Source organism: Schistocerca serialis, chromosome 4, assembly GCF_023864345.2.
Source record: "Schistocerca serialis cubense isolate TAMUIC-IGC-003099 chromosome 4, iqSchSeri2.2, whole genome shotgun sequence".
Lineage (NCBI taxonomy): Eukaryota > Metazoa > Arthropoda > Insecta > Orthoptera > Acrididae > Schistocerca > Schistocerca serialis.
Window position 1 is genome coordinate 178230263 of NC_064641.1, and position 144179 is coordinate 178374441.

The 144179-nt window shown below is 42.3% G+C and overlaps 1 protein-coding gene across 1 annotated transcript; it reads right to left on the reverse strand.

Annotated features, from left to right (window-relative positions):
- Nucleotides 1-9798: 9798 nt before the first annotated feature.
- LOC126474340 (protein no-on-transient A-like) lies at nucleotides 9799-92226 on the reverse strand. Its single transcript, XM_050101806.1, has 4 exons — nucleotides 92088-92226; nucleotides 72339-72479; nucleotides 69261-69427; nucleotides 9799-9978 (listed from the first exon to the last, which is right to left on the reverse strand). Exons 1-4 carry the CDS (start codon nucleotides 92224-92226, stop codon nucleotides 9799-9801), a joined length of 627 nt encoding a protein of 208 aa, XP_049957763.1.
- Between the last annotated feature and the right edge of the window lie 51953 nt (nucleotides 92227-144179).

Consider the following 144179-nt stretch of genomic DNA (forward strand, 5'->3'; position numbering starts at 1 on the left):
AAGAGTACCTGCACCGGCCACAAGCGACCAATGACTCAACAGACAATTTCGTAGGTGAGACAGGCTAGAGAAACTGTGATAACAGATGAGACGACAATGGCACACATTAAAATGAACAAACTTAAAGAGCTAATTAACTAACATTGGTTTGGTGATGTACTGCAATTGCTAGGTACTAACGCGGGCGAATTCCATATCCTAGGCATGGAACAATACTGACCACTGCACCATACTGCACACAAAGTGCACATACATACACACTGGGCAGAGGCGTTCGCAGACATAGAATTGTAGACTTATAAATAGATTAAAGAGCAGTATTTATCCGTAACAAAAACGTAAGATTGAAGAACAGAATACCCCTAAGTGCAGAGTATGCAAGAAATGGAACCTAACCTAGAAATAGAATTACACCACTGACAGCGACAGGTTCTTCTGGAGGTCTTTGCCCTCGGAATGGTGACCAGTAGCAGATCGTGTTTAGTTTAGTTTAGTTTAGTAATGTCATGTTCCGTAGATCAATTTCTTGATTATTTTATCGATATGATGTGGAACAAGTCATTACAATATATATATATATATATATATATATATATATATATATATATATATATATATATATATATACAGGGTGTCCCAGCTATCTTGTCCACCCAAAATATCTGTGCAACAATAACAGCTATTGGAAAACGACTTTCACCGGTATCAATGTAGGGCTGGGGCCCATGAATGTACATATTTGGAAACATTCTAAAACGAAAGCATATGTGTTTGTTAACACAAACTTACGTTTTTTTAAATGGACCTCCTATATTTTTTCTTCAGCAATCCATAGCATGATAAAGCACATACACAATGGCGTTGATTGCATCGCAATATTCGCATTACATCCCGAGATATTAAGACTCGAAGTTGACGCTCGAAACACCCGACATGTGCTGCTGGCACACGTCCTGAGGCTCAGGCGTAAACCCCATGCTGCCCGTAATTCCGATGTGGTTGACATGTGTAATCACACTTCCATACTTATCAAGAGGTCCGAAACGAATAATACGGTCTGCTGCCATCCTGCTGCGATTACGGGCAGCATGGGGTTCACGCCTGAGCCTCAGGATGTGCGCTAGCAGTGCATGTCGGGTGTTTCAAGCGTCAACTTCGCGTTTGAGGGTGTTGTATTTACAATGCTTCCTACAAAGGAATGTCAGTAGCGAGGATAATGGCCTCTTTTTTTTTTCTTGTCCACCTGTGCCTCTGAAAGGCTTTTTTCCAGGCAGCTGGGTGCCCACAACACATTACGTGAAGGTGTTCACTTAACTTTCTTACCGAAATATTCACGACAGCAGTTTCTGCTACAGTGACAGTCACATATAAAAATATTTCACATGTCAAGAATTTGCATTACAAATCTGTTGAAACCAAATCCTATTGATATAACAGTGTCCAAAAAATTTTCGTCGGCATTGTTACATTCACGCATTTACATACATTTCGTAACTCTTAAAGTACGATTCTTGGTTTCCAACAACCTTTTTCACAAACCAGAGTCCCTAAACCCTACTCATTATTCCTTACCTTATTACACATATACATATTCGTCGACACTTCTTCAATATTTCATCATAACAGATACGTAGCGTAATCAAATAACTCATATAGCATCAGCTTATTATTCATAAACATACCTCAGCAGCATAATACACATCGTCGTTGTAATAATAACGTCATAACACCTGAGCCAAATCTCAAAAACGTTGTAGCTTTCTGCAATAATTTCAAAACCTAAAGAAAATTCTCTTATCATTTCAATAGTGTCATCTACCTCAAATTTACTTTAAAAATCATGATCCCATACCAAATACATCATTCAAAGCTCTCATAGTATCGCAATGGTTCCGAAAATATATGAACAGTTCACACAGTACAGACAAAATACAATTTCATAAGTGTGAAGTTATCCAACTGCGTAATTGCATAAACTTCTGTCACTGACGTAGTAAAAAAAAATGTTTGTTTCTCTGTTAAATAATCAGATAGCTGTGTAATTTGTGTGTTAGAGAAATATGGTACCGATGTGTAAGGTTGTATAAGCAAATACCATATTAGCTAGGGCTCCTTGTGCTTGCCACACACATAGTACGCAAAGTAAGCCTGTACCCCATGAGGATTAATGTAATTATACCCTCAGGTGTTACAGATTACAGCAATGGAATGAAATGTATCACGGAAAACCTTTGTATCATTGTACTTCAAAAATCTTTAAAAATAAATGTTTTAAGTTCAAAATTAATCACTCAAATGCGTGTACTGTAGCGCTAAACTGTGTGTCATGTTCTAAGATAATCTCTGTGGAAGTGTCGTAGTTATCGTCCTCCGAAAGCTAAGTTCTGCAGAAGTCAATGTACTTCCCTATAGATAAACAAAAGTGAAATGCTTTGCGTATAGATATCTTAGTTATTACGCTTATTGCCGTGATGAAGAAAGTACTGTGCAGTAACGTATTGTTGTGTTACAGAAAAGGCTGTCTCATTGTAGCTATACCACAAAATTTATTACTAAAACCATGATTTACTTTCCAGAATAATTCAGAAAAACTGTGCAGTTATAAAACAGATACACTGCAAAAGCAACATTGTAAATTGTCACTCATTAGTAGCGTCGTGATAAAATCGTGTAGCTGTCACATAAACTAACCACTGTGTCGTCTGGTATCTCTCAGAGAGTACTTTAAATAAAGAATATATTTTCAAGTAAACCAAAACGTTGCATTAAAATCTCATTAGCAGTACCGGTATATGTTCTAAGTATGTGAGCCTTATAGTTGTTACGTAAACGTGCAACTAACAAGCAAGAATGTACAAATACAACACTGTGTCATCTGTTCACTATAACAACGCATTTGTAATTTCTGTTTAAATATGTTCTCTTGGTTCTTGACTGGATATTTAACTTGAAACATTGTTGTATGTTAACAGTTTCTTAAGTCTGAAAAAGCATACTACAAATGTAAAGTGAAAAGTTTTATGGCAAAGACAAAGTTAAAAAGCAGATTATCTTCCAATAAACGGTCTTACATGTGAAATGTGATGCAATCCTTTACTCCCTAGTGCGCAGAGTTTCAACTTCAAAGCAATTATCATGTTGTACACGTCGGTAAGGAATGCTAAAATTTTTCTCAAGGCTAGCGTCTTATGTTATTTTTCTCGGAGCCAGGGGGTGCACGTGGCTGCCTGCGGTGTGAATCATTGTCTGCCTCTTTGTTGGCACGCGTCGTTATTGGGATTAGGACACCTAACTTCTGCTAATTCACCTTGTCGAGAGTGCTCTGCTCTGCTTGACTCTGGCCAGTTCTGATGCAATTCAAGTCTGTCGTTATGATTATATCGTCTATCGTCATGTCGGTAGTTCCTGTAGTTTCTTTCTTGTCGGTTAAGTGGTGGAGAATTTCTTCCTGAATTATCACTGCATGGTGGACCGTTGCGTCTGAAGTTATTCTGTCTCCCGTGATAATAATAGATGTGGTTGCCAAATTGTCTGTTTCTGTGATTGTCTCTGTCATATTCATTACTACGGAAATGCGATCTTTCTCTGTAACTATTACTCTGCCAGTAGTTGTCACATGGGTGGTGTCTGTTTTGTTCACGATTTGCGTTGTAAGAATAGCCTTGTCGTGTCCAGTTATTATTTCTTTCATGATGGAATTGTGACGGATGTGATCTGTAATTGTTGTGTTCCTGTTTTCGCGTTACGCGATTGTCAGTGTCAATTTCCAGTTCTTGTAACAGTCCCTGAAAAGCTTCAATGTTATCTATGCAACGTCTTGCCAAAATCATATGTCGTAAATGTTCAGGTAGTTTGATTAAGCAAATGCGGATGAGTTCTGAGGGGCTGTATGGGTTTGACAGCTACTGATTCTTGTGCAACATGTCTTCAAAATATTTCACAAGACTGGAAAATTCAGATTGTTCGAAATGTTTCATCATTATGAAGTCATGTTTTACTCGGTCTTGTGTAGCTTGAGACCAATATCCTGAGAGGAAGGCATGGTAGAACTCTCCTTCACTGTAGCAATCATGAATGACCGATCGCATTCTTACAGCTGGTTCATTCTCTAAGTAGCCACACGTAAATTCTAATGTGTGTTCTAATGACCAGTCGGGAGGAAAACAATGAGAGAATTGATGAAGCCACGCTTGTGAATGAATGTCGTTGCCGGAATTCTTAAATGTTTGGAATTTATGTGTAGTAATGAACAGCTTATAGTCAAAATCATCATGTCGGCGAGTCGCATGTCGGTCATTGTTACGTCGTTTCGGCGGTTCCATCTCAAAATTCGGTGTACCTTGCCAATTTCTTTCATAATTTCCGAAGTGCCCTGTGTTATTATTTTGTGGCTGTTCCGTATTTCTATGTCCCTCTTCCCGTATTCGAGCGCGAGCGTCCTCTGAAATACGTAATTCTTGTATTACCTGTGTCAGCTGATCTTGTATTTCCCAGATTTCTCTTTGGTGTTGCGTATTAATTAGATTCTGATTTTGTTTGAATTTCCTAATTTGTTTGCACACTTCTGTGTCATTAAAGACTACCGGTTTTGTGTCATTCAGATTATCATCTACCTTCGTAGATAAATTATTTAGCTGATCCGAAAGTTCATTACTTTCTCTGATAATGAACTAATTTCCTCCATGTGTCTTTCTGAACCAATTTTCAGAGTATCTACTGTGTCCTTCAAGTTTTCTTGAGTTTTTGCAAGTTGCGTAACGGAATCGGTAGATGCAACTGAGTCAATTTTAGCTTGCAAGGTCTCATGATTTTCATGAACAATAGTTTGCAGTTCTTTTATGGCTGCTTCGTGATTCTGTAATGCATTTTCATGCCGCGAAAAAATAGGTTGAAAATGTTCACAAATCTGTGTTTTTACGTCATTACAGACTTTTTGACATTTGGATTCAATGTCATGTAACTCAGTAGTTAAATCTTCACGTGTTTGTTCAAGTGTGGTGTCTAACTTTTGAAGCTTTGGCTGTGTTTGTCTCTGATTTTCTTCCATTGTGTCTAACTGTTGCTGTGTTTGTCTCTGATTTTGTTCCATTGTGTCTAACTTTTGAAGCTTTTGCTGTGTTTGTCTCTGATTTTGTTCCATTGTGTCTAACTTCTGAAGATTTTGTTCCGTTATGTCTAACTTTTGAAGCTTTTGTCCCATTTGTTGCATTAATGGCCGGCCGCGGTCGTCTCGTGGTTCTAGGCGCTCAGTCCGGAACCGTGCGACTACTATGGTCGCAGGTTCGAATGCTGCCTCGGGCATGGATGTGTGTGATGTCCTTAGGTTAGTTAGGTTTAAGTAGTTCTAAGTTCTAGGGGACTGATGACCACAGATGTTAAGTCCCATAGTGCTCAGAGCCATTTGAACCGTTTTTTGCATTAATTGTAATAACAATGCACTGGTGTCTGAAACATGTTCCTCAGTGCTATTCGGCAATGCATTTGAACTGGCAATATTCGCAGTTTGAAAAGCAGAAAATGTGTCTTGACTTAATTGAGAAAACGGTGAGGAAGCAAAACCTAAATCTACAGTATCTGCAAGATTGTGTCCTGTCATATCGGATTCCTGAGGCAACCTGTTGCCGACCGATCGATCGATAATGCTTCCCAGTTCACTAATTGTTTCACTGTCTACACCATTGTTTGCAGCCCGCTCCATTTCCCTATGCACAGTTACCAAATTACTACTTTGAACATTACTTAATTCATTACTCGGTGGCGCTAACATACTGCTTTCGTCTTCACTGTCATTTCTCAGTTTACCATGGAGCCTAGTATTACGTTTTTCACACGCCATTATTGTCACAATATTTCACACGATAACACAGAAAAGCACAATTTGAAGAGCAAAACAAGAAAACACATTAACATAGCACTGAAAATAATATCTAGTTAATTGCAAGCGCAGCTGCGAAATACTTGCTGCAACTCTACAGGCATGCCACAACTGTTTTACTGTATAACAATGATAAATTACAACTACAAAGGAAATTCTCTCTATAATTACGCGTTAGCAATAAACAGAAGCTACACTAATTACACAAACTACAAGAAAGAAATCAGAAGATTGCAGTGAGGTATCCTCGGCTAAGGGTCTACATATGAAACGTCCCCTTAGAAAAATTATTCAAGACTGTGCTTAAAATGACACACAATATTTTAGGCGCAACGCAATCTGACTTTCAAAAATCCCTACAAAAGAATGGCCCCGACTAACATTAACCTATAGGTTTCACAAATCACTTACCTCACAAAAATCTTCGTTACTCGAACTACTGCAATACAGCGAGCGCCACTACTGCCAGCTAAATAAAAGATTCAAACTACTGAAGGCACTAACTACTGATAGGTATAGTTAGCAAATGAAAGATTTTGATGGAGAGCAAACAATGTATTTACCTAAATAATGTTGAAAAGTCATAATATACATAGCAGTTCATGACATCCAGTCTTACAAATTTCAAAACTCCGCCATCTCTCTTACCACATCCACCACTGCTGGCGGCTCACCTCCAACTGCCCAACGCTATGCGCTGTTAACATCCAGCTGCCCAACACAATGGCAGACAACAATGCAAACTAGCCACAGACTGCACACAGCACAGTCAGTTATTTTCATACAGAGCGCTACGTGGCGTTACCAATAAGAAAACCTATACAGCCTACTTACAAAATCTGTCTCAAAAAATTCCCTGTGCTAATGAAGCATTACAAATATCACTAAGGACTCCACTTATTGAATCAGAGCAACACTTCAAAATTCTATTAGAGACTCCATCAACACTACATGAACTCTTGTTTTTCAGTATATTTATAATTCCCTTAATTTCAGTGGGGGGTGATGGTGCTATTTCTAAAGGCCTAAAGTCCTGAGGAATGACATTTTAACATATTGTTTTTGCTTCTTCATTTGAACCCTTTAATCCTGTTCTTGCTACTATATTCAGAAACTGATTGTTAAAAATACTTGCAACTTGTGAATTATCACTCGCAACATCATCATTAAGCTTTATTGCTATGGTATGCTGTGCACTGTCAGTCTGCCCCATCTCCTGTTTGACAATATTCCATATAGTTCTGATATTATCCGCATTATTAATTTCTGTCAGAACACATAAGTTTCTAGACATCTTTCTTTCCTTAAAATATTGCAGTATCTTTTGTAGTAGGCAAGTAACGTCGGATCCTGACTTATTCTGGCCTGTCCATATATTTCCCTCTTCCTCTTGTAAGTAGACTGTTTAGGTTTTTATGCTGGTAACGCCACATAGCGCTCAACATGAAAATCACTGGCTGTGCTGTGTGCAGTCTGTGGACGTTTCACTCTTACACGATACTTTAATTCCCTTAGTAATCCATGGCTTACCTGACTTTGTAATGGCTGTTTTGGTTAACGTTTCAGGAACGGAACTCTCAAATATTGAGACAAATTTACGGTGGAGTAAATTGAATTTGGCATCAGCATCATTTTCTGTGTGTACTTCATCCCATTCTACCTCTTCATGGCTGCTTTAAAAACTCTGTATCCTGTTCGCATCAATAAGCCTCCCTGCCTTTTATGAACCTGCCTCAAACCTGTAAGGTCCTACATGTGTTATTTCCATTAATCTGGCATCATGATCAGATAGCCCATTAAAAACTGGGCAGCCCAGGAGCAAGAGCCTCAGTTGCTTTGTGAGAACTCCGTCCTGGCCAGCGTCGGTGCTGACAGTCTCTGAATCTAAACTCTTACCTGTCTTTCTGTCTCTAATACATAAATTTACTTTTAAGGATCTCTATTTCCTAATCCTTTTCGAGTTTCAAATATATGAGGCCGTAAATTCAGTAAAACACTAATGTGCGAGGTAAGCATCATTTTATGTACGTATACAACTTACAATTGTAAAAACACGAACTGTGGTAGTCACTAGATGGCAACTAAAATGTAAATGGCAGCAAATAAAATAAAAAATAAAAGTTGTTTTATTTGCAAGTGACTGATCGTCGAAAGAGGAATCGAAGAGTGACGTGCTATAATGTATGCTATGTTGTATTTTTGTTGAGGATAAATTCCCCGTCCCTTCATGAAGCGATGAACCCATGTTTCATCACCTTTGACGATCAGCCTCGTAACGCGCAAACAATTCCCCGCAGATGGTCCCTCGTTGCTCGCTATGGTGTTGTGGTTGGTGGGAGGAATTCAGCGGCCACAGACCTTTCAGTGCCCCAACTGGTCAACGAATGTGTCTGCGTTGCCAACAGAGACGTCCAGTTGAGCAGAGAGCTGTTTGAACCGCCGATCACTTCTAATGAGAGTGTCCGCACGTTCCAGCATTACGGGTGTCACACGCGTGTGCGACCATCCGGCACGCGCGGAATCGGGGAGGTTTGCACCATCATGTTCTGGTGATGAAAGACACCTCGCTCAACGACTCTTGTCTCAATAGAGATTCTGCAAGTGCGTACAGGGTGGTCGAAAATTCCCGTTACAGAGTTCCAGAACTTGTAGAGGAGAGTGAGTACGTCGTATATTGAATAGGAACCCATGCCCGGAAACATCATCCAACGAAACTACAAAAAACGTGGGCTTGAAGGAGCGTACCGTAACAGCTATGAACTGGTGCTCAGTAGAGGTGCTGTGTTTCACATTAGCGAAGATGAACGAATGGTTATAGGTCTTCAGGTATGCAATTTAGAGCGCACATTGATTGGACATTTTTTCTCAATTTTGTCCACACTACCACCACTGAAAGTTATCATTCCTTCGCAACACAAGAACCGGTCCATGTATTCAACTGTCAGAGGTATTAGAACGGTTTTCGTTTATAACTTTGGACTCGTTCGTTTCCGGTACAGCGATCCTTGCTTCAAATTAATACATTTATCGTTCTCCATCATCCTAGAAACTCTGTAACATCATCACAGAATCACCCCGTGTATACGTACATTTACAGACGTCCGTACCTATAACTTTGACCCTCTGTAGTCTCGTTGGATGACAATAAATTGGCTCTGAGCACTATGGGACTTAACTTCTGAGGTAATCAGTCGCCTAGAACTTAGAACTAATTAAATGTAACTAACTAAAGGACATCACACACATCCATGCCCGAGGCAGGATTCGAACCTGCGACCGTAGCGGTCGCTCGGTTCCAGACTGCAACGCCTAGAACCGCACGGTCACTCCGGCCGGCCTCGTTGGATGGCGTTTCCGGACATGGGTTCCTATTCAAAATACGATGTACTCACTGCCCTCTACAAGTCCTAGAAGTCTGTAACAAGAATTTCCGACCACCTTTTATAAAGAAACTGAATGACAACTCTCGGCTGGGAATACACCTCCAAGTCCGACGCCATTTTAATGATACTGAAGCTATGCCATCTATGGGAACTTCATGGAACTATCGGGACTGAAGCCGGAATGTTCCATTATGTTCCACAACAAAACTTTTTAAACGGAAACTGGCCATGGAAACGCCGTTCGTAGTTACTTGCAGAAGACCACCCGAAAGCTATATCCAGGCTGGGCAGCTCAACATTCCTCGATGGCTATCGGCGAGTCGTATTCGATAAGGCGCAAGTCATCTACGCGAATCCCGGAAGCGGCACGTTAACGCGCTCGGCTCTTCTCGCAGGTTAGAACGCACCGCGGTGACGTCACTATAGACACGTCGTACGCGCGGCCTTGTCATTTGGTAAGAACACGGAGGAGTAGCCGAAGTCCGGGGTCCTGGATCGATGTAGCCTGGCGCCGTGGCGCAGCCCGAGTCGCTCGCTATTTCAAGCGTCGGCTCGCGGTGTCGCTGCCGTTGCCGCTGCCGCCGCCGGTGGAATGCCGCCGGTATCGACCCGCGCCGACCAGAGCCGCTGGCCGACATTAGCGGCCTTTCCGACGTCCCCGACGCCGCCGCCGCCGCCGCCGCCGCCGCCGCCGCCTCCTACAGCCCCTGCTGCCGCCTCCTACCACCCCGCCTCCTACCACCCCCGCCACCATCGCCTCTGGCGCCGCCTGCTGGCATTCTTGGCGACGTCGCGGCGACATCTGCGACGGAAACATGTCTTACTCACAACAGCTCGCGTCGCTGCTTCGCTATCCAAGCACAGAAGTGCGTGCGAAACTTGTAGCTGGAAACTCGTCGTACGTACAATGGCTACCGTAACAGCTTAGCGACCCATGTACGACATGCGCGCACTGTGTCAACAGTTTCTTAAGGTCCCGTTCTGGTTGGCATTTATGTTGAGCTGCGACTAAGTGTTCATTGTGTTCACTGTGAAACTAATTAATGTTGATTATGTTTCGTAATTAGAAAATAAATTAAGGGAGTGTATCATTCGCTGTTACTGAAAGCTACAGGAGTAGGTTACACTCCTACTCGAATACACTTTTTTTTTCGTTATTGTATTTCGATTCCCCCAGATGGAGGCAGGCTGGCAGCAGTTTATTACGCTTCTCTGCAGCCTACAGACTTTTTAAAATGTAAGGATAAGTTAAGAAACAATAAAAACAGGCGATAAAACGGGGACTTACATTGTAAAACGAGGGAATATTTGGGAAAGTTAAAACATAAAGCAAAGGGTTGGCAAAGCGAAAAAAAAAAAATACACACGATGCAGACAGGTAAAATACTAGACAGACAATTAAAAAACATGGCGACAGTCTGGTTTCTGTTCGCAAGAGATATAAAATCACACCCAGCGACAGTATGATGGCCGTTCGCAACACTTCAGAAAGAGCGCACAACACTGAACACTCACTGTAAACAATGCACTAAAATGTCGGCACAAAGAGGACACACCATAGCCTAGGGCATATGGGTTGTGAGGGTGGACCTGGACAGAAGAGGGGGAAAACAAGGTGGGAGGAGAGGAAAAAACGAAAGGGGGGGGGAACCAAAGGAGGGAGAGGACTCACAAGGGGGGGAGGGGGAGGGGCAGCGCTGACGCGAGAGGGAATGGGAAAAGGCAGAGGAGGGAAATGCAAAAGGACTCGGGGGAGTGAAGGGGGGCAGAGAGAGGGTCAGTGGGGACAAAAGAGGATGGAAGGGGGGGGGGAGAGGGAGCCAAAGAAAACGATGCAGGAAAGGAAGTGGGGGGGGGGGGGGTGAGGATCAGAGTTAATAGGAGGGATAAATGGAAGGAGAGAGGGCATCATCTGGGAGGGGGAGTTGATGGAAGCCACCTTGGGGAAGGAGATGAAGGGTGTAGTGATGGAGGGTAGGGGGGACACAACAGTGAAGATGTGGCAGAAGGCGGGAATGGGAGAGGAGAGGAGCAACCAGGGGTTGGGGGGGATCAAGGCGGCGGGAGGTGTAGAGTATGTGGATATGTTCGAGGAATAGGAGCAGATGGGGGAAAGGAACGAGGTCATAGAGGATCAGCGTGGGGGACGGGAGGCGTATATGGAAGGCGAGGCGGAGTGCGTGACGCTCAGATTTTGGGGGGAGGCATGACGCTCTGAATTTGGGGGGGGGGCAGTCGAATACACAGAGTGAGTCACGTAATAAATGACACCCCTTTTATTTCGCGAACGGTTACACACTGGTACATAGAATACCTGTATGAGGAAAACGTACGAGAATCGAGAAAGTACACTACTAGCCATTAAAATTGCTACACCACGAACATACTGTACTACAGACGCGAAATTTAACCGACAGGAAGAAGATGCTGTGATATTCAAATGATTAGCTTTTCAGAGCATTCACACAAGGTTCGCGCCGCTGGCGACACCTACAACGTGCTGACATGAGGAAAGTTTCCAACCGATTTCTCATACACAAACAGCAGTTGACCGGCGTTGCCTGGTGAAACGTTGTTGTGATGCCTCGTGTAAGGAGGAGAAATGCGTACCATCACGTTTTCGACTTTGATAAAGGTCGGATTGTAGCCTATCGCGACTGCGGTTTATCGTATCGCGACACTGCTGCTCGCGTTGGTCGAGATCCAATGACTGTTCGCAGAATATGGAATCGGTGGGTTCAGGAGGGTAATACGGAAAGCCGTTCTGGATCCCAACGACCTCGTTTCACTAGCAGTCGAGATAACAGGCATCTTATCCGCATGGCTGTAACGGATCGCACAGCCACGTCTCGATCCATGAGTCAAAAGATGGGGACGTTTACAAGATAACAACCATCTGCACGAACAGTTCGACGACGTTTGCAGCACCATGGATTATTAGCTCGCAGACCATGGCAGCGTTTACTCTTGGCGCTGCATCAAAGACAGGAGCGCCTGCGATGGAGTACTGAACGACGAACGTGGGTGCACGAATGGCAAAACGATATTTTTTTTGATGAATCAAGGTTCCGTTTACAGCATCATGATGGTCGCATCCGTGATTGGTGACATCGCGGTGAACGCACATTGGAAGCGTGTATTCGTCATCGCCATACTGATGTATTACCCGGCGTTATGGTATGGGGTGCGATTGGTTACACGTCTCTGTCACCTCTTGTTCGCATTGACGGCACTTTAAACACTGGACTTTACATTTCAGATGGGTTACGACCAATGGCTGTACCCTTCATTCGACGCCTGCGAAATTCTACATTTCAGCAGGATAATGCACGACCGCATGTTGCAGGTCCTGTACGGGCCTTTCTGGATACAGAAATGTTCGACTGCTGCCCTGGCCAGCACATTGTCCAGATCTCTCACCAATTGAAAACGTCTCGTCTATGGTGGCGGAGTAACTGACTCGTCACAATACGCCAGTCACTACTCTTGATAAACTGTGGTATCGTGTTAAAGCTTCATGGGTAGTTGTACCTGTACACGCCATCCAAGCTCTATTTGACTCAATGCTCAGCCGTATCAGGGCCGTTATTACGGCCAGAGATGGTTGTTCTGGGTACTGATTTCTCAGGATCTATGCACTCAAAATGCGTGAAAATGTAATCACATGTCAGTTGTAGTATAATATATTTGTCCAATGAATACCCGTTTATCATCTGAATTTATTCTAGGTGTAGCAACTTTAATGGCCAGTAGTGTATTTATATGAATGTAAATACTCGGACTGCATCGACTGTTTTCATTCGGGCGATTGTTTTCCATTAACCGAGTGAATTGATTGTCTCCACTCGGTAGTTCCCAATACTAGTTTCAAAATCGTTTTCCTACTAAATATGTATCCACGTTATTCGTATCTAACCTATTGTGTTCGGTGCTGATTTTTGAGATCGTGTCGAAGAAATTAAAATACCCGCTCAGCATGAGGCTCGAACCGACGACCCAGAGGCCCATGCCCTACCGACTGAGCTAGCCAGGCACTCACTGTACCATTTAGCCGTGCGGTAAAAGATCGAACGGCGACAGTCTTTCAACAGAGTGAAGAAGAGCACGGCCACTTAAACATTACACAGTGACAGCAAAATGCCGTAACCGTGCCGGGTAGGAGCTGTCCACTGCCTCCGCATTCACGGTGACCGATAGTGTCCTGTGCGTGTCCGCATTCATAGTGGGTGATTTTAAATCGTGCGGTTAGCGGTCAGTTTCCGTCCAGTGTGTGTTGTTGCATTTCCGTTTATATTATCTATTACGTTTCTTTAAATAATGGAAAAATACTGATAGAAACTTTGAATAGACTTAAGCAAGCCCATCCTGCGCTGTGGGGAAAATATCTTGACATCCATCTCTCTCTGTCTCTCCCCCCCCCCTCTCTCTCTCTCTCTGTCTCTCCCCCCCCCCTCTCTCTCTGTCTCTCCCCCCCTCTCTCTCTGTCTCTCCCCCCTCTCTCTGTCTCTCCCCCCCCTCTCTCTCTGTCTCTCCCCCCCTCTCTCTGTCTCTCCCTCCTCTCTCTGTCTCTCCCCCCCTCTCTCTGTCTCTCCCCCTCTCTCTGTCTCTCCCCTCTCTCTCTCTCTGTATCTCCCCCCCTCTCTCTCCCCCCTCTCGCTCTCTGTCTCTCCCCCCTCTCTCTCTCTGTCTCTCTCTCTCTCTCTCCCCCCTCTCTCTCTCTCTGTCTCTCCCCCCTCTCTCTCTCTCTGTCTCTCCCCCCCTCTATCCGTCTCTCTCCCCCCTCTATCCGTCTCTCTCCCCCCTCTATCCGTCTCTCTCCCCCCTCTATTTACTGTCTCACTGCTACTTTTTGATGTATATTAACTTCTATCGGTGTCATGGCTATATCTGGAAGCAAATTTAATGTCATATTACCTTGTCCATAGACGGCATTTCAAATACGTTCTTTCTTCGTTTACTCGTCGATGTGAATTGTCTTTGGGTAATGCTTCCATTAGTTGTCGGAGTAGATTATTTATTTGACATTCTAAAAAGGTACACCCAGCTGGAGTCTTGCTTTCGTTGAAGTGACAGCTGTACCGCCGTGTGCAGTCTGTATGAGAACAGTGTTAATTCATGAGCTCAGGCTAGTGAGCTTAAAACTAGATCTGCCTACTCATACAGTAGTTTTGTCACGATCATACATTATACTGATATATGTTACTCATTTATCTTCATTTCTGTGCATTTTCACAGAGCCTGTGAATTACAATGAGTTTTCGAAACGCGTAACTTTTTTAAGGAATTGCGCGATCAGTATTTTCCGTAATTGCAATTTTTGCAACCTGAATGTTCGCATACGTCTGTTATGGAAGAATTCCTAGCTCGATTAAAGGAAATGGATCAAATACTTGCGCTGGCCTCAGTTGCCGAGCGCTTCTAGGCGCTTCAGTCTGGATCCGCGCGGCCGCTGCGGTCGAAGTTCGAATCCTGCCTCTGGCATGGGTGTGTGTGATGTCCTTAGGTTAGTTAGATTTAAGTAGTTCTAAGTTCTAGGGGACTGATGACCTCAGACGTTAAGTCCCATAGCGCTGAGAGCCATTTGAACCATTTTTGATCAAATTCTTTCTATCTAACTTTGAATGTTGATAGTGGCAGACTTGTGAGAATTTTGTTACTGTAGTGCAGTCCGACGAATTTCAATGACCGAGAAATTCTTTGGCGACGGACTCATCCATCAGGGGAGTCCTCATATGATGGTAAATAAATCCAGTCAACAAAGCAACATTTCCGAATCAGGCTACAGACTTCTAAATGCACACGGCTAACTCGCGGTGAAAGGCTTCAAGGCAATGGTTAGGTAATAGTAAACGTAAAAGAAGTTCTTTTCTTGCGAAATGACATATATTATGTCAAGATTTACTATTCAGGTATCTACACTGAAAGCTTTTGCTGTGTAAGAGTGCACTTCAGATGGTGGCTTATGAATGCAACTAGTACCTTTTCCGTCAGTGTGTGAGAAGGATTGTTGCAGCACTGGGTTCTTCGGTGTCATTTAAGACATGGACCATTTCATTTTTAAATTAAACTAAAATCGTAAAATAATTAAAAATTATCGAGTATTTTATGTGTCACTCACAAAATGTTCTAGGGGTACAAATTAACAGTGCAGTTGCCTTCCTTATTATTGATAAGTTTTTCTTAAAGTGGATTTCCGTTCAATTGGTCCACTTTCCCTTCTGCCTTAATATTGTTTCTATGAGAAACAAAATTTTCAATTTGATGTTCTGTTCTCGACGTTGCGGTGAGCGTAACCTCTCTGCTATGCCATGTAGTGGTTCTCAACTTACAATTGTAGTCCGATGTCATCACGATTGTATGTTTCAGCAGATTTAAAGCTCGTGCTGTGTTACTCAATAATGGCAATTTGCTTTCAGATGTATAACTTCTGAGCCAGAATGGCAAGATATCACTTGTACTTTGCAAGTATACCCTCAGTTACAATGGGAGGTCATTCAGCCGATAAGGAGATGGATATGTGAAACATATGTCAGTATGGAAGAAATGTTATGGAGAAATATTGAGGGCAGTAGCTGAGAAATGTTGAGTAAGCGAATGAATTTCAAGCCAATCAGAAACTACGGTATTATTAAGGAGAATCTCAGTTTCGAAACGAATCGTCACTCTTGTTCCTAAAATGGGAACACCCTACTACTATTCTTTCCTCTGCTTCAGTCCATCGATTACTCATATTTTGTTGAAAGGAATGAGGAAAATTATACGAGAATTTCAAGAGAATTTCTTCAAATTGAAATTTGCTTCAGCCATGTCTCTGATATCTCGCTATTGCTCTGGAAGCACAAAGGTCGAAGAGCAGCAAGAACAAATGAAAAGTAATTAAAATTGGAGTTTGGACGTATTCCACACAACGAGTGAAAGTTATTATTTTGCCGGCAAAGTCCCGGCTTTCATCTCATTGTAATCGAATTCCGATAGCGTGTGATGAGCGCTGACAAATCGACAGCTGTAAGCGAATTTTGTTTCCCACGTATCCCTGGTGTTAATGGAGTTTATATCCGACAATGAGATACAGACTATGGTGCGTTCTGAGGACTGCTTGTACACAAGCTTGAATTTATTTCATTGCGTTCCATCGAAATGATGCTCAATATCATTTCCTTCTTTCGCTGCAAGTATGAAATGAAATAGGTTTTATCTAAGCAATTTAGTGGAAATTATAAACGTGTTTTTCGTCTTCATTTTCGTCCTCCCGCTGATCACCCTAAATGGAAGAAAAATGGGAAACTACAACCAACATTTTCGGATACATCGGCTTTGAACAGACAGTCTTTAACCGCGAACAAACCTACATCTCTATCGACACAACGAAAGAAATGTTACGGTGTGTGAGAGCGAGAAAGCGTACAGTAAATTACGGGTTTACAGATAATTTAAACATTGCTTGCCAGCGGAATAAACAGTAATAAAATATTTAATGGTAATGAATAACAAATCGTCACCATCTCCTTCGAATGGAGGGCAGCAATAATAGGGATTTGGCTCAGATGTCCCGAAGTAAATTCTTATAGGGTCTTCTTGATCAAGGCCACTTTCTGGATAAAACAAAATCACATGTGTTGGTCACAATGGCCTCAAGTCTCGCTACGCTGTGGCTGTGTGGAACAGCTACACACAAAAATTTGCTTTTGGATCTAGATGTTTTGTCTTACAGTAGCACTGAAAATATTAAATGTAGTCAATATATATTTGAGCTGTGAACTGTACCATATATATCGCGAATATTTATGCCTTTATCACATTGCTACAATGCGGCGCATTGTTCTTCTTTTGGTTGTATCACCATGGGACGCAGTTGGAATTATTGTTAAACGACTCAGCGCCACGTTCTTAACGCTGTAACACAGTCCACAAGTAATATGGCCACTTACCTAGGTCAAAGAACAAAAAAAGCTATACTGATTGGCCCTCCAATGAATGCATTGATAGAAGAATGGGATTCAAAATGAGACTGTAAAGAAAAACAATAACAAAGTACCAGACGCAAAGCCTTGTATCTTGAGGACGTATGTGTGTAGGTCTGAGTGTAGTAAACAATAGGTTCAACGAGTTATATTTACTTTCAAATTGTAGGGGTGAAGCTGAGCATTTTGTTAGTGATCAGGAAGTGCTTGAGAATGAGCACAATGTATTCAGTGCAAGAGATGGCCTCACTCAAAATATGCTAAGATAGACGCGTACTGTTTTTGTTGCAAGTGCTACTTAATACGAAATAGTTTGGTGATCAACATATTTGATTCAAATTCAAATGGCCAGAAGCACTATGGGACTTAACATCTGAGGTCATCAGTCCCCTAGACTTAGAACTACTTAAATCTAACTAACCTAAGGACATCACACACATCCATGCCCGAGGCACGATTCGAACCTGCGACCGTAGCAGCAGCGTGGTTCAGAACTAAAGCGCCTAGAACCGATCCGCCACACAGGCCGGCAACATATTTCATTAGGATGGTTTGTTGTAGTAACGTCTATTCCAGTCAGAAATATAAACTTCAGGATATTTTATTACCTTCAGTTTTATTGAAGTCTTATGCAAATAAAACTCAAATGAAAAAAAATGTCACCCTACTAATTTTGGCTTAGTAAATAACTACCCCATCTCTCTAATGAATTATCGTCATCGCTCTACAGAGGCGACTTGTTACAAAACATATGAATGAGACTAATGAAGTATAAACGAGGGAATATAAATATACGACAAATAAAGTCTTCTGAACTCGTTTCTCATCCGAAAACTTTTATTATAGGCATATTTCGAGCTGATATATATGGGTATCAAATAGTTTCCAAAATTTGCAACCTATAGTATTGTGGAACAGTTAAGTTATATATAGAATATTAACAAGTACATTCAACAAATTACTTCTCGATTCACTTCGTCTGAACTTGTTATCGGACATCTGCTGCGAAAAAAGACCACGCTGTACAATAAATACACTACTGGCCATTAAAATTGCTACACCACAAAGATGACGTGCTACAGACGCGAAATTTAACCGACTGGAAGAAGATGCTGTGAGATGCAAATGATTAGCTTTTCAGAGCATTCACACAAGGTTGACACCGGTGACGACACCTACAACGTGCTGACATGAGCAACGTTTCCAACCGATTTCTCATACACAAGCAGCAGTTGCCCGGGCGTTGCCTGGTGAAACGTTGTTGTGATGCCTCGTGTAAGGAGGAGAAATGCGTACCATCACTTTTCCGACTTTGATAAAGGTCGGATTCTAGCTTATCATGATTGCGGTTTATCGTATCGCGACATTGCTGTTCGCGTTGATCGAGATCCAATGACTGTTAGCAGAATATGCAATCGGTGGGTTCAGGAGGGTAACACGGAACGCCGTGCTGGATCCCAACGGCCTCGTATCACTAGCAGTCGAGATGACAGGCATCTTATCCGCATGGCTGTAACGGATCGTGCAGCCACGTCCCAGTACCTCAGTCAACAGATGGCGACGTTTGGAAGACAACAACCATCTGCACGAATAGTTCGACGACGTTTGCGGCAGCATGGACTATCAGCTCGGAGACCATGGCTGCGGTTACCCTTGACGCTGCATCACAGACTGGAGTGCCAGCGATGGTGTACTCAACGGCGAACCTGGGTGCACGAATGGTGAAACATCATTTTTTCGGATGAATCCAGGTTCTGTTTACAGCATCATGATGGTCGCATCCGTTTTTTGCGTCATCGCGGTGAACGCACATTGGAAGTGTGCATTCGTCATCGCCATACTGGCGTATCACCCGGCGTGATGGTATGGGGTGCGATTGGTTACACGTCTCGGTCACCTCTTGTTCGCATTGACGGCACTATGAACACTGGACTTTACATTTCAGATGTGTTTCGACCCGTGGCTCTACCCTTCATTCGATCCCTGCCAAACCCTACATTTCAGAAGGATAATGCACGACCGCATGTTGCAGGTCCTGTACGGGCTTTTCTGGATACAGGAAATGTTCGACTGCTACCCTGGCTAGCACATTCTCCAGATCTCTCACCAATTGAAAAAGTCAGGTCAATGGTGGCTGAGCAACTGGCTAGTCACAATACGCCAGTCAGTACTCTTGATGAACTGTGATATCGTGTTGAAACTCCATGGGTAGCTGTACCTGTACACGCCATCCAAGCTCTGTTTGACTCAATGGCCAGGCGTATCAAGGCTGTTATTACGGCCAGAGGTGGTTGTTCTGGGTACTGATTTCTCAGGATCTACGCACCCAAATTGCGTGAAAATGTAATCACATGTCAGTTGTAGTATAATATATTTGTCCAATGAATACCCGTTTGTCATCTGCATTTCGTCTTGGAGTAGCAATTATAATGGCCAGTAGTGCACGTAGGCTACTGGACTTAGATGGTGATTTCTGTGCCTCCTCCGAGGCATGCGGATCCTTAGATTTAGACAAAAGTTAATGTACTAGTACCGATACGTTACTCGTGTAATACAGTTTGTTTCACTCAAATTAGATTTTAAATATAATTCTTCTTTATCTTCTGCCTTTGTCCAGCATTGGCGCTATGTCGGCAAGTTGATTAACGTTTTTGGAATGGTTAACAAAAGTGGTGGCTGTATGACATACCTCTCGCCAACCCCTTTATTTGCGAATATAGATTTTGTTGGCTCGGTCTTCAATTTTGTGACAACTTGAATTTTTGGTTAGAGCTGTTTTTATCACGTAGTTTGTCACGTGCAACTACAGAAAACTACCAGAATGAATTTTTCAGCGGTGTGAGCGCTGATATGAAACTTCCTGGAAGATTAAAACTTTGTGCCGCCCTGGAATTCTGATCTGGAAGGTTTCCCTGTTGCAGGCATCTGCTCTATCGAATGAGAAACTCGAACCCTCCTCAAAACCTGTTCTCATAGCTTTACTTCCGCTGGTAGCTCATCTCCAGCCTTCCTAAGCTCTTTTGCGTAACAGAGACTCTTGGATGAAAGAACAATGTAGAGGCATGGCTTAGCCACAACCTGGTGGATCGTTTCCATGATGAATTTCCAGACAAACTAAAATTGTGTGCCAGACCAGGACTCGAATCTGACATCCTTGCCCTTCACGGGTAAGTGCTCTACAACATGAGCTACTCGAGCGCCTCTCACAACTTTACTGTAGGGAAGCAGCCGACTCACGCTGTATAAAATTCACATCAGTCTTTTCATTGTGTGCCAGCCTAGCTCTGACGTCACAATTATTGCGCAATACTTTAAAAAATCAAGTAAATAACCTGAAACGGTTCTAGCATGTCAGGAGTAATACTAAATAAAAATGTGTTGAATGTCAGTTCAATAACTTTAACCATTTTCGAAATTTGGACCTTTTCTGGAAAAATAATTGGCGGAAAAGAAAAGAGCTAGAGACTTAAAAATTTATATTTAGGTACCTTTTTCATAATAATTTAATAGAAGCAGTCTTCTGGATCTCACAAATTAAGATTTTAGTTGAAATTCATGATTTTCTAGTTTTGTCTTAAAAATTAAGGAAGCAAGATAGATTAAGTAGGCGAATAAATAAGGCTAGGATGTTCAAATTGAAGTAGAAGGGAGATAGCGTATCTCCAAAGGGCAAGTTCAGAGCTCGTCTACTGCGTGTACTGTAATTAAATTAATTCTCTCGCCCAAAATAATTGACTTAGCCACGTCAGACTTTTATTATGGCTGCGGTGCACCTGTGTGCTGAATGCACATTTAAATTGAGAGCTTCATCGGCCATCAGCAAAGGAAGCAATGATTTATTCAATCACTTAATGTGGCGCATTACTAGCTTAGCGGCTCGGGAGTGCCGATTTGATCAGGCGTTCCCTTAGCCATCAGCACCGCGGCTTTATATATAAGAACGCTGCGCGAGGAAGGAAGGCCCCAGTTCTCTCCAGACGCTTAATAGCACACCATCTGTGTCGGGAGTCGCGTCGCGTCGGTATCATTACTATAAACAGCCTCAGATGCCGTATTAAGTTACTCGGGATACGCGTAACCATGAAATCATTTTTGAGTGAAGTGTTAATTCTAGGATGACTTTGATGATATATCTTCAGTTTGCGTATGTCGTATTCTCACATGCCGTCGTGGGACAGACATTCTACCACTATTTAGCGTGGCGTTTGATGAACATTATCATAAAATTATGGCGAGTATTCACTTAAACTTTTAATTTGGGCAGTTATAGTTGTATCAGTGCATTAGACTCTGAACTGGTCTGTTAGTCAGATTGTGTGGATTGTTTTTTTTGATCTGTGACTTTCAGAATATAGCGAACGTTTTTACAGGATCGTTTTTGATTATGAATCCCAGACAATCTCCTAATTCCTCAGAGCTTTAAGCTGTAGCTATAAGTGTATTTCTCAGATGAAGTGGGCACTAGGAATTCTAATTACAGGCTTCACGTTTTGCTAATCACTTTCTGGTTGCCAATATTGTAGTTAGAGAGCCAGTGTTGAGAACGGCAAAAGACAGCATAAATAATAAGAACATTTATATAACAATTAATTCCACCCGCTGCCCCACATATGGTTAATCGGCCGGGAAATGCATCTTTTCTGCATCTACATTACATTACAAACTAAACATTATATAACAGCATAATTTCCACCAGCCGCCACACAAATGGTGCATCGGCCGGGAAAAACAAAATATTTTTATAACAACAAATAATTCCAACCAGCCGCCCCACATTACGTCCAACAGGAACTCATCTTATACAGTTCAAAATTCACTTGCTTACGATAAACAGAGCTCCCATTATCGAGCCCCGGTCGAGCACACACATTAATCTTCCGCAAAATTTAGTATCAGAGCACACAATGCCCCAGATAGAAAACTTCATTCTTGAAGAGATCCCCATGGCTGTGGCCAACCCCTGTCTTCGCAATATAATTTCTTCCAGCAGTGATAGTCCCACAAGTTACGCAGAAGAACTACTGCAATGTTGGGAAGGACTGTGAGGCGCAGGCTGTGAGTCGCGTTCGAGTAGTTTAGTCAGCAGAGCACTGGACTGCGACAGGCAAAGCTGACAGATTGGATTCCCTGTCCGGTAGACATCTTTACTGTGTCAAGTGGTCTCATATTAGGGCACACTCCGCTGCAACGTGAAAAGTTCATTCTATAAACGATCCCCCAGTCTGTGGCTATGGTATGTGTCCTCAGTATTGTTTCTTCCAGAAGTGCTAGTTCAGCCAGTGACGCAGGAGAGATTCTGTGAAGTTTGGAAGGTAGGAGATGATGTACTGCTGGAAGTAAAGTTGAGACGAGGTGTCGCGAGTCATGCTCGGGTAGCGTAGTCGGCGCATTGGAGTATAGGTAGTCGTCGAGTGCGGACGCAGCTTAGCGGTGCTTCGTAGTGTGCTTTCTAGTGCTCTCCGCGTCCTACAAGTTTACAATGTCGGAATCTAACAGCGAAACACGTTAGGATTATCGTGCGACAAGAATACCCGTCATGTTCAACTCACTGCCTTGAAAATCCGGAACTGTTTACACGATAACTTCGTTCAGGAGGTAATGCAGATTTTGATGTGTCGGCAGCTGGGCCGACACCTTGTAGTTCGAGATGGCTGAAAATGCACGCTAGACTAACGCAGACGGGCGTGAAGTACTGGAACAGGCTACGTAATTAATGCTATGAAGAAAAGTACGTAGCTGGATTAATACTTATCTTTAATCAATCATTGTGGTACATCGCTCTTGACTATACACAGCAGACTTTAATTACAATCACTGTAAGGCTAATGGCGCCTTGCTAGTTCGTAGCCATTAACTTAGCTGAAGGCTATTCTGTCTCTCGGCTAATGAGAGAGAAAGGCTTCGTACATCTAGTCGCTAGCTAGGTCGTCCGTGCAACTGGGACGAGTGCTTGTTCGTATCACGAGACCTGCCTTGTGGTGGGGCTAGGTCTGCGATCACACAGTGGCGACACGCGGGTCCGACATGTACTAAATGGACCGCGGCCGATTTAAGCTACCACCTAGCAAGTGTGGTGTCTGGCGGTGACACCACAGATTTCACCTAGACTGATAGCGAAAAGGATTGTGTATCAGGTTGTACAATTCTGTTTTCTAGGACAAGATTTTAATGAAAAACCACGGAAAGTTTTAATTCTGTCATTGCGACGATCGTGTTAGAACGGTTAAAATTCTTAATGCTAAAGTAAACTGAAGACAGTATTTATGAATTATCCTGCAGAACCTTCTTTCGAAATATGGCCATGTTAAACATATTGGATTTGAAAATGTCCCAGCAGGTAGAAAATTCGGCGTTATAACGGCATAAGGCCAGTGCAGATGTTCGTAAAAAATGACGTCCCCTCACACATTATTGTATCTGGCTGTAAGCCTCATTTTATCTACCAAGTTAGAAACCAACAGATCATTTAACTACTCTCATTTAACTAATTAGGTCACTTCTGTGAAATTTGTCCGCAGGAGGTGTTTGTTTTGAGGAACAATGTACAAAAACATACCGAATTCCAATTAATGGATGCGTCTCCCACCGGTTCCGTACGAGTTGATAATGAAGTTACCCCGACGGAAAATAGCAAAGCAACACTGATCTCACTTTACGACTTGATGAAAACAACAAGAGCTACATTATCGAACTTACAGATAGGTAGCGAGGAGGATAGGAGGAGAAAACAAGTCCTAACAGTAATTAAAATGCGAAAACTAGTAAACAAGTACAAAAAAGCAGATGACGCAGAAATTATTCGAAAAGATAGCGACACCGAAATGAAAGTGCATGATTATCCCATTGCCAATCAATCTCGAGGGACCAAAAAACGACTACTGGAAACGGAAAACTCTATCTCGGGAGAAAACGATGGAAGAAAATCTTCACCAACACCGAGGAACCCGAAATCCGATAAAGTAATGATTTTACCGGCTAGACCTTAGAAGTACCTGTGGAAGTAATACCTACTGTACATCATTACGTATACTACCCGACCACAATATAACTCCACTCGGATCTCGTAGCTGTTATCGGCCACTTGGTAAGTTTACAGTAAACAGGTACAGTGGTGACAAAGGAAATGACTTCAACGGTTGTACATATACCAGCAAGTGGCTCACGGTGTCCTCCTGACAGATTGCGATAGAAACTCGCCGGCCGAAGTGGCTGTGCGGTTAAAGGCGCTGCAGTCTGGAACCGCAAGACCGCTACGGTCGCAGGTTCGAATCCCGCCTCGGGCATGGATGTTTGTCATGTCCTTAGGTTGGTTAGGTTTAACTAGTTCTAAGTTCTAGGGGACTAATGACCTCAGCAGTTGAGTCCCATAGTGCTCAGAGCCATTTGAACCATTTGATAGAAACTCAATGATAACCCGATCGAAGCGCCGCCACACCCAAGTACAATAATATTGTGGTCGACTAAAGCCAAAGTAACAGCCCCCCTGAGTCACGCCACTCAGGAAAGTAAACTGCAGCTGAAGGGCGACGGAACACAACAGGCTACAACGCATAAACAGCGAGTTCTCAACAGCTGACAAGAAATATAGTATACAAAGAAGCAAAGCGAACACACGGAACAATGACTTTCTCTGCCACTGACGACTCGGCTGTGGCCACCACATGATGCACTGAGAAAACCGCAAGCAGTGAAGTCGCTCAAAGTCCAAAGTACTGCCAAACACTCAAGGCTAAAGCTCAAAACGAAGGTACATGTGGTACGTAATGAAACTCAGAGTGAATGAATTAAAGTACTTCACAAACACAAAGGAGAGGTAAATATGCAAACTGAAAAAGGCCTTGCCCTAAAAAATAAAGCACAACAATCAATCGTTATCTGAGAAAAAGTGCTCACGTTTTTTGCGTTAAATGTTTTTGGATAAGGAAATGAGAAACTGTGATACTGCCTGTTTGAAAAAAGTCGTTGCGAAGATATAGGTGCCTTTCGGTAATATAATACTTGTACACCTGCCTAATATCGTGTAGGGTCCCCGCGAGCACGCAGAAGTGCCGAACACGATGTGGCATGGTTTCCACTAATGTCTGAAGTAGTGCTGGAGGGAACTGACACCATGAATTCTGCAGAGCTATAATTAAACCCGTTAGAGTACGAGGGGTAGGGATCTCTTCTGAGCAGAACATTGGAAGGCGTCCCAGATATCCTCAATAATGTTCATGTTGGAGGAGTTTGGTGGCCAGCGGAAATGTTTAAACTCAGAAGAGTGTTCCTGGAGCCACTCTGTAAAAATTTTGGACGTGTGGGATTTCACATTTACCTGCTGGAACTGCCCAAGTTCGTCGGAATGCACAATGGACATGAACGGATGCAGGTGACCAAACAGGATGCTTACGTACACGTCACCAGTCACAGTCTTATCTAGACGTAGGCTATCAAGAATGCCATATCACTCGAACTGCACACGCCCCACAACATTACACAGCCTCCACCACCTTGAACAGTCCCCTGCTGACATGCAGGGTCCACGGATTCATTAAGTTGTCTCCATGCCCTTACAAGTCCATCCGCTCGATACAATCTGAAACGAGACTCGCCCGACCTGCCAACATGTTTACAGTCAAACAGTCCAATATTGTTGCTGACGGGCCCAGGCGAGGCGCAGAGTTCTATGTCGCGCAGTCATCAAGGGTACACGAGTGGGCTTACGGCTCTGAAAGCTCATGTCGATGATGTTTCGTTGAATAGTTCGCACGCTGACACTCTATAGTGGCCCAACACTGAAATCTGCAGAAATTTAAGGTAGAGTTGTACTTATATCCCACTGAACGATTCTCTTCATTCGTCTTTGGTCCCGTTCTTGCAAGATCTTTTTCCGGCCGCAGCGATGTCGGAGATTTGGCGTTTTGCCGGATTCCTGATATTCATGGTACACTCGTGAAATGGTCGTACGGGAAAATCCCCACTAAATCGCTACCTCGGAGATGCTGTGTCTCATTGCTCGTGCGGCGACTATAATACCACGTTCAACCTCACTTAAATCTTGATAACCTGCCATTGTAGCTGCAGTAACCGATCTAACAACTGCTTCAAATACTTGTTTACATATGCGTGGCCGACCGCAGCGCCATAATTTGCCTGTTTACATATCTATATATTTGAATAAGCATGCCTATACCAGTTTCTTTTTGCGCTTCAGTGAATACATAAAAGTGTTGGAAGTGGCGGGAGATGTTGCTGTATTTTAACCAGGAATGGATTATAGATGCAGGACGCAGAAAAAGAGTTAGAGGAAGTATAGGCAAAGTTGTTGTGAATGGTGTAACTACAGTGACGGAAAAAACCACCACCAAGAACGAGTTGTGCTACGTAAACGAAGGTTGGTAGGTGTGTTTCTTCATTTGAAAAGTGATTTCTATACAGTTTTCACAACGATCGGATAACAGTGATGCTCGTACGACCACTAAGAGGATATTGTCAAGAATGGATTTAAAACTACAAAAAACAATAACACATCTCACTGAGTGTCACCGATGACGTGAAATACAGCTAGTACAAGATGGATTTTCTTTCTGCGATACTGCAGAAAGACTATCTAGGAAAGTAGACACTGTACCTGATTGTTGGAAGCGGTGATCACAAGAATGTATGGTAGCAAAGAGACCGCGCTCCGGACTGCCCACAGTGACACAACGAATTGTTTGAAATCGGTTACTTCAAGGACAAATAAGAACCAGATCCCCTGTGGCCTGCAGTCCACAGACCGCAAACCATCGCCATTTGCGACTACAGTGGTGTCAAGTGAGAAATTATTGGACGGCAAGTTGGAGGTTTGATGTGTTTCCTGATGGAAGCTGGTTCTGCCTCGGGGCTAATGATGGCCATGTGTTGGTTATAAGGAAGTCAGTAAAAGGCCTGCAGCCAACGTGTCTGCGACCTAGACATACCGGACCTACACCTGGAGTTATTTTCTGTGGTGTGATTTCATATGGCAGCAGGAGCATTCTCGTGGTTATGCCATGCACCCTGCTGCTATGCTACCATTCAAGAACAGCATTTCAGAGGGTGTTTTCCAACAGGATAACACTCACCTACATACCGCTGTTGTAATGCAACACTCTCTACAGACTATCAACACGTTGCCTTGGCCTGCTCGATCACCAGACCTGTCTCCAATCGAGTACATATGGAACATCATTGGACAACCACAAACAGCGCTAACCATCTCCGTACTGACCGACCAAGTGCAACAGGCGTGGAACTCCGTCCCATAAACTGACATCCGGCACCTGTACAACACAATGCACCCACGTTAGCACACTTGCATTCTCGATCGTAGCGGTTACAGCAGTTATTAATCTACCGTCATTTCACTTTTGCAATGCCTAATCTCACGCTTACACCGACCTGTTGTCTTGCAATATCAATCATTTAAATATGTTACCTAGACATATGTATTCTCGTAATTTCGTTTTCTACATTAATTATTTTGAGTGTTGCTACATTTTTTCAGTCAGTGTATTTTAAATCTCTGCGTTCTTCCCTGATCAAATAACAAAGCTGCAAGGGCAAAATTTATTCCCGAAGATGTTCCGTTGTTTCTGAGGCGAAAGGCAACATCGTCATCGCAGGGAACTGGCGACAAGTTCAAAAAGCGTAACACTGTTACGTGGTCCCCTACTAACCATGATCGGAGGCCTGAACTTGAAAGATGTGATCGAATGACTTCACACGACGCAGCAGTAGCAGGGCCAAGGATTCACAGAATGCACATCACAACGGGAATATCTGTACAATATTATGGCGTAATCCCTGATTGCTTTTCCAACGATCACGTTGTAGCTCTTAAAGGAAAAGTGTCTCTCGTCCCAAAATAATTGGCAGAGGGTAATGGGAATGAAATTATAACCTGCTCTATATAATATGGGGAGAGAAAGAATTCGGTGCTCGTTACAAATTGTGGGTTAACGGGAAACGCTTCTTTCGTAGCCCGACTGAATTATGAGAGAGCTTTGCACACCCGGTATTACGAAGCTGTCTGCTAATGTGGCTTACAGGATTAATGAAACCTTGAAGAATATAATCGAATACTTTTATCTCGACTGGTAAAGTGTAAAAAATCACAACGGCGAAGATCGAGCAAGTGGCTTTAAAAATTAAAAATAAATAATTGCGGCTGCAGGAAAGCAAACAGGAAGGGAAAACTATCACCTGCAAGGGCTAGAGGCGTAAATCAGAGGAGAAGTTAAGTGTTTATCACCACACAATAGGACAAGAAAGATGCAGACAGAAATATACTGAGGCACCAAAGAAACTGCTATAGGCACACGTATTCAAATACAGATATGTAAGAATACAGAGTTTGTATCAGCAAAGCCTTTAGAAGATAACATGTGTCCGGCGCAGTTATTAGATCAGTTACTGTTGCTGCAATGGCAGGTTATTAGGATTTAAGGGAGTCTGAATTTGATGTTATAGTCGGCGCACGAGCGATGGGACACAGCATCTCCTAGGTATCGATGAAGTGGAGATTTTTCCGTACGACCATTTCACCGCGAATATCATGAATCCGGTAAAACATCAAATCTCCGACATCGCTGCGGACGGAGGAATATATTGAAAGAGCGGGATCTGCGGCGACTGAAGGGAATTGTTCAATGTCGCAGAGTGCAACACTTCCGCAGATTGCAGCAGATTTCAGTGCTGGGCCATCAACAAGTGTCAGCGTGGGAACCATCCAACGAAACTTCAGCAATATGGGCTTTCGGCGCAGAAGGCCCACTCGTGCACTCTTGATGGCTACGTGGCACAGAGCTTTATGCCTCGCCTGGGCCCGTGAACACCAACATTGGATTGTTGATGACTGGAAACATGATGACTTTCGTTTCAAATTGTATCGAATGGATGGACGAGTATGGATATGGAGACAATTTCAAGAACCCATGGTCCATCCATGTCAGCAGGGCACTGTTGAAGGCAGTGGACGCTCTGTACTGGTGTGGCGTGTGTGCAGTTCGAGTGCTATGGGACCCCATATACGTCTAGATTCGACTCTGACAGGTGACACATACGTAAGCATTCTGTTTTGATCATCTGCATCGATCCATGTCAATTGTGCACTCCTAAGGACTTGAGCAATTCCAGCAGGACAATGCGATGCCCCAAACGTCCAGAATTACTACAGAGTGTCTCCAGGAAACCTTTTCTGAGTTTCAAAGCTTCCGCTGGTCACCAAATTCCCCAGACATGAACATTATTGAGCATATCTTAGATGCCTTGGAGTGTGCTGTAACGTGCTGTTCAGAAGAGATCCCTACCATCTCGTACTCTTACGGGTTTAAGGACAGGCCTGCAGGATTCATCGTATGACTTCCGTCCAGCACTACTTGAGATATTAGTCAAGTACATGACACGTTGTTTCCGGCACTTCAGCATACTTACGCGAGCTCTACACGATATTAGGTAGGTGTACCAGTTTCTTTGGCTCTTCAGTGTATGTACCGAGTTTCTTTTTATGGCCAAATATACAAGTCACATATTGTTTACAGATGGGAACGAATATATTACTCGGAAAGAGGATAAAGAAACTTTCCAAAGAACATAGAGAGCACAACTATCTGATGTTCCAAAAGCAGCACTGCTGCTACAAAATAGTACTTCACATCTAACAAACTAAAGTATTGCTATCTTTGAGCTGTGGCTGGCTAGCGCTGATGCCGTTTTTTCTTTCAGCATTTTCTCACCATCGAGTGGCGCCTTATTGCCCCCTCCGTTACTACCTGAACGAGTTGTTCACTTGCCTCTGTTAGTGGCAGCAGCAGCGTTTATCGATACTAGTACTTCTGTACCATCTTTTGTATCACCGCTATATTTTCCGTGTGGTGGTGTGTGTGGATAGTCGGTCGGTTGCGACAGAGCAGCGAGGGAGTCTCCATGGCGTGTGGTCAGGCAGGGGCCGTTGGCGGCATGCACACGCGGTCAGAGTTGTGAGGAGCTAGCTGCGCGAGCTGCAAAGTTCGTCGCCCACCGAACCTGCATGCTGGAGTTGAGTAATCAGTGAACCTGTTATGAAACCTCAATTGCTGTGACATCTCTTCGTTCATTACTGGTTGTTGCTTCCTGGGTCGTTCCTGCAAGCAGCAACGTATGGTGTGCTGGAGTTGGCAAATTTTGCAGCCGGGTTCCTGTATGATGTTTATCTATTGAAATGATTGTAACTTGTTGGTGAAGTGCACCAGCGGTATCTTCCGCCTTGTGGCCGTTAACGTTTCGGTTACCTGCCCTGGTCGTTAGCGTAGTTTTCCAGCAGTGTGTTTTCCTCGCCATGTTGCTGCTATCTGGCACGGTGTGTAGTTCGACAGCTTCATGTAGTTCTCCATTTTTTCTTTTTTTTTCTTTTTTTAGTGTTATTGTGCCTTGACTGTTTTTAGATGCCAATTATCAAGTCTTAGTGCTGCTGCGATCTTCGTCCTCGCTGATACTTCCGGTTGTCGTGCTGTTGGTTGGGTGGAAGGGAATTGATTAGGTTGTTTGTTGGTTCTTCAGCCGTCCCTAGGTCGTGCTGCCAACCGATTTTTTAGTGTTACGAATGGTTCAAATGGCTCTAAGCACTATGGGACTTAACATCTGAGGTCATCAGGCAGAGCTGGCCGGTGTGGCCGAGCGGTTCTAGGCGCTACAGTCTGGAACCGCGAGACCGCTATGGTCGCAGATTCGAATCCTGCCTCGGGCATGGATGTGTGTGATATCCTTAGCTTAGTTAGGTTTAAGTAGTTCTAAGTTCTAGGGGACTGATAACCTCAGAAGGTGAGTCCCATTGTGCTCAGAGACATTTCAACCACTTAAGTCATCAGGCCCCTAGACATAGAACTACTTAAACGTAACTAACCAAAGGACATAACACAAATCCAAGCCCGTGGCAGGATTCGAACCTGCGACCGTAGCAGCAGCGTGGTTCGGAAATGAAGCGCCTAGAACCGCTCGGCCACAGATGTCAGCCTTAGTGTTACGCTTGGCTGCCTGTCTCATCTAATCTGTTGTTAGAGTTTCCTCCCCAGGCCGACCCTTATAACACTTCTGAGCACCACTGTTCTGTTGTTTGGGATTGTGATTTTCTTTTGTCTCAAGTACTGTACGAGGCCTTCAGCCGTGTACTAGTTTAGTTTGTTTTAATGTCCGGCCTTCAGCCGAACCTTATGTGAAATATTTTAAGATTAGGTCTTCAGCCTACTTAAATTAAAATTTTAAAGATCTTTGTCTAAAACCCTTTAAAATTACCTTACTGGAGTCCTTAATATCCAGGCCTTAAGTCCTCAGTTCTTCTGTTTTGTAATTAAGGCCTTCAGCCATGTGTATTCCTTAATGAAATTTTAATAACTTGTGGCCTTCAGCCATATTGTTTCAGAATTTTCTTTAAGGGCATGTGTGATTAAGTGCTTTTAACAAATAAAGTTTGTATGTTTGTGCAACTAGAAGCAACTGCTATGGGCCCCTTTCCACAACCTGATCCGTTCTGTCCTGCGAAACCAGATTTCAATCTTCTCAATGCTAGTAACTGAGGAAGAACTTGAAGACGTACAATTGGCACCTGAATATCACGGTAACAACTGGTATCCCAACGTTTCACCTTGAACGCTAACGCAGGTTATGCTACTATTACAGCTACAGAACATCAAGTCATCGAGGAAACATCAGCAATAATGGATTATTACAAAGAAGCAGAAGAGGCAGAGATAAAACACAAATGTTGGTAGTAGATGAAGGTGATTATCCTATCTTCACAGAATGTGCTGAAATGGAATTGCTACGAATGAAAATAACTAAAAACACAAACCAGTTAAGTGAAGTCAATTCCAAAGGAATGGTACAGAGTGTCGTAATACCGAATAGTACAAGACAAAAAATCATTCAGAGGGTTGAATATATGAAAATACTCCCCTGGCTAAAATGTAGTATGTTATACAAGTGATAACCACAGACAGGAAACGTATCGCACAAATTAGAAAGGAAAAATTCTGGTTTATTTGAATAGACATGTTGTTTTGTGTAGCCAGGGACCAGCTGATGAAATCACTTAACGAAAATGGCCTAGCCGTAACAGACTACCAGGCAACATATTCAGCCCTTGTAGCGAAAGATCTCACAAATACTCTCACATTACCACCTAGTCGGTCTGACGTACTGAAGGCTGGGTTGAGTAACGCGACAGGAAGTAGAGAAGGCAGGAGGAAAACAGCAGATACAGATCCTGATCTGCCAAACGAAACTTAAACTAAGGTGACAAAAGTCATGGGATAGCGCTCTGCATATACACAGATGTGACCCGTAGTAAAATTTGCTGTTTTGAAGAGCGCACCACAGCACGTAGTGTAAAGCAGCTGCCCTCCGTTTCTGGCAGTGGCGCCCCTGTGCTAATCGCAGCTTTGGTGTCTACCTCTGGTGGGAAAGCGGAAACGTTGCCTCTTCAAGTGCATTTAAGGGGCGCTGTCAGCTCGGCAGGGGGCGGCTAAGAAACGCCGGGACTGGCGACAGACATGCACCCGTTTAAATGCTACCCTACTTATCAACTCGTCCAAGCCTTCCGTCGCGTTACCGCAACTAAACCCTCCCCCTACTATCCGCTTTTCCATGATGATCACCCCTTCCTTGACACCCTTAGTAAGGCCAATCACCTTGCTCCTACCTCTTCGATGTCTTTTCCATCCCCGATGATCCCCAGTTCGATTACTCCCTCTTTCCGGATGTCCGCGATCGAAATGACACCTCTGTCCCTCCCCTCGCAACTGGTGTCCAGCACTTGGACAACATTGCACACACGTAACTCAATGCCCCTATCACTACACAGGATCTCATTGCTACAATTCGCACAAAACGCAACACTGCTCCTGGTCATGATCATGTCACCTACCGTCATCTTCGTGAAGCTCCTGTCTCTTTCCTCTCCACCCTGGCCAGGCTCTACAATGTAGTCCTTTCCACTGGTTACTACCCCCACCTGTGGAAAACCTTCTGTATCCTGATGTCCCTTAAACCCGGTAAACCGCCGTGCGCCATTTCCTCCTACCATCCCATCAGCCTTACCTCAGTCTTCAGCAAGGTCCTGGAATCCATCCTCACCGAACGCATCCACCAGCATCTCTGCCAGCACCGCCTCCTTCCTGCTACCCAGTGCGGCTTTCGGCCGTCCTTCTCTTCCGACGACCTTCTCCTTCACCTCACACATCTCCTCGAACGTGCTTATGACCGCGTATGGCATTCCGGTTTCCTCTTAAAGCTCCAAACCTTCGCCCTTCCCATTAACTACGTCCATCTGATCGGCTCCTTTCTCTCCCACCGATCTTCCTACGTCACCATCCATAACACGGATTCCTACACCTTTTTTCCCTCCGCCGGTGTGCGCTCTCAACACCTTCTCCAGTCCCATCTTGACCGGTACACCTCTTGGTGCAACCAGTGGTTGCTCAAGGTCAATACCTCCAAAACCCAGGCGATCATTGTAGGCAAAACCACCTCTTCCTTCCGCCTCCTTGATTTCTATCTCACCATCTATGGCCATCCTATCGGCCTCACTCCCACCCTCAAGTACCTTGGTGTCACCCTCGACCGTCGCCTCTCCTGGACCCCCCATCTCCAGACAATCCAAGCCAAGGCACACTCCCGACTCCGTCACCTCAAGCTCCTTTCTGGCTGTACGTGGGGTCTGGACCCCTCCATCAACCTCCACACCTCTAAATCCCTCATCCATACTATCCTTCATCACGCCCATCCGACCTGGATCTCCGCCCCCCCCCCTACCTTTTATAAATCCCTTCAAATCCTTGAACGCCATGCTCTCCACCTCACCTATCGCATCTGTCTCCCCTCCCCCACACGGATCCTGTACAATCTCATTCTGTTCCCCCACCTCCTCCTTTTCCTTGAAAGGATACAGATCCTGTACACCACGCATAAACTCAATCCTCCTCACCCGCTTCTCTCGTCCATCCTCTCCCACCCCACCCACTGCTGCACCTGTATTCCCACATCCCACCCAGTCTCCATCTCTCCACCCTCCTTACCCTCTCCCAAGGTGGCTTCTGCCAGCTCCCCCTCCCTGATGATATCCTCCTCCCCTCCATCTACCCCTCCTACCAACTTTGATCCCCCCTCCCTCTTCCTGTGTTTGTTCGTTTGGGCACCCTCCCTCCTTTCTCTTCCCCTGCCCTCCCTCCTCCCTTTCTCCCCGCTCCTCCCCCAGGCTTCCCCACCAGCCCTTCCTCTGTTCCTACTACCGTCTCCTCCACCATTGGCATCCTTGCTCACCCCTCTCCCTCCCACTCTCCCTTCTTCCCCTATTGGCAGGTCCCCGGACTCGTACACGCTATGTGGACATTCGCGCGCCGGAGATCATCGCCATCAGTGTCTCGTGTGTGTGCCTTCGTTTTGTGTTTAGTGTTCTTTTGCTGTCACGCCACCACTGTTCACGTTTGCCGTCGCCATCATCCGTGTTCTGTGCTCCGTGTCAACAAGTTTTAGTGTTTTATCTCGTCCAGCATGAACGGCTTCATATTTATTGTTTTTTTCATATCTACAATTTTTTCCCGCCGTTTTTATTGTATTATCTGTGCCACCTATATGTCCTGTTTTTGTACCACTGAAGGCTGAAGAGCAGCTTTATATGCTGCTGCCAGCCCGCCTTGTATGAGGTGATTAAAATTACAACAAAGAAAAAAAAAAACTCGGCAGGGGACCCCCTTCTCTCCCCCAAGTCCTTTTGTATTTCCCTCCCTCTCCCCCTCATGAGTCCTCTCCCTCCTTGGTTCCCCCCCTTTTTCGTTTTTTCCTCTCCTCCCTCCTCGTTTTTCCCCCTCCTCCAGGTCCCCCTCCCCCCATCTGCCCTTGGCTCAGGAGTGTCATCTTTGTGCCGCCATCTTTGTGCAGTGTTTTACAGTGAGTGTTCTGTGTTGTGTGTCTTTTGGGACGTGTTGTGAAGGCCATCATACAGTCGCTGGGTGTGATTTTTTATCTCTTGCGAACAGAAACCAGACTGTCGCCAAATTTTTTTAAATTGTGTGTCTACTACGTTACTTGACTGATTCCTGTGTACTTTATTAACATTGCCAACCCCTTTGCTTTCTGTTTTAACTTTCCGCATTTTTCCGCCATTTTACACTTTAAGTCACCGTTTTATCACCTGTATTTCTTGTTTCTTTTCTTCTTCCATTTTTTAAAAAAGGCTGCAGGCTGTAGAGCAGCGTACCAAGCTGCTGCCAGCCTGCCTCCTTTGGGGGGAATTGAAACTCAATAAAGGAAAAAAACGAAAACTCGGCAGGGGGTCAGTCTGAGTCTCAGTCAGTCAGTCGGAGGCAGTTGGTCAGCCAGGGAAGTCTGTCGGTCTGGGCGAGTCTGGGTAGTTGGTCAGCCAAGTTAGTCTGGGTCTGTCTCTCGTCCGCATTAGTATGGCGGTTAGTGTCTGTCTGTCGTCAGGAGTGCTAGTACATGTTAGGCCGCCAGTCTGCTCGAGTCTGCTCAGGCAATGGGCATTGGTGGTTGGATCGATCGGTTGGTCGGTCGTTCACTGGGACACAAGATGATTTGTCCGCCTGGAGTGTCGGCGCATGTGAGGTCGCCACATGAGTCCGGTGGCCGCGCCGTATAGCGAGGCGTAGTGGCTTCGCGGCCGACACGAGAGCAACAGGGGTCAACCACCGACATCGGTCTGGCCGGGGCGAGCAGCGACGCCATGAGAAGGGAGAAAGGCGCGCCTTCCTGCGTCCGTTGAAGCAGCTGGCAGCTTACGGTTCGGGAGAGCGTGTTGGGGGTGCTGCGCCAGGTCTTCGCCAGAAATTCCAGTTTATTATAAGTTAAGTGACTGGAGATATACTGTTCATTTACTTGTTAAATTCTGCTTGTTTTCTTGGTCAGTCTCTCGTCCGCATTTGTTAGGCGGTTAGTGTTTGTCTGTCTGTCTGTCTGTCTGTCAATCTGCCATACGTTAATAGCTGCCTCTGTCATGTTTGTCGGATTCGGTGTTGACGAATTTATTGCTTAAAGGCCGAATTCTTGAAATATGTTTCTATCTTGCTTATCGTCTTGGGAGGTGGTATATGTGAAATGTAGAGCATGTTGTACTTTCTATGTAAGATTGCATTTTATGGGTTTTATTTAAATAGTTATTTTACGTTATAAGCTTGCCACCCTTCCACCGTAAGAGTCCTTAAAATAAAAAAAAAATAAAAAAAATTGCACCTTCGGTGGCAAATAATTTGAGGGTTGTACCATTTCCATTCCTCTTACGGGGTGCATAGTTTACATGTTACTGTGAGGTGTTAAGAATTTTTGGTTTAAAGAAATCTGGTGTGTTGCAGATTTGCACTAGCATACTCTTTCAGTCGTTGTGAGCGGTCATGACTACGGTTGAAAGGGAGCAGACAAGCCTCAGTCCGAAGGCTCTAAATAAAACTAACTTGATATTTCGAGGGTGCTTTTCTGCTTCTAACTTTAAATCTGTTTTGAAAAGGCTTTTAGGGATAAATTCACATTTGTTAAAAGTAATTTTCCATCAGTTACTTCCTGGCAACTACTTCCACGCTCACCTAGTGTGATTAAATGTGTCAATGTTCTTGATGAAACGCCAGTAAGTAAAGTAAATTCTTAAAAAAAATTGAAAGTAAATTCACGGTTCAAGATCGTAGAAGTATTGCGTCCACAAGGTATAAGAGGGCAGCGCTTGGCGGAGATGTCATTTGTACTCAAGTGATTCATGTGAACAGGTCTCCGACGTGGTTATTGCCGCACGACCGGTCCTAACAGACTTCGAGCGCCGAGTGGTAGTTGGAGCTAGACGCCTAGGAAATTCCACTTCGGAAATCATAAGAGAATTCAGTACTACGAGAGCGCCTGTAACAAGAGTGTACCCAGAGTATAAAATTTCGGGCATTACCTGATAACGCAGGGGCCGACGGCCTTCACGTAACAACTGAGAACAGCGACGTTTGCGTAGAGCTGTCAGTGCAAACAGACAAGTAACACTGTGTGACATAGCAACAAAAAGTCATTGTATGACGTACGACGAAGGTATTCGTTAGGACAGTGCAGCAAAATTTGGCATTAATGGTCTATGGCAGTAGACGACCCAACCGACGCCAGTACCTTTGCTAACAGCACGAAATTGCATGCAGAATCTCTTCTGGGCTCTTGATCATGTCGGCTGGATCCTAGAGGCATAAACAAAAGGGTCGAAACCACTGAGAAAACAGCTCCATGCCACCAGCAAATCAGTTAAAACAGAAAGACTTAAATTGGAAGGCGGCCTATTCAAATTTCGAAAGCAAACCCTAACGTTCAAGGTTGCGCTCAGTAGATCGAATATTTATAAATTATTTAATCCCAACCGCTGCATGATGCCACAAAATGAAACTGACCTGTCATCCGTACTCATGGTTGTGCGTAATGGTTGAGACTGCCTTATCCCGAATAGTAGACTGCTCCAGTAACTCTCCCACTGTTCTTCGAGAAAGGACTCAATTTAATCAGCTATATGCGGGAAACGAATGCCAGTTTCATTAATCAGGAAGTTTAATGGCAAAATGATGTGTACCAGAAATTAAAAATATATAATAAAAAATTCTAGAAGAAACATATTCCTTCACATTCTAAATGGCAAAGAGGTTAGGCCAAAGAAGGCTTTAATCGGTGAGACAAGGAAGGGCTGTAAGAGGAGATGTGAGACCCTAAATAAATAAAAAAAGTCGGTAGAAAAGGGAAGTTTCCAGGGATGAGTCTCGGTCTGGCAAGAAGTTTTAATCTGGCAGGGTGTTTCATATCAGCGCACACAGCGCTACAGAATGAAAAATTCAGCCTGCAGACAATCCCCCAGACAGTGGTTAAGCTACGTCTTGGCAGTATGTCGGCTATCCTGCGAGCTTCGTTGTTGCTGTGAGTGTACCATTTGCTGGCAGTTGTGTTATGTGCTTGTTTGCATCCTACGTGTTCTTGTTCTGTGTGTTTTATGTTCTGTGTGCCGGTAGTCAAATCGTGGTGACGATCTGTTCGTGTTTTCTGTGATGGCTGCCCCTGTCATTTTCTTATTTTGTGATTCAATTGGTTGTAATTTTGTGTCGCACCCCTTTTACACAGCTATTTGTTTGAGTGACTGTAGTTCGTTTCTGTAGTTACCTTCATAGAGTCGAGTTTTATTCAGACTGTGCAGCATGTATTGGAACCTGGCTTGTTTGTGGATGATAGAATCGGTTTCGTTTTTGTCTGTCTGTATTGGTGGTGGTGAATTTCCTGAATGAGAAAAACTAACATAAGTTTGTGTGTGTGTGTGTGTGTGTGTGTGTGTGTGTGTGTGTGTGTGTGTGTGTGTGTTGTGAAGTCAAAGAAATTACTTCTTTGACTTTTCTGTTTCTATGGTGAATTTTATTTTTGAATGAACTGTATTTGTTATTCTGTAATTGTTGGATACGACGCCTGTTTCACCTAGGACGCGTGCCATCTACACTAGAATGCCAATGTACTATTCTATATTGTTAGCGTCTTGCTATGTCTTCAAATATTTTGCTGTCAGTGTGACCAAGGAAAATATTATCTACGAGCCCACTGATGGAAGACCCCGTGAAACCCCGTTTTTGTGAGTAATATTGGTCACAAAATAAGGGGGTCAGGCGTAGAACATGATACCTGAGATTCTGAGGAAGATTGACTTACGCATCTTATGATATAGTATATTGAATTCAGAATGAACGGCATGAGAACTTTCAAAAATCTTTGCAGATAGAAGAAAAATACAGCTCTGCTGGTAACTAGAAACTGATACATGTATAAAACATGGTACGGTCCTAAGGAAGGATGTTGAAAATTAGTTGGATTGATAAGGTAAGAAATGGAGCGTAGGGAAAGCACTGAGAAGTAGATGGAGCAGAATGATAAGTTATGTGTTGAGATATCAGGAAATAACTGATGTGGTGCCAGAGGGAGCTGTACAGTGTAGCAACTGTAAAGGATGTAGTAGATTGGAATACATACAACAAATAATTAAATAAAAATGATTCAACTGTTGAGATGAAAAGGTTGGCGCAAGAGAGTAATACGTGGCGACAGCATCAAACCAGTCAGGCGACTGATGACTGAGCGGGAAAGCTCCAGTCGACTAGAATCTGCGATCAGGGGCAAAAAAGATACCCCTGTTACCAACGGTATGTCAATCAAAGACAAGGGTGCAAAGTTATTTAAGTACAGTCGTGGTTTGCGACCTTTTTGAGTTCGTGGCTCTCCGCCCAACTACGAGGTGGTTGTTTCGGTGGCTCCCCTGTAGGATTCTTTGTAAAAACTGTAGTTATTATTAAAAAAGTTAGCTTTGATATACTTCTCACCTCATGTTACACCTTGTAGCTGATGCCAACCTAAGCGACATAAAGATATTATTTCAATTCTTCCCGTGGTTTCTTCATTCTCAGATCCATGTTAAAAATTAATCAGAGAGTTAAATGACCTGATGAAGATCAAAACCAAGTTCAGACCTAGTGATGGTAATCTAAATTCAGTTGACATAGTGAACAATATAAAATACATTTAAATCTCCCCAGTGTCCAGCTAGTTTCTTTTGATGTCAGCAAATTATTCACTAATGTATTTCTTCTTGAGTGTCTAAACATTCTCGCAGACTTACTAGATATATCAGGAGTTAACCTGGTTGTCACGGATGACATAAGTTAACCTACAAAAACTTGTCTAACACAAAATCAATGCCCTTTCAATGGTAGTATACACAAACATATGGGTGGTCAACCTATAGGATCCCTCCTCTTTGTAGTCCTTACTGAAATCTTCATGGACAATTTTGAAAGACAATTTTTAGAAAATAATCTTCTCTTCCAAAGTTGAATACTGGTGTAGGTATCTAGATGTTTCGTGCTAATGCATAGGTCCTATCAGAGGACATCAAAAACTCCTCAAGAACTAAGTTCTGAACACATCACTATAAAATTTACAGTATTACTGCATAAATTATTTAGATCTATCCATGGACATGAGTGACCATATTTATATTTTCAAAATTTATAGGAGACCTACCACCACAGATACTGTAACACCTAAAAATTCTCAACATGTTGTGACCCGTAAACATGCTGCCTCCTAATCAATGATACATCGCCTAATCCCCGCCTCATGAGTAAATAAAACTTGCTAGTGGAATTAAATCGACTCAAACAAATAGCGTCCTACCTTTGTGGACTGCATAATGAACAAAAAACAAACACTAGGTGTACTGTCCTCTTTACCCTGTTCTTTATCCACCAACTCAGCAACGCAATAAATGGCGCACGATGACATGTTTGGGAAAAGCCTCACTGGGTATAGCTAGACAGCTTAAATCCAGGAACTTAAAAACATCATTTTATGTGTATCCATGGCTGGACACGTTTTTCCCAGTGTAAGACAGCAATCCAGCTTTAGGAAGGAATGCAGTATATAAAACTACTTGTAATTGTGGAAAATTCCATATGGTTCAGTCTGGCAGGGCAACATGTGCCTGATTTACCTGCTTGAAGGAACACCAAAGAAGTTAGAAACTTAGAAAAGGAGACTTTACTTTTGCAAACTATCTGCTTAAAGAATGCCGTAGTTACAAGGTGAAACATGAAGTGTTACGTCACATCCATAAAGGAAAATCAGTTAACTTATGTCCATCAAACGAAGCATAGTACTGAATGACCAGATACACTTGCCTTGCTAGACACTTCTAACTGCAAATACTACACATAATCCCGTGCAAGCCATGTTGTGTATAACTCCTCTTACTCACATGCCTCATTTTCCTTCTTTTTGGTTACTATAATTTCTTTCACTGTGCTAAAACGATTTATTTTGTATAATCACAGCTGCTTCACTCACTTTCTTGATATCATTATTAGACCTTACCTGTTTGTAATTTAGGATCTATTAATGACAAATTTATTTTGTTTAGCCACATCTTTGGCATATGTCACCAACATTTATTGTTCGATTATTTTCTTCCATGTAGAACTGTTATTAATATACTTCACTAGTTAGTGTGTCACATATTTTATGTCAGTTACATAATGTTACATCGATTTCAACTGGAATAATCCCGCTTGTTTTATCCATAAATTTAATATTAAAATTTTCAGCTCAGTTTATGGAGATACTCTGTAAATGCACTAGTTTAAAATCCTTGAGCCAATAAAATTTCCGTACACCGCACACTTACCTTTGTACCTGATGACGGCGTAACAGCTGGAAACCGGTTGGTGAAATAAATAATAAATATCGTAGAATATTGCACCACTGTTGTGTGTGTTTGCATTCACAAGGCATTCTCATTACAGACAGTAGTCTTTCATATTCTCGAAATTTGAAGTTACGGTACGAATGTGGCATTACGTTGTTGATTCAGTACACGTGTAAACCGCTGGTACACAAACTATCTGCTGTCTCGGCCGAGACCCACTTCGCGTTCCGGGAAGCGTATTACGCGAGGATTACAGGAATTTCTCCTGCAATTTGTAACAGCGGAGCGCAGCTGATGAACTGCCTCATAGAAATACGTAAATGTGTGCGAACGGTGTTGAACGTAAATATACGCATCCGAGAGTCAGTTTCGCTGCTAACGGTGTGTTTCCATTTAGCGTTGCAAGTAACTACCGTGTTGTCGAAATTTGCCGGAACATACTCCGCAACACAGCACGGGGTACAAAGCGTGCGTCGTTTACGTTCTAGTTTCACGAATAAACACGTGCTGCTGCTCATCGCGTTCGCTGTATGGTTTATACCTAGCAAGGAGATACGATACCCTATTGTCGATTACTTAACAGATGAGAAGCTTGTCAGTATTAGGCGTTAGCAGTCGAAATGTCACCATCCACAGCTACATTTGCCTAACTGCAACATCGATGAATTGTCGTAATGATAGAGTAGTTGTGGCGTATAGGGCCAAAATATTACGAGAGGAATTGATTCACTATCAGTTTCAGAAGAATTTATTAACACAGGAGAAAGATCCTGCACCTATTTGCAGTGGGTAGCGGAAGGAATATTCTTTGCAGAAAAAATGAGTCAGTGTCTTGTTAATTTGTACATTTAATATTGGAGGTATACTTATCAAGTAATTAGTCCTGCGATTTCTGATGTAACACCTTTATTTACCTGTCTGGGGCTCATTTTATCACCTCTCCACGTATACTACATTCATGCTCCTCTGTTATTTCTTTGTATATTTTAATTTCTGCATATTTCGCAATTTTCTTCGCCAGTACTCCTTCCAATAACAAGTAAATTATTTACGAGTACCAAATTCTTACTCGACCAAGCTGGTAGTTAATCTGGTAAACCCTACCCTAGACTCCTTAAATTGTGTGTTCGGTGTAATACTTCACTTGTTCAGTATTTCATTGGTTTGTGGAGGTGGTATCTGGAGGGAAAAGCAGTGAAGTTAGTAATCGCCGCAACTCCAGAGAAAAGTGAATGTTAATAGAAATCTATCCATACGATTATTACAATTAAAACTCATTGGCCGCGTCTTTTTGTCTGTATGTGAAAGGTAATTCAATAATTACACCAGGGATTTAGAAACGGTTTTTACTAATAGATGCACTGATTCGTGAGCAAAATTTGTGTCTGTAAATTATAAATATTCGTGCAATCTGGCTCCCTGTACGTGAAGTCGAATCTGACGAACTTTTGCAGAGAATTTGATGTAACCTTCACTAATAAACAGACTGATTCACGAGGAAGGTTTGTGTTCATAATTATTTACTGTTTCGCCAGACTAGTAGTCCGTTCTTAGTCTTAATTCTACTGGTGCGAAGCCGGGTGGGTTGCTAGTTCCATGTATTTCTTACTTTTCTACATTTGGATGAAAAGTGGGAAGAATAACCAATTCCGTAACTCCTGGAAAACTTTTATTAATATCCTTTGACAATTATACAAAGAACCGACGTCTGTTTGAGTGATTAATATTCGTGACTCAATCGCTGAATCGATACAAATTCTGCTACCAATACGAACTGCTTCACAACCGTCTCCTTGAAATCCATGAGAATCTTTCCTACCAGCAGAGATCTGTAGAACTATCTTCGCCTTTAGCATCTTCTAATATATATTGTGCAACTACCAAAGTGTATCTCTCAGCGTATTTTTCCGTGTTGTCTATATGGGGTGTCAAATGCATAATCTACTTATTGCGTATAACCAAGATAAACCGCCAAGCCCAAAACAACCTTCGGCGAAATTAAAAGCAAAGGCGTAAACCTCAACAGCGTAAAAGGAATTACTCAGAAATCTTGGCCTTCTTCTCTTGACTACACGAAGAGGAGAGAGCACATCGAAGGCGTGTGTGTGTGTGTGTGTGTAAGTGTGTGTGTGTGTGTGTGTGTAAGTGTGTGTGTGTGTGTGTGTGTGTGTGTGTGTGTGTGTGTGTGTGTGTGTGTGTGTGTGTATGTGTGTGTGGTGGGGGGAAGGGGGGGGGGGACTTTCTGATGACATAATAGGAAAAGAAACGGGAGTCAAAATGGCAGACACTGGAGATCCAGGATTAGTCGGCGTTTAACAGTTTTGGAAAAGTAGCGATCGCTAAGGCGAAAGGCATAAATAATACTCGCTCTGAATTTATAAAATCACTTAGGGAGTTGTCAACATAACGGATATACAAATTGATTTCCGTAGCCTTTGCGTTTGGCAACATAGCATAAAATTTTCGCAATAATATTATCCACGAAATACAAATGATAGAAAGAGCAGGAAATGCCACAAACATAGCAAAATCAGCTAACTAACTCATCTACCCAAGTTGCTGAAAAGCTTAATAAGCAGAAGAACAGAAAAGAAAATTAGTATGTGTTAGATGATGATTAGTTTGGATTTAAGAAGACGAAAGCACCAGTGACAAGGAAGACAACGTAAAGTTGTGCAAAATGACTGAAAATGCCGGGAAGCATGATGTAAGGTCTAGGAAACCTAGGGCTCAGGACCCAACAGAGGACCAAGGGAAAGAGCTCATTTTAAAAGGTTTTCGGACAGGCTCATAGTCTTTCTTCCCTACCATGCAATTTTTACATCGAAAAAGCAATGAGCAATGACAATGACGAGAAATAGGTCTTGAGTGGGATTAAAATTCAAGATGAAAGGTTATGAAAGATGAAATTCGCTGGTAGCATTCCTATTTCCAGTGAAAGTGAAACCTTTTAATGACACGGTGTAAAGAGCACATAATATGGATTGAGAACAAACGTAAGAAAGACGGAAGTAATGAGTAGCAACAATAAAAACTGAAAACCAACACACAAACTTAATAACGGGATTCCGCTTGTTTAGAAGCACAGGTACGTATGACGGATGAAACTATACTTACACACGCAACGAGGACAACTCTCACTGCAATTTCAGAAGAAATTTCTTATAACGTACGGTAAGAACACAGAATCATCAAAGTATGTCATTTCTTTTTAAGCGTGAATTATATGAATATATTCTATTTTGAGTGTATTGGCGTCTTGTAAACGAAATTATGTGCAAAAAAGACTTAAGAACTGCATGCTGAGATCGACGATATCAGAGGAAGCAACCTGTGGCTGAAACGAGTAGCAGACTTCGTAATTTCAAATGTTTTAGAAAAAAAATGGTTCAAAATGGCTCTGAGCACTATGGGACTTAACATCTATGGTCATCAGTCCCCTAGAACTTAGAACTACTTAAACCTAACCAACCTAAGGACATCACACAACACCCAGTCATCACGAGGCAGAGAAAATCCCTGACCCCGCCGGGAATCGAACCCGGGAACCCGGGCGTGGGAAGCGAGAACGCTACCGTACGACCACGAGCTGCGGACGTTTCTTTCTTTAAAAAAAGAGTAACGAAGCTCTTCACAGAAAACTTGGGCCTCTTCTCTGAACTACATCAACCTCAGAAGTCGTAATTTGTGCGTCTCTGTAGTAGCTTGCGGATTTCATATATAGTAAAATATATCAAAAATCTCTTAGAAACTTGATATAATTTATAACTAAGCGATCTCCCCGCAGTTATTAAGTTTACATAAACTATAATTTTGTAATATTTGTTTCAGAAGATTTAGTTGGAACTGCGCACTCAGTAGATCATAGCAAAGAGACGCTATTGCCAAAAGCAGTTCACGTTCAGCTATTGATTTTATTCTGCTATAAGCGAAGCACATCACTGAGATTATTCGCCGATCATTTAACAGTGTCTAGCAATTATTTTCAGCAAGGGCAGATTACGTATGATCTGGGAATATTCTTCGAACTGTGAATCAGCTGTTACCGCGTCTGACAGACAAATATCACACAAAACTGATGGTGGTGCAAATTCCTACGACTCGCAACTGATAACAACTTCATGAGCCAATTTTATTCTGAAATCATTGCATTCTTTTTGGATGCATTTGTGATGTAGTAGAGAGAATACACGCCACCATCAACAATGAACGTGGTTCCACTGTTCAATGAGAAATGAACTAAATTCTTTTAACAAGTTACACCTTACAAAGTTGGTTACTTTATTCAAATACCGGAGCAAACGTGTCAATCGGTGGGGAAACTAGAAAAGAAGAGAATCGAATTGTTTAAGATATGCTACCACAGTATCTGGAAAATTAAGTGGACTGACAAGAAACAGGAAGAATAAGTGAAGAACTCTGACAAATAAAAGAACACGATGATAGAAGATCTGATTACCGAATAGCCTACAAGATATGAGAAGTAGCTGTGGGGTGTAAGTCCGTAAGAGAAGGACAGAGATAGGAATATATCCAAAAAATATTGAACGCGCTAAATTTAAATGCTAGTCAAATGAAAAGGATGGCACAAGAAAGAGCGGACTCTCTCAATCAAGCCAGTGTCAGATAAAGGAAAGGATTAGTCGAAAATCATCGTATTGACTTTACCACTGAACCTGAAACAATGCCACTATGCTGAAACTCTCAACCAAAAGCTATTTACCCCCATGTTACTTTTGGCCGGAAGTACTTTGTCACTCTACACCATGAACATTAAATTTAAATACAAACTTGACGAACTTTAGTCTATCTTACGTCCTATTTTACACGAGCTGAGTTACAGTTTCCCTTCAGCCCCCAAATATTTTCTAGATATTGTCGAGTACACACTTGCTCCTCTGATTCTTCTCTAATTTGCTGCAATAACAGCCCTACGTGTCTGGAGACCAAATTTTTATCCATGAAACACCTCTTCAGATTCGCTATAATGTCTTGCTCATTAAATGTTGCTTGTTAGTTAATTGATTTTCGATCACAGAGGGAATAACATTCTACCTTTCTTACTTGCAGTTGACTTATAGTATAGCAAGAAACGACGAATACACCTAATAAGTGATTTGAGGTAAAGTTATTGAGTGCTCTGTCAATTTTTTACTCCGTCACCGAACCGTAGATTTTTATGAATTTCCTGATAGACTCCTTTCGTATATCTACCGAAGGAACGAATAATTAACAACAAATAGTTGATATTTAGCTTCTGGAATTTGTTGTGCCCCTACTTCTGTATAAGTGTTTTGTGACACACACAGAGAAGCTGCAAGTTTAGATTTGCAGCCTATAGAATAAATGGGGAAATCCTTACCTTTTTCCTTCTTGTGTATGTACTTCAGAAATTTTGTGAAAAATAATTTACCACTGTGTGGAATGGTAACCTCTTATTAGGCTATTTTATTATGATAGCAGTAAAAATATAACTTCGATATAGATCTGTCAGTTACGTGGCCACTCATAAATAACGATAATCAACCGTTACTATCGCTATCATTTCGTCGTAGCAGACCAGCTGAACTAGCAGGCAAGGAGAATACTCTCGATGCGTCGATGAATTTCCTTTAGCTGTGGGTTCAGTATACACAACACCTGGTGTAACTGGAACTGTATATTATTGTTCTACACTATGACTCACTTTCTCACTTGCGTCATTCGTCAATAATTTGCGAAGAATCAGCTGCCTACTGAATATTTTGAAGGCCTTAAGGAAAATATTTCATCTGGTAGCAAGGTTAGCAATGTTTATTTTCACGCTATTAGGTAATGATTTTGTTTATATGAAATACTTGTTTTTATGAAAAGAGGAACGTTACACTCACTAGAACTTTTCATGATTTTCACAAGCTACTGCAAGTGTATTTATATGATTTCGGGTATCAGTTTCAAAATTCGCTATTCATAACAAGTGATTTCAAATTAAGATCTTTTGTTAGAAGATTTCATTTTATCTTCTTTTACTAGAAGTATTCATTATTGATCGTTTTTATAAATGTCATAACTATGAATTGAATGTATTTAATAATTACTCATTTTTCATAATAATGTGTCCCGTCACGATGTGGCAAGTTTCTGTTAACAGTGCAGACAAAGAAGAAATACAAGAGCAATAATATTTAAACGAAACAGTATTTCGACGTTCTACTAGCATTATTCTGATTTATACTAATGTCTCTACAACTGTCTGAATACAGGTACCACTTGCCATCATAGCAATTAATTTCCGAGTATAAGCCATTGGGGAATGATTCCCATTTAGAACCTACACTTGTGTGTCGCGTTGTCTCCCTGTTGCTAAATATCAGCAGCTCCTCTTATCTCTGCTTCCAGTAACTGTTGTGCATCTTGAGCATGCCATTTGTGTTATGGTCACCCATTCTGTTCTTCATACGATCGTATATTCAGTCTGACAACATCTTATCTTTTTTTTTTAGGTTGCGTTCAGTCATTAATTAGTATGCAGCGCCGTTCATCGGTGAAGGCCATGATTCAGCTTGCAGCTTGTAAATGTTCCTCAGTCCCCCTCCCACCCCCCCCCCCCGTCCATGCATATTAATGTGTTTACGTCGTAACCGATTATCCATTTCGCTTCCTGTTAGCACATATTCGCTCTTTCATCGCCTCTATATCTACTCACGGCAAATCGCAATTTCATATCGCATGAACAGTCGCCAATTGGCGAGTGTTAATCTTTGCATCAACATCTGGATGGTCATTACGTTTACTTCAGTTTTTTAGTTCGTTACTACAGCATTCTGTGACACAGATAGAAATGTAAAAGTCAACTTCGATGAGATGTTGTTCCCTACAATTTCATCCAAATTTTCTACACAAGCTAATTTGAAATCTAATAATCGTTAATCTGTTCCAGAATCTTTCCTTCTGATGTTATATTTCCCGTCAGTTAGTCTGTCTTCAGTGTGATCTGCGTAAGTAAATATGAACAATACTGACTTTCTGAGTTAGTCAAACACAGATTATTATAAATTATTGTTTCTCTCGAAGGTCTTAGAAAGTAATCAGTTGAAGAAACTACCAAATATTTCAATAAAATTATTTCGCTGTTTGATTGTCTCGTGCTGTAATATGAAACGACAAACCGAAGTGTTAATATTAGTCTCCTCCAATAATTAGTATAAATCCATATCCTGATATCCATTAACGAAATGTATATCCTGACGTCCTTGTCGTATACAGCTTCAGTAACACGCCACGGGTATTCATGTCGAAGTAGTTTTCCTGGAGTACACCACTGAAGAGCTACCCCTCCTCTTCCCTATCTTTCTTGATAATACTTACACAGATGAGCTCCCATGAAACATTTAACGATTGTAAAACCAATCTTAGTGATCATCGCTTACAGTGACGACCAGTTAGGTTTTGCTGGACAGACTGACCACGTCACAGCTGTGCACTTTGGATGCTCGTGTGCCTTCCGGTTGTACAAAAGTTCTCAATTATGATCCAAGATATAATCAACCCAAACAGACGTCACACAGTTGATAATGATTTCTGAAAGCAAGTTTCTTATATGACTGGCACAAAAGTGAATCCACAAGTTATCATAGAGCAGTGAAAAACTGTTAACTAATGATTGAGGAAGGACCTACACTTTTTGAAGTTTTTTTTTGTCATCAGTCTACTGACTAGTTTGATGCGGCCCGCCACGAATTCCTTTCCTGTGCTCACCTCTTCATCTCAGAGTAGCACTTGCAACCTACGTCCTCAATTATTTGCTTAACGTATTACAATCTCTGTCTTCCTCTACAGTTTTTGCCCTCTACAGCTCCCTCTAGTACCATGGAAGTCATTCCCTCATGTCTTAGCAGATGTCATATCATCCTGTGCCGGCAGCGGTGGCCGTGCGGTTCTGGCGCTGCAGTCCGGAACCGCGGGACTGCTACGGTCGCAGGTTCGAATCCTGCCTCGGGCATGGGCGTGTGTGATGTCCTTAGGTTAGTTGGGTTTAAGTAGTTCTAAGTTCCAGGGGATTTGTGACCTAAGATGTTGAGTCCCATAGTGCTCAGAGCGATTTGAACCATTTGAATCCTATCATCCTGTCCCTTCTCCTTATCAGTGTTTTCCACATATTCCTTTCCCCTCCGATTCTGCGTAGAACGTCCTCATTCCTTACCTTATCGGTCCACCTAATTGTCAACATTCGTCTATAGCACCACATCTCAAAGTCTTCGATTCTCTTCTGTTCCGGTTTTTCCACAATCCATGTTTCACAACCATACAATGCTGTACTCCAAACATACATCCTCAGAAATTTCTTCCTCAAATTAAGACCAGTATTTGATATTAGTAGACTTCTCTTGGCCGGAAATGCCTTTTTTGCCATAGCGAATCTGCTTTTGATGTCCTCCTTGCTCTGTCCGTCATTGGTTATTTTACTGCCTAGGTAGCAGATTTCCTTAACTTCATTGACTTCGTGACCATCAATCCTGATACGTTTCTCGCTTTGCGCATTTCTACTACTTCTCATTACCTTCGTCTTTCTCCGATTTACTCTCAAACCATACTGTGTACTCATTAGACTGTTCATTCCGTTCAGGAGATCATTTAATTCTTCTTCACTTTCACTCAGGATAGCAATGTCATCAGCGAATCGTATCATTGATATCCTTTCACCTTGTATTTTAATTCCACTCCTGAACCTTTCTTTTATTTCCATCATTGCTTCCTCGATGTACAGATTGAAGAGTAGGGGCGAAAGGCTACAGCCTTGTCTTACACCCTTCTTAATACGAGCACTTCGTTCTTGATCGTCCACTCTTATTATTCTCTCTTGGTTGTTGTACATATTGTATATGACCCGTCTCTCCCTATAGCTTACCCTACTTTTTTCACAATCTCGAACAGCTTGCACCATTTTATATTGTCGAATGCTTTTTCCAGGTCGACAAATCCTATGAAAGTGTCTTGATTTTTCTTTAGCCTTGCTTCCATTATTAGCCGTAACATCAGATTTGCCTCTCTCGTCCCTTTACTTTTCCTAAAGCCAAATTGATCGTCATCTAGCGCATTCTCAATTTTCTTTTCCGTTGTTCTGTATATTATTCTTGTAAGCAGCTTCGATATATGAGCTGTTAAGCTAATTGTGCGATAATTCTCGCACATGTCAGCTCTTACCGTCTTCGGAATTGTGTGGATGATGCTTTTCCGAAAGTCAGATGGTATATCGCCAGACTCATATATTCTACACACCAGCGTGAATAGTCGTTTTGTTGCCACTTCCCCCAATGATTTTAGAAGTTCTGATGGAATGTTATCTATCCCTTCTTCCTTATTTGACCGTAAGTCCTCCAAAGCTCTTTTAAATTCCGATTCTAATACTGGATCCCCTATCTCTTCTGAATCGACTCCTGTTTCTTCTTCTATCACATCAGACAAATCTTCACCCTCATAGGGGCTTTCAATGAATTCTTTCCACCTATCAGCTCTCTCCTCTGCATTTAACAGTGGAACTCCCGTTGCACTCTTAATGATACCACCGTTGCTTTTAATGTCACCAAAGGTTGTTTTGACTTTCCTGTATGCTGAGTCTGTCCTTCCGACAATCATATCTTTTTCGATGTCTTCACATTTTTCCTGCAGCCATTTCGTCTTAGCTTCCCTGCACTTCCTATTTATTTCATTCCTCAGCGACTTGTATTTCTGTTTACCTGATTTTCCCGGAACATGTTTGTACTTCCTCCTTTCATCAATCAACTGAAGTATTTCTTCTGTTACCCATGGTTTCTTCGCAGCTACCTTCTTTGTACCTATGTTTTCCTTCCCAACTTCTGTGATGGCCCTTTTTAGAGATGTCCATTCCCCTTCAACAGTACTGCCTACCGCGTTATTCCTTATTGCTGTATCTATAGCGTTAGAGAAATTCAAACGTATCTCATCATTCCTTAGTACTTCCGTATCCCACTTCTATGCGTATTGATTCTTCCTGACTAGTGTCTTGAACTTCAACCTATTCTTCATCACTACTATATTGTGATCTGAGTCTATATCTGCTCCTAGCTACGCCTTACAATCCAGTATCTTATTTCTGAATCTGTCTGACCATGATGTAATCTAATTGAAATCTTCCCGTATCTCCCGGCCTTTTCCAAGTATACCTCCTCCTCTTGTGATTCTTGAACAGGGTATTCGCTATTACTAGCTGAAACTTGTTGCAGAACTCAATTAGTCTTTCTCCTCTTTCATTCCTTGTCCCAAGCCCATATTCTTCTGTAGCCTTTCCTGCTACTCCTTCCCCTACAACTGCATTTCAGTCGCCCATGACTATTAGATTTTCGTCCCCCTTTACATACTGCATTACCCTTTCAATATCCTCATACACTTTCTCTATCTGTTCATCTTCAGCTTGCGACGTGGGCATGTATACCTGAACTATCGTTGTCGGTGTTGGTCTGCTGTCGATTCTGATTAGAACAACCCGGTCACTGAACTGTTCACAGTAACACACCCTCTGCCCTACCTTCCCATTCATAACGAATCCTACACCTGTTATACCATTTTCTGCTGCTGTTGATATTACCCGATACTCATCTGACCAGAAATCCTTGTCTTCCTTCCACTTCACTGACCCCTACTACATCTAGATTGAGCCTTTGCATTTCCCTTTTCAGATTTTCTAGTTTCCCTACCACGTTCAAGCATCTGACATTCCACGCCCCGACTCGTAGAACGTTATCCTTTCGTTGATTATTCAATCTTTTTCTCATGGTAACCTCCCCCTTGGCAGTCCCCTCCCGGAGATCCGAATGGGGGACTATTCCGGAATCTTTTGCCAATGGAGAGATCATCATGACACTTCTTCAAATACAGGCCACATGTCCTGTGGATACACGTTACGTGTCTTTAATGCAGTGGTTTCCATTGCCTTCTGCATCCTCATGTCGTTGATCATTGCTGATTCTTCCCCCTGTAGGGGCAATTTCCCACCCCTAGGACAAGAGAGTGCCCTGAACCTCTATCAGCTCCTTTGCCTTCTTTGACAAGGCCGTTGGCAGAATGAGGCTGACTTCTTATGCCGGAAGTCTTCGGCCGCCAAAGCTGATTATTTATCAAAATTTAGGCAGTGGCGGGAGGAATCGAACCCAGGACCGTAGACGTTTTATTATGAATCAAAGACGCTACCCCTAGACCACGGGTACTGGTAACTTTTGTAGTTATTAGAGCCCAAAGCCTTCATAATTAAAACAGTTTTGTATTGTTATTCATGAAGCGATTGGGAATAGTACTGATTGGTCAGTAGGAGGAGGTATAAATTATTGCAGACTTTTCTTCTGTATTTCTGATTTATTACAATCCTTGACGACCCTTCTATATGAAGCAAATTAGATGTCAAATGATATTTGATTGACATTATTCTCAACACCATCCAAGAAAAGTCGCATTGTATCTTCGTCTAAGCCTGTCTGTGTTAACGATTGGTGGGGAGGAGTTGTGGAAGTGGTGTAAACTCAATTCCATTCGCACATGTGCAGCTAAGAATCATGCATCAATTGGTGGACTAGGCCTACTAATACATACTGTGGCTTGAGGAGGTCGCGAAGCACCACGTATTCATGACTATACACATTAGGGGGGGGGGGGGGAACTATGCACATATAATGCATTTGAATTGTCTGATGGAATTACATCTTCATTGAGGCGTATGAGTCTCTATCTTCGATAATGATAGAAACTGAAGAAATGAATTAAATTTTGTTCTACGGCTTAGACTTCAACCTATATCTCCTGCTTACTAGGCAGATGTGCTAACCATTACATCAACACTGCTGTACAGCTAACACAGCAGCATGGAATACCGTAGTCCAATACCCTCCATAACATAAACTTCAATTCCCTAAGCTCATTTTTCCCTCTTTAAATCACCAGTATTGCCAGTGCTCTCTGGTGTTGGAATAGAACGCCAACTTTGTACATCCCGCCTGTACCTCAGGTGTAAATGATCTATTGGTTGATAGAATTACAATTTCTTCATGACATATGCATCTCAACTTAAACTTCGATAATCATAGAAGCTGAGGAAATGAATTAACATTTGTGTTGCAGCTGGAACTTGAGCTTCTATCATTATCGAAGATTAGGTTGTGACTCATATGACTCAAGGAAACCTAATTCCATCAGACCAATAGATCGCCTACATCTGAGATACAGTAAGCGTTTCTCCATTCCACACAAAGCTGGGGTGCTATTCCAATAAAAAGGAGCCCTGGCAATACTGATCATTTAAGAAGAGGAAACTGGCCTTGTAACCTCCCCCTCACTTATCGACCTTAATGACAGTGAAAAATTAAACCGCGTGTACCTAATGGAAATTTGGGAAAAAGCAATCGTCACCGAAGTTAATCTGTCGGTAAAGAGGGAGGAAAGGGTTACATCTAAATGAAAGGAAAAATGCAAATAAAACTGGTGGAAATTAATTTTGAAAAGCGGTAAAGTTAATGAAGAAAGTAAATGTGCGGCCGTTACGTTAACAATTAACTAGCGGTAATTAGATATTTGAGATTTGGGGAAATTACGGTCGCCAGTCCTAAGGACAATTACTATAGTAACTGAAAAAGAAAGGTAATTACACATATAATTAGCACTAGAAGCGTGGCAACTGAAGGTTGACACGTGTAGTGTGAAAACTGAAAGTTTGTCAGAAGTAATAACTTTCGCTGCACTCTGACTTAATTTAGCAAAAGAATTAATAAAACCGGAAAATCGAAAGTAAATTTAGTGACTGAAGTTAATAGTGAGCTTTCTTTCTGAAGCACATCGAAATACAGTTAGTCTTGGACTACCTCAACAATCATTTCTAAAGCTACTTGAATCTACGCAATTTAGAAAGAAGAGATTTAACTTTGAACTTGAATTAAACGATTCTGAACAATTAACAATAGTAAAATTTAGTACGTACCAAGCTGAGCTGAAGTCACAGGTAAGCTAAAATACGGTAACAAAACTCGCACTCTTAATTTGTGCTTGTGTAATCTAACTATTGTAGCCAGCTAATGCTTGAATTGAACTTTGAAATTAAAGCAGTGAAATGGAATTATGCTGGCGTTTGAATTTCAACGACACTCGGGTTCATTTCGGAAAAGGAAGGGACCCTGCTTGGCAATGCAATTGGGACAATGAGCAACAAAGGTTCATGCTAAGTTGCTGTAATTTTGCGAGGCAAATGGAACAATTTGAAAAGCTGAGGTCTGCCATACAGTTCTGAAACTTTACGTGCCTTTAGTCTTCCTTGCTGGTTGATTGAAGGTTTGAAGCCGTCGATCGAGGAGTTGGCGACAGTCACTCATTGTCGGCCGTCGCTGTTGCAGAAGCTGGATGTTGGCGCGCCTTCTTCTCGACACGGTCACCAGGCGAAACGGGCTCTTGATGTGCGCCAGCTAATGCTTCCCGTCCGCGACACCATGTCAGAAACTATCATCGCGAGTCGAGCGCAATTACATGCTGCCAAACCCCGAAAGCGCGGCAACTCGCGGGAGCGTCACACAACACACCTGCTCCACTCGCTACTCTAGCCAGACCCTCCCTGCCCGCGCCCCACGCGGCAGAGTTAACACTACCAAAGATCCTTCACACGACCCATCGATGTAATCGTTCGATAGCAGTTTTCCCTAGGCAAGACCCAGCGTAAAAATACAAATAATATTTACGAAACAAACCAATTATACATCGACATGAGTGCATAAATATATATATACAAACAGTAAAACAATTACAATATATAAAGAGACAGATGTCATATCTTGAGGTAACGTAACAAGGAAAAAAAATAATAGTACAATAGATGGAAATAGGAGGATATGCATTTCCGGCGTTACAGCCTGAAGACGTTAACTGAAGCTCGTGTTAGGGATGGCCATTGGACTAGGGTAGTCCATGCTGCTGTTAGCCACTATCCTAAGGGTGTGTAATGGTTAGCACATGGCTGAAGCCCCAGCTATGGCACAAATTTTAATTAATTTCTTCAATGTCTATCATTATTAAACATGTCAATGTTCCAAGATTTTATTCACAGCTTCTGTCTCAGTGTCCTGTAATCTGAGGGCCCTTATGGTTGTTCGAATTTTCTCAGTATACTGAAGAGTCCTGTCCATGGGCCTGCACGTGAACAAACGGTTGACACACAAATAATTTCTTCACTTCACCAGATAATATCTCCTGCATTATCTTCTCTCTCAAAACCTTCAATGCTCCCCTATTATGCCGACTTAGTCCAGCATCGAATTCAAACAACCTCGCAGTGAAGTATCTGTGATCAGAAGAACCACAGAATGATCCATCTAATGTCTTGTCATGTGGAGTTCCAGCTGAACGAAATGAAGAGCCGTACTGCTGATATACCTCAGTAAAAACTGCTGATATACAGTATCTCAGTACAACACACCTCCATCATCATGCCCTTTGTATACTCTTCCACCAGAAAAGAGATCTCTTCCATATTCTCAAAGAAGGTATACATCCATTAAATTGCATTAAGCTTGCCCTGTAATTCAAAGCCCTGCTCTGGAATTCGTAGTATCTTAAAGGTTGTTCTTTACTTGGATTAACTAACGTCAGATCTTGAACTGGGTTGCGCCAGTGGCTGAGCTGACATCGCACACAAAAAATCTAAATCCAGGACTTCAGGAAGTCAATGTTTCCCTGCAGAATGGAAGTGCAGCAGCGAAAACAGTTAGGGCGGCACTTGTCTCGACAAATCTGTGTTAAGATGAGTCGTACCGCCGAAAATGATAAAATTTTAAGCTTTTAATTTCACAGAGAATAAGAGAATATAGATATTTATGGATAATCTGTTATCCGTTTTGTTGAAATATTCTAGTATTTAGTATTTTAAATAAATATTTGATGACAGTGATGCAATGACATTTCTGAGAAATTTGTTTTGCATCTTTGGTGGAGAGTAAATCCTATGGTGACTTTTTGTATGTCCATCCTTCTGCCAGGAGGTCTGGGGGACTGCAGCCGTTTACTACAGTAAGAAAATGAAACAACTATAGTCGTCATTACGTTGTCATTTATTGTGTAGCTACCACTTTCGGCGCTTTAATGCACCATCTTCAGGCCTTAGTTTACGCTGTAGGGGCTACCACGACCCAACTGGTTGGAGAGACGACACCACACTTACAGGTAGTCTGCGTAAAGCAGTTGTTAGCCACCGATGCTTCGTTTATATGGATCGTGATAACCCCTTCAGCATCATCTAAAGCCTGAAGATGGTGCACTGAAGCGCAGAAACTGGTAGTTACATAATAAATTACAACATAAGGACGCCTGTAGGTGTTTCATTTTCTTACTATGGTGACTTGTCAGTTACAATACTAGAGAGCATTAATCATGTGCAGAAGAGGATGTGCACGAGACTGCATATACTAAAAAAGTATTTTTGAAGTACTATGTAATCAGATAGTTTGACTGTGATATGCAAATTGATCAGATTACACAATATTGTGGTACGACTATTAGAAGTCACTTGGATAATTTAGATGGCATGAAGCGAGCTCTTTGGGCAATTTCACATGCTTTCTCAAGATGATGAAGAAATCCCCAACCTGTGTTTCACTGAGTGGTGTAAATACCTGAAGGCAAAAGTGGATGATTAATTAGACACTGACTCACACAAAATTACTATACCAAATACTGTTGTGCTTGCCATGAAACCTGTGTTGCAGGATCTTGCCCATACAGAGTCGTAGAAGAAATGTCTGAAAGGCAAATCACAAAATACCAATGAAACTTTTAAAAGTGTTGTGTGGCCAAGGACACCAAAAAATGTTTTTGTTGGAAGGTCAGTCTTCGTACCTGGTGTTTTTGACGCTGCTCCTAGTTTTAAAGATGGCTGAAACTAAAAGGTTTGGAGCCTCTTTGTATTAATACAAGCTATAATACTGCTAAAAGTGTTATGATATTGGACCAACTGCGAGTCATGAAGGCAGAGATTGCAACAAACAAATTTGTTAAAAGAAGCCACATTCAACGAAAGAAAGGCAGCACTGGATGAGGAAAATGGAGATGAGGACTACTAGCAAGGAGGATTCTAACGTACTTTGTGTGTATCAGTTGACTGCGTATTAAATTTTTTCTTTGATACGTAATTTTCTGGAAATAGCTTTCTTCAGTATAAATGCCTTTTCCTCAAGAACTTCTTAATCTACACCAGTGACTTATTGACACGCAACTCAGATAGTACTGTCATGTTGTAAGTCACTTCAGCAGCATTAACTCTAATAGTTACAATTCAAGAAATTAAAATTAAGGAAATTTACTTCCAGAAATTATATGACTAGGAAAAAGTCATAACTTCTTCCTAACTATCATTTTAAAATGATTGTAGAGCAATTTATTCACATAACATGAGAAAACATGTGTAAAAATTTCTTCTTTATACACTCAACAGTTCCTGGGAGTACGGGGCATTTGTATAGCCAATTTAACATTGTCCAGATAGGCTGGTATTTGTCCCCGTAACTGACCAGGCAGCCAACGGTTTACACAGCATGTTCCTAGTTCAGTGATGCTGCCTCCTCAACCATCTATCTGAACTGCATAACCAAGCTGCTCCTTTCTTAAATAACCCATTCCCGGCATGCTTTGTGCTATGCAGCTAATAACAGCAAGCGTAAAAGTCCACAAAATTAATAGATTCCATAAAGAGCAGATAGAAATCTTCAACCAACTTACTTTGAGTGTACTTAGTATCTTAGCGTACATCCAGATAACCATGCTCTGCTACCACAGAGAGGTAGGGAGCGAGGAGGTGGGGTGGAAGGGCGAGACATCCAAATAAACATCATTCACACAGCGTCAGTTCACTTGCTTTGTTCCCTTGGAAGCTTAATTCATTTGCTGACTGTGATAATGCTGTGGCCAGTATAGAGAGTATACGTTTTGTAATAAACACTCGGTGGGAAGGATTAGGCTTTGTAAGACCGGTATTAGATCTCAACGGTTATGTGAATCAAATGAAGACGGTACCCCTATGAGTTTCAATTGTTATTTTTGTTGGAAATAGTGCATTTTGGCCTCGAGTGTCAGTTCTCACGAAGGGAATTTCAGAATATCGGATACTAGGGGAGCGTGAGGCAGTTCAAATGTTGGGATGCTAAAGGGATGTAGTAAAGTTAAAGTGCTCTGCAAACGGTTCATTCCATTTGTATGCTCATCTATCAATCATGAATCGGTGTGGGCCTTGGTGGAATCAGGGAATTGTCTTCCCATTTTGAATTATGGCTGGTGTTCGTGCGTAGCATCAAGCGCCGACATGTCGGCCTGGAACGTTGCAGCAGAGAGGGCTGTGAGATGACGTCAGCCTATAGTAGGATGCTGACTAGGACGACACCAAGCCAGGAGCGACACACCGCCCAGCCGCGGCGGCAGTGGAAGAAGAACTGTCTTACAAACGCTACAGCAATGACTTATGAACTGTTTTGTTTTGCTTGCATTGAAATTGTATATACTGAAGGACATTGATTATCTGCATGTCACCATTTGCTTGTGGCACACCATTGTGAATACGCAAAGTGCTCTAGAGCACTTGCCCGCGACAAGCAAAGGTCCCGAGTTAGAGTCGCGGTGCGGCACACAGTTTTAATCTGGAAAGAAGTTTCATATCAGCGCACACTTCGCTGCAGAGTGAAAATATCATTCTGGGAACATCCCCGAGGCTGTGGCTAAGCCATGTCTGCGAAATATCCTTTCTTTTAGGAGTACTAGTTCTGCAAAGTTCGTAGGAGAGCTTCTGTAAAGTTTGGAAGGTAGGAGAAGAGGTCCTGGCAGAAACATAGCTGTGAGGACGGGGCATGAGTCGTGCCTGGGTAGCTCAAATGGTATAAAGCTGACCCGCGAAAGGCAAAGGTCCCGAGTCCGAGTCTCGGTCCGGCACACAGTTTTAATATGCCAGGAAGTTTCATCATCCACATAGTTCGGACGGTAGCTACAGACGACAAGAGCGAAAATTATCGCACAATCAGCTTAACAGCTTATGCATCCAGTTTGCTGACAAGATTATCAACAAGAATGGAAAAGAAAACTGAGGATCTGTTATAAGACGATCAGTTCGGCCTTAGGACGGGTAAAGGCAACAGAGAAGCAGCTGTAACGTTCCGGTAGGTAGTGGCAGCTATAGTGAAGAAAACTTAAGACATATTCATAGGATGCGTCGACCTACAAAAAGCGTTCGTCATTGCCAAATGGTGCAAGATGATCGAAATTCTGAGGAAATTAGCTTTGAAGGCATGTAATACATTATGTACAAGGACCAAGACGGAATACTAAGAGCTGAAGACTAAGAACCAAGTAGTCAGATTATAAAAGCGTAAGACGGGGATGTCATATTTCGCTTGCACTGTTCGATCTGTACACCACCGATGCAATGACGGAAATAAATGATACAACCGTGGGATTAAAATTCAAGGTGGAAGGTTGTTGTTGTTGTTGTGGTCTTCAGTCCTGAGGCAGGTTTGATGCAGCTCTCCATGCTACTCTATCCTGTGCAAGCTTCATCTCCCAGTACCTACAGCAAGCTACATGCTTCTGAATCTGCTTAGTGTATTCATCTCTTAATCTCCCTCTGCGATTTTTACCCTCCACGCTGCCCTCCAATACTAAACTGATAATCCCTTGATGCATCAGAATATGCCCTACCAACCGATCCCTTGTTCTACTCAAGTTGTGCCACAAACTCCTATTCACCACATTTCTATTCAATACCTTCTCATTAGTTATGTGATCTACCCACCTAATCTTCAGCATTATTTTGTAGCACCACATTTCAAAAGCTTCTATTCTCTTCTTGTCCAAACTATTAATCGTCCATGTCTCACTTCCATTCACGGCTACACTCCATACAAATACTTTCAGAAACGTCTTCCTGACACTTAAATCTATACTCGATGTTAACAAATTTCTCTTCTTCAGAAACGCTTTCCTTGCCATTGCCAGTCTACATTTTATATCCTCTATACTTCGACCATCATCTGTTTCATTGATCCCCAAATAGCTCCCGGTCGTTGTGGCAGAGCGGTTCTAGGCGCTACACTCTGGAACTGCGCTACCGCTACGGTCGCAGGTTCGAACCTGCCTCGGGCATCGGTGTGTGTGCTGTTCTTAGGTTAGTTAGGTTTAAATAGTTCTAAGTTCTAGGGGACTGATGACCTCAGAAGTTAAGTCCCATAGTGCTCAGAGCTATTTGAACCATTTGAACCCTAATAGCAAAACTCCTTTCCTACTTTAAGTGTCTCACTTCCAAACCTAATTCCCCCAGCATCACCCGATCTAATTCAACTACATTCCATTATCCTCTTTTTGCTTTTGTTAATCTTCATCTTATATCCTCCTTTCAAGACACTGTTCATTCTGTTCAACTGATCTTCCAAGTCCTTTGCTGTCTCTGACAGAATTACAATATCATCGGCGAACCTCAAAGTTTTTATTTTTTCTCCATGGATTTAATACCTACTCCGAATTTTTCTTTTGTTTCCTTTACTGCTTACTCAATATAAAGATTGAATAGCAATGGGGAGAGGATACAACCCTCTCACCCCCCTTCCCATCCACTGCTTCCCTTCTATGTCCCTCGACTATTATAAATACAATCTGGTTTCTGTACAAATCGTAAACAGTCTTTCGCTCCCTGTATTTTTACCCCTGCCACCTGTAGATTTTAAAAGAGAGTATTCCAGTCAACATTGTCAAAAGCTTTCTCCAAATCTAAAAATACTAGAAACGTAGTTTCTTCTAAGGTAAGTCGTAGGGTCAGTACGGCCTCATGTGTTCCAACATTTCTACGGAATCCAAACTGATCTTCCCCGACGTCAGCTTCTACCAGGCTTTCCATTCGTCTGTAAAGAATTCGCGTTAGTATTATGCAGCTGTGACTTATTAAACTGATAGTTCGGTAATTTTCTCATCTGTCAACCCCTGCTTTCTTTGGGATTGGAATTATTATATTCTTCTCGAAGTATGAGGGTATTTCGCCTGTCTCATACATTTTGATCACCAGATGGTAGAGTTTTGTCAGGACTGGCTCTTCCAAGGCTGTCACTAGTTCTAATGGAATGTTGTCTACTCCCGGGGGCTTCTTTCGACTCAGGTATTTCAGTGATCTGTCAAACTCTTCACGCAGGTAGAAGGATATCAACGATTAGATTTACAGATGAGACTGCTATCCTCAGTAATTGTAGAAGCATTGCTGGATGTATATCATGGAATGAACAGGCTAATTAGCACAGAATATGGACTGAACGTAAACCGAAGAATACAAAATTAACGAGAGGTAGCAGGAATTACAACAGCGTGAAACTTAGTATTGTAATTGGAGATCACGAAGTAGATGAAGTTGAGGAATTCTGAGACATGGCCAACTAAATAAGTCATGATGGACGGAACAAGAAGGCTCTTAAATCACTAGCAAAAATGGCATTCTTGGCCAAGAGAGGTTTGCTAGTACGAAACGTAGACCTTAATCTGAGGAATAAATTTCTGAGAACGTACTTGTTGAGCACAGTATTGCATGTTCGTGAAACATGAACTGTGGAAAAACCAGAACAGAAGAGAACTGGATGTATGGGGAACTTTGACAAGAAGAAGGGACAGGATGACAGGACGTCTGTTAAGACATCAGGGAATAATTTCGATGGCACTCGAGGAAGATGTAGAGGGCAAGAACTGTAAAGCAAGACAGAGACGGGAATAAATCCAGTAATTGAGAACGTAGGTTCAAATTGCTATCCTCATACGTCTCGGTTGGTACAGGAGTGGAATTCGTGGCGGGCCGTATCGAACCAGTGAGAAGACTGATGATAAAGAAATGGCGGGGAAGTGGTCATCTTGCTCGTAATCCGAAGGGGAACAGGTACATCCTTGTCATTATTGGTACAAATTCCACAATTCGGTCACTGGTGCCGAATTAGGGAGAAATTTCTTCTACTACAAAGGAGATTTCTTCCTTCCACAGGACCATAACTTGAAATTCGGTCCTAACTTCTTTGAAGTCGCTGCTTAATGATTCGCCTGTGCACCTACTTCCTGCAATAACGTCATCTGTACATTCAACCTGATCCTCAAATTTTGTATTAATCCACTCCCATAATTACGAAATATCTCCTTGAACACCTTGCTACGTTTTCTCAGTTCTTCCGACAGTTTACTTCGGTTTTCTGTCTTTCGGTCTATAATCATGGTAACCCGTTGCGGCGCAACATCTGGTGCCATTTCTACGTCTTCTTCCGGCACAGTGCGCTTTTCCGGTTCTCATACTTCTATATTTATTAGTTCATGAAGTGCATCACCTGCCTAATTTTCTTCCGTGCCCTGCGATACAGTAGTTTCGCCTGCTTGAAGCATATTACCCTGGTCCCTCATTTCCTGGTGATCAAATACTTCATATCTTCATTCATGCGACGCACCTTTGCGACTTGCATCATGTGGCTATGCTCATCCTTTCTGTAATTTCGTTAATCACACAACTCATAGTTACTTCTTCATTACTTAACTATTTAGTTAACATACAGTAAAACAGTCTCAATCGCAACAGGCTTTTGTTTTAGTTGCCAACAGGTTTCGGTCGATTATTTAGATCATCTTCTAGCCGTAAGAATCACGAAGGCGGCCGGTGGCGATGGAGGGTGCCAGATCTTTACCAGCATGGACGTCAACTGCACAGCTGTATCTTTGGTCCTGCTGCTGAAAGGTTTTGGACGCAATGGACCACACAGCGGATGCACGCAAAAATCTTCGACAGTCGGAAGCTTACGAAACCCAAAGTACTTGACCTACATAGCCCCACGCGGTATCAATGGAATTATGGCAAAAGCATCCTCGAGGTTACATAGGTTAAAATAATTATCCAATAGATTTGGAAACATATGGTGGTGCGATAAAATAACATATAGACATTAATTTCACAGTATGTGCTGATTCAAACTGTTAGTGGTAAATCAGCGAACCTAGTGAATAAGCAACTCTGTTTATTCTTCCTCTAAATCGATCTAACCCGGATTATAAGACCAAGTGGTGGATGGTAGCCAACGGCCACTGGTTCCACGAAGATATCCCGCTACAATGTGGATTAAATACGCCGACAAATTTCCTACCAGCCGTCAGAAAGTCCAAACAAACAGAAGTACGAGTATGATAAACTCCTTTGTAACAAACCATTGAAGAGTGTGGGTTCCAGTGAACAGAGATGCCTGAACTATGTCTATAATGTGATTGTAGAGTCAACCATTGCTCAGTACAGAGTGAAACGAAGAACAACGTACAAACGAAATGTTACCACTGCAAATAAGAAAGGAGTGAAATTAACAGCAGAAATACTAGTCACAGGAACACCAGAACTAGTACAGACATCACATCTTAACTGCAACCGCATGACTCAGATCAACGTCTAAAATCCAATACCCATGCGAAATTTACACCAAAATCGATTAAATAAATTAATGTAAAATCTCTGCACTTCATCGCAACACAACTGAGTGTAATTAACAAGAAAATGAACGTGACTCCGAAGCACATAGCGGAGTTTGCCAAAAGCGTGTTACTCATCAATGCCCAGAAACCAATGTCTCTGCTTGCTTTGTGTCTTAGCGTGCCCAAACTCAGCACCGGAGATTGAAGGAAAGTAGTGTTAGCTACTGTTTGTGCCTCACAGGAGGGTGGGTGACATTTCCCTGTCTCAAACTAAACTCTCTGAACCCCCGTAAAAGCGAAAGTAGTTAGAATGGCGTCCTACGACTGATGCACTCCAACACTAGCTCAGGTGGAGCGTATTTCAAACATACCAGCAAACTTAGTCAATGAACTCTAACGCAGTGGGAGATGAGACGAAGGAAGACAGCCTGCAACGGATAAAGAAATAAAGAAACCCGCTAGCATTTTCCTTCACCTCCTGCTCAGCGATCAAGTCGCACCCAAACGAAAATTTAAAAGCGGTAAGTGAACGTCCAAAACTGTGAATGCCGGACATAATTTCCACTTTCACAATGACACAGTTACTCACTCAGAAGAACTGTGCTGTATAGGACTCCGCTCCGGAATCTTACTCAATTACACACGGTATCTTTCCCTCTAAAAGTTAAGCGCCGTTTCGATATTTTTAGTAACATACTGTTTGCATCAGGTAAACCTAGTCCCCGATATTTCTGTACTGTATATTATTTTTACAATTAAGAACTGGCTAATTGATTTTGAGGATCACTGTTGTATTCCTCGTGGTATGCACTTAAGATTTTAGGAGCATTCAAAACCTGTTACTTACTCGTAGAAGTAACATTTCGTGTGTTTGTCGTTCTTCGTTTCACTCTGTACTGGGCAATGATGAACTCTACAGTCACACTGTAGACATAGTTGAGGAATGTCTTCTCACCGAAAACCCACATTCTTTAATGGGTTGTTACTAAGGATTCATTATACTCGTATTTTTGTTTGCTTGGACTTTCTGATGGCTGACAGGGAATGTGTGTTTTGTTCCTAAGCAAATTGTTAACGACGTACGGTGCTCTATGCAGAGTTTCATTACTGATGTTTGATACATATATAAAAATCAGAAGTGTCACAATAGTAGAAGATATCGATGAAGTAAATCCAAACTGAAGTTCAAAGAGATGGTGGGAAGATGGTGGAACACAAGCCACGCCAATCATAACTAATTTTGAGAGACTATTTATGTTCCTGTTCATGAAGTTGTTGTCTTGGCCTGGTTTGATGAAGCATACCATGGTAGTCCATGCTGTACAAGCCTTCTAATCTCTGCATGCATATCAAATAATGCTTCAATATGAACATTATTACCGTATTAAAAGCTCCGCTCTCGCTTTAGAGCTTTTACCCTCCCTCACACGTCCCTCTATTATGAAACTGACAATTCCTTCATGCCTCTGGACATTTCCTGTCATCCTACCACGTCTTTTAGTCAAGCTATGCCACGAATTTCGTTTTTCCACATTTAGATTCAGTACTTTATTATTTGTTATTCTATCTACGCAGCTAATGTTCAGTATTCTTCTTTTTATTAGGTCGGATACTGGCAGCTCGCTTTGCCTTTCTGTCTTCCGCTTTCCTCTTGAGAACCGTGTAGCTGATGCGGCAAGTATCCTCAATGATCTTGCTGTTCTGTTCCAGTCTCGTTCTGCCTCTTATGTTTTCCCTTCTACTGTCCTTCCAGTGATACTTTTGGTGGGACCGTCATGTCCCCTCTGATTTCTATTACCTTCAGAGCACCTCGTTGTTTGATATCCATTCAACCCAATAGATCATTAGCATTCTGCGGTACCACAACGTTTCTAAGGTTGTTATTTTGTGTTTTTCTGCTTCTCCGTGTGTACATATTTTACATTCACACAGCTGGACACTACAAACAAATACCTTTATGAGGTCTTTTGGAAATTTGTGGTAGGATGTTATGGGACCACACTGCTGAGGTCACCGGTTCCTAAGCTTAAATACTACTTAACCTAACTTACGCTAAGGACAGCACACACAGCCATGCCCTAAGAAGGATACGAACCTCCCACGCACGAACCGTGACAAGACACCCGGGACCGCGCGGCTACTCAGCGCGGCGTATCAGGTCTTGGCTATGCTGCTGGATATGAAAATGTATCTTCTCCTTGGTAAGGTATAGGATTGGTAAGCAGGGCACATGGGCTGCTGGAGTGGAATGCTGACCCCATTTGAGGTAACAAAATTTTATTTTCATCACGTTAAATAGGACAGAGCACAATGATTAATTAGCATTTGTAAATTGCTGTGATCTACAGCGATTATTCGATTGCATAAAGGCAATGAGAATAATTTAAAAAATTTAAAAGGAAAAGAGCCTTATGGTCCCAACTTCAAAGTAATAAAAAATTATTTTACAAAAATTACATAACTGCAGATGCGAGCTCACTAGTTGTGAAATTAAGTCAATTATCAGGCCTTGTGAATATGACAAGTAACAATTTGTAAAAGCTATTAGATTTAAAAAATACTCAAATAGCAACATCATATAAATACGTCAATTAATTATCATGGAGAACACTCGGCAATATGATGTTATGATAGCGTGAAAGATCTATACAGCAATCAGCACATTCTCCGGTTTGGCGTTCACATCGGCCGCGCGTCTAGGTTCCTTGCTCGAGAGCTCAAGTAGCAATAACAGGCATTGGGGCCAGCGCACACCAATAACAGCTTCTAGAACACATAAGCCCAGTATTAATACACACTTCACTAAAATACTAAAACCAACAGCCCAGCACTGGGTAGCGCCAAATGCAGGAAGAGATTTTATACGTTACAGTGTGACAACCGCAGTTAGTATTAAAGGAATAATTCACTAAACTGTCTCCAGTGACATGAAATTTCACTTGATAAATTTATAAGCCGCATCTAGCTGAAGATGATGATGATGATGATGATGACCAGACAATCCGCACACAGCCTTAAATAGCAAAGCACCGTTTGGTGGCGAAAAATTGTTACTGTTATAGTTGTCAACAAGGAAAACGTTTGCAATTCAAGTTTGAATTAGCGGCTGAAGTTTTATACAGAGAATAAATTTTGAATCATAAAATTGCCCGCTTAACGTATTAAAAAGAACAATGAAAACAGGAATCGCCGTATATCGGCCACACTTGTAATTCAAGATAAACGCAACAGAACCAGGGCAAAGTTACATGGACTTGCAATACCAAGCATCCCGGACCCACGTCCAGGCGGTTTAAGGAGTGACTAGCGAAAATCAAAGTGGCTACTCGGAGCAGTCACATCAAATAGTTCCACTACAAAATGGCTCACCATATAAAGTTAGTCCAGAAGCTCGCTGTTAACATGTACGCCAGAGTAAACTCCCGCGCTTTCCTCAGGATTCCAGATAGACACGACTGTTAAACAGAGCCTACGGTCGCTGGTTCGAATCCTGCCTCGGGTATGTGTGTGTGTGATGTCGTTAGGTTTATTTACTTCTAAGTCTAGGGGCTGATGATGTCAAATGTTAAGTCCCATAGTGCTTAGAGCCATTTGAACCATTTAAACAGAGCCTATGTTGACCGGTGACTCCTTCCCCACTTCAGTTACGCTCGCCGCCAGTCCCAGGCGCCCAAATGTCAACACCGTGCGTCTTCGCAGTACACCAAGCGCCGACTGACTACTCGCGATGCTCCGTGCGCTGTCTTCCCTCTGTCACCGCCGCTGAGCGAATCTCCGTCACTGCCCCGACCGAGTGTCACATGGCGAGCCGCGGCCGTCCTAAATACAGGGCGCTAGCCAACCAGGCCGCAGAGCAACTATGCTGCCAAGAGCATCGCAGGAAGTCACGCCTCAATCCTGTTAAAAGCAGCTTTTGCCTGGAGGGTTCTGCTTGCAACATCCTTCCTTGATCATCCGTCCTATGCAATTTGACTCCCTAGCTAGTTAAAGAAGTCGGTAGACTCCAGTCACTCATTGTAAGGTAAGCCTTGACTAACGATGTTTTGTCTGCTCATCACTAATAATTTTGATTCGCCTTCATTAAATTTCATATTACAGGAAGAGTGTGGGTGGTTTGCTGCTGGGCAAGCATCGCTTCTAATTCTTCCGCATCTTCGCTTAACACTGTGATGTCATCAAATCTCAGCCTGCCTGTTTCCTTATCGTCAATTTTAATTCATCCTGTAACTCCTAGTTTTTCCCTAACTTCATCTACTGCCGTCTGAATGTGTCCATTGTACAAGAGAGGAGAAAGGAAACAGCCCTGTCGTGCGCACCGCTTAATGGTAGCTTTCTCTTGAGTTCTCCACATCTTATCACAGCCACCTTATCTCTATCGTACCACATTTCAAATGCTCCTGTTGTCTTCTCCGAACTGCTTATTCTCCATGTTTCAATATGACGCAGGGCTACACTCCAAATAGTGTAAGGTATGAGGTGACTACCATCGATTTTCTAAGGTCATCATTGTATAACAGTTGGACTGACAAAGTTTCAGAAATTTTGTAAGCAAAGGAAAACTATTACTACATCTAACTTTTTCTGCTACAGTTTTTAAGAGTTTTGCGATACGAGAATGACAATGTTTGATAATGGCCTTTAAATTCTATAAGAGTTTTGCTGTGTAAAGCCGTTTAATTGCAGTAAGTGTTTTCAATAGTTTAGTCATGGTGGTAAAACTCATTGATGGATTGTCAGTTGATTCCTATAAGCATTCTACTGGAGGAGCAGCCAAACAATAAACAAAATAAATGACACACAAAATGTCGTTTAATTTTTGGCGGCTGTAGTAAAGGTTTTTGAGAATGTTTCGTTCTTTGAGCTGTCTTCCTAGCTTCCTGTAACAACTGTATTCAAACGTTGGAGCCTCTGTCAACAAAATACGTATCTTTCAGAAGACAATTCAGTCGTCAATTGCACAATTATTTTTATTTTGCCTTACCGATTTTGAAAGATCATGTCTGTCATCGTAGAAGCTTACAAAGTTTCCGATAATGTAAATCATATGACGTTGGCCATATATTTGTAGCCACTACGTAGCTCCATTATATTGATGATAGACTCGTTCCTATTCTTAATCTTCAACTTTACTCTGAAGCAATGAGCCAGACATTAACATGGAACATCTAAGACGAAACAAACAAAAAACAAAGAGTAAATTATTATGTGCGCGCTAGAGTCTTTGCGGCGGCACCTGTACTGTGGACGCGCAATTATTCGTCTCCGTGCTCCAACGAAGCCCCCTCCCTGAAGAGCGGAGCTTAAGGAATGTGCGGAAACTTGTACCGCACCCTTCGCCCGGCTCTTACGCGAATTTCCGGCTGTACTTCCTCCATCGTCGTATCCTCTCGCGGCTTTATCCGGCTCGCTGTCCTACCATCCGTTGCACCCTGCAGGGGCCCCTCGTCTTGCTGCAGGCCCGCCTCCTCTTCTTGTCTTACATCTTCTAGCAGTAAGTGAGCAGGCTTCACCCGGTCTATTGACACAGTGACACTCTTATCGTGAACTCTGATAGTCATGGCCTGGTCCGTACGGTGTTAGTACTTTATAAGGTCCCGTATATGGCGGCTGTAGTGGAGTGCTGACTGGGTCGGTTCGCAACATTACATGCGAGCATTTGCAAAATTCTCGATGTACGAACGACGGCCTAACACAATGACGTATCACTAGTTGTGGCCTAAGCTCGGCCAGTTGAGCCCTTACTCTCGTTACCAAGTACGGTACGTCCGTCTCGCCTGTACTCTTCTGAAAAATCTCTCCGGGTAGGCGTAAGGTTTCCCCGTATACTAATTCCGCTGTAGATGCTGCGAGGTCGGGTTTGAAAACAGTGCATAAGCCTAGTAACACTAGTGGCAATGCTGCTGACCAATTCTCGCCATGGCACATTAACGCGGCGTTAAGTGTTCGGTGCCACCGCTCTACCATGCCGTTGCTTTCCGGATGATAACTTGTGGTACGGTGACGGCGGAACCCGCACATGTTTGCCAGCTCCAGGAACAAAGAGGATTCGAACTGACGTCCTTAGTCCGTCGTGACATGTACTGGACATCCAAATCGTGCTATCCACGCTGTCAAGAACGCCCGACTGACTGTCTCTGCTGATATGTCTGAAATGGGGCTTGCTTCTGCCCACCTCGTAAATCTGTCAGTTGCTGTCAATAGATACCGACAGCCTTCGGACATTGGCAACGGTCCAACAATATCCAGAAGCACATGTTCGAAACGACCAGTTGGCCCGTCAACTTTACCCACTGGCTTCTTCACATGGCGTCCCACTTTACATCGCTGACAATCCAGACACGTCTGCGCCCACTTCCGACAGTCTCTCTTAATTCCTGGCCACACAAAACGCTTTGTCATTAATTTTACACTCGCTCGGGGATGAGCCAATCCATGTAACCCTTTGAATATTTCCCGGCGCAAACTCTCCGGCACAAAAGGTGTAGGCCGTCCCTGTGAGGTATCGCACCATAACTGTATTGTCTCACCTTCCGGACACAGTTTTTTTTTAACTTCAACCCGGTGGGCGTGCTCTGCCGAAAAACTTGCTGTTGCGCATCATCCTTCTCTCTCACCGTTATAGCATAGTTCACTGAATACTTTATTGCTGCAACTCGTGAGAAGTAATCTGCCACCATATTCTCTGCCCCGTTAATATGTCGTAAATCAGTAGTGAACTGGCTTATATATTCCAGTTGCCTGAATTGTTTAGCAGACATGGCATCCCTACGCTAGTAGAACGCAAAAGCGAGCGGTTTGTGATCTGTAAACAATGTAAATCGTCTGGCTTCCACGTAAGGCCGGAAATACCTTATGGCTTCGTAAGCAGCCAGCAGCTCTGTATCATAGGCACTCAAATTCCGCTGTCGGTCTGTGAGTTTCTTGGAGAACAATCCTAAAGGCTGCCAGTGACCAGCAGTCCACTGATGCAACGCTGCTCCAATCGCCACCTGACTTGCGTCAACAACAATAGCTAGCTTCACATCTTTCTCTGGGTGAGCTAGTAAAACCGCTTGCTTTAGGCCTTCCTTGATCCGCTAGAACGCGCCTTGCAAGATTGCTGTCTATTGTAGCTTCTGATTTTTCCCGGTGTTCGTGCCCGCCAAAGCCTCAGTGACTGGTGCTTGTAAAGCCGCAGCTCCTGGCAGATGTCTGCGGTAAAAATTTAAAACACCTAGGAACCTCCGCAATTGTTGCAAATCTATCGGGCGAGGCATCTGCTGTATAACCTCGACCTTCTCCTCCAAAGGACGGATGCCAGCTGCTGAGACTGTGTGACCCAGGTAAGTCAGCCGATCCTTACACAAACTTCAGTTGGTGTCATTTACCACTACACCAAAAGTACGTAGCCTCTCGAAAACTGTCCTGAGGTGCTCTTCGTGGAGGGCTGCTGTCACTGAGAACACCAGTATATCGTCTAAATAGGCGAAAGTGAAATCTAGCCCTCGCAGCACCTCATCGATGAAACGTTGCCATGTCTGTGCAGCGTTTTTTAAACCAAATGGCATGCGTAAAAACTCGAAAAGACCGGAAGGTGTAGTGACTGCAGTCTTCGGTATGTCACTGTCAGCCGCCGGTATTTGGTGGTATGCTTTTTACAGTCGACTACACTGAAACATTCAGCTCCAACCAATTTATTTGTAAAGTCGCGAATGTTGGGAACCGGATACCGACCAGGTATCGTACGGACATTCAACAACCTATAATCACCACAAGGTCTCCAATTTCCGTCTTTCTTTCGCACTAAATATAAAGGCGAGGCCCTCGCACTATCAGACCTTCGTATCACTCCCATTTCCAACATCTCTTCCATCTCAGCTTCTGTGTCTGCAAATCTGTTTGGGGCCAACCTTCTCGGTCTGAGGGTGACCGGAGGCCCGGGCACGGTGTTTATGTGGTGAACTGTATGATGGTGGGCCACCCTGGCTATCGGCTGCGCTGACGATTCTCTAAGTCGGCATGCTTCTGTCTCTCCAACCGGACCGTGTACCTGCTCTGTGAATATTCCTACATGACAAATAATACTAGGTCCTAAATTCACTTCTTTGACACAACTGCCATACGTCATTATGAGCTGTTTATTAGCAGCCTTGAGGCAAAACGATGTGCTGTCACTGAGGGAAGTACATTTCCTCTTTGGCCACGTGTTGACATCAGACCCCGTGTCTATCAAATAGTAACACGAAGCCGTCACATCCCGAACATAAAGTCGCCGAGATACCGTTAATAAAGAAACATCTGTACTTAGTCTCCAAGTTATTTACGCTTCGAACGTGACTGCACGGTAGAATGCACTTTGAGGCTCGCTCCCCGAATCGTTGATGATACCAACACAACTGCTCCTTCCCGGCATCTATGCTGTCTTTGTGTCGGCAGGACCTCCGAACCGGTAGCTCTCAACGCCTCCATCTGCCTCTGCAGCCTGTCTAGCTGCTCCTTGAGTTTTTGAAGTTGTGTACCAGTAGCAGCTCGCCGCTGCTTATTAATCGCCGCCGCTTTGTATTCTTCCCTCGTCGCCTCCACCTTTGCTATAATGAGAGAATTTGTTGGTTCAACCGTCGCATGAACCCTGTCGTCGAGTTGGAGTAGTGCTTGTGTATCCGTCATTCGCTGCCACAGCTGCTCTTACCGCAGGCGGAAGCCGTGCTGCCCAAACGGAATGAAGTGTAGTTTCCGTCACGATTCCACGCAAATGCCTCCAGTATTCGGAGGGAGTTCTGTCACCTCTACGTTCACCTCGCAGCACCTGGCAGATTCTTTGATCTAGCGGTTTAGTAAGCCGGCTTATAAAAAATCACTTGAATGTTGTGTATTGCTGCGTTTCCGCTGGCCGTCTAATTATCTTTCCAACCAATATCGCTGTCCTGGCATCCAGACTGTTTGCCGCTATCATGAACTTTTCCCGGTCGTCAGTTACCCGATTATGCATGAATGCCAGTTCTAACATGGAGAACCAAAGTTCCGGATTATTGGCCAGGAACGGCTTTGGGCGTACTTTAATGCGTTGTCCCAGCGAATCCTCCACTCGTATATGTGTTCCGGCCGCGGATTTTGTCCTGGTATTATCACTGTCCCGCTCCGCTGAATCCATTCCGTGGTGTCGAACGTCGTTCCGTAACTCCCGAACCTGACCGTGCAGCGTACCTTGCTGGTGTACCGATCGTGCTGTAGAGCATCTGCCGTTTGGCGTATCTTGTAGTGTACCTTCGTTGTCCTTCTCCTCTGCCTCTTGCCGTACGTGTTCTTTTGATTTTGGGGTCACCACTTTGTAGCCACTACGTAGCTCCTTTCTACTAATGATAGACTCGTTCCTATTCGTAATGTTCAACTTTATTACGAAGCAATGAGCCAGACATTAACATGGAAAAATCTAAGACAGAACAAACAAAAAGCAAAGAGTAAATGATTATGAGCACACTAGAGTCTTTGCCGCTGCCCCTGTACTGTGCACACGCAACTATTCGCCTGCGTGCTCCCACATATTTTTCTAAAGCGTAAGAAGCGATTTGCAAAATCTTACTCAATATTTGTTTAGTAGATGTCAGTACCTTCTTCACACAAACACAATGCCATGACTCCGCAACTGCACCCTGGTTAAAGTCAGTCATGCTCATTGCTGTTCATCACTGACGAAGGCTTGGATCTGCACGGCAGTAAGGAAACTGGAAGGCCACTGTGTGGCGAGACGTGGACTCTTGAGGTAGTTCATTTTTAGGCTTCACCGGACACATGGACGTTGGCGTGTACTGCGGGAAACGTCCGAAAGCAAACACCTTGCTAACAGGAGGGACCGTTATGGTCTGGGGAATGTTTTAGTGGCGTTCCTAGGTGTTCTCGTCATTGTGGAAGGTAAAATTGATCAACACAAGTATGCATCCAATCTTTGTCCCCCGCCCCTCTTTTCAATCTGTTTTTCTTTACTAGTCACAATGACATCTACCAACATTACAATGCAACGAGTCACGCAGTTCGTAGTGTACGTGTATGGTTCGAAGAGTAGCGGGATAAGTTCACCGACCTTGTAAGTAGTCTGTTTATATGTTTTATTGTGTGTATTGGCAACGAGATAGACTGCATTAATAACTCTGACGGCGGTGTGCGAACTCTGTAAGAGACTCTGTGGCTGGTAGGACTAGCAGTTGGAAGTTAACTGTCAGCAGTGATGGCAATTTGAGGTGAACAGCCAGCAGTGACGGAAGTTGGGAGTGAGTAGTCTACAGTGATCGAGGTTAGAGATTAATAATTATCAGTGTTGGAAGTGTACAGTATTAGCACGAGCAGACGGTCTGAATGTAAATCCCTCATTGAGATTTATTACTGATGATAATATAATTTTTTTTTCCCCCCGTGAACCATGGACCTTGCCGTTGGTGGGGAGGCTTGCGTGCCTCAGCGATACAGATAGCCGTACCGTAGGTACAACCACAATGGAGGCGTATCTGTTGAGAGGCCAGACAAACTTGTGGTTCCTGAAGAGGGGCAGCAGCCTTTTCAGTAGTTGCAAGGGCAACAGTCTGGATGATTGACTGATATGGCCTTGTAACAATAACCAAAACGGCCTTGCTGTTCTGGTACTGCAAACGGCTGAAGGCAAGGGGAAACTACGGCCGTAATTTTTCCCGAGGGCATGCAGCTTTACCGTATGATTAAATGATGATGGCGTCGCCTTGGGTAAAATATTCCGGAGGTAAAATAGTCCCCTATTCGGATCTCCGGGCGGGGACTACTCAAGAGGATGTCGTTATCAGGAGAAAGTAAACTGGCGTTCTATGGATCGGAGCGTGGAATGTCAGATCCCTTAATCGGGCAGGTAGGTTAGAAAATTTAAAAAGGGAAATGGATAGGTTAAAGTTAGATATAGTGGGAATTAGGGAAGTTCGGTGGCAGGGGGAACAAGACTTCTGGTCATGTGACTACAGGATTATAAAAGCACTCAAATATGGGTAATGCAAGAGTAGGTTTAATAATGAATAGGAAAATAGGAATGCGGGTAAGCTACTACAGACAGCATAGTGAACGCATTATTGTGGCCAAGATAGATACGAAGCCCACACCTACTACAGTAGTACAAGTTTATATGGCAACTAGCTATGCAGATGACGAAGAAATTGAAGAAATGTATGCTGAAATAAAATAAATTATTCAGATTGTGAAGGGAGACGAAAATTTAAGTCATGGGTGACTGGAATTCGGGTGTAGGAAAAGGGAGAGAAGGAAACGTAGTAGGTGAATATGGATTGTGGCTAAGAAATGAAAGAGGAAGCCGCCTGGTAGAATTTTGCACAGAGCACAACATAATCATAACTAACACTTGGTTTAAGCATCATGAAAGAAGGTTGTATACATGGAAAAACCCTGGAGATACTAAAAGGTATCAGGTAGATTATATAATGGTAAGACAGAGATTTAGGAACCAGGTTTTAAATTGTAAGACATTTCCAGGGGCAGATGTGGACTCCGACCAAAATCTATTGGTTATGACCTGTAGATTAAAACTGAAGAAACGGCAAAAAGGTGGGAGTTTAAGGAGATGGGACCTGGATAAACTGAAAGAACCAGAGGTTTTACAGAGTCTCAGGGAGAGCATAAGAGAACAATTGACAGAAATGGGGGAAAGAAATACAGTAGAAGAAGAATGGGTAGCTTTGAGGGATGAAGTAGTGAAGGCAGCAGAGGATCAAGTAGGTAAAAAGACGAGGGCTAGTAGAAATCCTTGGGTAACAGAAGAAATATTGAATTTAATTGATGAAAGGAGAAAATATAAAAATGCAGTAAATGAAGCAGGCAAAAAGGAACACAAACGTCTCAAAAATGAGATCGACAGGAAGTGCAAAATGGCTAAGCAGGAATGGCTAGAGGACAAATGTAAGGATGTAGAGGCTTATCTCACTAGGGGTAAGATAGATACTGCCTACAGGAAAATTAAAGAGACCTTTGGAGATAAGAGAAACACTTGTATGAACATCAAGAGCTCAGATGGAAACCCAGTTCTAAGAAAAGAAGGGAAAGCAGAAAGGTGGAAGGAGTATATAGAGGGTCTATACAAGGGCGATGTACTTGAGGGCAATATTATGGAAATGGAAGAGGATGTAGATGAAGATTAAATGGGAGATACGATACTGCGTGAAGAGTTTGACAGAGCTCTGAAAGAGCTGAGTCGAAACAAGGCCCCCAGAGTAGACAACATTACATTGGAACTACTGACGGCCTTGGGAGAGCGAGTCCTGACAAAACTCTACCATCTAGTGAGCAAGATGTATGAAACAGGCGAAATACCCTCAGACTTCAAGAAGAATATAATAATTCCAATCCCAAAGAAAGCAGGTGTTGACAGATGTGAAAATTACCGACCAATCAGGTTAATAAGCCACAGCTGCAAAATACTAACACGAATTCTTTACAGACGAATGGAAAAACTAGTAGAAGCCGACCTCGGGGAAGATCAGTTTGGATTCCGTAGAAATACTGGAACACGTGAGGCAATACTGACCTTCCGACTTATCTTAGAAGAAAGATTAAGGAAAGCCAAACCTACATTTCTAGCATTTGTAGACTTAGAGAAAGCTTTTGACAATGTTGACTGGAATACTCTCTTTCAAATTCTAAAGGTGACAGTGGTAAAATACAGGGAGCGAAAGGCTATTTACAATTTGTACAGAAACCAGATGGCAGTGATAAGAGTCGAGGGACATGAAAGGGAAGCAGTGGTTGGGAAGGGAGTGAGACAGGGTTGTAGCCTCTCCCCGATGGTGTTCAATCTGTATATTGAGCAAGCAGTAAAGGAAACAAAAGAAAAATTCGGAGTAGGTATTAAAATCCATGGAGAAGAAATAAAAACTTTGAGGTTCGCCGATGACATTGTAATTCTGTCAGAGACAGCAAAGGACTTGGAAGAGCAATTGAACGGAATGGATGGTGTCTTAAAGGGAGGATATAAGATGAACATCAACAAAATCAAAACGAGGATAATGAAATGTAGTCGATTTAAGTCGGGTGATGTTGAGGGTATTAGATTAGGAAATGAGACACTTCAAGTAGTAAAGGAGTTTTGCTATTTGGGGAGCAAAATAACTGATGATGGTCGAAGTAGAGAGGATATAAAATGTAGACTGGCAATGGCAAGGAGAGCGTTTCTGAAGAAGAGAAATTTGTTAACATTGAGTATAGATTTAAGTGTCAGGAAGTCATTTCTGAAAGTATTTGTATGGATTGTAGCCATGCATGGAAGTGAAACATGGACAGTTTATAGTTTGGACAAGAAGAGAATAGAAGCTTTCGAAATGTGGTGCTACAGAAGAATGCTGAAAATTAGATGGGTAGATCACATAACTAATGAGGAAGTATTGAATAGGATTGGGGAGAAGAGAAGTTTGTGGCACAACTTGACGAGAAGAAGGGATCTGTTGGTAGGACATGTTCTGAGGCATCAAGGGATCACCAATTTAGTATTAGAGGGCAGCGTGGAGAGTAAATATCGTAGGGGGAGACCAAGAGATGAATACACTAAGCAGATTCAGAAGGATGTAGGTTGCAGTAGGTAGTGGGAGATGAAGAAGCTTGCACAGGATAGAGTAGCATGGAGAGCTGCATCAAACCAGTCTCAGGACTGAAGACAACAACAACAACATATAATATTTTAAGTTGTTTTTACATTCTTAAGGTAAACACATTGTTTGCTCTGCAACTAAATCTTTGCTTTGCTAACCACATGTGTATTAGTAGTTAGAGCCTTCCGTAGTTAGAATATTTTATTTAGCTGGCAATATTGGTGATTGCGGCATTGCTGTAGTCCGTGTAAGGAATATTTTTGTGAGGGAAGTGACCTATAAAATTGACAGGTTATTGCTAGGATTTCTACTAATTCAGGGTCATTCATTTTAATTAATTATTTGGAGTCAGGTCTTCAATTTTAAATCAGTCAGATCGCGTTACCGTTGAATATTGAGAGCAATTAATGAATAGGGAAGGTATGATATCTGTTTGTTAGAACAAAGTCAGTAGGTCAGTGTTGAAACGATAAAGACAAGCAAAATGTTAGTACGTTCAATTTCACTCAGCAGTATAAGCAGAAAATTTAAATAAAGAAGTTTCATCTTCTCAGCTATTGCAGTATAAGTAAGATAATTTTTAAATAAAGCGGTTTCCACCGCTCCTGGTCATCAAACTTGTCAGATTTAAACTCAAACAGAAATCTTCAAACCACCTCGATTAAGCTTGAAAGGAGTCTTCTGGGGCACTGTTTTATGTGGAATCCGAATATGATAAGAATGTTAATGTAAACCAAACTGAAACTATGATATTATAAACGATGTCTCTCATAGGCTTTATAAAACCTATCACAGACGTACATCATTTATAATATCATAGTTTGTTTAGTTTGCATTAACATTATCATATTTCGGTGCCACACACAAGTGCCACCGGTATACTCTGTTAGCAAAACTTTACACGAATAGATTTGGCATGCTACTCCCAGTACCAGTCAAGAAATACTGTCACTGCAAAATACATTCAGCCCCTTGGTCGCTGTGCACATACTAAATAAATTAAATTGCCTCACCTCTAAATCAGCAACGGTGGAACGCGATATATTCTGATCTATCATTAAAAAAAGTATATGGTAGTTGCAGGCTCAGCGATATGCAATGCTTGTGGTAATGCTTGGAAAAGTACATGAAATTCATTTCGCTGATAAATGAAAACATTTACGGAAAATCCAAATTATTTGAAAAACATATGTTCTGGACAGGGAGACGGTACTGGTTGTGGTGAATTACTAACACTGAGCCTTTTTTTCAGCAAAATTATATTCCAATTTAAGTTTATGTTTTCAAAAACATCAAATATTTGAAGTTACATTACTCACAATTGATTCACAAACAATGAGATTTAAACAGAAAGTATTATCTAACCTCACTAATCCAATATAAATGCAGACCATCAGATTACATATAGCTCTGTCAACAAGTCTTAGAAGAATTACATAAGTGAAAGATCTAACTAGCCTTTTTATCAAATCATTTCACGTATATTCTGTGGTCCCTCGACAGTTACAAATTATCAGCCAACTCATCTATACTAATGCGCGGACAAAACCAAAATCGTAATTGTTTAACATCTTTACCTTGTCTGCATGAAGACTTCTGCTTCCATGTTCAACAATATTGATATACCTACAGTCATTTAACACTTAGTGGTTTCACACAGCACACCACATGAACTGCCTACTATATCGTCTTTCGCTCACAGACAGCTGCCTAGAACTATTCGCCAAGCCACATACGAACGTGCCCCAGTAGACACCTTTCAAGCTGTCCACGCCATAGATCCTCTATCGAGAAGTGTAGTCCCCCGGCCACAACACTGGAGTCAGCATAACTCCTTATCCGTATCGATGTCTCCCAGAACCTCGGTGACACTCTTACTGCATGTCTCGGGCTGCAATACGTGGTTATTCAGGCTTTTGACAGGTGTTTTGTTAATGTGTCTGGACGGTATATATTGTTGCCTTATGCTTTTTTTAAGTATGTTCCTTGCTACTAACATAACGACTTGGCTGTGTAAACAAATGTAATATATTTTCTATAAATTATCATTCCATGATTATAATTATCACACATAAATGTACAATTTTGGACATGTTACAGCATTATACTCCTGCGAAAATGATATTGACATCTGCTAAACCAATATTAAGTACCATAAATTTTTGTAATACACTTAAAATAATTTTCATACATGTATGGCCAGGTTTTTATGATTTATATTATTCCAAATGTTTAGGCTTCTGAAGATGACAGATTAATCTGTCGAAACCGATGACACAAAATAAAAATAGCTATGTAGCTCATGACCGAATTTTATTCTGAAGTATGTAACACAGGGCAGTTGCTGAGAAAATAGCAGCTACGAATAAAACCACAAAAATACATATCATTCACTTAACAGAAAGAGTAAATCATTTGTCAGATAGCCCATACAGTTATTATAATTCACAGCTAACGACTTATCACTGTTGTAATTATGTAATAATGTCAATGAAAATGTTACATTTCTCATCTTGGTATGTCTACAGAAGAATTTAGTAGTAACGGATATGAATTTGGTTGTCAGATACTAGGGACGTATAAGAGGGCGCATTGTGGATATGGGAGCAGCTTTTCTCTTCAGTCTTCACTAATTGAATGAACCAATGTAACATAATATTTTTTAGTGATCTAATAGCACCTAATTATGATTCTCATCTTTGAGTTCTTGCCATCCTCAAGACTAGATTCATGTGTTAGTTCCTACGGGATACATTCATTCCTTCTGGACAATGATTTGACGGCGATCGTAAGTAAATAAATTCATCTTATTTCCCTGAATTTTGAGGACATACCTACCTTTTGCCATGCTGGATGGTTATCATCTACATCTACATCTACATTTATACTCCGCAAGCCACCCAACGGTGTGTGGCGGAGGGCACTTAACGTGCCACTGTCATTACCTCCCTTTCCTGTTCCAGTCGCGTATGGTTCGCGGGAAGAACGACTGTCTGAAAGCCTCCGTGCGCGCTCTAATCTCTCTACTTTTACATTCGTGATCTCCTCGCGAGGTATAATTAGGGGGAAGCAATATATTCGATACCTTATCCAGAAACGCACCCTCTCGAAACCTGGCGAGCAAGCTACACCGCGATGCAGAGCGCCTCTCTTGCAGAGTCTGCCACTTGAGTTTATTAAACATCTCCGTAACGCTATCACGGTTACCAAATAGCCCTATGTCGAAACGCGCCGCTCTTCTTTGGATCTTCTCTATCTCCTCCGTCAAACCGATCTGGTACGGATCCCACACTGATAAGCAATACTCAAGTATAGGTCGAACGAGTGTTTTGTAAGCCACCTCCTTTGTTGATGGAATACATTTTCTAAGCACTCTCCCAACGAATCTGAACCAGGTACCCGCCTTACCAACAATTAATTACATATGATCATTCCACTTCAAATCGTTCCGCACGCTTACTCCCATATATTTTACAGAAGTAACTGATACCAGTGTTTGTTCCGCTATCATATAATCATACAATAAAGGATCCTTCTTTCTATGTATTCACAATACATTACATTTGTCTATGTTAAGGGTCAGTTGCCACTCCCTGCACCAAGTGCCTATCCGCTGCAGATCTTCCTGCATTTCGCTACAATTTTCTAATGCTGCAACTTCTCTGTATACTACAGCATCATCCGCGAAAAGCCGCATAGAACTTCCGACACTATCTACTAGGTCATTTATATATATTGTGAAAAGCAATGGTCCCATAACACTCCCCTGTGGCACGCCAGAGGTTACTTTAACGTCTGTGGACGTCTCTCCATTGATAACAACATGCTGTGTTCTGTTTGCTAAAAACTCTTTAATCCAGCCACACAGCTGGTCTGATATTCCGTAGGCTCTTACTTTGTTTATCAGGCGACAGTGCGGAACTGTATCGAACGCCTTCCGGAAGTCAAGAAAAATAGCATCTACCTGGGAGCCTGTATCTAATATTTTCTGGGTCTCATGAACAAATAAAGCGAGTTGGGTCTCACACGATCGCTGTTTCCGGAATCCATGTTGATTCCTACATAGTAGATTCTGGGTTTCCAAAAACGACATGATACTCGAGCAAAAAATATGTTCTAAAATTCTACAACAGATCGACGTCAGAGATATAGGTCTATAGTTTTGCGCATCTGCTCGACGACCCTTCTTGAAGACTGGGACTATCTGTGCTCTTTTCCAATCATTTGGAACCCTCCGTTCCTCTAGAGACTTGCGGTACACGGCTGTTAGAATGGGGGCAAGTTCTTTCGCGTACTCTGTGTAGAATCGAATTGGTATCCCGTCAGGTCCAGTGGACTTTCCTCTATTGAGTGATTCCAGTTGCTTTTCTATTCCTTGGGCACTTATTTCGATGTCAGCCATTTTTTCGTTTGTGCGAGGATTTAGAGAAGGAATTGCAGTGCGGTCTTCCTATGTGAAACAGCTTTGGAAAAAGGAGTTTAGTATTTCAGCTTTACGCGTGTCATCCTCTGTTTCAATGCCATCATCATCTCGTAGTGTCTGGATATGCTGTTTCGAGCCACTTACAGATTTAACGTAAGACCAGAACTTCCTAGGATTTTCTGTCAAGTCGGTACATAGAATTTTACTTTCGAATTCACTGAACGCTTCAGCATAGCCCTCCTTACGCTAACTTTGACATCGTTTAGCTTCTGTTTGTCTGAGAGGTTCTGGCTGCGTTTAAACTTGGAGTGGAGCTCTCTTTGCTTTCGCAGTAGTTTCCTAACTTTGTTGTTGTACCACGGTGGGTTTTTCCCGTCCCTCACAGTTTTACTCGGCACGTACCTGTCTAAAACGCATTTTACGATAGCCTTGAACTTTTTCCATAAACACTCAACATTGTCAGTGTCGGAACAGAAATTTTCGTTTTGATCTGTTAGGTAGTCTGAAATCTGCCTTCTATTACTCTTGCTAAACAGATAAACCTTCCACCCTTTTTTTATATTCCTATTAACTTCCATATTCAGGGATGCTGCAACGGCCTTATGATCACTGATTCCCTGTTCTGTACATACAGAGTCGAAAAGTTCGGGTCTGTTTGTTATCAGTAGGTCCAAGATGTTATCTCCCCGAGTCGGTTCTCTGTTTAGTTGCTCGAGGTAATTTTCGCATAGTGCACTCAGTATAATGTCACTCGATGCTCTGTCCCTACCACCTGTCCTAAATATCTGAGTGTCCCAGTCTATATCTGGTAAATTGAAATCTCCACCTAAGACTATAACATGCTGAGAAAATGTATGTTGAATGTATTCCAAATTTTCTCTCAGTTGTTCTGCCACTAATGCTGCTGAGTCGGGAGGTCGGTAAAAGGAGCCAATTATTAACCTAGTTCGGCTGTTGAGTGTAACCTCCACCCATAATAATTCACAGGAACTATCCACTTCTACTTCACTACAGGATAAACTACTACTAACAGCGACGAACACTCCACCACCGGTTGCATGCAATCTATCCTTTCTAAACACCGTCTGTACCTTTGTAAAAATTTCGGCAGAATTTATCTCTGGCTTAAGCCAGCTTTCTGTACCTATAACGATTTCAGCTTCGGTGCTTTCTATCAGCGCTTGAAGTTCTGGTACTTTATCAGCGCAGCTTCGACAGTTGACAATTACAATACCGATTGCTGCTTGGTCCCCGCATGTCCTGACTTTGCCCCGCACCCGTTGAGGCTGTTGCCCTTTCTGTACTTGCCCAAGGCCATCTAACCTAAAAAACCGCCCAGCCCACGTCACACAATCCCTGCTACCCGTGTAGCCGCTTGTTGCGTGTAGTGGACTCCTGACCTATCCAGCGGAACCCGAAACCCCACCACCCTATGGCGCAAGTCGAGGAATCTGCAGCCCACACGGTCGCAGAACCGTCACAGCCGCTGATTCAGACCCTCCACTCGGCTCTGTACCAAAGGTCTGCAGTCAGTCCTGTCGACGATGCTGCAGATGGTGAGCTCTGCTTTCATCCCGCTAGCGAGACTGGCAGTCTTCACCAAATCAGATAGCCGCCGGAAGCCAGAGAGGATTTCCTCCGATCCATAGCGACACACATCATTGGTGCCGACATGAGCGACCACCTGCAGATGGGTACACCTTGTATCCTTCATGGCATCCGGAAGGACCCTTTCCAGATCTGGAATGACTCCCCTCGGTATGCACACGGAGTGCACATTGGTTTTCTTCCCCTCTCTTGCTGCCATTTCCCTAAGGGGCCCCATTACGCGCCTGACGTTGGAGCTCCCAACTACCAGTAAGCCCACCCTCTGCGACTGCCCGGATCTTGCAGACTGAGGGGACCTCTGGAACAGGACAAGCAGCCATGTCAGGCCGAAGATCAGTATCAGCCTGAGACAGAGCCTGAAACCGGTTCGTCAGACAAACTGGAGAGGCTTTCCGTTCAGCCCTCCGGAATGTCTTTCGCCCCCTGCCACACCTTGAGACGACCTCCCACTCTACCACAGGTGAGGGATCAGCCTCAATGCGGGCAGTATCCCGGGCAACCACAGTCGTAGTCCGATCAGGGGATGCGTGGGACGAGCTGGCCGGCCCCGACAAACCCTCATCCGGACCCCCACAGTGATGCCCATTGGCAACAGCCTCAAGCTGTGTGACCGAAGCCAACACTTCCTGAAGCTGGGAGGGAAGGGATGCCAACTCAGCCTGCATCCGAACACAGCAGTTGCAGTCCCTATCCATGCTAAAAATTGTTTTGCAAAGAACGTCTGAACTAATCTACAGAGAGCGCAAACAAATCAACAAAATTTAAACGGCTATTAAAATACAAGATTACCTAGTAAATGCAGTAATGCTGCTACTTGCGCGCTGCTGACACTGCTCGTCGGCGGAAGGAGACTACGCGAATTTACACTATTCAGGTACTAAAACGCGATGCTACACTCTCACTTAAATGCTAATATCTTGACGTTTATCTGCATTTTGTATCACATGACCTTCCCGAATGCAAGTGTACCGTTTGCGGATAACCTCAGCGAACTGGAATATGCCAAAAATTGTGGTCTTCCGATTAAAACTGTTCATCTACGTTGTTATGTCTTCACCTTTTGCTACTTGTTTCGTTTCGACCAGTATTCTTTTCCTTGTGGTGTGTTTTCTTTTCATCCATCAAACAACTTTTTATTGATAGTTACTATTAAAAACAGTCTTGATCACCCCCCAACCCCCACAGGGGGTCCACAACTCTTTTGTGGATACGTGCGTAGCGAGCACGGGACCCCGAGCTAATGTGGCCCTCCTTCCTTTCCGGGCTGCAAACCTTCCCTTTCCGCATCCTTCCCCGTCCCCATCTCCGGCCCCCCCCCCTCTCCACTGGCTCTTTCCTTCCCTTTCTCCCCCTCTGGGAGTATGGTTTGTGCCTACGTCCGGAGACGGACGCTCGAAATTTTTACAAATTCCTTGCTTTCTACACTTAAAAGTCTTCGTCCTTCTTCTGTCCTTCTCTTTTCCTTCCCTCTTCTCTTTGCCCTTTTCTCCGCTGTGGCGTTTGAGACCCCTCTTCTTTCCTTTTCTCTTTTTTCCTCCCTCTGCGTGTCTGAAGGCCGACCCAAGCACTTCCATGCGTAGCTGGTGACGGGGTAACGCGTAATTCCCCGCCCCGGGTAGACAGGTAGGACACGTACGTACCCCCTGGTAACGGCCAGGCCCAGGGAGGGGTGATTACCCGAGCTGATACCTTCCGAAAGTGCCGATTGGTCCCTCTGTCCGTTTGTCGGGAGGTGTGACCTGAGGTGTGAACACCTAAGGCGGGAGTGCCCTCAGAGAGGGCCCCCACAAGGGAGGAGCGCGCCATCGGAGACGCCGGTAATCATGGGGATTCTTCCGCAATGGATTCCTCACCTTCCACTATGTCTGCTCACAAGCGTAAGTTCACCGAGTCTCAGCCACAGACAGTTCTTCCATCGTTACCACAGTTCCTTGTTGTTTCTCGGTCTGACGAAGATCACGACTTCTCCACCGTCAACCCTTTCATTATTCAGAAAGGTGTCGACGCAATTGCAGGTCCTGTAAAGTCTTGTTCCAAATTACGGAATGGCACCCTGTTGTTAGAAACAGTCAGTGCCCTCCAGGCACAAAAATTGCTGCGTACCTCACTACTACACACCTTCCCTGTCCGGGTGAAGCCGCACCGTACTTTAAATTCCTCGCGTGGAGTCGTTTATACACGCTCCCTCGATGGATTGTCTGACGAAGAAATTCAGTACTACCTGTCTGACCAGGGCGTAACAGCTGTTCATAGAGTCATGAAAAGGGTTGACACGAACATCATTCCAACCCGCACTGTCTTCTTGACTTTTGACAAAGTTCAACTCCCATCGAAAATCAAAGCAGGCTATGAGATAATTTCCGTTCGCCCTTACGTCCCAAACCCTACGCGTTGCTATCGGTGTCAGCGGGTTAATCACACCAGCCAGTCATGTTCCAATCCGGCTAAATGTGTTATGTGTGGCAAGGATGCCCATGAGGGTGCTTGTCCACCTCCATCCCATCGCTGCATCAACTGTATGGGTGACCACGCTGCTTCCTCTCGAGATTGCCCCGTTTTTAAGGACGAAAAGCTCATCCCGGAAATCAGTGTGAAGGAAAAGGTGTCGACCTTTGCTGCTCGAAAATTATTCGCCAGTCGACAGTCCACCGTGCCTCAGTCAGGAAAATACAGCGCTGTACTTGCTTCTTTTTGGCCAACAAAGGAGGCGGCCAAGCAGACTTGCGACCTCACCTTTAGTGCCACGGTCGTCAGATCGGCCAGCGCAAAGATCGCCCGTCCAACCTCACCACTTTCGCCTGCCCACTCTATGGCTCACCCTTCATCGGGTTCTGCTAAATCTCGAGCCCAAAAGTCAGACACCAAGACTTCGAAAAAAGAGCATACTCGTGAAGATTTTTTACATACCCCAACTTCACACCCATCGGTTCCTCCTTCATCTAAACATCATACTTCCAAGAAGGCTACAAGGAAACCCAGTTCATCTCCTTCTCTGCCAAGGCGTGTCCCATCTACAGCACCACCTGGCGGAAATCACCCTCGGCCGTCTTCTGTGTCGCCGAGGCGCACTGCTGGCGGCCGATCAACCGGCCGATCGCTGGTGGCAGGAGCTGCTCCTGAACAACCTATGGATCAGGATCTTCTGCCTTCGGCTGAATGCCATTCCATGCTGTCGGTCGCAAGCTCTGAGCAGTCGTTGAGTTGACAGCGACCTTGGTCACATTCCTCCATTTTCTGTTCACCCTATGTCCATTATCCACTGGAATATCCGCGGCATTCGAGCCAATCGGGATGAATTGTCGGTCCTCATACGATCCTACTCGCCAGTCATCTTCTGTCTTCAGGAAACAAAGCTGCGTTCCCATGACCGCTTTGTTCTCCCTCATTTTCAGTCTGTCCGATATGATCTCCCCTCTGTTGAAGGCACTCCAGCACATGGAGGACTCATGATTCTTCTCCATGATACTCTCCAATATCACCCAGTCCACTTAAACACTTCCTTCCAAGTTGTCGCCGTCCGTCTTTCCCTTTCTGGATACACGTTCTCTCTTTGTACTGTATACATTCCATCGTCCACACCAATGGCACGAACTGATCTCCTTCATCTGCTTGGTCAGCTTCCACCCCCCTATTTGCTGGTTGGGGACTTCAATGCCTACCACCCGCTTTGGGGATCTCCACATCCTTGTCCACGTGGCTCACTATTGCTAGACGTCTTCCACCAAGCGGATCTAGTTTGCCTCAACACTGTCTGCCTCCACGACAAATTTATCTCATTTGGACCTTGCAGACGGTTCTGTTCCGCTAGCTCGGCGCTTCGAATGGTTCGCCCTAGATGATACACAATCGAGTGACCACTTTTCATGTGTCCTTAGACTGCAGCCTCAACTGCCATATATGCACCCGCGATGCTGGAAGTTTGGCGAAGCCGATTGGACACTTTTTTCGTCTCTAGCGACATTCGATGACCGTCACTTTCCCAGCGTCGAGGATGGGGTCAAACACATTACCGACGTTATTCTTACAGCTGCGGAACGTTCAATACCACGCACCTCCGAATTACCCCGGCGCCCCCCAGTTCCTTGGTGGAACGAGGCATGCCGTGACGCAATACGTGAGCGGCGACGTGCTCTCCGCGTTTTCCGCCACCATCCTACTTTGGCCAACTGTATCCGCTATAAGCAGTTCCGTGCGCGATGCCGTCGTGTCATCCGCGATAGCAAGAAGGCAAGCTGGAAATTCTTTATTAGCTCATTTAACACCTTCACTCCCTCCTCGGATGTTTGGAGTCGGCTTCGACGGTTCTCAGGCGCGCCTAGTTCCTCCCCGGTCTCTGGACTCACTGTCGCGCATGATACATTAGTGGACCCCGTCGCAATTTCTAACTAATTGGGTCAGCACTTTGCTGAGATTTCGAGCTCTTCAAATTACCCGCCAGCGTTTCTCCCGAAGAAACGTGTAGCGGAAGTGCGACCTCTTGCTTTCTCCTCTCAAAATCGCGAAAGCTACAATACTGTTTTCTCCATGCAGGAACTACAACGTGCACTCTCTTGTTCTCGCTCCTCCGCCCCAGGACCGAATGGTATCCACGACCAAATGTTGCTGCATTTATCAACCCATAGTCTGCGTTACCTTCTTCGCCTTTATAATCGAATTTGGACCGACAGTACTTTTCCCAGACGATGGCGGGAAGCTATCGTCGTTCCTGTTCCGAAATCTGGAAAGGACAAACATCTCCCCTCTAGCTATCGCCCCATTTCTCTCACGAGTAGTGTCTGTAAGGTTTTGGAGCGTATGGTGAATTACCGTTTAGCTTGGTGGCTGGAATCCCGCAGTCTTTTAACACCTGCCCAATGCGGATTCCGAAAGCATCGTTCTGCAGTTGACCATCTTGTTGCTCTTTCCACTTATATCATGAACAATTTTCTCCGGAAACGCCAAACAGTAGCAATATTTTTTGATCTAGAGAGAGCATACGATACCTGTTGGAGGACAGGCATCCTCCGCACACTGTTCTCTTGGGGCTTTCGAGGTCGGCTGCCCCTTTTTCTTCGTGAATTTATGTGAGAGCGCACATTTAGGGTGCGGGTGAACAATACTCTCTCCCGTACTTTCTCCCAAGAAAACGGGGTACCCCAGGGCTCCGTGCTGAGTGTTGTACTGTTTGCCATTGCCATAAATCCAATTATGGATTGTCTCCTTCCTGATGTCTCGGGCTCCCTCTTTGTGGACGATTTTGCGATCTACTACAGCTCTCAACGGACCAGCCTTCTTGAACGACGTCTTCAAGGATGTCTCGATCGCCTCCACTCTTGGAGCATCGAAACCGGCTTCCGTTTTTCTCCCAGTAAGACCGTTTGTGTTAATTTTTGGCGACGTAAGGCGTTTCTTCCGCCCTCCTTACATCAAAGTCCTGTCAACCTTCCGTTTTCAGACGTCGCTAAATTCTTGGGTCTTATGTTTGACAGACAACTGTGCTGGTCCTTCCATGTTTCCTATCTTTCGGCTCGCTGTCTGCGATCTCTCAACACCCTCCGTGTCCTGAATGGTACCTCCTGGGGAGCGGTCCGAGTGTTCTCCGCCTCTATCGTGCCTTAGTGCGCTCGAAATTGGACTATGGAAGCATAGTCTATTCCTCTGCTCGGCCGTCTATTCTTCGGCGTCTCGACTCTATCCACCACCGTGGATTACGTTTAGTGTCTGGAGCTTTTTACACCAGCCCTGTGGAAAGCCTTTATGCTGAGTGCTGAACCTCCGCTTTCCAATCGGCGAGCAGTCCTTCTGAGTCGTTATGCTAGCCATCTGTCTTCCATGCCTGCTAATCCAGCCCATGACATTTTTTTCGACGCCTCCTTTGATGTAGGATACGCAGGCCGCCCCTCCTCCCTACTACCAACGGGAGTCCGCTTCCGTCAACTGCTCCATTCTCTTTCCCTCCGCTTTCCTAAAACCTTCTTGACAACTTGGGGTACAGCACCGCCTTGGCTCCGACCCCGGATCTGCCTGCTCCGTGACCTTTGTCGATTTCCCAAGGAAGGTACCCCTTCACTTGTTTATCGTCGGGCATTTGCTGCTCTATGTACACAAATGACAGAAGCCACATTTATTTACACTGACGGCTCGAAAACATCGTTAGGTGTAGGGAGTGCCTATATTGTTGGCGACACCCCAAATCACTTTCGGCTTCCCGACCCGTGTTCGGTTTATACTGCGGAGCTTTACGCTGTTCTCCAGGCTGTCCACTACATCCGCCGCCATCAGCGGATACAGTACGTTATCTGTTCAGGTTCTCTCAGCTCTCTCCTCAGTCTCCAAGCTCTTTACCCTGTCCACCCTCTGGTCCACAGGATTCAGGACTGTCTGCGCTTGCTCCACCTGGGGGGCGTCTCGGTGGCGTTCCTCTGGCTCCCAGGACACGTTGGTATCTGTGGCGGCCGATATTGCAGCCAAGGCTGCAGTCTCTCTTCTTCGGCCAGCTATTCAATCGATTCCCTTCGCCGATCTACGGAGCGTTTTATGTCGTCGTGTTCTTCATTTATGGCACGCACATTGGTCGACACTTCCCCATAATAAATTTCGGGACGTGAAAGCTCTTCCTTGTGCTTGGACCTCTTCCTCCCGAACGCGTCGTCTGGAGGAGGTAATTTTGACTAGACTCCGGATAGGGCACTGTCTTTTTAGCCATCGACATCTTTTAAGTGGCGATCCTCCCCCACTCTGTCCCCACTGCTTTCAGCTGTGGACGGTAAGGCACCTTTTAATTGAGTGCCCCTATTTTAACCCGTCACGCTCCCGTCTACAGCTATCGCCTGATATATCGTCGATTTTAGCAGATGACACGCGCTCAGCCGATCGCGTTCTCGAGTTTATTAGTGCCAGTGAAATGATGTCCGTCATTCGAAGCCTTTTTTTGGGGTCAACCAACCCCTTTCTGTAGTGTATTTTTAAGCCTTCCTTCTGCTTTTAGTTTCTCCAATTTTATGACTTTCGTTCCCATTGCTGCTTGTTCCCATTTTCTGTTTTTTACTGTTTCCTAAGTCACGGACCGGGCGCCAATGACCATAGCAGTTTTGCGGCCAAAAAAAACAAAAAAAAGTCTTGGTCACGATTTATGGATCTAGGTGACCGGTTTCGACCACTACTGTGGTCATCTTCAGACCATTGAGTAGGAACCTCTTTCTGTTGGAGAATAATTACTGTAGTGATTCTCCAACAGAAAGAGGTTCCTACTCAATGGTCTGAAGATGACCACAGTAGTGACCGAAACCGGTCACCTTGATAAATAAATCGTAATCAAGACTGTTTTTAATATTAAATATTTGTAACACATTGATCACTGTCACTCCCATAATGTATTCAAAAGTAACTTTTTATCGGTTTTATTTTCCTTTCTTCCTTGGAGACCTTATATGCCGCAAATTATCGTCAAGAGTTGTCATTTTATTACTTCGTCTTCTTATTTGTTATTTCCTTCCAAGTCATACGTGGCCTATTGATTCCAGGTACTTGTTTACTTTACCAAAGAAATTTGTTACTTTTATCGTCAACGACTCTTAAATATGTGCAAAAAATAACACTCTAAAGTTTCTCGTTGTTTGTTGTAAGTTTGCTATACACTGGCACATTCATAGGTACTGTAATTCTTGAAATTTCCCAAGCGGATACAGTACTACAACGTCTGGGACAACGACATTTATTTGCCGGCAGGAGTGGCCTAGCGGTTCTAGGCGCTACAGTCTGGAACCGCGCGACCGTGACGGTCGCAGGTTCGAATCCTGCCTCGGCCATGGATGTGTGTGTTGTCCTTGGGTTAGTTAGGTTTAAGTACTTCTAATTTCTAGGGGACTGATGACCTCTGAAGTTAAGTCCCATAGTGTCAGAGCCATTAGAACCATTTGTTTTACATTTCTTTTTCTGATATTTAGCTTGATAAGCTAGCAGACATTATCAAGGCGAGTCGGTAACAGATTGCATTTCTCACTCTTCTACGTAGTTTACAGTACTCAGTTTTACATAGCTGAACATTTAAAGCAAGTTGCCAGACTATGTACCACTATGAAACCTTATAACGACCTGATTGGAATTCGTGTAGTTTTTTTCCGAATAGTAGTTTATTATAGATAAGTATAGCAGCTACGCAACAAGTATGAGTTCAGTTTAAATACTGTCTATCAGGTTATTAATGTGCAGCAACCACAGCACGGGTGCTAATACACTTGTCTAGTGTATCTCTGAAGTCACATGCGCGTCTGTTAGCTACTCTCCGATCAAGACAACATCACAAATTTTGATACTCTTATGGCTGTCGTTTTGTCAGTAAGCGTTGGTTTAGTACCCAGTCAATATCTCGTTCATCCTTACAGAAACAAGAGTACAGTGGCCTTGTGAAACGAGTATCACATTCCTAGTCTCTACCTCTGCAAGTAAATGTCGCTGCCTGCAGCAGCAGCAGCAGCAGCAGCACAGCACTGCTATTGACACGCGCAAAACGCACACCAGGAACCGCACAGCTGCTACTGAGGACACAAGGAGGGCGCAGACAGCAAAAGAGGCCTCACCGAGACGTACTGCGGCACGCGAGAGTCGCTGCCGAGTACACAGTAACGGGCTCTCCCCAGACGGCGGCACGGCAGAGGGTTTGCCAAGATCAAAGCGCTGCTCGCGACTGAATCCCTGTGCTCCATACAGCAGCGGCATCCTGTTCGCTTTAGCCAGTTGTCTGCCGTGTCAAACACTCATACACACCTTTGCTTTGAAGCCTCCTCTCCGACGCAGCTCCATATTGCTGCCAACATATTGCGTGCTACTCACTTCTTCAGTAAAAGGAATACATTCTCTTTAACATTAAGAGACTATAAAATTACACATACTGTCCCTGTCAAAGTGGGAAGAAGTCGTACGCCGCACTACACACTCGCACTCCACTTTCAGGGTACAGCATCTGTAAGTAGGCTGTTTAGGTTTTTATGTTGGTAACGTCATGTAGCGCTCTATATAAATATCACTGACTGTGTTTTGTGCAGTCTGTGGCTGGTTTGCATTGTTGCAATTGTAGTGTTGGTTAGTTGGCTGTTAACAACCCGTAGCGTTGCGCAGTTGGAGGTGAGCCGCCAGCAGTGGTGGGTGTGGGGAAAGAGATGGCGGAGTTTTGAGAGCGGGTGTTCTGGACGTGTGTCCATCAGAGACAGTAAATTTGTAAGACTGGATGTCATGAACTGATATAAATATATTATGACCTTCGAACACTGTTAAGTTAAATACATTGTTCTTTATCAAAAACTTTCATTTGACAACTATGCCTATCAGTAGTTAGTCCAGGAGTTAGAATCTTTTATTTAGCTGGCAGTATTGGCGCTCGCTGTATTGCAGTAGTTTGAGTAACGAAGATTTTTCTAAAGTAAGTGATATATGAAAGGTTATTGTTAGTCAGGGCCATTCTTTTGTAAGGATTATTAAAAGTCAGATTGCGTTGCGCTAAAAATATTGTGTCAGTTTAGTGTTCATCACAATAAGTAAAGACAGTAATGTCTGAGTACGTTCAGTTTTGAAAAACAAATAATGTAAGAGGTTCCATACATAGATATCTCACGAAAACTGATGTTAAAAGTTGAGGAGTGTGTGCAAAACAATACACTGATGAAGGGATGCAGAACAGATTTAGTGAGGTAGAATATGATGTTAGAACTCCATCTGTTATAACAAAAGTAAATATGGCTTGAAACCTTCATGAGAGGTATCTGCAGTAAGACACTAGAAAGTTGTGGCCCTATAATGTTTTGTGTGAATATCTTCAACATATCGCCGGCCGAAGTGGCCGTGCGGTTAAAGGCGCAGCAGTCTGGAACCGCCAGACTGCTACGGTCGTAGGTTCGAATCCTGCCTCGGCATGGGTGTTTGTGATGTCCTTAGGTTAGTTAGGTTTAACTAGTTCTAAGTTCTAGGGGACTAATGACCTCAGAACTTGAGTCCCATAGTGCTCAGAGACATTTGAGCCATTTCAACATATCGCGGGCCTGTCAGCAACTGTATAAATATGAATTTTAATAATTAACAGCCTCAGTTGCACCGTTTACCTAGAATTTACCTAGGTTTCAGTCGGGATAATCCAACCTTCTTCAGAATAACAGTAACTACCGTTTGTCCATAGTTTGTCCGTAGTTGCACCGTTTACCTAGAATTTACCTAGGTTTCAGTCGGGATGATCCAACCTTCTTCAGAATAAGAGTAACTACCGTTTGTCCATAGTGGACATTGTCAAAGTATAAATCCTTAAATTATCGTCAGACTATGAAACTTATCTGGAACTGCCTCGGCCCCACTTCGCAACCGCGATGCGGCAGCCACGATTGCTGTACTGGAAAATAAGTTTTATAGTCTGACGATAGTTTATGGATCTGTAGTTTCAGCTTGATGATGTCCACTATGGACAGACGGTAGTTACTGTTATTCTGAAGGAAGTTAGGTTACGTGCGGTAGCGTTCTCGCTTCCCGCGCCCGGGTTCCCGGGTTCGATTCCCGGCGGGGTCAGGGATTTTCTCTGCCTCGTGATGACTGGGTGTTGTGTGGTGTCCTTAAGTTAGTTAGGTTTAGGTAGTTCTAAGTTCTAGGGGACTGATGACCATAGATGTTAAGTCCCATAGTGCTCAGAGCCATTTGAACCATTTTGAAGTTAGGTTATCCCGACTGAAACCTAGGTTAATTCTAGGTAAACGGTGCAACTGAGGCTGTTAATTATTAAAATTAAAATTAATGCATTATGTCATTTATGTAATGCATCATTAATTCAGAGAGTTTTTCCAAACATATTAAAATGCGACAGTGTGAGGATGACATTACTCTTTACACCATTATCTAAACTTTTGAGAAAATAGTGTACTGGTGTAGTCAGGGTGAATAAGTGCGATGCCGAGGACCCGGGTTCTTTTCCTGGTACTATCAGAAACTTTCTAGGTGGGAGGGTCACATCTTGCTCCACTTACTCTGGAGGTGCTAAGTGAGGAGCTACTTGACTGAGAAGTAGCCGTTCCGAGGTCTGCAATGCCGACAGCGCGAGGGAGAACGGTGTGCTGACGACGTGACGACAGGATGGGTATCAAGGCACCCTCTAACACACACACTTCAAAATCCAGAAAAACATACCCACGCCGTGAAGACATGGGATAAGACCAAGGAAAACAAACAAAAAATGTATTGCGTTCATAATAAAATCGTTAAATGAGAAAATATTACTATCTAGGGTGTTTTTTGACTTCCCGAAGGCATTCCATTGTAGTGAGAAGTACTTGCAAGTGGCCACATCACGAGTAAAAGGGATGCTGGAAATAACTTCTTCACAATCACCGTACCACGGACGGGAGGTGTCGTATCATCGAGAGGAGCAGTGGGCAAAATCGATGCGGAAGAGGCTGGAGCAGAAGAGGGCACAGCCAGATCCTCACCCTCACCATCGTGAGTGCGACGTCGCTTGTTTTTAACTATTGCGGGTTCTATCTTGGGGGCCATAGGATTCTGATCCTGTTAAGGAGGTACAGGCGGAATTTCATTTACACTATTTGCGACACTGGATTAATGGCGCAAACAACTTCTGCGGGCAGTTAGACCGAATTTGTCCACTTTCATTACACAGGAAGCAGGTTCCCTCTTTACCGGTATACATGACTCGAAAGCGGTAACCACACACTTGTAAATATGGTGGAATATTACGTTTGATATGCTTTCCACTATAACACTGTAATCTATGTTGAGTGGAACAACGTTCACGACGGACGTTAGTCACATTACAGTAAGGAGTCCATATGTGCTTTAGAATGTTGTCATTTACCTACGGCGGGAGATTGAACGAATCGAACATTTGTATAGGCAACTTCAGCATCAGCGAGTGACACCATACTACGGAATTATCGTGACAGATGAGCGGGATTTGAGAGTATGTTGCGACTGTAATCTTTCAACATCAAGTTGTTCCATAAATTTTGCGTATAATACGTACCGTTCTTCGTGAAAATAAGCGTGTGCACCTGATCAGACGTCGCATGGATTTCTAGAGATACTGGCTGCGCGTGTTGTGTTGTTTTATCGAAAGTAAGGCTCACAGTACGTTTTCGTGAAATACACTCGGAAACCCCGGTAGTCATAGCGGAGGGGCGACACTGCGTCATGTAGAGGAACACAAAGAATAATAAGGCATTCACTCAACAAACAGAACAACACTGACGAGGATATCCCACACTATCGACGCTGCGGCAAGTGACGTAAACAAGAACCTTACCGCTCGGCGCTCTAAGCGTAACTGTATACTTAAGCTATCCGAGCCTGCTTCCAGGACTGACCCAAATCTGCACATGTGCCAATGTCCGCCTCCCATAGAGCTAGCACGATTATGTGATGCCCACGCAGAGAGGGATTTATTTATTTTTCTCGTCAAGGTGCCTTGTCTTCTGCAAGGTTCATGGTGCAGCCTCCATATTTCATAGTGCCAGTATAATTCGGTGCAGTGTCCCTTCGGACACGCTACGAAGCACAATACGGAAAGTTACCCTAGGTGGTTCGCGTTATGCAAATACGCAGGCCGCTTCACACGCATGGGTGCAGCCCCACGAGGATCAATCATTGCCCTACTACTGTTTTTGGCTTTTGTTAATAACTCATCATTTCATTCATTAAAGAATAGGAGGCAGAAACCTTACTATTTGCAAATTATACAAGGATTGTGAAGTTGTGCCAAGGAGCATCAACAGAGATTATAGTGAGTTTAGACCAAATGGGCCTGCTTTAAAACACAGAAAAAAACCGCATGCTGCCCACTATGACCAATTGTACTCGTCCAATGTGACAGTGTTGTGGTGCTACATAAGCATCTTTATTCTCCGTCCTTTCATGTTTTAAGAGACTACACCCAGATGGCTTGGCAAGTGTACCGTCACGTCCGAACGGTACCCGGATCTCCTCGCACACTATGTGATTCCTGCTTTGGAAGAGTGCAAGCGTGAGGAAACCACTGTATTCTTTCAAGCTGGCGCAACACCTCATGCCGCTCTCCCATTGAAGGACCTGCTTAATGCACTCTTCGACAACGTGGTTATCTACGGACATTTCCCAAATGCAAAGCCTGCAAGTTCATCCGATCTGAATCCATCTGATTCTTGGGATATCGAAAACAACCAATTTTTCAGGGACACGTTCGAGCTCTACCTGATCTGAAAGCCAGTATGGAGGCACACGTTGCTCAGAGTCTAGCGGCACAGTTGCAAGCAACCGTTGATCACGTCGTTTCACTGTTGCAGCATTTCGTCGAAGTCTCCAGTGCTCATATTTAACAACTGGTTTAGCGGAGGTTAATAATAAAACCAACATTGTTCTTTTCTCACTTGTTTCGCCTACTATTTCCCACTTGCCGTTCGTAATCCATTACATATGGCATCATTTCTATGCGTCTTTCTGGAATTCACAACCCCAAATTTGCACATGGTGGCCAAAATTGGATCTAATTTTTTTCCAGTGTAAATCGGTCCCTCATTAACACGTAAGAAATCTGTCGTTGTGTAACAGTCAGCCTTGCATTCAGAACGGCAGTGATTTAACAGAGCCCCAAATTTGGGAGTTCTATGCATTCACTGCACAGTGTAGTGCAAAATGTGCCTCGTTTCTCCATATTATATTGGCCGGCCACATATCATCAACTTCAATCCGTGCCAGAAACTGAAGACAAATTCAGAACGTTCCTGTAGTCCATGAGGTTTCAGTTCCTGCCCCGTTTCCATCTTGCAAGGGTACCAGTGTAAAACAGACCGCAAAACTTTCGGCACTGTTGACAATGGGATGGGCCATTCTGATGACACTGCGCTCGCACTCGCACTAACCTGGGCATGTGCTCCGCGGGGAACTACAGCAACAGCCGCGTGGAGTCGCCGCGCGATTTGGGGCGTCATGTCACGGACTGCGCGGCCCTTCCCGCCAGAGGTTCGAGTCCTCCCTCGGGTATGAATGTGTGCGTTGTTCTTACCATAGGTTAGTTTAAGTTTAAGCAGTGTGTAAGTCTAGGAATCGATGACCTAAGCAGTTTGGTCCCTTGGTATTCCCTTTGGTATTCACACACATACGAATTGCAGCAACAGGAACCTCGTCAATAACTTCTGCCGGGGTAAGGCGCTTTGCCCTGGCAGGTGCCACACGAAACTCACAAGCGTTTTCAGATATCATTACTACTTTCTTTAAACCATTTAATAACATCGGGCTTCTCAGACATTTCAGTCGGCTATAGAAGTGGAATTTGTGGCACAATTTAACTACAAGAAGGGATCGGTTTGTAGGACATGTTTTGAGGCATCAAAGGATCAACAGTTTAGTATTGAAGGGCAACGTGGAGGGGAAAAATCGTAGAGAAAGACTAAGAGATGAAATACACTATAGCAGATTCAGAAGAATGTAGGTTGCAGTAGTTACTAGGAGATGAAGAAGCTTGCACAGGATAGAGTAGCATCAAACAAGTCTCTAGACTGAAGACAACAACAGCAACAACACCAACTCTCTCATTTCAACATAGTAATTGCCGCCGTTGACATGTGCCTTAACAGCTATAAGCACCCGTTCATCTTTGCTACTGTGAAACATCTGTTGTACTGATCAAGCGCTGCTCTTAAAGTATGCATTTTAGAGCCCATACTTACTGTACACATTTTTCTTCTTTTGGTCAATACTACATGCACCAAAAATGTACAGACGAAAGAGAATGCAATGGAAGAGACGTGTTTTAGGTTATCAAAGATGAACAGTTACTCTTAGCTCATAAGGTTTGCATTTTAGATTATATTTTTAGAAATTTTTTTTCGTGTTGTGGTCCATACCATCACCGCTAAAAGTTGCCTAACCAGCATTCTTAAAACAGTATTGGTACATGTATTCAACTGCCAGAGGTATCAGAACAATTTTCGCTCCGTACCAGAGTCCCTTCCCCAGACTGTTACGTTTACCTTCTCCATAATCTCTGAAAGTTTGTAACATCAACAAGGAAACACCCTGTTTATCAATTTTATTCTTGTTATCAACACATTTCTGTGAAACTATAACACACGCTGGCATCATCCTGAGATGCGGTTCCTGTCACCTGTTAACGTATTTGGAACTATTACAGTCATACGACCGTCTGTTACCTCTAACCATGCTTCCACATTTTTTCATTTTAACCATTCTCTGACACACATTAGAGGTAAGAATTTTTGTATGAACCTGACACTTATGAGGCAATCTCAACAACAGTAAAAATACAGAACGAAAATCACATTTTATATATGATTGCGAACAGTAAAATCATATACACAGTTTTGAGGAAAGCAAATATAGAGTTTAGTATAGGACGGCACTGTAGATGAGGGAGGAGTTAGGAGAAGAAATGAGGCTAATGACAGAACACAAGTAGTAAAGAGAGGAGAAAAAATAGCTAGTCCTGACAGACTACAAAACGATGAGAAAGGGAAGATTCGCTTCGCAACTTGACAGAAGGATGTAGCTATACGTGTTAATTTAACCGATAAAAGAAATACAGATGGAAAACAAATGCTTCAGATATTTCTTAAATGCAACCCTGTTCTCATTAGAGAGCAGATCAGTGTGTGCCAGCGAAGGTGTGGCACTGCGAAGGTCTGTACCTACAATGATAAAAACTGGGACTTTGCGATTATGAAGAGATTATAAGTATGGGAAGAAGATACGAAGAACTATTTGGTGTGCACACTGGAGACTAATGATATAAACATAGTGTTTGTCTCTCATGTTACGTGTCTCGACGTAACCACCCTGACTGGGTTCATGAACAACTGACACGATCGGGAAAAGAGGATTATTCCGACGAAACGGATGCTAGCGTTCATAGTTTTTCTAAATGTGATTTTCAGTAGCCGTATTACCTACCTATAATGGATATTTCCCTTTCACTTTCTGTAGAAATACGCTCCAATAGTTCCGAAAGAGAAATCGGAAGTCTTCCGTCTTCTAGTGCCTGTCGTTCGTTACCAGCTAATATGCTCGTCCAAGGTTATCCCAGATTCTTCACCATTACCTGAAATGATACAGAAATAATGTCTAGAAGAAAACGATTGCTGAATTTAGAGTTTATTAACTTAGGACAAGGCACCAAAATTATTCGAGAATATAGGACCAGATTTTGCTCGGAACACTGATGATAGATAGTAATTCACCACACTCCTAAGAGAGCTGCCAACAAATGGCTTCCAACAGAAGTACCAACGTGCAGTAGCCAAGACGCATTTAGCTGCAGTTTAGCAACAAATTTTAATTTAAAAATGGCTGTCATTATGTGCCATAAGTTCTTGAGTGTGGCGTAAATGTGTTAATACTGTCAGTGTTCAGTATGTAATAAAACAGATTATTTTAAATTTAATGCATTTAAAGAAAAATTCCGATTGAATTAGTACTGGTATGTAAACGACATTTATTTACATTGTCCGGCTTTGTTGTACGAAATTCCGCAACGCGGAAGTTCTCTGAACGAAGCAGTGTTAGGGCATCGGTCCTGTTGGCAGCTGACAAGCGACTGTAGCTGAGCTATTGGTCTTACTGTTTGATGTTGGCAAATAATGTTTCCGGGATAGTCACTGCAGTCTGTGGGTGCTAGTATTCAGCGTATCAGTAGCTATGTATCTCGACACCTACAGATAATACGGTCTGCTGATATGAGAAACGGTTGTTCATTGACCTTTCAGGTCTGACTTCTTTTGTGTCATCAGTCTTATGATTGGATTGATGCGGTCCGCTAGGAATTTCTGCCCTGGGCCAACCTCTTATTTCAGAGTATCACTTGCACCCTACATTCTCAATTATTTGCTGGACGTATTGCAATTTCTGTGTTCCCGCGCAGTTTCTACCCTTTAGGATGGAGGTTATTCCCTGATGTCTTTATACGCGTTCTATCATCCCGTCTCATCTCCTTGTCAGTGTTTTCTAATTGCTATTTTCTACGCCGATTCTCCATAGAACCTCCTCATGCCTTATCTTATCAGTCCACATGATTTCCAAATTTCTTCTGTAACACTACATCTCGCCCGCTTCGTTTGCCCTCCACACCGGTTTTCCACTGTCCGTGATTCACTATCTTACAATGTTGTGCTCCAAATGTGCATTTTCAGAAATTTCTTCCTCTCATAAACACCTATGTTTGACATCTCTTGGTCAGAAACACCCTCTTTGTTTGTTCCAGTCTGCTTTTCCTGTCCTCATTACTCCATCCGTCATGGGTTACTTTGCTTCCAAGGTAGATGAATAGCTTCGTCTATTTCGTGAATACCAATTGTGATGTTACGTTTCTCGCTATTGTCATTAATGCTGCTTCTCATTACTTTTGCCTTCTTCCGATTACTCTCAATCTGTATTGTGCACTCATTAGACTGTTCATTCCATACAGCAGATCCTGTAATTCTTCTTGACCTTCACAGTGAATTGTCATTTGCGAATCTTATCGTCGATATCCATTCACCCTGAATTTTTATATCACCCTTGAACTTTCTTCTGTTTTCATCATTGCTTCTGCGATGTATAGACTGAACAGTAGGGGTGAAAAACTTCATTCATGTTTTACAACCTGTAATTCTGAATACAAATAGTGTTCAAACTCTATTTAGCCTATAACCAAACGTTGATCTCAGGTTCAAGATATTTTGCTATTGCTGCATATTGCGCCTTAGGTGAATCTGGACCCAGAGTGAAGCGTTGGTCAAAACTGTATTATTTCTTTATCTCTTCTTTGCTGCCACAGCATAGCAGTTAAGAAACTGCACAAATACATGCTACTACCAAGAGTGAAGGTATCATGTCATCTGCAAAATGGTAAAGTGAGTGTATTGCCAAACGATCCGATATCTACCGTTTATTTTCCCGATAAGCAACATGGAAGAAGTCTTCATGAGTGTCTTTTTCCTTAGCTCCTATCGTTACACCCAAGATAACAGATTGTTAATACAAATCCCTGGGTCAACTATGTGTATCCTGTTCTTTCATGTAGCCATTTCGTTGGGTTATAGACAGAAGTACGAGGTGTTCAAAAAGTCTCTCCGCAGTGCCGTATGATTGTTAGCCGCGTGCGCCGTATGATTAGACGAATTGAATTGTGTATTCAACAACAGTGGGGACACTTTCAACATTTAATATGAAATTTTTTAAGTAAAAATGAATATTCAATAAAATAATAACTTGTATTTCACTGAGTTTCATTTCGGTATATTTACTGCGGCATACGGCACGCGCGGCTAACAACCATACGGAAATCCGGAGAGACTTTTTGAACACCCCGTACTTACGTAACTAGTTATCAAGGATGTAGTGATAAATTGTAACTGTAATTTTATGGAAGTACCTGGAAACAATGCTCGAAAACTAGGTCATCAAACAGTTTTTATTTTGGGTTGCAAAAAAGTGAACGTAATTAATTATCAACAGAAAAATTGAAACAACAAAGGTTTGTGAACTTGTATTCGTTTCCTTACGAGTTACACACAGCACTGAATTTCTTTTTTTAAACGAGGATGTTGTCTATGAATAGTAAAGGAGATGAGTGTTCGACAAATCTATTTTGCATACTATCATTTTTGTAAATACTTATCGGCGTTTAGTACGTCATGTGGTACATCTTCCTTTTTCTTTTGACGCTATAAATATCATTTAGTGTACATATTTTCGGTTGCCAGGATCCTACTTATTGAAGTAAAAAACTGTCACCGAAGCAACAATAACACATAAGACCTTCGTTCTGAGGTAGTAATATTGTAAATATACGAGAGCTGCCCAGAAAGTAATGCACCGTATTTTTTTTACTGAGCCGAAAACAATGCTGCGAATGCGAAACGTTACTTATGTATTATTTGAAGTCACCTGAGTGAGCGCAAAAAGTTTCCGTCACTTCCGACAGATAGCGTAGCTGCAAGACAGTTTCGAAATGGCGTCTGCAGGTGATGTATGCAACAAGCAACGTGCCGTCATTGAATTTCTCTCGACAGAGAAATTAACTGTGGGGAATATTCACAAACGCTGTGCAAAGTTTATGGAGCACCTACTGTCGACAGAAGTACTGTTAGTCGCTGGGCACGGAGAGTGAGATAATCAAAAAGCTTTTCGGCGGAGCTCCACGATTTGCAGCGGTCTGGGAGACCATCCAGGGCTGTCACACTTGACACGCTCCAGCGAGCTGATGTCGTCATTCGCGAGAACAGACGCATTGCGACTCGGCAGTTGCCGCTGCATCTGTCAATAAGCAAAGGAAGTTTGGGTGCAATTATCTGCACTCTTGAATATTCAAAAGGGAGTGTACCGATAGGGCAAACGCACCTTTGTTTCTCGCTGGACGAAGGCTATAGAACAGGATGGAAAAATAGGAAGTGTAGATAAAACACCATTCATTCGTGTGTGTAACTCTAATTATGCTCAATAAAGAATTGTTGAAGAAAAAGAATGCGGTGCATTATTTTCTGGGAAACACTTGTAGTTTTATCATATGTTTGCTTCCAGAATCTCTTAAGACAAGTCCCAAAACTTTTATTTTGGGAAAAAATGTGCATTATCCTTGTTCATCCAGTTTGTTTGAGCTTTCGCCTTATCACTTTCGACCTTCTAGCCGGTGATGTGTTAAGCCACAATATCCCTTGACTTGCGAATTTCCACCATAGTTTCTTCATCTGTGCCCTGTATCAAGCGAACTAATTATGGTGGGGCTATTATTGTACTCTGAAGATAGTGTGCCTTGAAACAAATGATACTTCTTGGTCAGCACTCACACTAGAGACCGATTTTGGAACCACGTGAAGGAATGAGCACTACCGACAGTCAGAAGCAGTTTCCAGCATTTTGAAAATAGTTCGTTGTTGTGATACGTGATGATGTGTTTGTACAGCATTTGTCACTATTTTGTCTTCTACACGTTTCAGTGCTGCATAACTTACAATATATTGTTAAATGTTCAGTTCCAAATTTTCTTTTCTTTTCAAGTAAAACCCTACATTTCTGTATATCCTGTACTGTTCACATAACATGGGCAACCATACTTCTTCGACTGTGCAACATCTTGTACCTTGAAACAAAAGGTTTCACCATATATGTGATAGTTGCAAATGAACTTACGTTTTTCATGTCGCAACAATTTTACCTGTTTTGGAAATGGAAATTAGTTTTAATATCCAATACCTCCTATTTAAGAATTTACTTGTAACAGGATCTTAACAATAATTCAATTTGATTTCACTTACTGATTATTGATGCGTATTTGGGCAATAGTGTAACAGACAAAAGGAAAACGAAACGAAACACCGTGATCAGCCTCTGATGATAACGTGATGTCGACCGGACGCCATGCCATCCCCTGCATGGGGTCCATACACTGCTCTACCAGTAGTGGTCAATATACAGGGTGTTACAAAAAGGTACAGCTAAACTTTCAGGAAACATTCCTCACACACAAAGAAAGAAAATATGTTATGTGTACATGTGTCCGGAAAGGCTTACTTCCCATGTTAGAGCTCATTTTATTACTTCTCTTCAAATCGCATTAATCATGGAATGGAAACACACAGTAACAGAACGTACCAGCGTGACTTCAAACACTTTGTTACAGGAAGTGTTCAAAATGTCCTCCGTTAGCGAGGATACATGCATCCACCCTCCGTCGCATGGAATCCCTGATGCGCTGATGCAGCCCTGGAGAATGGCGTATTGTATCACAGCCGTCCACTATACGAGCACGAAGAGTCTCTACATTTGGTACCGGGGTTGCGTAGACAAGAGCTTTCAAATGCCCCCATAAATGAAAGTCAAGAGGGTTGAGGTCAGGAGAGCGTGGAGGCCATGGAATTGGTCCGCCTCTACCAATCCATCGGTCTCCGAAACTGTTGTTGAGAAGCGCACGAACACTTCGACTGAAATGTGCAGGAGCTCCATCGTGCATGAACCACATGTAGTGTCGTACTTCTGAAGGCACATGTTCTAGCAGCGCAGGTAGAGTATCCCGTATGAAATCGTGATAACGTGCTCCATTGAGCGTAGGTGGAAGAACATGGGGCCCAATCGAGACATCACCAACAATGGCTGGCCAAGCGTTCACAGAAAATCTGTGTTGATGACGTGATTGCACAATTGCATGCGAATTCTCGTCAGCCCACACATGTTGATTGTGAAAATTTACAATTTCATCACGTTGGAATGAAGCCTCATCCGTAAAGAGAACATTTGCATTGAAATGACGACTGACGCATTGTTGGATGAACCATTCGCAGAAGTGTACCCGTGGAGGCCAATCAGCTGCTGATAGTGCCTGCACACGCTGTACATGATACGGAAACAACTGGTTCTCCCGTAGCACTCTCCATACAGTGACGTGGTCAACGTTACCTTGTACAACAACTACTTCTCTGACGCTGACATTAGGGTTATGTCAACTGCACGAAGAATTGCCTCGTCCATTGCGGGTGCCCTCGTCGTTCTAGGTCTTCCCCAGTCGCGAGTCATAGGCTGGAATGTTCCCTGCTCCCTTAGAGGCCGATCAATTGCTTCGAACGTCTTCCTGTCGGGACACCTTCGTTCTGGAAATCTGTCTCGATACAAACGTACCGCGCCACGGCTATTGCCCCGTGCTAATCCATATATCCAATGGGCATCTGCCAACTCCGCATTTTTAAACATTGCACTGACTGCTAAACCACGTTCGTGATGAACACTAACCTGTTGATGCTACGTACTGATGTGCTTGATGCTAGTACTGTAGAGCAATGAGTCGAATGTCAACACAAGCACCGAAGTCAACATTACCTTCCTTCAATTGGGCCAACTGGCGGTGAATCGACGAAGTACAGTACGTACTGACGAAACTAAAATGAGCTCTAAAACGGAAATTAAGCGTTTCCGGACACATGTCCACATAACATCTTTTCTTTATTTGTGTGTGAGGAATGTTTCCTGAAAGTCTGGCCGTACCATTTTGTAACACCCTGTATAGAGCTTGTAGCCGCTATATCTCAATCGTGTAGTGTCCGCCCCGGTAGCTGAGTCGTCAGCGTGACACTGTCAATCCTAAGGGCCCGGGTTCGATTCCCGGCTGGGTCGGAAATTTTCTCCGCTCAGGGATTGGGTGTTGTGTTGTCCTAATCATCATCATTTCATCCCCATCGACACGCTGGTCGCCGAAGTGGCGTCAAATCGAAAGACCTGCACCAGGCGAACGGTCTACCCGACGCGAGGCCATAGCCACACGACATTTCCATTTCCATTTCCAGTCGTGTAGTTCCTCACTTGTCATCACGAGGCTGAATGCAACCCGGAGACTCCAGACCTTGGCTCTACAAGGCTTTGAATCCGGTTCCTTCGCATGGTGGACATCTACACAGATCATTCATCTATGGAGGCAGACAACAGATAGACAGTTAAATACAGAAGAAGTCAGTGTCTTGACAGCAAAGCTCTTAAATTTCAGCTAAATATTTGTTTCTATGTATATGTCCATTTGGCAGCGTGATACATTTTTTCATATTCTTAAAAACCTTACTTTTCCCGAATAAGTTTTGTAATTTCAGAACAAACTGCAAAAGAAGAAACGTGAATGCAACGATTGAAAAGTGGAATAAGAAAATGTATTAGGGGAGTTGGTTAGAGCTTCGCCTGATTCCATACCGCAGCATCATTAGAGTAACGCTGCATTGAATAAGTGTACTAATAATATTATCAGGTAATTCAGATGATACTTACTAACAGTTACGATTTCTTTAGTATCTGTAAAGGCAACAGAAATACCTGTCTTCAGAATATGCATTGTGGCATCTCCATTCACACTATAATCACTTCCTCCTTTGTTTTCGGAAGGAATAAATTAAATAGTGGGAAACATTATTGTAGGGCCACAGTCGAATGTTAGGGCAGCCAAACTTGGGCACTGTCATGTAACCCCACTGGGGGAGGCAATTTGTCCCTTGAAGGCACGCAGGTGACTCAGGTGGTTGGAAAGAAACCTCTTTATCAAGGACATAACATGGATACAGCCTGATATTGTACAGCTGACTGGGAGGGGCAATTTTGAATCAATATTTATAGATCAACAACGGTGGCAGATGACACTTAATAGAGTTATATTGCTAATGTAAAAACAACTGAAAATTAAATTACTAAATTTTTCGAATCTGCTAAGGACTTCGAAATATTCGCAAGAAGTAACTTGTCTTGCTGCCTCTTCGGAGAGCAGAGTATCACAATAATCAGCACGTCGATGAATCATAGGTAACTTTGCATTGAGATTGCCTTAGTACTGTAAATAGACCCTAAACGTCGTAAACATTTCGACTACGTTGACGTGGTGAATGGAGCCTACGAACAGTGCAGGTTTTTTTGTAATTTATAATGTTACAATAGGTTAAGCAAGATTGTCACTCCAATGAAATTTTTAAACTGGCCTCTCAGAGGAGCACCTGGGCGGCAACCAAATGGACCTTTAGCTATGTTTGACATTACTTCCAGTTACTTGTGTCGGACTACTTCTGTTTTCTTTACTGTCGGCCTCTCTTGGCCAGCTCCTACTTGTCCGATCCCGGCGGTATTGAGCTTCAAGGCATGAGGGAGTCGTTCAGCTTCTCTCACTACTGAAGCAGCTGTGAGGTGTCAGCCGCATCACCAAGCTTATAAGTTAAGCCGAGCAGCATGAGTAGCTCGGTCAGAGGGATTTATACATACTGGCTCTTTCACAGTTCACTGGGTCATGGAGACAGCCTAGGAAGGTCAGAGATAAACAATGAGGTATCACAGAAAGGATTAAAATTGCTATATAGAACGTAATTGGAACTGGAAACAAAGAATCAGAGCTATGTATAGCTATTAGAAACAAAAAAGAAGTTATAGGGCACAATAGACTGTGATTACTACACGATGGTGTAACTGGAGTATCTAAAAACACTTGAGCGAGATGTGGGGTGAAAATCGTAGTAAATAACAGACGGAAAAGAAAAAAAATGTGAAATATTCGTTTATCAACGAAAGAACTGTCAGATATGAATTTAAAAATGACTGAGGATATTTATTTATCATAGAACTAAAGAAGAAAAGAAAACAGAAACAAAAAATTTCTATGACGCAAGGCAAAGGTCCTAAATAAAGTAAATTTGTTTTATCGGGCTCTCGTCTGTGGATATTTAAATGGTACGGCAGGCAACATATTTAGCTCAGGAGTTGCGGATACATTTGGAGAGCAACATATCAATGAAACTGCTGAAGAACCCAGACAGTTTGCAGCCTTAAGCCAACTTAAGATCACTAAAATATCTTTTTAGTAAAAGAGAGGTACATAAGTACATATGGAGTGCTAGAGGTTATAGGTTCTGAATAAACGACGTAATCGGAAACGACTGATTAGGTAATCACGTTAAATATGTACTATTTAGTCATCATTATTGTTACAGTGATAGCTAAGTAGAAGGCACCTAGGCCAAGAAAACAAACGAAGCTATAGAGGTCTTTAAGGTGTGCCTTCTGGACCAAGAAATTAAGTAATTGTACCAGAGTCGGCTACAGAAATATCTGCTTGATACTCTAACTCTTAAAGATATATAGAAATAATGACAAAATATATTAAAGAATGCATGGAAAGAGCGGCATATGAGGCTTTGGAGAAAAAGAGGAAGTTAAGGAAAAAGAAATAACTAAGGGTTCGGAATGAAGATATACCAAAGCCCCTTGAAGGAAAAGAGCCCACATAAAACTCTAGCAGAATAAACCACCAGAAACTGAAGAGAAGTACAAGCAAAACCGAAACACTGCCAAACAAATAACTAGGTTAACACACCAAGAGCCATGGAATTATTTTATAACTAAAGTAGAACATGGTATACATAGGAGGCCAACTTTGGCCTATAAACTAATGAAACACTAATAAAGAATGGAGAGAGATAACTGTAAAATTAAATGTAAGTAGCGACCATCAGCAGAAAGAGTTTTATAAAACGTTGTGACAAAGAGAAGACCCAGAATTGAAGGAAGAAGAGGCGATCACATTACATGATAGTACAGAGGATTAAGTCACAATAGAAGAACTGCAAGTAGTTTTAAAAAGTATCAAAAACAGGAAAGCATATGGACCAGATGGTGTTAATTTGAAGCTTTTAAAATGTACTGGTTTATTTCGTGATTTTAGGTTATTACATGTAATTAATGAATTTTGGCACCGGCGTAAAATCCCAAAATCAGAAGCGAAATCAATTTTTAAAGAGAGGTTAAAGAAAGTATTTCAGAATTGTAGAGGAATTAGCCTCCTAAATTCGACCTGTAAAATATTCCCAAAAGTAGCCAATAATCGTTTAAGAATCAGAACCGAGACTCTCATATTAGAGGAAGACGTAGAGTCGAGTATGCGTAATAATAGAAATAAATGTTACCGTTCCTACGTTGGGAATAAAATGAAGATAAGCTACAAAAATAAGTCTATAAATTACATCAGTTAGGAAAAGGAGAGTATAAGCTTCGATCATCGGCAAAGAAAACTAAAATCCTGCCTTACCATGGGAAATACCTCACGTGCTCACAAATAAAAGTAGATATCACATCACTTGAGTAGGTCTCCAACTTTAATTTTTTGGTATGCGATGACATGGACAAGGACACTCAAAATAAGATTAAGAAATATCAGTCAATATGCGGAATGATGAACAAAACTTTCCAGAACAAAAAATGTAAGAAAACAACTAAAATTTTGTATAACCATGGCTACAACTGTACTGTTATATGGACATAAGTCATGGATCCGTAGAAAACGCGATAAAAGCAAGCTAAAAGCTGCAGAAATAAGATTTCTTAGGAAATTAGAGGTGTTACCAGGGAAGACCGGCTAAGAAATGAAGATAGTGGGAGTGAGCTAGATATTTATGATGCTAATGAAAAGACTGAACAAAATAAAGCATCATGGAAATATCACTTACGAAGAATGAGCGCAGAGTGAATCCTACGTCGGGCCATGCTGCACCATCGAAGAGAAGGAAAAAAATGTAGGAAGACCCAGTATTAGGTGGCAGTAAAAGTGATGGTGGAACAGACCCAAGTGCCTAAGCGTTGAAGTGCAGACGAAGAGAAACATCAATGACACCAGTTTCTCTACCACAAGACCCAGCTACCGCTTTCCTATTAGCTTACGAAGATTATATGATTCCAGCCTTAATGACATCTCAAGTGCAGCTGACAAGAACTTGTGTTACCAATATGTGACACTCCATAAAACCAGTCCTTTAGGTAGGTTCTTCGTAAGAATAGGCATATCCCAAGAATGTGGCAGTCGTTTTATGTACTCACAGCTGTACGTTGGGAGCTCGCACCATTTATAAAGTGACTAAGGTTGTAATAATTTTTGTTGCAACAACCTAGAATCATGTGTTTCCTTATTGGACGTGGGGTTCCTGAAGCCTTTAAAGATAAGTCACGTGGCCCAAGTGACGAACGCTCTTCATATATTCTGTGTATACGTAGTTATCTAAATTGTGGAAGGAACCAGTTTGACCAGGCCAGACAGCCGTGCACATTAGCACGCCATTTCCCAGATTCGAGAAGACGGGCGATCGCTGGACCGAATACTTCCAGCGTATTAACGACAAGCGTCATGCGCTGGCCGGCCTGTATGTAGTTATTAGGCGGTTTCGCACATCCGAGTAGGTGAATACTGGCTGATACCCACGTACTGCCTCAATTAAACGATTCGCAGACATTTCTAAAACATTCTCACACTTTCTCATGGGCTAACACTAGACGGAGACAAGTTGGGTACGCAATTCTCTCCCAGCGTGGGAATGCAAATAACGTTGCTAAACCAGAATAACATGTCGACCACCATAGAGCGTGATACAAATTCAGCAAAAAGAAGAAAGGAAGGACAGGGTGAAATCCAGTGCTGAAAAGCTACTTATATAACGCAGAAGTACGACATCGTAGACACCCAGTCCCGAAACTAAAAAAATCTCCGTAGTAACATATCGCAGGACGCCGTGATATACATATAGCTTCGGTAACCTCTAGAACACGATCTGTGCACATTTCGGGAGACATTTCATGGACGAGTTCTGGCAGACGAATTGTTGTATGCCGTTCAACATTAAACGTTTTTGATCATGTCCAGTGTAACCAAGGGAGACAAGTGATGATTCTTTTGAATTTGTTTCACGATTAAAGCATTTTTTATTGTATATTGTAATCGGATGTTCCTATGAATTCAGCCCAAACATTTACGGTTGTGGGAAACGTATTTCAAGCTGGCAGCGTTGACGCTAAGTAAAATCTGCTTTAATACTCACTTGAAAGGGCAGCACTAGAACAGTAATGTTGCAACACAATAAGAAATCATCTACAATATTTATTTATAGTTGCGGTGCAGAACTGTATTTAACTTTCGTACAGTATTATGACTGGAGTTTGATGTCCTACAGATAATACAAAGAAATCTTAACAACGGGAGGATTTCCATGCACGCTGGTATTAGGTGGCAGCGAAGCTTTCCACTGTTGGGAGTAGCTTGCCTGGTGGCTGACAGCCCTATCCGCAGAAGAATACGACACGCCAGTAGTGGTGGTGCGGAAGAAGAAGCTTGTCCCATTTATGGAGACAACTGCTCAGAAGAGTCTATGTGGAGGTAGCCTCTTCTGGCACTGCTATGTACCTCTTGAGTCATGTATTTATTTTTGGTTTGGTTCAATTTGGATCACCCATACAGTAGACTGATGTTTAGTTTCCGGCTGGTGCAAGTATGTACAGGTTTTGTTTCGTGTTGCAATACTGCATGCAGTTTTTATTTTCTACGTAGAAAATTTTGAGCACTACTAAGATCGCTAAATGTTAACGTGTATTGTCACAGTGGTGATTGTTGTTAGTTGCGAGGGAAAAGTGAACACTTCCTTTGATTTATCTGTATCACGCACAACTCTCCTCTGATCTAATGGTGATCTTATGATGATTATTGATAGGCGTGAGGTCAGTGATCCAATGTTCGTGTATGATATTACCAGAGTAGAATGTGACTTTCATTTAAATAAGTGAGTTAGGAGTTAAATCGTTACTGAGACTGCTACCTGATCACTGAACAATCATAAACCTACCATCAAACTTCCGTCATTATCGTCACATGACCCATAAAACCAGAAGGGTACATGTTAGAGATTTTGAAAAACAGTAACTAGTGACCACGTCTGTGTATCCTGCTAATACAGTCCATGTGTGCAAGAATTTTATTGTCTTTAATTCATACAGTCAGTCATGTACCCCGACTAACAAAAAAAATGTATAGCACATAAAAGGTTTGGTGGGGTGCCATTATAACTTCGTACACGTGCTCACCCTCAGAGGGTATGTAAACGATGTTGAGTTGAAATTCTCTGTAACAGGTAGAACGGCTACCGTATTGCGTTAATGTTCCCGTGTTAATGTTGTTCCCTGGCCTGACTGGGTACGGAGGGTGATCATAAACAGCCTGGAAAGCCTGTAGGGTTCTTCCTGGGTAGGTTGAGCTGGTTAGTAAGAAGACATTTCGATAGGTTGCGTCGCTTCCAAATTCATTAGCACTGAATTGAGTCAATCAGGCAGTTGCTCTTGTTAATCCAAGTGGCCCGCCACATAGAATTAAAATAGATAATAGCACAGAATACAGCTCAGCCTTTGGCTTGGGAACGATCCTTGTACCACCTCATGTCCAACTTTTGTATCGCGTTCTTATTGGGACATGTCAGGCGACATAGTCCCTGGCGGGCAGCTTCAATTCTCGCGCGGCGGCCTGATTAGTGAACTACAATGCTAATTAACTCGGAAATAGCGCAACATAGCAAATTTTCCCTTAATCACCATTTCACAGCACAACCTATCCTGCAATACCCTTACAAGGTTTTGAAATGGCTATGAGCACTATGGGACTTAACCTCTGAGGTCATCAGTCCCCTATAACATAGAACTACTTAAACCTTGAAACACGTATGTAACGTAGCAGCGATGGTGAGGCACGTTAAAATCTTTGACCAGAGAGCCTATTATCGTGGTTAGTATGCGCTTGACCGCGCGAGTGTTACGAGCAGTACTCTGTCAGTAGTCGTTGCGTCCAGTAGTACAGTAGTAGTCGTGCTGTTCAGTTGCGTCGAGTACGCTAGTAGTCGTCATGCAGAGCAGTCGGTCAGTAGCAGCAGCCCAGTGCGGTTGTGTGATGTAGTCTGTCGGCAATACTGGTCAAGATGCTGAATGAGGTATATTGTTAATTAAGGTAATCATCAGATAATGTAAAGTTTATTTATTGTAATTAATTTCCAACAAGTGCCCCAATAATAATTTTGATTTCAAAAGCAATTTTACAAAAAAAAAAAATTATTTAATTGAACTAACGATTTCGTTCCACTTCCCTTAAAGAAAAGTTTCAGTTTTCTGTTAAATTACAAAAAAAAGAATATTATTATTTGCAATGCAGTTCCTCCAAGCCGTGCGCAAGAATAAGAGCAGAAATTTGACAAGCAGTTACAATGAGGTAAGAATTTCATTCTGATTTTTGCACAGGGCCAAAGACCGATATTTCGGTTTAATTGAGATATCATTATCACTGAGATTTTCTTATCACTGAATGGACTTTAATTTTTTGTGAAGAACTTATATTTGAGTCAGATTGCGATTCTCATTTTTATTGTCATTTAAATTGCTAGGGAGGTGATGCTTCTTGGCTCCATTTCTATTAAATACTGTTTTTAAATTTTCAGTGGAGAGGTTACACTTAGCACAATGTCCATTAGCATTTCTATATAATATTGTCACTTATTAAAGTTTTTGTGGGGAGGTTACACTTGGCGACACCCAGTCCAGGATCGTATTTCGTTGAGAGTCTTTTGAACAACAGTCAGATATCTGCTCTTATTTGCTTAGATAAATTAGGATTTGGCGCTACGCTTTTACTAATCTTGTGACTTTCTTTCTACAGGTCAACGGCAATTCGTTGCTCTGTTGTATTTGTGTGTTGTTTTTGCATTTGTGCTTATTTGTTTTGTGAATATTTGTGACTATTGTAAAAATGCCGCGAAAGACTGTGAATAGTGTATCGCGAGGTATTATGAATGAAATTACCGACTCAAACAACTTTACCGATAGGACATATGACACGCAGTGTAATGATGACAATCCTGCGTTCACTAACAATCAGTGCATTCCAACCACTAGTGATGACTTTTACCCTGATAATGAACAAACGTACTCAATTGTCTCGTCTGTTAATTTGACGACAATTGATGACGCAGAACGCTCTATTGTAATGAGCGCTGCCCAGCTTAACACACCCGATTTGGAAAACTCAAGTAACGAACAGACAAATTTGTGTAACGAAAATGAACAGATCACACAAAGTAGGACGGATTTATTTAATTCCGAAACAATGACTGATAGTGTACATTTGACTGGCAAACCTTTTTCTAAAATGCAGCATGACCAAATGGTCGCACAAAACGTGACAATTGCACGTATACCACCACACAGTACTGAGAATGCAACAGCTACTTTTGGGTGGGATCAAGTTATGGCATTTTTACGACAAATGGCTGAAAAACAGGATAATGATTCTAAACACTTAAATGAAAAACTTGACAATAATGACGAAAATTTCAAACAACTTAGTGAACAGGTCAAACAAGATAACGAAAAACTCAAACAACAACTTAGTGAACAGGCGAGACAACAGAGTGAAGATTTTAGAGAACTTAGTGAGCAGAACAAACGGTTTAATGAAAAATTAGACGACAATTCCAGACAGTTAAATGAAAAATTAGACGACAATTCCAGACAGCTTCGTGAACAAATTAGAGCGGTTGCCGCGCAGTGTCATGACACTAAGGAACAGTTGTGAGTGGAAATTGAGGCTTGTTCAAAAAAGGGTAGCGAAGAAATTAAGTCTGTTGCTCAGGAATTAAGGGAATTGCAAACAGTTGCAACAGAAACACTCAGAGACGAAATTAGCGGAGTCGCTAAACAATGCTCTGAAAAAGCTACACAATTACGGGACGAGTTTAAAGCAATGGACGCAAAGATAGACGCGAAATTCGAACAGCAGAACACTCAGATTAACGAGCGCTTTAATCAGCACATACAGAACAGTGATACGCGTTTGAGTAAATTTATCCAGGATCAAAACAAAGTAAAACGACAGTTCATGGAAACAATCACTGCACAAAGACAAGAGGACAAACGTAAAATGTTCGCGAAAGCGAAGACGTATGTAGACAATAATATTACTACAGTGTCCGACAAAATTAATACCATAGAACAGATGAACGCGGAATTACGGGATGAAATTTCTGATCTTAAATCAAAAACAGATACACACACAGTAAATATTCAAACAGTGACAGACAGATTCGAACAATTAGAGCTAACACAGGATTGCGATGTCATCAAAGCTGATGTTAAAAAACTGAGCGAAACTACGCGTAAGTTGCAAAAACAGATTAATGCGTCTGATTCTAAAACCGATGATCAGGTTAAAATAATGACTGAAAAATGTGATGAATTGGCCAGTCGTATTGATGTTATCGAAAATACTAATGACAATAAATCAGACGATACTGCACCGGTTTCATTTAACCAAACACCTGAATTTCAAAATTTACAGCAGACAATTAATGAGATCGATTCATCTAACAACACGTTACGTAGGAAGTTGTCAAATTTACAACAAGAAGTAACAGAGATGAAAAACATTTCAGTTAATAACATACCACAACAGACGCCACTTTATGAACATTTGTCAGACTCACGCAGCGCGTATAATTTGGGTAATCTACAGAGAGTACGGGACTTAGATTCCGATCAACCACAGTTCAATAGATTCTCTTACGATCCTGAACCTGTTCCATCACACAGAGATGATAATTTCGACTACAAACATTTCCTGTCAGTGAGAAAGTTTAAGGTTTTCAAAAACGATAGAACGCAGATTCACCCACTGGATTGGATTCAACAATTTAGCTTTGCTCTTCCACCGACTTGGCCTGTAACACACAAACTTGAATTTAGTTGCAGTTTTTTGGAAGGCGAACCGGCAACTCGTATGAGACCGATCGCGAGACAGTGTTACTCGGTAGAGGAATTTCAGAATGCTTTTCTGTCAGCGTACTGGTCGAAGACGACACAGCGCGGAATTAAAGATCAGTTAATTAGCTTACCAAATTATGAGAACTCCAATTTTCCCAGTGTGACGCAATTTCTTGAGCACATGGTGCAACAGAACCAGTACCTAAGTGAGCCGTACAGTGAATCCGCACTTATACAATTATGCATTTCCAAATTACCACGGTCATTACGAGTGTCACTTCTAACGGGGCAGCAAAAGGAAAACATTTCAGCATTCAGAGATCTTTTACAGCTCCTGGAAGTACAGCAATCTGATTATTCTTTTGTAAACAAAAACTTTTCGTGTAACAACCATGGTCAACAAAAGTACAGCAATTATGATCAGACACGTAATTTCAATAGAAAAGATAACAGACGCTTTAGAAACGACAACTACCAGAACTTTGGTGACAGACAAAATTCTAATTATCAATATCGTCAAAATTTTCAGCAACAGGAACCACACTTTAGTAACAATAGAGGTGTTTCACAACAACAACATCAAAACCAGCCGGTTAGCATACCTAACCAACAATGGAATGCACAAGGTCAACCAGGCTTTAATGTTCCGTCGCGTGCACGTATAGTCCAAGATCCAACAAATAGTAACGCACGGCAGCAAGGAAACAACTACGTACAGAGAAGACAGTATTTCAATTCCTATCGCATTGCACCGTATAGGAATGACTATCACGACAGACGTAAAAACGATGAGCACAATTATCAGCGTACATATAATAACAGTCGGTCTCACCAACAGCAAAATCATACGCAAGAACATATTCTCATGAATGAACCCGACAGTAGGTACCATCCAGAGCGTAACACGTCTGGAAGAAGTAATAGGACAGTTCAAATAGTAGAAATGCCACAACATCGAGCTGAAAATAGTAACACATCAGATAGAATCTGACTAGATACTGTACAAGTTGCATCTTCCAATAATACAAGCACTACTTCAGACACGCAAAATGTTGTTCACGAAAATGTAATTACTTTTGACGACATCAGAGACACTCTTTTGCAGGAAAGACCATTTGTTCAGAAAACTATTTCACATCCTGTTATCGAAATTAAAATTGGTTCATCAAAATTTTCAGCAGTAATTGATTCCGGATCACCTATATCAGTAATAAATGAGGAGACTTTTAACGAGTGTAACAAAGAGAATACTTATCCGACATTACCTTTAGGCAAAACCAAAGTGAAGGGAGCAGTATCGAGTAAAGGTGTAGACGTTAAATTACAGACGCATTTATCATTTTGTATTCGAGGTCATACTTTCCACTCTAATTTTTGGATTGTTCCTTTATTGACTACAGACGTAATTTTAGGTACGAATTTTCTGGTACAACACGACGCAGTCATTGATTTCCAGAATTCTTATTTAATGTTAAAGGATGAAAATATACAATTTGCTATAGAATTTCAGCACTCACTATCTGCGGAAGAGCAAACAATTAACCGCACAGAGGTCATTTCCGCAACACGTAACATAGACTGTAATCCCACATTGTTCACAGATACGGACGTACACAACTATAATACTCCAGACGAAGTTGACTACGACGTAATGCAAATGATTTCCGATAAAGTTAGACAAAGCAGTGCAACTACAGACGACGAACGAACGCAGTTACACAAAATTCTTTTACAGCAAGCTCCAGTTTTTGACAATGTTCCTGGTACTATGTCCGGATTTATGTATGAATTTCAAGTGAAACAGCACGATACATTTAAAGCAAAGCATTATCCCATTCCATATATCCACAGAGAACACGTAAAAAAGGAGTTGCAGGATATGCTTGACCAAGGAATTATAGAACCGGCAGTTAGTCCGTACATAAACCCGTTGCATATTGTTAAGAAAAAAGATGGCTCACTTCGCCTTGTGCTTGATTCACGTCACATTAATGACATTTTTATTAATGAAACAGACCGACCACAGACTTTAGAGGAACATTTACAGAAATTTCACGGTACCGCTATTTATTCTACATTAGATTTGAAATCGGGATTTTGGCAAATTCAACTTCATCCGAATTGCAGAAAATATACAGCTTTTCTCTGTTTTGGCGATTGTTATCAATTTTGCAAATTACCGTTCGGCTTAACTATTTCTTCTGCAGCTTTTATTCGCGGTTTGAACACAATACTTCCGACAGAACTTAAAGACAGAATTACGACGTATGTAGACGACATTCTTATCGCAGAAGCTAACTGGTCTGAACACAATCTGATTCTTGAACAACTGTTACAAACTTTCCATGCACAAGGACTTACAGTTAATCTTAGTAAATCGCACTTTGGCAAAACTTCCATAAAATTTCTTGGACACGTAATTTCAGCAGAAGGCATTGCACCTGATCCGGAAAAACTTCAGGCTCTACGTGACATTAGTGTTCCTACGACGAAGAAACAATTACGCAGTTTTTTGGGCTTAATTAACTTTTTTCGTGAATTTATTCATCATTCTGCTTTAGACACGCCTAGACTATGCCAATTAACAGGTAAAAACACTATTTGGTCTTGGGATAAGCAAGCACATTCTGAATTCATGAACCTGAAACATGCTCTGTTGAATGCACCACTTTTATCGCACCCAGATCTTACTAGAAATTTTTCCATTGCCACCGACAGTTCCAACACCGCTTTAGGCGTACACATTTTCCAGGAAATTGAAGAAGATGGTTCTACAGTAATTAAAAACATCGCGTTTGCAAGTCGCATTTTGTCACCCGCTGAACGAAATTATTCTGTTACAGAACTTAAAACATTATGTGTTGTATGGGCTTTCACGAGATTTAGGCATTTTCTTTATGGCAGACATACAACCGTCTACACAGACCACAGAGCGATACAATTTTTACTTTCGGCTAAATTCACTCACGACAGACTAAGCAGATGGAAACTTTATTTGCAGGAATTTAATTTTACAATAGTTCACATTCCCGACACACAAAATGTTATAGCAGACGCACTATCGCGTTCTCTCGGCAATAATCAGCAAGACGTAGCAACCAACTTCTGCAAAACAAATTTCAGTGTCATGTACATTCAGCAAGTTGCATTTGAAAATTTTATTTCATCGTCATTACAGGACATAGCACAAGAGCAAAATAAAGACAATGTGTGGAAAGAAATTAAACAGCGTTGGCAAGATAAGAATAATGTTACGATTAGAAACCATTACACTGTACGCAATGACATTCTGTTTCGCCGCTCTCATCCTGACAGCAACAATTGGTTATTATGCATTCCTGACGAACTGGTCAACAAATTAATTTGGTACACTCATTTAAGTTACGCACATTACGGAGCACGAAAATGTTTTCTTATACTGAGACAGAACTGTTATTTTACCAACATGGAGAACCGTATACGACGAGTTTTAGCGTCTTGTAAAATTTGCCAGAAAGCTAAATCAGACACCACTTCACATATTCCTCCATTATATCCCATCGTACCCGTTAAATTAAGACACATGGCCGCAGTAGACATTTTTGGTCCGATTCCGAGAACTAACAGAGGTTTTTGCTACATCTTTGTCGCTGTTGAGCTCACTTCAAAATTTGTTACTTTCACTCCATTATGCAAAGCTACTGCTAAAACTGTTTCGAAAGCATTTGGAAAACATTTTCTATTTCATGTAGGGCATGTGATGAAAGTAATTTCTGACAATGGATCTCAATTTCGTAGTAGCGTATGGACACGCATGTTACGAGCCAGAAACATTTCTCCGATCTATATATCCAAGTACCATGCTTCTTCGAACCCCTGTGAAAGATTAATGAAAGAAATTGGTAAGCTGTGCCGAATATACTGCCACAAAAGACATATTGATTGGGATACACACATACTCTCATTCCAAGATGTAATTAATTCCAAATGAATCCACTATGCTATCTCCGTCTGTTATACTGAAAAACGTTGAACCACCAAACAAAATTAAAGAATTAGTAAACTTCCCTAAATGTCGTCGACTAAGACACCACGAAATAATTGACATTGCGCTGAACAACATCAAACGTGCCGCAGAGCGCCGGAGAAGACAGCAAAAACAGGTTTGTAGACGCCGAGACTTTCACGTTGGACAGAAAATATTAGTACGTACACACTATTTATCCAGTAAATTAAAAGGTAAGTGCAGTAAATTTGAACTTCTATACGCAGGTCCATATCGGATTCGCAGCATCCCTCACCCCAATGTTGTACACGTCGAAACTTTGAGAACCAGAAACTCGAAAGGCAACCACCATATCTCAAACATTAAACCGTTTATTGAATGAAGACACTTTATGTTTCGACACACTATGATGCCATTCACTTATGCAATTATATTCACATAACTAATTACTGATGATTATCGTATTTTTTCTTGGAAAGTGCCCGACAAGGTAATGTTAGCAGGTCGCTTTTCTTGTCGTTACACATCAGACCGTGTACATTTTCCACTTTTTTTTTTGTGTATATGATTGTACTCCAGTTTTGTTTGTATGTACTGTGAAATAGTTAAGATATAACACACACCAGTTGACTTTGACATTCTTTTGCCCTATGACATCTCAAGATCGTGACTGTTTTACGTTTTTTTGCTGCTGCATTGCATTATTCTGTGTACATTTTTGCATCTGAACACTGTCAATGTCTTTGACATATTACGTTTTCTGTCATGTTATGCTGTATGGTTAATTGTGTCACCATAAACCAGTCATTATTTAGTGGGTATATGATTTAAATGCAAGACATTAATCTTTGTTCATCAATTTCAGAAAGAAATGATGCGTGTAAGAAATAAATTCAACAGAAATGGGAATTTCACCTATGGAATAAACGATAGAAGATGCAATAACTTTATGAGGAAGAGTAAATGGATCAGGATTAACAAGCATTAACAAGAATATACTATACTCATCGTAGAATAGCAGTCTTAACTAATTTTTTCTTTCAGAATACAAGGTGATTGATGCAGGCTGTCAGACTGAACTACACGTCTTAGTTTTAGTGATGAAATATGCTAGAGATAAGGAATAGTTGTATAATGAGTAATGAAGTGATTTTTTGCAGATGATAATGAATACTGATGAATAATGATGAAGGATATGGCATTATGAATAATGAAGTTTTTCTTTACAGGTGATAATAATGAAGTTATGATAATGTGGATAAAGAAGTGATTGATAATGAAGTTTTTTTCTTTACAGATGAGGATAATGTTGAAGTTATATTTAGGCTATGTAGTTAAGTATTTGTTGCAGTTTGTTTTGACAGCAGGTGTTATATTGCATAGTAGGATGACGGAAAGTTTTGGAAAGGACAGCTATGGAACACATTTTTATACACATTTCACTACCTGTTAATTCGAAGTTCACTACTTTTCAGCATAGTGTGCGTTTCTTCTTTCAGGTCAATAATCCATTTTGTATTTTTTCCCAGGAGAAGCTTTTCATGATACTTACTAAACCTGTTACTTATTATATCTGTTCTAGTACTTGCATTTTTATTTTTTACCCATTTGTGTTTATCATTTATAAATGTGATCACATATACTGCCTTGTTACATAACCTTGCTACAGCTGACTCATGACGAATGACGTTACCTATCCTCATTTGCAGCAATAGGTCAAAAGCAAGTAGTGTTATGCCTCAGCAATTAATTATCGATCCCAACGCAATGCATTGCTAACAAAAAAAAAATATGTATTACCAGTCCCAAATAGTGATACCAGTTTGAGAAAGCTCTGAGTAATGCTGAACAGCAATGAATAATATGTCACTTGGAAAATGATTAATTAACTATGCTATACTTTGTAATTGGAAATGAATGCGATTGTTTCATAATGCTTTGTAATTAGGAGAAGGCTAATGATTCTTACTGTATTGGAATGACAAATGATTAATTAACTATGCCATACTTTGTAATTGAAAAAGAATGCAATTGTTTCATAATGCTTTGTAATTAGGAGAAGGCTAATGATTCTTACTGTATTGGAATGACAAATGATTAATTAACTATGCCATACTTTGTAACTGGAAAGGAATGTGACTGTTTAATAATGCTTTGTAATTAGGAAAGGGCTAATGATTAATACTATTGGAATGACAAATGATTAATTAACTATGCTATACTTTGTAACTGGAAAAGAATGCGACTGTTTAATAATGCTTTGTAATTAAGAGAAGGCTAATGATTCTTACTGTATTGGAATGACAAATGATTAATTAACTATGCCATACTTTGTAATTGAAAAAGAATGCGATTGTTTCATAATGCTTTGTAATTAGGAGAAGGCTAATGATTCTTACTGTATTGGAATGACAAATGATTAATTAACTATGCCATACTTTGTAACTGGAAAGGAATGTGACTGTTTAATAATGCTTTGTAATTAGGAAAAGGCTAATGATTAATACTATTGGAATGACAAATGATTAATTAACTATGCCATACTTTGTAACTGGAAAGGAATGTGACTGTTTAATAATGCTTTGTAATTAGAAAAAGGCTAATGATTAATACTATTGGAATGACAAATGATTAATTAACTATGCTATACTTAGTAACTGGAAAAGAATGCGATTATTTAATAATGCTTCGTAACTAGGAAAAGAAGGCTACTGATTCTATGTAAAACAATTAATGAACATTTTTCTGTAATACTACATACTTGGTACAGAAATGTTCAATAACTGGGCTATGAATGCCGCAAACTACTAATGAAGACTGTAATTGTCAATATTATGTGACTTAATGTCCTTTACCTTATGAACTAACTACCCTGAATTACTGCAATGTCCATTTGTCCTGTTTATCCTAGTGATCATGGAGCACTATATTTGGTTTTGCACTAATTCTACGTTGGTGTGCCTTGTAAGAGCGTGGTGTTGACACGACATGCTGTCCACCACCGTGAGCGATGAAGACGTTATTATGGTACCTAGTGTACTGCCAAAATGAGAACATGGAACATTACCACGACAGTTCAGTGTCTTGGCTACGCTGATAAATTCTGATGGGAAAAGAACTTCAAATTGTGTCACTTGGTGTTGTACTTCTGTGGAAAGATATGGACTTTCAGAACAGCTGTGTGCAATCTAAAGTGCTACAACCATGATGCAATCCTTCCCTTTCCTATCCTAATTCTTGTCACATAGTGAAAATCATTTTTTTTTGCTAACATCATTTATGTCCATGGCTATACATTTTTTTCGATTCGCTGAACTCCAGTGCGAGTACATTTATGTCACTTGTCGATATGATTTTTTTTGCCATTATGTTTATTTGTTGTGAAAATGCTAAAGACATTTTTTCGATTTGTTCTGAAGTACAGTATATGTGCACTCTTGCCTTTTATATTGTATATACATTTTTATTTTGATGATATGTTCTGAACTACAGTGCATGTGCACTTATGTTGTGTGTTAATATGTTTTCTACTGAACTTCAGTGCCTGTGCATTTTTCTCATTTTTCAATATGAATTGTACTCATTCTGTATATTCAATACTTAAGTGCGTATGCACTTATGTTATTTGTTACTCATTGTATATACATTTCCTCATTTACTGATATGTTCTCAATTACAGTGCATGTGCACTCATGTCACTTGTCAACATGATTTTTTTTGCCAGTCTGTTTATTTGTTCTGAATATGCTAAAGAATTTTTTCAGTGCCTGTGCACTTTGTTTTCTGTCAAATAATTTGTATATACAGTTTTCTGATTTACTACTATGTTTTGTACTCACATTTTGTCTTTTTCTGTTATATTTTGTACTCGGTGCATGTGCACAACATTTAATTTATGTACTAAATTTGAATATTCTGTAAATTGTAAAAATTTCTTGCGATGGCAAAACCAAATGACTCACCATCGCTGCCAAATTTTTGACCCCCAGTGGAGGGTTATGAAACACGTATGTAACGTAGCAGCGATGGTGAGGCACGTATGCGCTTGACCGCGCGAGTGTTACGAGCAGTACTCTGTCAGTAGTCGTTGCGTCCAGTAGTACAGTAGTAGTCATGCTGTTCAGTTGCGTCGAGTACGCTAGTAGTCGTCATGCAGAGCAGTCGGTCAGTAGCAGCAGTCCAATGCGGTTGTGTGATGTAGTCTGTCGGCAATACTGGTCAAGATGGTGAATGAGGTATATTGTTAATTAAGGTAATCATCAGATAATGTAAAGTTTATTTATTGTAATTAATTTCCAACAAGTGCCCCAATAATAATTTTGATTTCAAAAGCAATTTTACAAAAAAAAATTATTTAATTGAACTAACGATTTCGTTCCACTTCCCTTAAAGAAAAGTTTCAGTTTTCAGTTAAATTACAAAAAAAAAGAATATTATTATTTGCAATGCAGTTCCTCCAAGCCGTGCGCAAGAAAAAGAGCAGAAATTTGACTAGCAGTTACAATGAGGTAAGAATTTAATTCTGATTTTTGCACAGGGCCAAAGACCGATATTTCGGTTTAATTGAGTTATCATTATCACTGAGATTTTCTTATCACTGAATGGACTTTAATTTTTGTGAAGAACTTATATTTGAGTCAGATTGCGATTCTCATTTTTATTGTCATGTAAATTGCTAGGGAGGTGATGCTTCTTGGCTCCATTTCTATTAAATACTGTTTTTAAATTTTAGCACAATGTCCATTAGCATTTCTATATAATATTGTCACTTATTAAAGTTTTTGTGGGGAGGTTACAACCTAACGACATCACACTCATCCATGCCCGAGGCAAGATTCGAATCTGCAACCATAGCGGTCGCGTGGTTCCTGACTGAAGCGCCTAGAAGCGCTCAGTCAACCAGCCGGCACAAGCTTTTCGAACTCTTTCTGACCACCCTGTATAATGGCGAAAAACTACGTGAAATGTAAGGGCCCATTATGTGTGACTATTTGGGCTGTTGTTCGAATCATGCAATGTCTATGTTTGTGTGGCATTCAGATGTGAGTGTGGCCCGATGTTGGGCCGTATGTGGACGTGTGGGCTGGCATGCTATTCGCCAAGGCCCAAGACGATCATGTCTGAGCCCCACTCCAGTGCCTTCTACGAACCGGCCAGTCGTAGTAAAATACTCGGCTTGTAAAACGGCAATATTCTACACAGGGTCATGTTTTTTCTCTTTATGGTTCATTATTGGACTTCCGTTGTTATACACTCTGACCCCATATCCTGTTCAGCAGGGCTGGCAGAAAAGGTTGTGGGTATACGACCGCTAGGCAGCCGACTTGTCAGCGCAGGGCTCTTTGTGCTTTCTGTACTTTCTCCAGGGGGTCCAAGTCACTGTCCTATGCCTCTTGTTTTCCCTCGGATGATCATGATCCAGGTAGATGGGTGACTACAGAAATATCCAATATAACAAATAGAGTAGATAGTTGTCTGCTTAATCCTTGAAATCACTGTTATCACCCACATTTAGCATTGGCTGTTTATATCGACAGGGTCTCAGGCTGAGATGAATAGGATTAAATACAATGAAACATAAGACTGTAGACGACCTAACTCTGTTTACAAGGCCGCGCGGAATAGCCATTCGGTCTCGGGCGCTTTGCCCCGGTTCACGCGGCTCCTCCTGTCGGAGGTTCGAGTCCTCCTTCGGACATGGGTACGACAAAATGCATGCACGTTTGCTTCGATGCATTCAACATTCTCGCGGTGACACCGGTCAGTAACAACTATTTCAAATTTGCAACTGCTTCTAACACTTATATCGATTAGAGGCAGGTTTATATTATGTAACTGTGTATCTGCTATTATGACGTTTGTATTATGTGTTATTTAAACTCCTTGATCTGTGGCAAGATAGTTTTGTAATTCATATATGCAAAAAGCAAAAGGATATGTTAAAATCATAAATTATTATAATACGAACATGTTCATACAAAGAAAATGTTTATTGAAAGGTGGTTCATGCTTGGGGTACTTGTATTTGTAACATGTAAAAACTGTAGGTAAGTCTCTTCGCAACGTAAGTGGCACGGCGCGATGTAAAAGGCGGTTTTGGTGGTCGAACGGAGCTGCTCCTTTGTGTGAACGGCACGCAGTATGTGGATAGCCTTAACACGGTACACTTTTACGATGCTATGAAAGGCCATTGGGAGCTGTTTTTTAAAGATTTGCCTCAGAAGTGGATCTGGCTGTTATTTGGTATTCTCGGCATAAAGGAATGGCTATAATATGCTGAAAATCCGACGCCAAGAAGATATTTTATACAGCATCCGGACATCAAAATGTTACCGTCTAGAATACCTGCTTCACGGGTGATAAAAATGGTAAATAAGTTATGCTCATTTTCAAAAATAGTGTGGTTTTGACTTCTATCATGAGTGGTTCCTTTTTTAAAGTTAATTAAGCCCAGCGTAGTATTTCTCTTGCCAAGTAAATTATGAAGTACTCCAAGTGAAGTGAATGATTAGCTTTTTGTATTAGTCTTCAGCACTGTAATTCTCAAAGATCGTTTACTAGTGAAACTGTACTAGGTTATTGAATCCCATCGTATTCTCCACCTATTAGGGAAAAATCGAACTTTTACTGTTGCTAACGAAAACTAATATATGTAAAGGAGATTAAACGGTGCATTTATAATATTATTCATATATATTATAATTTTTTCATGTCAGTCAAGATAAGAGGCCCTCTTGTGCAAAGTTAGTTCTGCACTTCATGCAGTAACATTTCAGTATATGATTAAGTAATGCTCTTGAGTGTATCTGTCATTAGTATGAGGTTGGTGCAAAATTATTTCCTATAATTTACTGGTGTGTGCGTTATTGGTAACTGCTGCTACACACAGTTCAAAGTACATTGTGTCAGTTTGTATCCTGTTTGCTATTCAAAGGGAAATCTCACCGAAAGTAACTTCAGTAAACGATATTCAATTTCTTGAACATATATTTCCAAATTAATGTGCCTAATTGGGCTGTCAACCATTCATTTTCTTTATTCACTTATGAGTTTACCACTTACATTAATTGGTTCAAATGGCCCTAAGCTGTATGGGACTTAACAGCTGAGGTCATCAGTCCCCTAGACTTAGAACAACTGAAACCTAAATAACCTAAGGACATTACACACCTCCATGCCTCAGGCAAGATTCGAACCTGCGACCGTAGCAGTTGAGTGGTCTTTCATTAATTCCCAAGGTTAAAGTCCGTTTGGTTTTTCTGTTAATTTGACCAAATTCAAAATTATAGACCGATGTCTTTGTCTATTAGACACCCGCGCGGTCCATCTTCGAAATCCTCTCAGAGGGTAACAGCGTGTTTCAAGGCAAGCTAGTGTTACATGTGCCTTTCTCGTGACAGAACTAACTGTTCGGTTGTTAGGAAATAGAATGTGATATACAGGGTGGTCGGAAATTCCCGTTACAGACTTGTAGGACTTGTGGAGGGGAATGAGTACATCATATTTTGAATAGGAACCCATGTCCGCAAACGTCATCCAACGAGGCTACAGAGCGTCAAAGGTATAGGCGCGGGCGTCAGTGAATCTACGTATACACGGGGTGATTCCGTGATGATGTTACAGACTTTGTAGGATGATGGAGAACGATAAATGTATTAATTTGAAGTAAGGATCCCTGTACCGCGAACGAACGTGTATACGTACATTTACAAACGCCCGCGCCTATAACTCTGACGCTTTGTAGTCTCGTTGGATGACGTTTCCGGACGTGGGTTCCTATTCAAAATACGATGTACTTACTCCCCTCTACAAGTCCTAGAAGTCTGTAACAAGAATTCCGTAAACCCTGTATACGTTAGTGTTATAGGCTTATCTCGCACTTATATTAATCAGTGATCTCGCAACATTAATTACTTAAATTGGCCACTTAGACAAATCTATCTCCGAATTTTCATTAGCCTATATTAATTATTTCCTATTGTTTGGATTTTTCTCCGTCAGTGTACATGAGGTACATACTTTTACGCCCTGAAGCCCACCAACATATTTTTGAGAAGGCTCCGCCCAATCCTGTGTAATCAATAAACCGAAGGCCTCTATTAAAATCGAGCTCCTAATCGACGCAAAGATGAGATTTTCGTACATCGGAGGTGGTTAGTAGAAACAATGGAGAGAAATAACACTCGCTGCCTATTAAGCAACAGCTCTTTACAGCACATACCTGGGTATACCTCAGGTGAGAAGCCCATCTTGGTACTCCAGAAGAATTACGGGCCGATGAGTGGCGAGTCCCGACGTAATTTAAAGCGACTCTGACGCGCGCTGAGAGTGGCGGACTGTTTCCCTTTGATGCGCCAGCAGCTGCAGATGCTACTTCGGGTCCTCTTTGCGCAGGTCGCCGTCCTGCCAGTCTCTGAGCCACTGTGAGTGGTGCCGAGGTAATGAAGCGCTGCCCCCAACCTCTAGCCTGCCTCAGAGTGCATTATCCGGAGCGACAGAACGCGGTCACCAGAGCAGAAGTTAATTAAATGCGAGTTTCTCTATGCGAGCCGGCGGCCGCTCTTTGGGGGGCGCAATATTTCGTTACAGTTACGTCGGCCGACAGACTTGGACGCGCAAATCCAGCGGCTACCAGATAGTGCTCTTGACTCCAAACATCCGTGGCCGCACTGCGAGGCGAGGACGTTATTTCGTAGGATTTTGCTTCCTTTGCCGTTCAGCTCCCGTCCTTCTGGAATATAATATTCCAGAAATATGTGCTACAAAAATAGGATCTTCATAAGGATTATTTTTTATATACCCCGTGATGAAATTTCTTCAAAATTTTGTTTTGTTGACGATACGATTGCACAAGGTCGTAACATTTAACACCATCCCTTTTTTTGTGGCGTCGTTTGGATACTGAAGTGGGGGAATGTTTCTAGAAATTGGAATAAGCCCAGGTTACAGAAAACGTAATGAGAGCAGAGGAGAACCGAACCCAAATGCACTTAAAAACTCCCAATGCAAACTGTATTTATCTAAAACAGATTAGAATGATAGAGAACGATATCAACTGAATTATAAGACTTTACAAGATAACCAGGGCCGGAGGAGAGTTGTAATTCAGGAACGTGAGCGCAACGAAATACTATAAGTTGGTGGAAAGGAATGAACTGTGGAGAATGATCGATTGAGAATTTAAGCGCTGACACAGTGCGGCACAAATTATGACAGTGTTTAAATTGCGTAAAACAAAAGAAAAATTTGGAGTAGGAATAAAAATCAATGGAGAATAAATAAAAACTTTGAGGTTTACCGATGATATTGTAATTCTGTTGGACACAGCTAAGGAACCGGAAGAGCAGTTGATCGGAATGGACAATGTCTTGGAATGAGGATATAAGATGAACACCAACAAAAGCAAAACGAGGATAATGGAATGTAGTCAAATGAAATTAGGGCATGAGACACTTAAAGTAGTAAATGAGATTTTCTATTTGGGAAGAGAAATAACTGATGACGGTCGAAGTAGAGAGGATATAAAATGTAGACTGGCAGTGGCAAGGAAAGCGTTTCTGAAGAGGAGAAATTTCCTAACATCAAGTATTCATTTATGTGTCAGGAAGTCTTTTCTGAAAGTATTTGTATGGAGTGTAGCCATGTATGGAAGTGAAACATGCAGGATAAATAGTTTAGACAAGAAGAGAATAGAAGCTTCAGAAATGTGGTGCTACAGAAGAGTGCTGTAGATTAGATGGGTAGATCACATAACTAATGAGGAAGTATTGAATAGAATTGGGGAGAAGAGGAATTTTTGATAGGACATGTTCTGAGACACCAAGGGATCACCAATTTAGTATTGGAGGGCAGCGTGGAGGGAGACCAAGAGGTGAATACACTAAGCAGAATCACAAGAATGTGGTTGTAATAGTTAGTTGGAGATGAAGTAACTTGCCCACGATAGAGTAGCATCAGACTTTGGACTGAATACCACAACAACAACAACAACTACTACAATTTACGTAACATCTAACCCAAGATGCGAACAACGAAGTGCAGTGCTGTCGTAGGTGGAGAATGCTTTTACCGAATTCATATATCAGTGGAACCAGCCGAACGAGAGTGAGTTTGGGTAGTAATTACGACAAGCGTTAATTTAATTGTCGTCGCGTTATGTGGCAAAATTCACACGGAGGCATTAAATAAATAACGCGGAAGGGCTGAGTAGTCAAATCCATCAATAGATATTGCTTCTTTATTGGAGGTGAATTTAACAAGTGAAGTAATACATTTAGTTAAAAATATTCAAGTCATTCTTTACTTCGCACAAACATTAATTCCTTGTCATCCTATAATATCCGTGTCCCAAAACCAGGGCAAAGCGCCTTTCTAGTACAGTGCGCAGTTCGTCTGAAAATCAGAAGATAAGGATCTACACCGCCTCCTGTAGCCATCGACACCGAGCATACATCGCCTATGACGTCATCTATAATTGAGTTACTTCGAAACCATTGAGCAACAGATCATTCAGAAAGAATCATAAACTTCAAAAGATTTCGATAACAATAATCCCTAATGATGTCCACGAAACAAGGACGAATTCGAACTTCGGCCATTTTGTTATATTACGGTTGGCAGCCGTGGTTTTTTCACGTTTGTTATCTGCGATCCTACCAGTAGTAGCCTGATAGCTTTCGTGTGGTAAGTGTTGTTGTTTGATGCTTATTTTCGTCATGGAGCAGATGATAACTGAGCAAGCGATAAAAAGTTATTATAAAAACAAAGTCCCATGATAACCGTTCGTGAGCTGCGTGTGACACTCGGACGTAACTCTGCTCAACCGACTCATCAGTTCGGAAGTTTATCCGGAAGTTTGACACCAAGGGCTTTGTTTCAGACGTTCAGAAAATAGGATGACAACGTTCTGTTTGAATACAAGAAAACGTTGGCGTCGTGGGTGACAATGTGACTGCTAGCCTCAGAAAATCAGCTGGCCGACGATCTCAACAATTGAATAAATCACTAAGTTCACTAAGAGTCTTGGCTCAACAAGCGGAGAACGAAAACTTCATAAAAAGAATAATTTTTTTTCGGATGAGACACTCTGCTACCTCATTGGTTACATCAATAAGCAGGTCTGCAGAATTTGGAGTAACGAAAATCCGCGAGTGACTATGGAAGATGAGATACAGTACATCCACAACGCATGACTGTGTGATGTAGGTTGTGAGCAGGAGTAATGATCAGCTCTTACTTTTTGAAAATGACGGAGCTGCAGTCACTGTGAACGTTACAACATGATATCTGATTGGTTTTCTCCCCTTATTGATGAAAATGACGATTTTTGGTTTCAACAAGATGGTGCAACGGGTCACACTTCCTGTGAAACGACTGCTCTACTGAATGAAAAGTCTCCTCAAAAACGTATCTGTTCCCGTGGCAACCAGGAATGCCCAGGCAGCTCTTACGATCTCACGCCTTTCTTGTTTGAATTTGTGAAATCAAAGGTGTACGTGAATAAACCACAGACAGTACACCAGTTGAAGGATGAAATTAAAAGGGTTATTAACGCATCCCACCAGATGTTTATGAATGCTTATCGAGAAATACAGTGATCGCATTGTTCGTTCCCGCGCTGCCTTGGGTGGTCATGTGAAGCATATTATTTTTCATACATAAATGGGAGATGTTACATAATGACAAGTTACTTGATGTGTTTGAAAAGAAAACATTATACACTCCTGGAAATGGAAAAAAGAACACATTGACACCGGTGTGTCAGACCCACCATACTTGCTCCGGACACTGCGAGAGGGCTGTACAAGCAATGATCACACGCACGGCACAGCGGACACACCAGGAACCGCGGTGTTGGCCGTCGAATGGCGCTAGCTGCGCAGCATTTGTGCACCGCCGCCGTCAGTGTCAGCCAGTTTGCCGTGGCATGCGGAGCTCCATCGCAGTCTTTAACACTGGTAGCATGCCGCGACAGCGTGGACGTGAACCGTATGTGCAGTTGACGGACTTTGAGCGAGGGCGTATACTGGGCATGTGGGAGGCCGGGTGGACGTACCGCCGAATTGCTCAACACGTGGGGCGTGAGGTCTCCATAGTACATAGATGTTGTCGCCAGTGGTCGGCGGAAGGTGCACGTGCCCGTCGACCTGGGACCGGACTGCAGCGACGCACGGATGCACGCCAAGACCGTAGGATCCTACACAGTGCCGTAGGGGACCGCACCGCCACTTCCCAGCAAATTAGGGACACTGTTGCTCCTGGGGCATCGGCGAGGACCATTCGCAACCGTCTCCATGAAGCTGGGCTACGGTCCCGCACACCGTTAGGCCGTTTTCCGCTCACGCCCCAACATCGTGCAGCCCGCCTCCAGTGGTGTCGCGACAGGCGTGAATGGAGGGACGAACGGAGACGTGTCGTCTTCAGCGATGAGAGTCGCTTCTGCCTTGGTGCCAATGATGGTCGTATGCGTGTTTGGCGCCGTGCAGGTGAGCGCCACAATCAGGACTGCATACGACCGAGGCACACAGGACCAACACCCGGCATCATGGTGTGGGGAGCGATCTCCTACACTGGCCGTACACCACTGGTGATCGTCGAGGGGACACTGAATAGTGCACGGTACATCCAAACCGTCATCGAACCCATCGTTCTACCATTCCTAGACCGGCAAGGGAACTTGCTGTTCCAACAGGACAATGCACGTCCGCATGTATCCTGTGCCACCCAACGTGCTCTAGAAGGTGTAAATCAACTACCCTGGCCAGCAAGATCTCCGGATCTGTCGCCCATTGAGCATGTTTGGGACTGGATGAAGCGTCGTCTCACGCGGTCTGCACGTCCAGCACGAACGCTGGTCCAACTGAGGCGCCAGGTGGAAATGGCATGGCAAGCCGTTCCACAGGACTACATCCAGCATCTCTACGATCGTCTCCATGGGAGAATAGCAGCCTGCATTGCTGCGAAAGGTGGATATACACTGTACTAGTGCCGACATTGTGCATGCTCTGTTGCCTGTGTCTATGTGCCTGTGGTTCTGTCAGTGTGATCATGTGATGTATCTGACCCCAGGAATGTGTCAATAAAGTTTCCCCTTCCTGGGACAATGAATTCACGGTGTTCTCATTTCAATTTCCAGGAGTGTATTTTCAATACTACTTCCCGGACGCCCTCTATTCTCATTGTACAACATAAACTCAGTATGGAATTTCAAAAGTAGTAACTGAAGCTACATTCCAAATGATAACCTTGGTTAATATTTCTGTTTTAGGAATCTCAGGACCTATGGAGCACTTCGTAGATTGCTTCAGCACGGTTGTAATATAAATTCATATATATATATATATATATATATATATATATATATATATATATATATATATATATATATATGCGCTCCAGACTGTGTAAGTCGGAAGTCAGATTCAAAGTGGTCTTACTATACAGGTTAAGGCCCGTGGTAGTAGTACCATTTTATCTAGGTGCGGATCATTATTTACTGTCTGTAGTCAAGCGGCCAGAGTGTGAGACGCGCTCGAAGACTGAGCTACCGCTCGATGAGCGGACGAAAATACTGCGATGCGGGCTTGCGGCTATGTGGGGAGAGGCAATAGCCTAGAGAAAACCGCCATAGATCTCAGCCCGCGACACACATCACAATACGGCAGGCAGGATGGAAGACACTGACTGCTAGAGCTGAGCTGTATAATCGTGCACAAAGCAAATAACTTACGAGCGCAAACTGATCATTTAATCAATATTTTTGGTAGCATTCGCGAGTTATTTCGTTACGTGGTTCACAGCATTTTATGCGATCTAAATCGTATAGTGTTGGACTCCTGACATAAAAATTTGAAATAAACGAAGTCCGACAAGGTAAGTAAACAGGAGAACCAGTGGGGACGCCGCTACTTCTTTATGCTACTGGTATTTCTGTGGAAGCAGACATTTGTTTCTCTCGTTACCCACCACCCGTCAGAGGAATCACCCTGCTCCATGTGTGCAAAAACTTAGGTCTCTATGATGTCCGTTCCTCCGGACAGTTGTGATAACCTTGAAAAGTCCTACAACACTGGTAGTTAGAAAGGTATGTGGCTTGTCTACAGTTATTTGCAACGTCTACATAGATATCATAGTCAGAGCTTGGAAACAATGTAAAACTACGGCATCATGATGAACCATACCATACCATAGACAGATTGCCAAATTATAATGCAAGCAAATGAAAATAATTTTCAAAGAGAAGTATAATATGATTACTTCTTGGCTTCTAAATATAGGATAAAAATCTTCAGTAACAAAACAAAATGCAAGTTTGGCAAATAAAGAATGGGTTGAACACCGTGACTGTTGCATGATGTAAATTGTTGATGGTAACATCAATCTGCCACAAATTGGTTTTAGGTTACTTTGTTGAAAAAGTACGGTTACCGGTTTCGAATTTACGCAATTCATCGTCAGACAACTTTCTTGCTTTCATCAAAACTACTGATGCTTTGGTTTACTGATGAGTTGCTCTTGGTTAAACAATAATTCACAGTTACAATCATGTAACATAATATTTTTGTCATTTACATATTTTAGTTCTCATTCCTTTTGTGTCTTTCGCTATCTAAATCTTTTGAGTGAAACAGTCTCATATATATGCTGCACATGTTGCTCCAGTTCGGAGTTCGGGATACATAAATAATAGTCTGCACCAGAAGACGGGGAAAGAAAGATTAACTGAGCGTCTTCCGGAGACTGGCGGACCACAAGCACAGAAAAGTCAGACGGGTATCCTTTTTGTATGTATATCATGCAAGGGGACTCTTTTCGCTTCATTTCGATAAATGAATTGTTCAAATGATCTTTATCGAATATTAACTAACGATGGTAGACACATTTTACTAATCAAAAAATCAGGCATTCAACTTTGTGTAACGATTTCAACATAGTGCTGACATTTCCATTCGTGGTATAAAATACGTGGCAAAAATTTCAGAATGAACAGTTATCTCAGGCGGTTCCTAGAAGCCTAAACTTGAAATTAATGCAATGAGATGAGAATAAGTGTTGATCATCAAAGCTTTTTAGAGTGCAAGATTGCTGGTATTAGAAGAGCTCTTACATCTGTATGGCGATTATAACAGAATGTGATAGACTAAGAAAGCATTACAGTTATATTATGTTGGCGAATATAATTTTTATCTGAGAGCTCCATAGATATTAAGTATTTCACGATACTAAGGAAGATGTTTCGCAGATTTTCTGTTTTGATCACAGTATGGAACCGAAACATTTGTATTGGAAAACTAGGATAGAAGTGAGCCATCGCGGCTCTATGATTATCGATTCTTCATGTAAGTGCTTGGTCCGGTTAACGGGGCGTGGCAGGCGGGTGTTAACGAGCTATGGCGGGGATCGTGAGGAAACTGAAAGTTTGGCAACGTCGCGATGAAGACGAGGATTGGCGATCCATACGAACGGAGGCAGATCGCTCCGTAGTTGAGAGAGGAGGGGGAGAAAGAGGAACGGCTTATTTGCTAAGCCTATCATGGTAGCATATGCAGTGGTCACTTTACGCCACTGAAAGACTGCTGTTAGTTCCAATAAGATTGCCACATGTGGAACCGAAGTCACACATTTAGGTACCCGCCTCACGACTTCATTAGTCCTAGCCCGGACTTTTGGCTGCGCATCGCGTGACGAATTTTCTCTATGATTTCCTTTGTTCTTTCATGGCCGGCAGAAAGGAATTTGACTATGACGTGGACGAGTTGTGCCGGCGCTAGAGGTTTCGTGGTTCTGTGTTCGGTGGCGGAACTTGAGACTAAACCACGCTGTATCTTCTGTCAGTTGCTGGAAAGAAGTTAACTTACTTACCCGATCTTTTTCAGATGTTTTGGCATAAGCCACTAGAGTCCAACACCTCAAGAATCCGCCAGTCCTAATGTATCAAGAAATCAATTAATAACCTAGCCATTAATTGGTATACCTTTATTCTCTTGTATGTTAAAATTCTGTTTGTGCGAGCAGTATTGACGATCTTATTGATCACTAATGACAATGTAATATTCATACACTACTGAATGTTTGTATACTGGAAATTGTCCTGTAACGGGATTGAAATCTTAAAGTATGGTTTTTTTATGTTAAATAATGTCCCAGGTTTAACAGATATTAAATTAGTATTATAATTATAGTTAAGTAACTGTGTTTGTTTTCATCGGGAATTAAGTGCCTTCCATGTTAATTGGTTGTTTCTTAACTTTCGGTACGCAAAACCTCTGTTCTTATTTATTAATATTGTAAAATTGTTTGATGACCATTTTGACAAAGATATTTAATCATTGACTAAATTGATAAATTTAAAAGTCAGTACAGCTGTGTGTGAATGTGTGTAAACCCCTGGTCCCGTCTTTTCCGAAATTCCCGGTGTTCACCGCTGAAGAAAAACCTGGAAATGTTTGACATCTGATGTAATGTGAGTATGTAGCAATACAGAAAGCTTTAGTGTGTGCCATTAAGTGGTATGAAAATAAAAGTGGAGAAAGGAGTAGGAGTTGGAATCTTCCAACTGTCAACACCACAGAATTCTACATTTTTATAACGTGAGCAACGTTGGTTCTACACAGTCTGGGCTTTAGCAAAATTCTGGGAGCATTTATTACACCAAACAGAAAACAAAAAAACAAAAACAAACGATTATTTCAGCCTCAGATGACGCAGATGGTATCAAGACCGGGTTCGATACTTAGAGAGGAAAGAAAAAGGAAGAGGGTTAGTTCAGTACCTAAATATAAGTAACAGAAACATGAAAACTTACATACATTACTACACCAACTTGCATGCGTTACATAGTAGGTAGTCAACATAAAAGTGCACGAGTTAGGGGAGGTGATCACGATGGAAACAAATATACACTTTGATTGCTGGAACAACCATCCAAGCAGTTATAGTTAATAATAGCGTAAATTGGAAACTTTTCAGTCACAAATAAATGCCAAAATTTTACCGGTGTATTGATTGTCACACATTTTTAAAGTGCAAAATTCCGAAAATATTACTAACTACCATATCAGATGAATTAGACGTATAGTAGCACCAACTTAAATCATACCCGACTACAGACATCCGCGAGTGGCGAACTGGTCGCTGGTGGCAGCAATTGCATATTGAACGAAGGATATGAAAGGTCTATTAAATCAAACTACTGTAGACTACAGTAGACAAGTGCGAATCAATAGAAAAAGGACCCCAACAAAGGAGCATAAAAGTAGAATACTTTTAAAAATATGCAACGAAAATTGTTGTTCATTTAACAACAGACCACTTTTTAAATTCAAAAACAAGAAAGAAATTCAAGTACTACTGGTGTTTCCAAGTGGCACATATAATCAAGATGCTGTCCTATGCTTTCTACTTTAAATCTACATTTTCTGAAATTGAACTAAGACTGATTTATTACGTAAACATCTGTATTTACACTACTCAGATATTGTTACAGTGCGTAGTTCGTATACTTCTATGGCTGCCCCCTTTTCTGTACAACATTTTAATGAGAAATTCCATGTCAGCTGGAATCTAATTTAGCCTTCCTGTTCTTTTCGCGAGAAATACATAGGAGGTAGCAATACATTTGCTGACTCTTCTAGCAATCTAGGAGCGTGATAAACAGGGCATCAAACCATGGTTCACAGTACCTCTATTGTAGCTGGTGCAACTTGCGTTAGATGGTGTTTTCCGTGACTTTTTGTGCTTATTGAACTGCCACGTGACAATCATCTTTGATCTTCTCTGTTTCCTCTAGCAGTTATTTCCAATACGAGTCGCAGACAGACGATTCAGTATTCAACGACAGGTCGAAGAATAAATAGTGTTGTACGCCATCTCATTCTACTTCTCCTTCCTGTGTATTCTCCCAGTATATCTCACTCTAGAATCAGAATTCCCTATAAATATTTATTACTGCGTTGTGATAAAGTAAAGTGTCTCCGAATAGGTTTCCTAACACGTAGATTCATACTCTGCTGAGAGGACGTACACACCCTCTCACCCACTCCCCTTTGTGATGTTTGAGGCGTATCCGTCGCTATAAGCCGTGCTTTAATTGAGTCCGCTTTATAGTCAAATCTCGTTATGTCGAATCTCTAGGGAAGGCAAAATTCATTCTTTATAGCAAGAGATCAATACAACGTGGTTTCGGAGTTTGTACTTCACAACCCAGGATATTTTGGTTAGTGTTCTGTGATTTTTTTTCGTAATTGTTTGTGATATAGGCCTACGTATAGTTTTGGTAATACAAAAAAACCAGGTAGATTATTATGCATTTTGTATCATTTCTTCTGCAATAGACAACAATTTTTAATTTTAAAATAAATTACGTCCATCATAAAAAAATAAATTCAGTAAAAGAGCACGCAGTACGTACACAAACCAGTGTCAGAGTCAAACTATGACTTCACTTGCTTTAGGTATTAAACCAGCTTAAAAAATCCACATGTTCGGAAACAAATGACGATGGTTTGCTTCTTCAAGTTTCTCCACGATTTATCTACCGTTGTCATCTGAAATATTTATTGTTGTTGGGTTGCCATCGTCAATATTGCGTGCTGTCATTCGGGTCATGTCATACCTGTAGTTTTCTTCGGCATCCTTGATTGTACCTTGGTTTAAGGGGTGCAATTTCGGTGTAGTATTACACGGTAAAATTGCACTGTCATGGGCTTTAACGGAGGAGTACCACTGCGCCCACTGCAGTTGTCCACAGACAGCAGATCTTTTTGATTTTCGAAATCCTTTAACCAGACTTCTGAAGTCATCCATGTTTCATTATTGATGGTACACTCAACAGGGAGCGGCTTACATCCAGAAAAACAACGTGGTTTGTTAGGTTTTCCAATCATAAGTGGTTTGAGTTTTACTGTGCCGGTCATATATTTTTCTAACAGAACGGTAACACGATCTTTGCTTAGCTGATGCATCGACTAAGAGAGGGGAGGGATTGGAATTCATTGATTTGCGTGCCCTTCAGATATGTAGAGGTGACTTCGATATGAAAAGTTTTGTGCATTGTACTTCTATATACAGAAGTAAAATCTTCCCATTTACAGCTATCCACAAACTTAGATATAACCGGTAGTTTTCTTCTTTCTTGGGCTACAAAGCTAAGGGAATGAAGAAAAAATTCGATACAGACAGGTTCCAGATGTATCGAGGTTCGATCCATCGAGCAAACTTAGGTGGGGATCTGACCTCCACGTTAGCTACTGATATGAAGATAGTAAAAACATTTTACAATTTTGTGAAGCGTTTGGACTCTGAATTAAGCTTTTAGTGTGTTGCTGCGTGACTGTTTCATCCTTTTTATTTCAATGATCAACCAACCACTGTTATCTGCTATACTGCTTCAGTTCTTTCGATTGCCTTTTTATTTTTACCGTGTTTTAGAAACGAAAATTGCTGTGTCTGTGTGTGTGTGTGTGTGTGTGTGTGTGTGTGTGTGTGTGTGTGTGTCAGTGTGTGTGTGTGTGTGTGTGTGTGTCAGTGTGTGTGTGTCAGTGTGCGTTTAGGTGTGTGTGCGAGCGTGTTTATTTGTAGGGCCTTCTAGTTATTAGATAAAGCTTAATAATCAGACAATTTTTATCCAATTTCAACTTATAAAATTTTAGTGGAGTTTGTAAAGATGTTCCTGTCTTGCACCAACGCCAACATATCATCATGACCTTAAATCGTTTTGCGCATATTTAATGGATGTGACTGGTTCGTCGCGCGGCATTAGCCGAGCGGTCTGAGGCGCTGCAGTCATGGACTGTGTGGCTGGTCCCGGCGGAGGTTCGAGTCCTCCCTCGGGCTTGGGTGCGTGTGTTTGTCCTTAGGATAATTTAGGTCAAGTAGTGTGTAAGCGTAGGGACTGATGACCTTAGCAGTTAAGTCCCATAAGATTTCAAACACATTTGATCATTTTTTTGTGACTGATTCCAATGCTTTTTATTAAACCGTGTAATTGTATGGTAATGGGTCTTCCCACTAATTTGTGTTCAATAAGCTACTTCTGCTTATGTCTTTCAACTAATAACCTCTGCACCCACCATCGATCTCCGAGGGGCGCCCAGCATTTGCCTACAAATGTCGAGTGCTGCGACTTCTCTGTGTACAGCAGTACAATTCATGGGGCGTTCGCCTTTATCCACTTTGACAGTTATAAACACAGTGAATTGCAATAGCCACACAACACTACTTTGCTTTCGTTGGATGTTACTTTTACATTTGAAAATTTATCTCCCTTTAGAAGTACTTGGAGTGTTCTAATTGCTAGGCACTCTCTAGTCCGCACACAAAATTGGTCTGAAATTTCGTACGCTCGCACTTTGTGGACGTCGGAAGATGGTATTTTCACCCATAAATAATGTCTTCAAGGACATTCCTTACAAATTTATGTTTCATAAATTTCGTGTTATGTGTGTAAAAATCCTGAAGAATGTCGTATTTGGAACTTAAGCCACCCAGAAATTGAATATATTAATAGGCTAAAAATTAATTTAGTGTGTGGTGAGTTGTGACACTGAATGTAATACTGAATGCTACAAACAGCATGACTGGCGCAGTTTGATTGCTGACAAACTCGTAATTTGGCGCCACTAGTCAAATCCTTCCATGCATGAAGACTGCTGTTCCAGTATGCAAACGTAGCAACAGAGAAGGCGTTGAAAGCATAAAAAAAGAGTAAGAGAGTAGTGTTACCTCCAAAAGACTTCGATCGCCATAACTCAATTTCACGCCTCGGTTTCGCTCTCTCGCTCATGTCTCCTGGCGTTACACGCCGCTGCGCACAAACCCTCGGCCGAAAATCACTGCGACACCTTTGTGCTATTCTCTCTTTCCTTTCCTTACACGATTCGAATGACAGGAAAAGCTCTTTTCCCGGTCTCGCGTTGACACGCGTTCCATTAAGGCTTGTATTGAAGCGAAACGCTATTTTCCGTCTCTCTCTCCTTTTTCTTTCTTTCCTTTCTTTTGAGAGAAACTGAAACGGCAGCGATTGCCACGGCAAATTGCAGCTTACTTTCCCATTGTGAGTCGCTTGTGCCAGCATTGTAAGCGGCACCTGTGTGTAAGTGCTGCCGACGTCCTCTGTCTGCTGTTGCACGGAAAAAATTACGCCGGGCACACGCGCTTTGGTGTCCCGCTTCCACGGAAGCACGCATTGTTGCTTGCGCACACACGCTTGACCGTGAACGTATCTAGAGCCCGTACATCAATGATAGTAGCTATCGCTGCCCATATTCATTCTCGTTAACCGGCTGCAATTATTACTATTGCTTCTACAGTGGGGAAAAGAGAGACAGATCACTCAATTTACATACCGGGTGTTTCAAAAAGGACTTTGCAACTTTAAAAATTCATATAAGTTTATTGAAAGAAGATATAGAGATGGGGTGGTTTTCTTACCTTAGACTAAAGATGTTGTATGAGGCATCCGTTGCTTATCTGTAAATTTGGAAATTTGTCGTAAGGTCTTATGGAACCAAACTGCTGAGTTCATCGGTCCCTAAGCTTACGCACTACTTAATCTAAGTTTAACTTACACTGAGGAGAACACACAGACCCATTCCCGACGGAGGACTCGAACTCCCGACGGGGGAAGCCGTGCGCACCGTGACATGGCGCCGAAGATCGCTCGACTACCCCGCGCGGCTCGTTGATTATTCTGCACACATCCCATCGTAAGTCAATTCCTTTCCAACCTCGCTGTAGCACTGCAGGTTTAACTTGCTCAGTGGCGGCCTAAAGTCTTGCTCTAATTTCAGATAGAGAAGTCGGCACAGGAGGTATAAACACGATATCTTTGAAGAACCCCATAAAAAAAACGAGTGGTGTCAGGACTGGAGAACGTGGTTGCCATGAAACTGGCACATCTCGGGCAATCGATTGACCTGGAAAGCACTCACTGAGAAAACCCTGGACGGCAGCTTGGTAGTGGGGTAGTGCACCATCTTGCATAAAGTAACCATTTCCGTCTTCGTCATCCTCATCGATCTTTGGTACCAAAAATTGTAATATATCCAGGCACACCATCCCATTGGTGGTTCTCTCACGGAAGAAGAGGAGGCGTACTCTGTTCTTATTCAATGCACAAAAAAGTTCAGTTTAGGGCTATCACACGAACATGTTGCAATGGTTGGTGTGGATTTTTACTGCCTCAAATCCTCCATTTGTGCGTGTGTCCATGAAATGTTCATCCTCAAAAACGGTTCAAATGGCTCTGAGCACTATGGGACTTAACTGCTGAGGTCATCAGTCCCCTAGATCTTAGAGCTACTTAAAACTAACCAACCTAATGACATTACAGATATCCATGCCCGTGGCAGGAATCGAACCTGCGACCGTAGCGGTCTCGCGGTTCCAGACTGTAGCGCCTACAACCGCTCGGCCACTACGGCCGGCTGTTCATCCTCATGTAATCTACTTATTAAATGGTATAAACAAAGAAGTCCTTGGAGCAATTTTATCAGTGTCCTTTATAGCTTGTACGATCGTCAATATGTACGGTTTCAAACGTAAACAGTATCTCAACACACGCCAAACAGTAATATGTGGATTTGTACTACGCGAGATGCACACCGGGTCGATTTCGTAGTGCTGTTGACGAAACGTTGTCTCAATCGCTCAACGACGTCGTCTGATGTATCTTACAGAACACTCTTTTTCTAGAAAGCATTTATGCCACTCAAAAATTGTAGGCCTACTAGGAAGGTCTTTAGCGTTCTTGGCACGGAAATTACGCTGAAATGTTGTCGCCGACTTCGATTCTTCAAACAAAAACACATATCTAGCACACTCGTGTCCAATGAAGGCAACCATCTTTAACGCAACTGCCGCTAGCGCTCCTTGTGGAGCGATTAGTCACTAGTGAACTATGCGAGACATAACTTGATGTAAGTCCCTACAAACTGACTCTGCAATCACTTCCGTAGGTACTACTATTTAATTTTTTATGAATTTTCAAAGTTGTAAAGTCCTTTTTGAAACACCATGCACATAACGAGAACATGTATCGAAGAACTGTTTTCTCTGACTTACATCGGTCAATATGGCGAAATTACGACGTGTGTGGTTTAGCGCTAGCAACACCAGCAGTGGTCCGATGGGGATGGGGGTCATGGTGTGGGGAGGTACTTCATGCCCAAATTTTGAAATTATTCTAATCTAATATTCTACTTCTAAAATTTTGAAAGAAAATTTTTATCATTTTAAAAATGATTTCTTATACCAGATCCCATAACTGGTTTATGTTGTTCAGTAAAACGTAACCCTAAAATTTAAGTCTTAGTAGTAAATGCGACAATTTTCAGTCAATGTGTTCAGCACTTTTCTTATACATCTACGTATCTTTAAAAAATATGTTGGGATTAAACTTAACGACAATCTAAGAAATGTGCTTTGTTTTCAAGAAAAAAAATTATTGTGGTCACAAAGTACGCGAGTGGCCTTGACGCACTGGTAACACCGGTTCCCTTCTGATCACCACAGTTAAGCACTGTCGGGCTTTGCTAGCACTTGGATGGGTCACTGTCCAGGTCTGCTAAGTGCTGTTGGCAAGCGCGGTGGACTCAGCCACTCAGCCCTCATGGGGCCAATTAAGGAGCTATTTCATTGAGAAGTAGCGGCACCAGGCACGATAACTGACAATGGCAGGGAGAGCGTTGTGCTGACCCCATGCCATCTGCATCCACATATAGCAACACCAGAGGGCTGAGGATGACACGGCGGCTGGTCGATACCGTTGGCCTTCAAGGCCTCTGTAGGCAGTCATAAAGTACTCCTCCTCACGGTGTACACATTATTGAAAATCCGCTGGCTGTGCTAAGAGTGTGTTAAAAGATATTGTCAAGTACAGGACACATATTTGTACATCAGTACCTATTTAAAAAGGATGTTGTTGATAGAAGTTAGCAACAATGAATAAATTTGTTTTTTTTTTCAGTTTTTTCTGGTGGACATAAATTACTCCCAACCCCCATTCGTTGTACAGGTTTTTGGAAAATACATTGGTATTGCTTGGATTGATGTTTACAAAAAAAAAAGTTCAAATGTGTGTGAAATCTTATGGGACTTAACTGCTAAGGTCATCAGTACCTAAGCTTAAACACTCCTTAACCAAAATTATCCCAAGGACAAACACACACACACCCATGCCCGAGGGAGGACTCGAACCTCTGCCGGTATCAGCCGCACAGTCTATGACTGCAGCGCCTCAGTCCGCTCGGCTAATCCCGCGCGGCTTAATGTTTAAATTTGTAGCTCCTAAGGAAATGTAATTCATCCACTAAGAAAGTGAGTTAAAAGGCGTTTCTTCGGCCGACTCTTCAGTATGTTGATCAATATTGGATCCTTACCAGGGAGGAGGTATAGAAGACCTAAAGAATTTCCAACGAATAGCGGCGTTTACAGCGCGGAGAACGTTACAGAAATGCTCAACAAAGTCCAGTGTCGGTCGTTACAAGAGATGCGTTATGCTTCGGGGTGAGGTTTAATACTGAAATCTCGAGAGAGCACTTCCTGGAAAGAGTCGGACAACAAATTACTTCCTCCCACATACATGTGCGGAATCAAGAGAAAAATCAAGAAATTGGAC

What these genes read in the sequence shown, in the direction of transcription:
- LOC126474340 (XM_050101806.1), bottom strand. Translation starts at nt 92,226, where the DNA reads ATGCCGCTGCTGTATGGAGCACAGGGATTCAGTCGCGAGCAGCGCTTT. An exon ending in GCGTGCCGCAGTACGTCTCG is followed by an intron (nt 72,480 to 92,087) that starts GTGAGGCCTCTT and finishes CTCTCATTATAG; the next exon opens with CAAAGGTGGAGGCGACGAGG. An exon ending in GGAGGCGTTGAGAGCTACCG is followed by an intron (nt 69,428 to 72,338) that starts GTTCGGAGGTCC and finishes CTGTGTCAATAG; the next exon opens with ACCGGGTGAAGCCTGCTCAC.